Source organism: Choloepus didactylus (genome assembly GCF_015220235.1).
Source record: "Choloepus didactylus isolate mChoDid1 chromosome 11 unlocalized genomic scaffold, mChoDid1.pri SUPER_11_unloc6, whole genome shotgun sequence".
In the NCBI taxonomy this organism is placed as follows: Eukaryota; Metazoa; Chordata; class Mammalia; order Pilosa; family Megalonychidae; genus Choloepus; species Choloepus didactylus.
Genome location: NW_023637583.1, coordinates 136,574 through 280,752, shown reverse-complemented (window position 1 = coordinate 280,752; position 144,179 = coordinate 136,574). Strand labels below are relative to the sequence as shown.

General features: G+C 40.5%; 1 protein-coding gene and 1 pseudogene across 3 annotated transcripts; one reads left to right on the top strand and one right to left on the bottom strand.

Annotated features, from left to right (window-relative positions):
• Positions 1-91,477: 91,477 nt before the first annotated feature.
• Positions 91,478-139,844, bottom strand: LOC119524741 (zinc finger protein 596-like). 3 transcript variants are annotated; one of them, XM_037823414.1, is made up of 7 exons: positions 139,472-139,844; positions 138,842-138,922; positions 101,432-101,513; positions 100,008-100,134; positions 95,199-95,294; positions 94,628-94,710; positions 91,478-94,199 (listed from the first exon to the last, which is right to left on the bottom strand). In XM_037823414.1, exons 2-7 carry the CDS (start codon positions 138,865-138,867, stop codon positions 93,171-93,173), a joined length of 1,443 nt encoding a protein of 480 aa, XP_037679342.1. In that variant the 5' UTR covers positions 138,868-138,922; positions 139,472-139,844; the 3' UTR covers positions 91,478-93,170. The 3 variants fall into 3 exon arrangements, with proteins under 3 accessions (XP_037679342.1, XP_037679343.1, XP_037679341.1); XM_037823415.1 differs by lacking the exon at positions 138,842-138,922; XM_037823413.1 differs by lacking the exons at positions 138,842-138,922; positions 139,472-139,844 and adding an exon at positions 124,787-124,948.
• On the top strand, positions 108,851-111,030 carry LOC119524742 (annotated as a pseudogene).
• Positions 139,845-144,179: the final 4,335 nt, after the last annotated feature.

Genomic DNA, 144,179 nt, shown 5'->3' with positions numbered 1-144,179 from the left:
AGTGGCTGTACCATTATACAGTCCCACCAACAATGACTAAGAGTTCCAATTTCTCCACATCCTCTCCAGCATTTGTAGTTTCCTGTTTGTTTAATGGCAGCCATTCTAATTGGTGAGAAGGACAGGCAACACTGCCTAATTCATTCTGTGAAGGCAAAATCACCCTAACACCAAAGAAAAGGCCATGTTCTTTAACCCATTCTCATGGATGTAGACTTGTTGGGGGGGCCTTTTGATTAGGTTGTTTGAATTCAGATGTGACCTAGCCCATTCAAGGTGGGTCTGAATCCCTTACTGGAGTCCTTTATAAGAGAATAAAAAACAGAGAGATACCTGGAGAGAGCTGAGAGAGAACAGAAACTTTGAGCAATGATACCCAGGAGCAAAGGACCAGCAGACACCAGCATATGGTTTGCTATCTGACAGAGAAACCCCGGAAGCCAGAAGCCTTTCTTCAGGGAGGTTATCTCTTTTGATGCCTTAATTTGGACATTTTCATGGCCTTAGAATTCTAAATTGTAACTTAATAAATCCTCATTGTTAAAAGCCAACCCATTTCTGGAATATTACATTTCTGATGGTTTAGCAAACAGAAACAGTGTATCACATTAATTAATGGGTATTGAACCATCCTTGCATAATTGGGATAAAACCCACTTGATCAATTTTCATAATTCTTTTAATGAGGTGTTGGATTCAACTTGGCTGTTGATGATTTTTGAGTCTATATATAAGAGAAATTGTTCTGTAATTTTCTTTTCTTGTTGTATCTTTATCTGGCTTGGTATTCAGGTGATGTTGGCCTCACCTAATGAGTTAGATAGTGCTCCTTCCTCTTTTAATTTTTTGGAAGAGTTTGAGCATGATTGGTGTTAATTCTCCTTCAAATAATTGGTATAATTTTTCTTTGAAGTCACCCAGTCCTGGACTTCTCTCTGTTGGGAGATTTTTTATTACTGATTTGATCTCTTTATTTGTGATTGGCCTGTTGAGATGTTCACTTTCCTCTAGTCAGTGAAGTTTACTCATGTGTTTCTAGGAATATGCCTGTTTTATCTAGGTCATCAAATTTGTGGCATAAAGTTTTTCATAGTCTCCTCTTATTATCTTATTTACTTCTGTGGGGTCACTAATAATGTTCCCTCTCTCATTTCTGATTGTATTTACTTTCATCTTCTCTCTTTTTTTATTGTCAGTCTAGGGAAATATTTCTCAATTTTGTTGATCATTTTATGAACCAACTTTAGGTTTTGCTAATTCTTTTTATTCTCTATTTCATTTATTGCCTTCTAATCTTTGTTACTTCTTTTCTTCTGCTTCTTTTGCAATTCATTTCCTTTTCTGTTTTCTAGTTCCTCCAGGTAGGCAGTTAGGTCTTTAGTTTCAGCTCTTCTGTTCTAATGTAAGCATTTTGGGCTATAAATTTACCTCTCAGCCCTGCCTTCAATGCATTATGTAAATTTTAGTATGTTGTGTTCGTGTCTTCATTCATACTAAAGATATTTACTGATTTCCCCTACTATTTCTCATTTGATGCACTGTTTATTAAGTTATTATGTATTTAGATTCCATTGATTTGTGAATTTTTCAGTTCTCTGACTGCTATAGATTCCCAGCTTCTTTCCATTATGGCTAGGGAAACTGTTTTGTGCAATTTCAATCTTTTTAAAACTCAGTTTTATTGAGATATATTCACATACTCAGGGGCAAGGTGGCAGATTGGTGAGGTGTATGCTTTAGTTACTCCTCCAGGGAAGTAGGTAGAAAGCCAGGAACTGCGTGGACTGGACATCACAGAGCAATCTGACTTTGGGCATACTTCATACAACACTCATGAAAACGTGGAACTGCTGAGATCAGCAAAATCTGTGGCCGGAGGACCCACACCCCTCCCTGCCAGGATCAGTCCCATGGGAGTAGGGGCCATCAGCGCTGGGAAGAAGGGAGAACTGCAGTGGCAGCTCTTATCAGAAACTCATTCTACTGATCCAAACTCCAACCACAGATAGACTGAGACCAGACACCAGAGAATCTGAGAGCAGCCAGCCCAGCAGAGAGGAGACAGGCATAGCAAAAAACAGCAAGAAAAACTCAAAAATAAAAGCAGAGGCTTTTTGGAGTTCTGGTGAACATAGAAAGGGGAAGGGCAGAGCTCAGGCCCTGAGGCTCATTTGCAAATCCCAAAGAAAAATTGATCTCTCTGGCCCTGGATCCTCCCTTAATAGCTCTAATTACTTTGTCTCTTAGCATTTCAATAATCTATTAGATCTGCAAAGAGGGCCCTTATTTTTTTAATCTTTTTTTCTTTTTCTAAAACAATTACTCTAAGAAGCCCAATACAGAAAGCCTCAAAGACTTCCAGTTTGGGCAAGTCAAGACAAGAGCAGAACTAAGAGAGCTCTGAGACAAAAGAAAATAATCCAGTGGCTGAGAAAATTCACTAAACACTGCAACCTCCCAAGAAAAGGGGGGCGTCCACTCACAGTCATCATCCTGGTGGACAGGAAACAATCCTGCCTGTCACTGGCCCCATAGCCCAGAGCTGCCCCAGACAACCGAGTGTGATGGAAGTGCTTCCAATAACATGCATACACCACAAAATTGGGCTTCAACATTAGCCTTCCCTGCACCCTCAGCTGGTTGTCCCAGACTTGGGAAGGTGGAGCAGTGTGAATTAACAAGCCCCATTCAGACATCATTTCAGCAGACTGGGAGCCTCCCTACACAGACCAGCAGCTCAGGACCACCCTGGGGTGACAGAACTCACCTGTGACATAGCACAGTCATCCCTCAACAGAGGACCAGAGGGTGCAAGGCCTGGAAGAGGGACCCACTCGCAAGTCTCAGGGGCCACACATCAAGACCAAGGACTTGGGGGTCAGTGACATTGTGGCAGGACTGAACTGAAGGATTAGACTATTGCAGCAGCTTTAAATCTCCAGGAACACCAGGAGATTTGATTGTTAGAGCCGTGCCCCCCTCCCTGACCACCCAGACATATGCCCCTTATACAGGGCGGGCAACACCAACTACACATGCAACCTTGGTACAACAATTGGACCCCACAAGACTTACTCCCTCAATCACCACAGAGGCAAAGCAGGGGAGAACTGGCTTGAGGGGAACAGGTGGTTTGTGGACACAACCTCCTGGTTAATCACAGAAAGTGTACTCCATGAAGCAGTAGACGTGACAAACTAGAGATAAGGATTTCAATTGGTCTACAAATCCTAAAAGAACCCTATCAAGTTAAGCAAATGCCAAGAGGCCAAAAACAACAGAAAATTTTAAAGCATATGAAAAAACCAGACGATATGGATAACCCAAGCCCAAGCACCCAAGTGAAAATATCAGAAGAGACACAGTACCTAGAGCAACTAATCAAAGAACTAAAGATGAATGATGACACCATGGCATGGGATATAAAGGATATCAAGAAGAGCATGGAACAGGATATAAAGGACATCAAGAAGACCCTAGAAGAGCATAAAGAAGACATTGCAAGACTAAATAAAAAAATAAATGATCTTATGGAAATTAAAGAAACTGTTGACTAAATTAGAAAGATTCTGGATACTCTTTAGTACAAGACTAGAGGAAGTTGAACAATGAATCAGTGACCTGGAAGATGACAGAATGGAAAATGAAAGCACAAAAGAAAGAATGGGGAAAAAAATAAAAAAAATCAAAATTGACCTCAGGGATATGATAGATAATATAAAACATCCAAATATAAGACAAATTGGTGTCCCAGAAGGGGAAGAGAAGAGCAAAGGTCTGTGAAGAGTATTCAAAGAAATTGTTGAGGAAAACTTCCCCAACCTTCTACACAATATAAATACGCAAATCATAAATGCCCAGTGAACTCCAAATAGAATAAATCCTAATAAACCCACTCTGAGACATATTCTGATCACACTGTCAAATACAGAAGAGAAGGAGCAAGTTCTGAAAGCAGCAAGAGACAAGTAATTCACCACATACAAAGGAAACAATGTAAGCCTAAGTAGTGTCTACTCAGGAGCCACCATGGAGGTGAGAAGGCAATGGCATGACATATTTAAAATTCTGAGTGAGAAAAATTTCCAAACAAGAATTCTTTATCCAGCAAAGCTCTCCTTCAAACATGATGGAGAGCTTAATTTTTCACAGACAAATGCTGAGAGAATTTGCTAATAAGAGACCTGCCCTACTTGAGGTACTAAAGGGAGCCCTACCAACAGAGAAACAAAGAAAGGAGAGAGAGATAAGGAGAAAGGTTTAGTACTAAAGAGATTAAGTATGGGTATGATAAATGACATTAGGAGAGTTAGGGAAAAATATATCTGGCAAGTATAAACCAAAAGATAAAATGGCTGATTCAAGACATGAAGTAGAGTATGGGTTATGAGAACTGGGGGAAGGGGAAATGAGGAGTTAAGAAATTAGTGTAGGGCTTCTGTTTGGGGTGAAGGGAAATTTCTAGTAATGGATGGTGGGAAGGTGATGGCATTGCAACATTCTATGTGTGATTAATTCCACTAATGGAATGCTAGGGAGGGATTGGAATGGGAATATTTAGGCTGTGTGTATGTTTCCACAATTGAAAAAAAAAGTCTAAATAGGTAATGACAATTAAATGCCAAGGATGATTCTGGATGGGATCAGAGGATGGAGGAGAGGAGGCTCAAAGGGACATAGTTGGGACATAAGAAAGGAAAAAAAAGGAAATATAGAATGTAAGATTTGTATCAATGTTGAATTTCTTGAACTTCTTGGCTGCACTAAATGGGATTACATAAAAGAATGTTCTTGTTCATGGGAAATGTATATGTGAATTATATTGTTTGTTCAAGGATGTGTGCAGATTTCTCTCATATGTTCAGAAGACAGAGCAATAGGGAGGGAGGGAGGGAAAGAAAGAAATGATGTAACAGGATATTAAAGTTGGTGGATCAGGGTATCGGGGAGGGGGGTTGGTGCATGCTGGAGTTCTGTGTAAGGGGTTTGTATTGTTTTTGCAACTGTTCCTGTAAGTTTGAATTTATTTCAAAATAAAATTTTAAAAAGTGATATGGTACTGTGAACAATTGATTGTACACTATCGATGATTGTAGATTATGTGAATATGGCACCTTGATTGGGTGCATAATCATTTATGATTGTTATTTCTTGTTGAATTGCCCCTTTTATTAGTATGTAGTGACCTTCTTTGTCTCTCAAAACATCCCTGCATTTAAAGTCTATTTTATCTGAGATTAATATTGCTACACCTGCTTTCTTTTGGCTGTAGCTTGCATGAAATATTTTTTTCCATCTTTTCACTTTCAATTTCTTTGTGTCCCTGTGTCTAAGATGAGTCTCTTGCATGCAGCATATTGATGGTTCATTTTTTTGATCCATTCTGCAAATCTATGTCTCTTAATTGGTGAGTTTAATCCATTTACATTCAACGTTATAACCGTGAAGGCATTTCTTGAATCAGCCATCTTATCCTTTGGTTTATGTTTGTCGTATATATTTTTCCCTCTCTCTATTAATAACCTTTAATGTACCCATACCGAATCTCTTTGGTACTGAACCTTTCTCCATGTCTCTCTCTCCTTCATCTGTTTCTCTGTCTGTAGGGCTCCCTTTAGTATATCCAGTAGGGCAGGTCTCTTAGCAAATTCTCTCAGCATTTGTTTGTCTGTGAAAAATTTAAGCTCTCCCTCAAATTTGAAGGAGAGTTTTGCTGGATAAAGTATTCTTGGTTGGAAATTTTTCTCACTCAGAATTTTAAATATGTCCTGCCACTGCCTTCTCACCTCCATGGTGGCTCCTGAGTAGTCACTACTTAGTCTTATGCTGTTTCCTTTGTATGTGGTGAATTGCTTTTCTCTTGCTGCTTTCAGAACTTGCTCCTTCTCTTCTGTATTTGACAGTGTGATCAGAATATGTCTCAGAGTGGGTTATTAGGATTTATTCTATTTGGAGTTCGCTGGGCATTTATGATTTGTGTATTTATGGTGTTTAGAAGATTTGGGAAGTTTTCCCCAACAATTTCTTTGAATACTCTTCATAGACCTTTACCATTTTCTTCTCCTTCTGGAACACCAATGAATCTTGTATTTGGATGTTTTCTACTATCTATCATATCCCTGAGGTCCATTTTGATTTTTTTGATTTTTTCCCCATTCTTTCTTTTGTGCTTTCATTTTCCACTCTAGGTATTCTATGAATACCTAGAATCTTTTTAATTTTGTCAACAGTTTCTTTAATTTCCATAAGATCATCTTTTTTTATTTAGTCTTGCAACTTCTTTATCCTCTTCTAGGTTCTTCTTGATGTCCTTTATACCATGTGCCATGCTCTTCTTCATGTCCTTTATATCCCATGCCATGGTCTCATTGTTCATCTTTAGTTCTTTGATTAATTGCTCCAGGTACTGTGTCTCCTCTGATCTTTTGATTTGGGTGCTTGGGCTTGTGTTATCCATATCATCCAGTTTTTTCATATGCTTTAAAATTTTCTGTTGTTTTTGGCCTCTTGGCATTTGCTTAACTTGATAGGGTTCTTTTAGGATTTGTAGAATGATTGAAATCCTTATCTATAATTCATCAGATCTTCAGCTTCATGGACTATACTTTCTCTAACTAACCAGCAGGTGGTGTCCACAAGCCGCCTGTTTCCCTCAAGCTAGTTCTCCCCTGCTTTGTCTTTGTGGTGAGTGGGGGAGTGAGTCTTGTGGGATCCAATTGGTGTACCAAGCTTGTGTGTGTAGTTGGTGTTGCCCACCCTGTATATGGGATGTGTGTCTAGGCAGTCAAGGAGGGGAGCGGCTCTAACAATCAAATCTCTCTGGTGTTCCTGGAGATTTAAAGCTACTGCAATAGTCTAATCCTTTAGTTCAGTCCTGCCACAGTTTGTCTCTGCCACTGACCCACAAGTCCTTGGTACTGGCGTATGGCCCCTGAGACTTGTGTGTGGGTCCCTCTTCCAGGCCGTGCACCACGGGTCCTCTGTTGAGGGATGACTGTGCTATGTCACAGGCGAGTGCCATCCCCCCAGCGCAGTTCTGGGCTGCTGGGCTGTGTAGGGAGGCTCCCAGTCTGCTGAAATGATGGCTGAATGGGGAGTGTTAATTCACACTGCTCCACCTTCCCAACTCTGGGACAACCAGCTGAGGGTGCAGGGAAGGCTAATGTGCATGCCTGATTTTGTGGTGTGTGTGTGTTATTGGAAACACTTCCATTACACTCAGTTGTCTGGGGCAGCTCTGGGCTATGGGGCTAGTGATGGGCAGGAGTGTTTCCTGTCCACCAGGATGATGGCTGTGAGAGGACACCCCCATTTTCTTGAGAAGTTGTGTTGTTTAGTGAATTTTCTCAGCCACTGGATTATTTTCTTTTGTCTCAGAGCTCTCTTAGTTCTGCTCTTGTCTTAATCTGTCCAAATTGCAAGTCTTTGAGGCTTTCTGTATTGGGCTTCTTAGAGTAATTGTTCTTTGAAAAAGAAAAAAAGATTAAAAAAGGGGGGGCCCTCCTGGCAGATCTAATGGGTTATTGAAATGCTAAGAGACAAAGCAATTAAGGCTGTTAAGGAAAGGTCCAGGGGGCAGAGAGATCAGTTTTTCTTCAGGATTTGCATATGAGCCTTAGGGCCTGAGCTCTGCCCTTCCCCTTTCTCTGTTCACCAGAACTCCGAAAAGCATCTGCTTTTATTTTTGGGTTTTTCTTGCTGTTTTTGCTATCCTTATCTCCTCTCTGCTGGTCTGGCTGCTCCCAGATTCTCTGGTGTCTGGTCTCAGTCTATCTATGATTGGAGTTTGGATCAGTAGAATGAGTTTCCGATAAGAGCCACCACTGCAGTTCTCCCTTCTCCTTCCCAGTGCTGATGGGCCCTCCTCCCATGGGACTGAGCCTGGCAGGGAGGGGTGCAGGTCTGCTGGCTGCAAAAACTTACAGATTTCACTGATCTCAGCAGTTCCACATGTTCATGAGTGTTGTGTGAAGTATGCCCAAAGTCAGATTGCTCTGTGGTCCCCAGTCCACACAGTTCCTGGCTTTCTACCTACTTTCCTGGAGGAGTAACTAAAACATACACCTCACCAATCTACCATCTTACCCCACCCAATATTCAGTCTTAGAAATGAATGAAGTTCTGGCACACATTGCAATATGAATGAGCTGAGAAGAAGTCATGTTGAGTGAAATAAGCCAGAAGCAAAGGACAAATATTGTATAATCCCACTTATATGGAATAATTAGAATATATAAATTCATAGAGTCAGAAACTAGAGTACAGATTTCTAAGGGTGGAGAATGGGGAGTCAATGCTTAATTGGTACACAATTTCTATTCGGGAGGATGGAAATATTTTGTTAATGGATGATCATGATGGCAGCACAACATTATGCATGTATTTAACACCACTGAACTGTATATTTGGAAGTGGTTTAAAGGGGGGAATTCTAGGTTGAAAATATGTTTTCAGAATAAACATTTTTAAAAACCATAGAACTGTACAACCTTAACAGTTAACCATAATGTAGACTATGGACTACAGCAAATAGTAAAATTACAATAATATCTTCATCAATTGTAACAAAAGTACTACACTAATGCAAATTATTAACAATGGGGAAATCTGTGCATGGGAACTCTACTTTCTGCATGATTTTTCTGTAAAAGCACTACTTCTGTAATAAAAAAGTGTCACTGCATGATATAACATTTAAAAAATATGATATGTTTATGGTTATTAATAACTGGTTGTTAAATGAGATGGATTCAGAGTGCAGGCAGAAGCAGCTTTAATTTGTCACTTGTGGCCTTTCTGTTCTATGGCAAATTTCTGACATTCCCTAGTGTATCTTGGATAGATCCCAAAGACTTTCTAAGCACTCTCAGTTATCAAGAAACATTGTGGTTGTATTTTGTAGTTTTTAAGTCCAATAGAAAAATAAAATTTCAATCCCTCATTCCTGAGGCATAGTTGACATCTTCATTTCTCCCCACCTTACTCTTCTCCCTTACTCTTGGTCCCTTGGGGAATGGGAAGAGGTGAGAAAAGGGGCAAAAATCTTATCTAACTAGTGCAGTTGTAATGTGACTTTGTTGGTACCCTTCAGGGTGTGGCAGATATCCAAATGCCAACAGTCTTTCATGGAAAGCATGATGGTTAGTTTCATGTGTCAGCTTGGCCAGGTGATGGTGCCTGGGTGTCTGCTCAAGCAAGCAGTAGCCTAACCATTACTTCAAGGACATTTGTGACTGATTAATAAACCAGAAGGCTGGTTTATTAAATCATCAGTCAATTGATTGCATCTATGACTGATTACATTAATGAAAGGAGTGTCCTCTGCAATGTGAATTCAGCCAGCTGGATTTAACCCAATCAGTTGAAGACTTTTAAGGGAGAAGAGAGAGAACTTTCACATCTTCTTCAGCAGCCAGCCTCTCCACTGAAGACCATCATTGGATTTGCAAGCTCACAGCCTACCCTATGGAATTTCTCTTCTTCAGCCAGCCAGTCTCCCATTGTTGTGCTACTGTCTCCCAAAATTGTGTTCCAAACCTCTCACTGCTGTCTTTTCCTTTCTGTCTGCAGTGCTCCCTTTAGTGTTTCCTGTAGAGCAGGTATCTTGTTTACAATCTCTGTCATTGACTGCTTGTCAGAGAATATTTTAAGCTCTCTCTCATATTTGAAGGAAAGTTTTACTGGATATGGGATTCTTGGTTGGTGGTTTTCTCTTTTCAGTATCTTAAATATATCACACCACTTTCTTCTTGCCTCCATGGTTTCTTTTGAGAAATCTGCACATAGTCTTATCAAGCTTCCTTTGTATGTGATGGATTGCTTTTCTCTTGCTGCATTCAGGATTCTCTCTTTGTCTTTGATGTTTGATAATCTGATTATTAAGTGCCTTGGCATAGTCTATTCTATTTGGGGTATGCTGTGCTTCTTGGATCCCTAATATTATGTCTTTCATAAGAGATGGGAAGTTTTCATTGATTATTTCCTCTATTATTGCTTCTGCCCCCCTTCTCTTCTCTTCTCTTTCTGGAACACCCATGACACATACATTCCAGCATTTTGTTTTGTCTTTAAGTTCTCAGAGATCTTGCTCATATTTTTCCATTCTTTTCTCAATCTGTTTTCTTTTTTTTGTGTGTGTAGGCTTTCAGGTGTCTTGTTCTCCAGTTCCTGAGTGTTTTCTTCTCCCTGTTGAGATCTACTGTAGTATGTCTCCATTGTGTCCTTCATCTCTTTTGCTGTGCCTTTCTTGTCCATAGATACTGCTAGTTGCTTTTTTAAACTTTCAACTTCTACCTATGTATACCCTTTCTTTCCATTGTATGCTTCATCTGTTTTGCCATATCTTCCCTAAACTGTTTGAATTAACTTAGTATTAGTTGTTTTAATTCCTGTATCTCAGTTGAAGTGTAAGTTTGTTCCTTTGACTGGGACATAACTGTTTTTCTTATTGTAGGTTGTAATTTTCTGTTGTCTAGGCATCTGGTTTCCTTGGTTACCCAAATCAGGTTTTCCCAGACCAGAACAGGCTCAGGTCTGGTAGGAGGCAACAGTATCATGTCTCCCTGAAGGTGTCTTAGATTGATACACCCTTTGAGCCTCAAATCACTGTGCTGTCTGCCCAGCAGTTGGTGCCTGTCAGCCTGTAGCTCCAGATTGGTGTAAGGAGATGTAGTTCATGGCTGTTTTCCCCCAGGATCTAGGGTCTGTTTCTGAATGGAAGGTGGGTAGTAGAGCTTGGCATCACCTCTTTTCTCTTAGAGAAGATACACACCCTGGGGAGGGGTCATTAGCATTTGAATAGACTCTGACTCTACTATCTCTGCACTTGTCTGGGTCTGAGTCCTGGAAATTGAAAATGGCTGAGGCTTTCTCCACTGAGCTGAAAAAGGGACAGAATGCCCCCCTTCAAGGTCAGTCCACAGAGCCACTCAGTTTCACCCACTGACCAGAGACAGCACCCAGTTCTCTGGGCTTCCCCTCCCTCCCAGAGAAGTCCTCTGGCTTTCCAAGGTCATTCATCACCAAAAGCCTCTGTCTGCTTGTTGGAGATTTGTAGCTTGTAGTGAGCAGTCCATGAATTAATTAAAACCCCATTTGGAGCTCAGCTGAGCTATATTTGCTTGCTTGGAGAATGCTGCTCTCTAGCACAGCAAGGCTTCGCAGTTGCTGTGGGGGAAAGGACTCTCAGGCTTTGCAGTTTGGGCCATGTGTGGAGGGGGATCCTGGTTTGGATACACAATTTTTACTTACATATTTTATGCTGTGATCTTGGACATTTCTTCCAATTCTGGTTGGTCTATGGTAAGTGTATGGTCACATTTATCCCCCCATAGTTATTCCAGAATATTTACTACTTGTCCTGATTGTTTATTAGTTGTTCCAGGAGAACTCACTAGCTTCCACTCCTCTCTATGCCACCATCTCATATCCTTTTTATGATTCTCTTTTCCTTTTTTGCAGCCTCCTCAATTTCTTGTTTAAAGTTTCTAGAATTAAGAAATGATTATGATTACTGAATCATTATATAGATTATTTTGCTTTCTATATTGTAGAAGAGGAAAAGTTAATCCCTGAAATTACTGAAACTCAGCTAGTCTCACCCTTGTTTATACTTCCTATTATAATGGTCATTCTAGCCTGGTCTCAGCCATGTGTAAATTTACTATTGTAATGGTAACAACAATATCCCCCCTTGTTTGAATCCATAAAGTCCCTGAAGTCCTTAGACTTGGGTAGAGAGATTTTTGGGGCCAATAGGCCATCTGTTTTGTGGGTAACAATACATTTTTTCTCTTTGAAACCCTGCTGTCATAGATTGGCTGTTGTGTGCATCAGACAGTGAGCCCAACATTTATTTGCTATCATTAGTAAATTGTTATAAAAAGTTTCTTTCCATTGGAGTATTGTGCCTATAAAACAAAAATTCTATATCATATCAAAATAATATCCTTGTTAATGCTTATCTCAACCTTATCATCCTTTATTGTTTTAGAAAACAGGTCTCACTTTTAGAAAAAAAAACCTTTTCTTAACTTTGGTTAAATAAGTAACCAATATTGTTTCACCATAGCCCATTTTCCTGTTTAACATTATGTTCAAACCTGACAACATTTAACGTTTTGTCTTCCCAAGGTCTGTGATGGCTAGCTTCATTTTTCAACTTGGCCAGGTAAAAGAGCCCAGTTTCTGGTCAAGCAAGCACTGGCCTGGCTGCTACTGTGAGGACATTTCATGAACTTATATCATCAGTAAATTGATTGCATTTATAACTGATTACATCTACAATCAGCTAAGGGGTGTGTCTTCCACAGTCAGAGACAGTTAATCCAATCAGTTGGAGGCTTTAAAGGGAGAATTGATGATTTCAGCAGTTTGAAGAGAGAATTTTCACCTCTACTCCAGCCAGCCAGCCTCTCCTGGGGGATTCATCAAAAACCTTCATCAGAATTGCCAGCTTGCAGCCTGCCCTATAGAATTTGGACTCATGCATCCCCACAGTTCTGAGACACTTTTATAAAATCTCATTTACAGGTATCACTTGTTGGTTCTGATTCCACAGAGAACTCTGACTAAAACAAGGTCAAACCCTAAAGAATGTGTTTTTAAATTTCAAACTATCTTTGGGATTTTCCAGTGGGGCCCTTATGTAGATACAGTATGCAAACTGGCACAGTATCATAAACTGGCACAGTATGCAAAACCTCAAGCAACAATATTTCCCAAATCCTGGGGACATCAGGACACCATAAACAAGCCCCATGACTACAAAAACTCAACACCTGCTCAGTGTGCTCTACTATACCAATGTATTCACTTGTGTTTTTTTATTTAAACCTATAATTTCCAATATACTTGTTAATTTATTTCTCAAAGATTTAAAGCCTCCAGATTTTTCCTATGCCAATTAAACCCTAAAACCCAAGTATACCAGTCCCTCCAAGAGCTTCAGACTAGAACTAAAAAATACATCCATCCAGAATGAGGCAGTTTCATTCTTCATTCACTTACCAAGGACCCCAATCAGCTAGAAGCACCTAGAATGAATATTGCCCCTGTATTAGTTCAGGTCCTCCTTGGAAACAGAATCAATGAGAGATGTCTCTGATTATCAAATTGTAAAAGTGGCTCATGCAACTGCGGGAGCGCACGAGTCCAAATTCTGCAGAGCTGTCAACAAACTGTCAACTCCAAGGAAGACGTCAGACGAATTCCTCGGGAAACGAACTGACAACTTTGACAAACTCCTCAGGAAATGAACCAGCAACTTCAACAAGCTCCCCAGGAAATGCTTCACTGAGCAGCCAAAGAAGAAGTGAAGGTTCTCTAACCGTCGGGCTTATAAGCCTCCAACTGATCACCCAGACCAAATCCAGCCAATTGCATTCTCTCATTGTGGAAGGCACACCCCTTGATGAGTCATCAGTTAGCCGCAGTCAATTGACTGATGATCCAACAAACCAGCCCGTTGGTTTATTAACCAGCCTCAAATATCCTCACAGCAATCGTCAGGCCAGCGCCCGCTTGACCAGACAGCTAGGCCACCTAGCCAAGTTGACACATGAACCCAACCATCACAGCCCCATACCACTCAAGATGCAAGAATGATAAAAGCTCAAGGGGGTCTATCTTGGAGAATGATCCATGAGCACTTGGGAAGAATGTTTATCCTGCTGTTGTGGGGTCCAATGTTCTGAAAATGTCTGCTAGGTTTAGTTCATTTATCATACTATTCAAGTTCTCTGTTTCTTTATTGATCCCCTGTCTAGATGGTCTACCTATTGATGAGAGTGGTGTATTGAAATCTCAAACTACTATTGTAGAGACATCTATTTCTCCATGCAGGGTTGCAGAGTTTGCCTCAGGTATTTTGGTTAACTCTGGCCATGTGCATAAATATTTATGATTGTTCTTTCTTCTTGGTGTCACATGGGATGGCACATAGTCATGTCTGCTGCTCCTTCACACCTAGGCCCTAGTTTCAAAATGGCTCTCTCAGTTTCTGTGGGTCCATCTTGCTTCTCCCAGGGTATTTTCTTTCTAAGCTTTCTCTCTCTGTGAGCTCTCTTAAAGGGCTCCAGTAAAGGATTAAGACCCACCCTGAATTTAGTACATTACATTTCCATGGAAACAACCTAATCCAAAGGTCCCACCCACAATAAGCCTGCACCCACAAGAATGGATTAAAAGAACATGGCATTTTCTGGGGCGCATAACAATTTGAAACCAGCACATTCCACCCTTTGGACCCCCAAAACACATGTTCTTTCCATATTCAAAATACATTCATTCCATCACAATATCACAAAAGCTTAAATCATTTCACTAACAGTATTAAGTACAAAGTTTCATCAAAATCAGTTACAGACATGATCTATCCTAAGGCAAAATTCTCTAGCTATAAACCTGTGAAACTTACAACAAATTATCTGCTTCCAGTATACAAAGGAGGGACAATCATAGGAGAAATGTTCCCATTTACACAGAGAGAAATTGGAAGGAAAACAGGGGTCAAAGTTCACAAACAGTTCCAAGAACCTGCAGAGCAAATTCCATTAGATTTCAAAGCCTGAGGGTAATCTATAGAATGTTTTATCCTCAGGTGCGGGACACTGTTAACGAGTTCCGACTTGGCGGGCCTGGGCCAGGGGAACTGATCAGCCCCTAGGAAAGGTAGTGGGCACGGACAGTACTATCCTCCACGGCCCCCCGGGCCTGAGAAAGTGGAGCCGGATGCAGGCCCCATTTCCTCACCCCAAAGTACAACTGTCAGGAGAAGCTTGCCGGAGAAAACTGCCCCCTTTACCTTGCCCGCCCACTCCCCGTTACCAGAGCAACTCCCGCCCTCCCCGTTGCCGGAGCAACTCCCGCCCTTTTCAAACGACCTCTGCGCCCTCTCAGAACCAATCCAAGCCTTTAACCCCTACAGCTAGCCCGCCCTCTAACCCGCCCTATATAAACGTATACTCTCCCCTAATAAACGCTCTCGGCTTCATCCTTCAAAGAAACGCGTCTCGCGTCTTCTTTTCGCCGCCCTCCACACCTTGCACACCTCTGCCGGGGACTCGGCCAAGTCCCCCGCCTTGCCTTCGCCTCCGGGAAAGAGCCCCCCCCCGCCGGTACCCTCCGAGCAACACCGAGAGCCGAGGGTTCAGCAACCGGCCGCCCCCCCGACGCAGTAGATGCGACCGCACTCAGGGCTTGAGAAAATGGCAGTCCCTCCCTCTCCAAGGGCTTATGCAGTGGCCCTTCTCTCTCCAAACACTGGGGTAAGGGTTTCAACATCTCCAAGCATTGGGAAAACAACCTTGTTCTTGGCCCCACCTTCTTCAAGCATCTGGGTGGTAGCTGGACTCCTGCCATCTTTGGGGCATGCTATCAACCTCCTTAGAATAGTGGCAGGGTTGGCCTGGTTCTCCCCAATCCCTGGGGTATGTGTTCCACCCTCTTTGAGGCCTTGGTTGGCAGCATTCTTCCTGAACAACAGGGCAGCCAAACTCCCCTAAATTCCCCAGGTATCTGAGAAACCTGGGGTGCTAATACTCTTCCTGGACAATGGGGCAGAAGGCCCACTCTCTACAAAATCTGGGGCAAACTCATCTTTTCCACAAACATGGGTGAGTCTGCTCTCCTGACCCTAGGTTTCTTGGTTCCAGACCTTACCTTACAGAGTTCTGCCTTTGAAGTCTTTTTTCCTTCAATCTGTCCCTTTTCTGTCCCTGTTAATCCAGGATTGCAGTGGTTCTATTCAAACAGATCTCACAAAAAACTGATCACTATGGCAGGCAGCTCACAGGAGTCCTATTTCAGTTTGCTATAGCTGCCAGAATGCAATATACCAGAAATGGGTTGACTTTTCCAGTGTGGATTTATTAGGTTACAAATTTACAGTTCTAAGGCCATGAATATGTCCAAATTAAGATACAAACAGGAAGATACCTTCTCTGAGGAAAGGCTGCTGGCATCTGGGTTTCCTCTGTCACATGGGCAGGCACACAGTTATATCTGCTGGTCCTTCTCCTGGATCTGGTTTCAATGGTCGTCTCCAAATGTCTGTGTGTGTTTCTAAGTTTTCTGGGCTTTTAACATATTTTGTCCTCTTCCAAAGGACTACAGTAAAGGATGAGGACCCACCTTGAATTGGGTGCATCACATCTCCATGGAAACAACCTAAGAAAAAAGTTACTACCCACAATAAGTCTGCACCCACAGGGGTGAATTAAAGGAACATAGGCCTTTCTGGGGCACATAACAGATTCAAACCAGCACAGGTCTTAACCATCAGAAAAAAGTTTCCACAAATCTTTTCTGGATAACTCCATCTCCAAGCCTGACTCACACTGAAATGGCTGACTGGTTAAATCCTCACATGGGGCTCTATATTCTGGGGACTCTTTCCAGAAACAGAATTTTTCAAACAAACATTTTCTGGTTTCCTGGTACTCAAGAGTTCACTTCTCAGCTTATCCATTTCCTCTCACATTTTAATGTAAACTGCAATGAGAATCCTGGCTGCATTTTCCACATTTAATTTGGAAATCTCCTCAGCTAAGTATCCAGCTCATTTCTTTCAAGTTCTCCCTTCCATCCAACACCATTACTCAATTTTGCCAAATTCTCTGCTACTTTAAAACAAGGATTACCTTCCTTCTAGTTTGCAATGGCATATTCATCATTTCTTTCTAAGGCCTTATTGGAAGTACCTTTAGCATCCACATTTCTACCAACAATCTTTTCAAAGAAATCTAGGCCCTTTCTATCAAGCATCTCACAATTCTTCCAGAATCTTTGCCTTACCCACTTATAGAGCTGTTCCAGCATTTTTGGTATTTGCAAATTGCAGCACCCCACTTATTGATACCAAAATATGTTTCAATTGTCTAAAGTCCCTGGAGTGTAATATACCAGAAATGGATTGGCTTTTTCAATTGGGATTTATCTGATTACAAATTTACAGTTCAAAAGCTACGAAAGTGTCCAAATTAAGGCATCAAGAGGAAGATACCTCCTGTGAGGAAAGGCTGCTGGCAACTGGGGTTCCTGTGCCACATGGGAAGGCACACAGTGATGTCTGCTGGTCCTTTTCTGAGCCCTGGTTTCAAAATGGCTCTCTCAGTTTCTGTGGTTCCTTCTTCATTCTCCTGGAGCATTTTCTTTCTAAGCTCTTTCTGTGAACTCTCTTAATGGACTCCAGTAAAGAATTAAGACCCACTTGAATTAGGTGGGTAACATCTCCATGGAAACAACCTAATCCAAAAGTCCCACCTGGAATAGGTCTGCACCCGTAAGAATGGATTAAAAGAAAATGGCATTTTCTGGCATGCATATCAGTTTCAAACCAGCACATCTCCTTTAACAGTTTTGCATTTAAAGTCTATTTTGTCTGATATTAGCATAGTTACCCACACTCTTTTATGGTTACTGTTTGCATGAAATATCTTCTTTTTACCTCTCACTTTCAACTTATTTGTGTCCTTGGTCTAAAGTGAATCTCTGATAAACAGCATATACATGGATTGTATTTTTTAAATCCATACTGTCAGTCTATGTCTTTTGATTGGGGAATTTAATCCATTAACATACATTATTACTGTAAGCAGTTATTTCTTTTTTTGATAAATGCATTTCATTATTTTAGATGTTTAAGCTCTTGCACTCTGGTTTTACAAGTTGGTGAACAATGACAAATTATTTCTCCCACAGAACTATAACCACACATTCACATACAATATAAATATATGGTTGAATTAACATTAACACATATCACCATTTTATCAATTATACATTAAAACAAATTATCATGATCCATATATTAAGTTACACAGCTACAAGTCATATAAACTATTAGATGTCTGCTGAATCATTAGCAGAAACCTATTTCTTTTTTTCAAGAGAGGTTGGGAAGAGAAGGAAAAAATCACACTTCAAACAAAAATAATAATCGGTAAACAACTTCCAATAGATATGGAAAAATATTACAATACTCTTATTACAATATTACAATACTCTTATGGAAGCTTCATTAGATTTATTCACTTATTTATACTTATTTATACTCTTATGGAAGCTTCATTAGATTTATTCACCTACATGCTGGTTAATATGCATGATAAATTAGGTATTTTCTCTCTCAATTTCTACTTCCATGGCTATAGTGTCAGGTGCCCAGTTTTATTCAATGCAACAGTTGTTTCATAAGCATCAGAGTCTTTGAAACACAGCCACATTTTATGACAATACTTCTCCAAATACAAAAGTTGCTTGCTGTTAAAAGCTTCATGCCACTTTGTCTTACAAACTCCACTGCATCTTCATATTTCATTCTACCTTCAATCAATGCTAGGGCAACAAGCCCTGCAGCCCTCCTAAGATGTGCAACACAATGAACAACAATGCAGCAAAAGGTTCTTCATGAAACTTAATTTTTACAACTCTTAACTAATCAACAATCTGGCTGCATGGCAGTCACCATCATCTAAAGGCCAATCAAGAGTATGGATGCTGTGCCAGTATAAATGTATTCTGTCCCCTAGAAAAGGCCATATTCTTTGATGCAGTCTTGTGGGGCAGATACATTGGTAGGGATTAGGTTCAAATGTTTGGATTAGGGTGCTTCTGTGGAGATCTGCCCCATCCAACTGTGGGTGATGACTCTGATTAGATAATTTCCATGGAGGTGTTGCCCTGCCCATTCAGGGTCGGTCTAAATTAAACCACTGGGGCCATATAGATGAGCTGGCAAACAGAAGAAACTCAGTGCAGCTGTGAGTGACATTTTGAAGAGGTGCTACAGCCAAGGGGGACACTTGGAAGAATGCACAGTAGCTGAGAGAGTAGCTGCTGAGGAGAGACATTTTGAAGATGGCCATTGAAAGCAGACTCTTGCTCCAGAGAAGCTAAGAGAGGAAAAACACCCCAAGAGCAACTAAGAGTGACATTTTGGAGAGAAGCTGAAGCCTAGAGAGGAACATCCTGGGAGAAAGCCATTTTGAAACCAGAACTTTGGAGCAGATGCCAGCCACATGCCTTCCCAGCCAACAGAGGTTTTCCAAACACCATTGGCCATCCTTCAGTGGAGATACCCAACTGTTGATGTGTTACCTTGGACACTTTATGGTCTTAAGACTATAACTGTGTAACAAAATAAATGCCCTTTATAAAAGCCAATCCATTTCTGGTGTTTTGCATTCTGGCAGCATTAGCAAACTAGAACAGATGCCTTCTTTCTACACAAGAGCAGTGTTGTAAGTTGCTTAACATACTCCTACTATTGTGGTAACTCCATACCTTTTAAATTCCTCTATAAATTTGCAACAGATTGCAGTGGTGGATTGTGTGTAGTAGTAAACCTTACATCCTTGTATATGACTTCTAAAGGAGCTGGGCAGTTCATTCAAGCCATGTTATTTGTGTTTAAAAAACACTCAATAGTGTTATGAAGCAATTTTTAAAAATAATATGGAAATGATGTAAAGAAACTGTAGTCTACTTCAATATACTCCACTTGGGAGGTGGGACAAGATGACAGCATAGAGAGGTAAATAGTAAATACCGAGGTTTCGCGGCCCGTGCCAACGTGCGCGCAGCCGGAGCCACCGGGCCCGCGGACGCTCGGTCCTCACGCACCTGCAAGCTGCGGCAAGGTTACGACCAGCAGAGGCCGCGGCGGTGATAGCCCAGAGTGTGCACTCAGCTTCCCTGTGGGTGCCTCCACATCTCCTCCCACCACCACGAGCAGCCCGCGACCTTAACCCGGAGACCGCAGAGGACCCTGCCACTCTCTTGGAGAGTCTCCAAGAGTTTGGTGGGAACTGGGAGAACGCTGGACTCACACCGGATTCGTGAGCATCCTGAGGATGAGGAAACTGAAGCTTCAAGAGATATAGTGGGGCTCAAACCTCTAACCTCTACCCTGCAATTCACGTGAGCTGCCTGGAGCAATTTCGAAAAGCACTTTGCAAGCCTGCAAGATCTGAGTTGCACGTTCACTCTTGCATCTATTGGTTCCTTCCGTATTTGCTGAGCGCTCAGCCGAGTGTTTGGCTTCTCTTGAGGCCCTGGAGATGAGCTGAATAAAACGTACCACAGCTAAGAGCTCACGGTCCACTGGGGGAGGAAAAGACATAACCAACCAACTAGAGCAGCTGGCAATTACCCAAGAACTACATGAAACAGTGTTTTCGGGGTCTCCAGTAACCAGTCACACATTGGACACAAGTTTGGAATTGGAGGAAAAGCTGAGATCGCAGCGAACAGTGTAAGTTCCCCGGACCAGGGGTCTGGCGCCCCTCCCCACCCAGACCTCACAGACTGTCTTGCTGCCGGCTCCCTGAAAGGTGGGGGGAGAAACCAAAAAACAGCAATCTGCTGAGGGCAAGAAGGGAGGCTCAACCCAGCCTCAACTGCAGAATTAATTAACAAATTAAATAACTAACTTTGGGAGCTGGGGCGCTAAAGAAGGGCTGGGCTCCGAGAAGTGGGGGCACATAAAAGCGGGCACCCATTCCCAGACTCCAAAAAAGCCATTTTTTTTCCCCTACATTTCGTCCCTTCTGGCTTCTCACTGATCCATCTTTTTGCATTTCAATAGCCCCCCCCCCCCCCCCCCCCCCCCCCCCCCCCCCCCCGGCAGGGGTGGAACTGAAGCAGTTGGAGAGTAATTATCAGACAATAGCCCAAAGCATATCTTTAAATGCTCTATTCTGACACTGACAAAACTTCCAAGCTGGGGAAAGACTTTTAAAAGAGACTCTTTTTTTTTTTTCCTTTTTTCTTTTTCTTGATTTCTTTTCTACTATTTTTTTTTTAAATCTATAAGTAATATATGTGGTTATTTTCTATCGGAAAGCCCAGGTTGAGGGACTAGGATGGGCTTGGTGGGAGACAGAGTACCCACAGTGTCTTTGAATTCCATATTCACTACTGAAGGTCTCCACCCCCGTCTTTAATTGGCAACTCAGGCTGACCGAGGAATCTACCTGGAGAGGCCCCAAAGAGGAGGGAGGAGAAGGGAATAGTGCCCCTGAGAGACAACTGGAATTCTGAGGATTGGGAGAGTGGAGGGAGGCCCAGCTCAACTGGCAGTCCTCCTTCTGGGAATTCAGACCCCAGGGGCTGGAATTCAGATTCTGGCTTCAGTCAGACACGCCCCTGACAGGATCAGAGTCACCAGGAGAACTGAAGTCTCTACACCTCCTTACACTGCTGGGGGAGCTGCGGGCTGGCCAGCGCCACCTGCTGGACAGGAGAGGAAAAGCACCAATTCTAAAGGCCTTATGAGACCTTTAGGAAGGTCTCATTCTCAGGAAAACTCCATACCCTCCCAATGAGACCTGGGCCTCACGAGACTGGGAAAATCTGACTAGGGTCGACCATATCTGAGGAGACCCACTCACAAAAAGGTTACATAGAGGCAGAGCAAGAAACAGAAAAAACAAGAGGGGAAAAATTCTGATCAACTAAATAGAACCTAAGTTAGAGGTCTAGAATAAGTGGAACTGAATAACAGGCCAGAGAACAAAGCCAACCAACAAGAAAACCACTAGGTAAAAGACAGAAAACAAGCTCCAAAATAAACTAATCAAGAAAATTAGATGCCTAGACAACTTAAGATAACAAGCCATACCAGGAAACACGAAAACATGGACCAGCCAAAGGAACAAACTAATAGCTCAGCTGAGACACAAGAGTGGAGGCAACTAATGCTAAATAAATTTGATGAAATGAAGGAAGATATAGCAAAAGAACTGAAGGATATAAAGAAGACACTGGCTGACCATAAAGAAGAATTCATAAACTTAAAAAAACAAATGGCAGAACTCATGGGAATGAAGGCCACAATGGAGGAGATGAAAAACACAATGGAGGGACACAACAGTAGATTTGAACAGGCAGAAGAAAGGATCAGTGAACTGGAAGACAGATCATTTGAATTCATACACACAAAAGAACAGATGGTGAAAAAAATGGAAAAATATGAGCAGGGTCTTAGGGAGCTGAGTGACAACATGAAACGCACAAATATACATGTTATGGGTATCCTAGAAGGAGAAGAGAGGGTAAAAGGGGCAGAAAGAGTAATAGAAGACATATTCACTGAAAATTTCCCAACTCTTATAAAAGACAGAAAATTAGAGATTCAAGAAGTACAACGTACCCCAAATAGAATAGATCCCAATAGACCTACTCCAAGACACTTACTGGTCAGATTGTCCAATGTCAAAGACAAAGAGAGGATTCTGAAAGCAGCAAGAGAAAAGCAATCCATCACATACAAGGGAAGGTCAATAAGACTATGCACAGACTTCTCTGCAGAAACCATGGAGGCAAGAAGACAGTGGCATGATATATTTAAGATACTGAAAGAGAAAAACTGCCAACCAAGAATTCTATATCCAGCAAAACTTTCCTTCAAAAATGAGGGAGAGATTAAAACATTTTCAGACAAACAGACACTGAGAGAGTTTGTGAATAAGAGACCGGCACTACAAGAAATACTAAAGGGATTGCTACAGGCTGATACGAAAAGACAGGAGAGAGAGAGTTGGAGAAGGGTGCAGAAATGAAGATTATCAGGAAAGGTAAAAGGAGAGGAAAAAATAAGATATGACATATAAATTCCAAAAAACAAAATGGTAGTAGAAAGTACTGCCCTTACAGTAATAACACTAAATGTAAATGGATTAAACTCCCCAATAAAAAGACACAGACTGGCAGAATGGATTAAAAAACAGGACCCATCTACATGCTGTCTACAAGAAACTCACTTTAGACACAAGGACAAACATAGACTGAAAGTGAAAGGTTGGAAAAAGATATTTCATGCAAACAACAATCAGAAAAAAAGTGGGAGTAGCTACATTAATATCAGACAAGTTAGACTTCAAAAGCGAAAAAATTGAAAGAGACAAAGAAGGACACTATATATTAATAAAAGGGTCAATTCATCAAGAAAACATAACAGTCATAAATATTTATGCACCAAACCAGAATGCCCCAAAATTCATGAGGCAAACACTGCGATCACTGAAAGGAGAAATAGATACCTCTAGAATAATAGTTGGAGACTTCAATACACCACTCTCATCAATGGATAGAACACCTAGACAGAGGATCACTAAAGAAACAGAGATGTTGAATTGTATGATAAATGAACTAGACTTGACAGACATTTATAGAACACTACATCCAACAACAGCAGGATACACTTTTTTCTCAAGTGCTCATGGAACATTCTCTAGGATAGACCACATGTTGGGTCACAAAGCACGTCTCAACAAATTTAAAAATATTGATATTATACAAAACACTTTCTCAGACCACAATGGAATGAAGTTGGAAATAAATAAAAGGCTGAAGGTCATAAAATTCACAAACATATGGAGGCTAAACAACACCCTCTTAGAAAACCAGTGGGTAAAGGAAGAAATTACAAGAGAAATTAGTAAATACCTCGAGGCAAATGACAATGAAAACACAACTTATCAAAACTTATGGGATGCAGCAAATGTGGTGCTGAGAGGGAAATTTATTGCCCTAAATGCCTATATTAAAAGAGAAGAGAGAGCAAAAATTGAAGAGTTAACTGCTCACCTGGAGGAATTAGAGAAAGAACAGCAAACTAACCCCAAAGCAAGCAGAAGGGAAGAAATAACAAAGATTAGAGCAGAAATAAATGCAATTGAGAACAGGAAAACAATAGAGAGAATCAACAAAACCAGAAGTTGGTTCTTTGAGAAAATCAATAAAATTGATGGACCACTGGCTAGGCTAACAAAAAAAAAAGAGAGAGCAGATGCAAATAAATGCCATCAGAAATGGGAAAGGAAATATAACTACCGACCCTGCAGAAATTAAGGAGATAATGAGAAGATACTATGAGCAACTATATGCTAATAAACTAGACAACTTAGACGAAATGGACAACTTCCTAGAAAAGCATAAACAACCAACATTAACTCAGGAAGAAATAGATGACCTCAACAAACCAATCACAAGTAAAGAGATTGAGTCAGTCATCAAAAAGCTCCCAAAAAGGAAAAGCCCAGGACCAGATGGTTTCACATGTGAATTCTACCAAGCATTCAAGAATGAATTAGTACCAATCCTGCTCAATCTCTTCAAAAAAATTGAAGAAGAGGGAAAGCTACCTAACTCTTTCTATGAAGCCATCATCACCCTAATACCAAAACCAGGCAAAGATACTACAAAAAAAGAAAATTATAGACCAATTCCTTTATTGAATATAGACGCAAAAATCCTCAACAAAATACTCACAAATCGAATCCAGCAGCACATTAAAAGAATTATACACCATGATCAGGTGGGATTTATTCCAGGTATGCAAGGCTGGTTCAACACAAGAAAATCAATTAATGTAATACACAACATCAATAAATCAAAGCAGAAGAACCACATGATCATCTCGATTGATGCAGAAAAGGCATTTGACAAAATTCAACATCCTTTCCTGATGAAAACACTTCAAAGGATAGGAATAGAAGGGAACTTTTTCAATATGATAAAGGCAATATATGAAAAACCCACAGCTAGCATCACACTCAATGGGGAGAGACTGAAAGCCTTTCCTCTAAGATCAGGAACAAGACAGGGATGCCCACTATCACCATTGTTATTCAACATTGTGCTGGAAGTTCTAGCTAAAGCAATTAGGCAAGAAAAAGAAATAAAAGGCATCCAAATTGGAGAGGAAGAAGTAAAACTTTCACTATTTGCAGATGACATGATTCTATATGTAGGAAATCCAGAAAAATCTACAGCAAAGCTACTAGAACTAGTCAATGAATACAGCAAAGTAGCAGGCTACAAGATCAACACGCAAAAATCTGTAGTGTTCCTATACACAAGTTATGTGCAACAAGAGGAGGAAATCAAGAAAAAAATCCCATTTACAATAGCAACCAAAAGAATCAAGTATTTAGGAATAAACTTAACCAAGGACACAAAAGACCTTTACATAGAAAACTATAAGAAACTGCTAAAAGAAATTGAACAAGACCTGAAAAAAAGGAAGAACATACCACGTTCATGGATTGAAAGACTAAATATAGTTAAGATGGCAATTTTACCTAAACTGATTTACAGATTCAATGCAATACCAATTCAAATCCCAACAACTTACTTTGCAGAAATAGAAAAACCAATAACTAAATTTATTTGGACGGCTAAAGTGCCCCGAATAGCGAAAAAAGGCCTTGAGAAAGAGGAATGAAGTGGGAGGTCTCACACTACCTGACTTTGAAGCATATTACAAAGCTACAGTGCTCAAAACAGCATGGTACTGGCATAAGGACAGATATACTGATCAATGGAATTGAATTGACTGTTCAGAAGTAGATCCTTACATCTATGGACAACTGATCTTTGATAAGGCAGTGAAGCCGAAGCAACTGGGAAAGAGCAGCCTGTTCAATAAATGGTGTTTGGAGAACTGGATATCCATTTCCAAAAGAATGAAAGAGGATGTCCATCTCACACCTTATACCAGAATTAATTCAAAGTGGATCAAAGACCTAAACATTAGCACCAAGACCATAAAACTCTTAGAAGAAAATGTAGGGCAATATCTTAAAGATCTTGTGAAAGGAGGTGGTTTCTTAGACCTCACACCCAAGGCACAAGCAACCAAAGAACAAATAGACAAATGGGATCTCTTCAAAATTAAACACATTTGTACATCAAAGGACTTTGTCACAAAAGTAAAAAGGCAACCTACACAATGGGATATGATATTTGGAAACCACATATCAGATAAGGGTTTAATATCCCAAATATATAAAGGAATCCTGCATCTCAATAACAGAAAGACAAACAATCCAATTAAAAAATGGGCAAAAGACATGAACAGACTTTTTTCTGAAGAGGAAATACAAGTGGCTCAAAAGCATATGAAAAAATGCTCAACTTCACTGGCTATTAAGGAAATGCAAATCAAAACCACAATGAGATATCATTTCACACCCACCAGAATGGCCATTATCCAAAAAACAGAAAATGACAAGTGCTGGAGAGGATGTGGAGAAAGGGGCACACTTATTCATTGTTGGTGGGAATGTAGAATGGTGCAACCACTCTGGAAGACAGTATGGAGGTTCCTCAGGAAGCTATAGATTTGCCATATGACCCAGCTATTCCATTGCTAGGTATATACTCAGAGGAACTGAAACTTAAGACACAAACAGACATTTGTAAACTGATGTTTATTGCAGCATTATTCACAATTGCCAAGAGATGGAAACAGCCCAAATGTCCATCAAAGGACGAGTGGATAAACCAACTGTGGTATATACACATGATGGAATATTATGCAGCTGTAAGACAGAACAAAGACATGGATCATGTAATAATGTGGATGAACCTTGAGGACATTATGTTGAGTGAAGTTAGCCAGAAACAAAAGGACAGATTCTGTATGGTCTCACTAATATGAACAGACATTAATGAACAAACTTTGGAAGTTAAAAGCTGACAACACAGGTGACCAGGAGATAGAAAGAAAGCAGAGATCAGCCATTTGATGCTGAAGGACTACAGAATGTTTAGGATTGATTACATAGATCCAGAAATAGATAGCATAATACTGTGTGATGGTAGCACAGTATTGTAAGTACACTGAACAAAGATGTCTGTGAGTAAAGCTGAAAGAGGTGGGATAGGAGAATGTATGACACCAGAGGTAAAGATAGATGATAAAGACTCGGACTGTATAACATGGCAAAAACTGGAGTGGCCAATGACTGTTACTAAATATACAAATATAAAAATGTTTTTGCATGTGGGAAAGCAAATGAATGTCAACCATGTAGAAATTTGAAAAAGGGATGGTATTCAGGAAAAAACATAATCAAAGCAAACTGGAGTCTATGGTCAACAGTAACATTGTAATATACCTAAATTAAATGTAACAAAGGCAATATGCCAATGCTAAATGTATATGAGAGGGGGATATAGGGGAGTAATATGGGATTCTTGGTAGTGGTGTTATTTGCTGTCCTTAGTAGTATATTGTATTGTATGACATGTTATTTTTCTTTTTATCATTTTTTCTTATTGCTAAAAAAAAAATTTTCTTGTAGTAGTCAGTATGTTCAAGTGCGGATTGTGGTGATAAATGTACATCTTTATGATGATACCATGAACAACTGATTGTACATTGTGGATAAATGTATGGTATGTGAATATAACTCTATAAAATTGTAGGAAAATATATATATAGGAGTAAAAGTGTTGGAGAAAACATGGTGAGAGGGATGATGCCTCACCAATATGGACTAACTACAATGTGTAAACTCAGAATTGAATCTTAGAACATAGCCTAACGAGGACACAATAATTGTAATAGTCCCTAGATTGTAAGCTCTTACAGCAGTTAACTCTATCCCTGAATTGTAAGGCCTATTTCTAAACTTTGAGATGCTGATCTCCTAGCGTATAACCTGATTGGTCTCTGGAACAATGCATATCTGTGAGACACCTGAAACTCAGAGCTAGGGCTTGGCAGATATGAATGTCAGTATTAGTGCATACAACCACTGTCAAAAAAAAAAAAAAAAAAAAAAGGCTGAAAAAGAGCCCAGACTTCAATTAGTCATATGAATGAAGCAGGTCTGGTTAAGACCAGGGCAAGCCAGGCCAAAGGATAAAGGTTGAAACTGATTGTGTTTTAAAACTTAAACTTTCATATGAGACCAAGGGAATAGATATCTATTTAGTACAGGATCTAAATTTTCTAAACGGTACAACTCTACAGTCGATTTGTTCAAACACCACAACTGCATGGAACTTTGAATAGGAAGTGAGATATGGTAGGTTAGTATAGGCTGGAGTGAAATAGTGACACATCCTAGAGTAATTTGGGCAGATAATAAAAAACATATTTACAGCCTCCCCCTCCCCAGTCCCGAGGATCTGGGGGAAGGTGCGGATGTGTTGGACATCCTCACCTGGACTGGTGTTGATGTTGTCACAAACATTGGGACTGGCAGTTTGATGTGCTGAGCCCTCGAGCATGGGACTTGCCCTTATGAAGCTCATTACCACAAAGAAGAGTCTAAAGTTGTATGTAATGGTGCCTAAGAGTCTCCCCCTGAGTACCTCTTTGTTGCTCAGATGTGGCCCTCTCTCCTCTAACTGAGCCATCTCGACAGTTGAACTTGCAGCCCTCCCCCCTACGTGGGACCCGACTCCCAGGGGTATAAATCTCCCTGGCAACGCAGAGTATGACTCCCGGGGATGAATGTGGACCTGGCATCGTGGGACTGAGAGTATCTTCTTGACCAAAAGGGAGATGCAAAACGAGACAAAATAGTTTCAATGGCTGAGAGATTCCAAATGGAGTCAAGAGGTCACTCTGGTGGACATTCTTATGCACTATATAGATAACACCTCTTAGGCTTTAATGTATTGGAATAGCTAGAAGTAAATACCTGAAACTACCAAACTCCAACCCAGCAGTCTGGACTCCTGAAGACAATTATATAATAATGTAGATTACAAGGGGTGACAGTGTGATTGTGAAGACCTTGTGGATCACATCCCCTTTATCTAGTGTATGGATGAGTAGAAAAATGGGGATAAAAACTAAAGGATAAATGGGGTGGGACGGGGGGATGATTTGGGTGTTCTTTTTTCACTTTTACTTTTTATTCTTGTTCTGGTTCTTTCTGATGTAAGGAAAATGTTCAGAGATAGATTGTGGTGATGAACGCATAACTATGTTATCATACTGTGGACAGTGGATTGTATATCATGGATGATAGCATGGTGTGTGAATGTATTTCAATAAAACTGAATTTAAAAAAAAAAGAAATATAGTGGGTAGCAGAGCTGGAATTGGAACCTAAGCAGTCTAACTTGAGTCTGTGCACCTAACCATTATGCTAAATTGCCACTACAGTTAAGAGGGCAATGATTGTACACTATTAATTATTTGTGGATCATCTGTATATGCCTTTTGTCTTCCATAAAAGGAAACTTCCATTATCACAAAAAAAAAATAGTAAATACCCAGTAACAACTAGTAAATTATCTGGAACTGCTGGGAGACAACAGTGACTGTCCACATATTGTACACCAGCCTGGAATGGGTGGAATGGTTGTGATTGCAGCATAAAAGCTGTATGTAAAAACTGCAGAATGGTGCTGGGAGCCCCCTCCCCAAAGGCAGGCTAAGCTGCAAAACTTCCCTGTGGGAGAAAGAAGCAGTCACTGCAAGGAGCAAGTGAATATAGCTCAAGTAAGCTTCAACTGGGGTTTTAATAAATGTAGAATGCTGAACACAATCTACAAACACCTAACAAGCAGCAAAGTACCCTGAGGTCACTCCAGTGGAGAGAAGGTGGGGCTGATGGGAAAAAAATGCAGAGGATTTTGGAGATGGCTGAGCTGAGAATAATGGAAAATGGCTGTGTCCTAAGAAAAGGAGCACAAAGGATTGGGTACTGTCTCTGGCCAACAGGCAAAACTGGGGGGCCAGGGACTGGCTCTGAAAAAGGGCTTTCTTTTCCCTTTTTTCTTTCTCTATCTAAGTGGCTCAGTGGAGAAAGCCTCAGGCCTTTCCAGTTCTTAACAGGCTGACTCAGGCAGGGGTGCAGTTAACAGAGTCAGAGACAAATGCAGTAATTCAAGTGTAAAAGATAACGCCTAGGAGATGCATCTTCCCTAAGAGGAGGGAGGGGAGGCCTAGTTCAAGTGGATGCCCTCCCTATGGAACTCAGATCCCAGGGCCTGAGGGAAAACAAAGAACCAAACCAGAAACAACTTAAGCTGAGAATTAAAGGCACCACACATCTTTACACCAGTGGGGAGCAACAGGCTGACAGGCACCACCTTCAGACAGGCTGGGCCATATCTTCATTTTTCCTATTGTGATTTGTAGTTTTCTACTGTCTAGGCAGTTTATCAAATGCATGGCATCCCGAGGCCTCATGGGAAAGTCTGTCAATCTTCTAGGACACACCCTCAGGGAAACATAATACTGAATATAGCCCTGTGCTGAGACCTGAGCCTGTTCTGGTCTGGGAAAATCTGATTGGAGTAATCAAGGAAACTAGATGCCTAGACAACAGGAAACTACAAATCACATTAGGAAAAACAAAAATATGGCCCAGTCAAAGGAACAAACTCACATTTCAAGTGAGATACAGGAATGGAAACAACTAATTAAAGATCTTCAAATAAATATGGTAAATCAATTCAAAAACCAATTCAAAGAGTTGAGGGAAGATATGGCAAAAGAGATGAAGGACATAAAGAGAACATTGGGTGAATATAAGGAAGAACTCAAAAGTTTGAAAAAATAACAGGCAGAACCTATGGAAATGAAAGGCACAACACAAGAGATGAAAAACACAACATCAGACTTCAAGAGGCAGAAGAAAACATTCAGGAACTGGAGAACAAGAAACCTGAAATCCTACACACACATGCACACACACACACAAAACAGATAAGGAAAAGAATGGAAAAATACAAGCAATGTCTCAGGGAATTGAATGACAACATGAAGCACATGAATGTACATGTCACAGTGTCCCAAAAGAAGAAGAGAAGGAAAAGGGGAAGAAGCAATAACAGGAAAAAGCACTGAAAATTTCCCATCTCTTAAGCAAGACATAAAATTACAGATCCAAAAAGTGTAGCATACCACAAAAAGAATAAATCTGGATAGACCTATGCCAAGACACTTAATCAGATTATCAAATGTCAAAGACAAAGAGAATCCTGAAACCAGCAAGAAAAAAGTGATCCCTCACAGACAAGGGAAGCTTGATAAGACTATGCACAGATTTCTCAGTAGAAACCATGGAGGAAAGAAGACTTTGGTCTGATATATGTAAGATACTGAAAGATAAAAACTGCCCACCAAGCATTTTGTATCTGGCAAAACTGTCCTTCAAATATAAGGGAGAGTTTAAAATATTCTCTGTTAAACAGACAAAGAGAGAGTTTGTGAACAAGAAACCTGCTCTACAAGAAATACTAAATGGAGTGCTACAGACAGAAATAGACAGGAGTGAAAGGTTTGAAGCACAATTTTGGGTGATGATAGCACAATAATGTATGCATACTGAACAAAGATGACTGTGAGTATGGTTTAAAGAGAAAGATTAGGAGCATGTTGGACATCAGAAAGAAAGAGGAAAGATAAAGACTGGGACTGTATAATTTATTGAAACCTAGAGTGCTCAACAATTGTGATAAAATGTACAAATATGTTTTCACATGAGAGAGAGCAAATGAATGTCAACCTTGCAAGGTGTTAAAAAATAGGGTGGTATTGGGGGGAAAACACAATCAATGCAAACTAGAGACTATAATTAACAGAAACACTGTATATTATGCTTCCTTTAATGTAATGAAGCCAATATACCAAAGCTAAATGCCTATAAGAGGGGGATATAAGGGAGAGGTATAGGATTCTTGGCATTGGTGGTGTTGTCATTTTTACTGTACTTTATTTTAATTTTATCTTTTCTTTTGTTGCTTTTTAGCTGTTACTTTCTTCTTTTTTCTTTGTCTTTTGTCTTTCCACCTTTTTTTACCCTTCCTCTTTCTTTGTGGAAGAAATGGGAATATCCTTATATAGATAGTGCTGGTGGAGGTGAATGCATAACTATGTAATTATACAGGGTATAATCAATTGTTTACTTAGCATGGAATGTATGGTGCATGAACAAAACCATCTTAAAAATGGGTTGATGGAAGAAATTTGAGGACACTATGTTGAGTGAAGTAAGTCAGACACAAAAGGACAAATATTGCATGATCTCACTTATATGAACTAATTATAATATGTAAACTCAAACATGAAATTTAGGTTATCAGGATATAGAATGGGGCTAATGAATGGGGAGCAGTTGCTTAATATGTGCAGAATGTTTAACTAGGTCAAACTTAACCATTTGGAAATTGACAGAGGTGACAGCATCACGTTATTGTGAGAATAACTAACAGTGCTGTGTGGTGTGTGAATGTGGTGGAAATGGGAAGTTTAGAGTCACATATGTCACCAGAAGGAAAGTTGGAGGTTAAAAATGGGAATGTATACACAGTGAATCTTGTGATGGACAATGTCCATGATTAGCTGTACAAATACTGGAAATTTCTTTCATGAACTAGTACAAACATATGACACTATAATTAGAAGTTAATAACAGAGTGGTATATGGGGAAAACTGTACCTATTACAAACTATGTACTGCAGTTAGTAATGTTTTAATATTCTTTCATCAATAGTAACAAATGTAGTATACCAATACTATGAGACAATAATGAAGGGTGGATAGGGTTATGGTAGGATTTGAGTTTCCTTTTTTATTTTTATTTCTTTTCTGGAGTAATGAAAATGTTCTAAACTTGAAAAAATTAATTGTGGTGATGAATACACAACTATATAATGGTACCATGAACAACTGACTGTACACTTTGGATGATTGTATGGTATGTGAATAATCTCAACAAAATTGAATTTAAAAATATATATATAGTCACTTCAAATTCTCACTGTTTTAGTTTTAAGATGGGAGAAATGGGAAATGAAATGAACCTGTTAGCAATGAGCACTGATTGACTCAATCTAGTAATAATGAGGCAATATAAAAGTGCACTGTTTTACCCCATCCAGGTCAAAACTCTTGTGAAATGCTCTGCAGATGTTGATTCAACACTTCTGTGTCCAGGTCAACCAGACTTATGGGGTTTCATGGTGGATGTCCTGGTTTGCTAGAGCTGCCATTATTGAAAACACTAGAAATGGACTGGCTTTTATAGAGGGAATTTGTTAGGTTACAAATTTACAGTTCTGTGGCCATAAAAGTGTCCAAACTAAGGAATCAACAAGAGGATACCTTCACTGAAGAAAGGTTGATGGTGTCCAGAACACCTCTGTTAGCTGGGAAGGCACATGGCTGGCATCTGCTGATCCTTTGCTCCTGGGTTCTGGTTTCAAAATGGCTTTCTCCAAAATATCTCTTGACTTCTGTCTTACCTTCTTTAGCTCCTGTGCATCTAAGCATCTAGGGGTCATCTTTTACCTTATCTGGAGAAAAGTCTGGATGTCATCTCTCAACTTAGCAACTCCAAAAGACCTTCTGTTTGCATCTCCAAAAGTCCCCAAGCATCAACAAGCATCTGGGTCTGTATTGGCTCTTAGCTTCTTAAATACTCCAGTGAACTAATCAAGACCCACCCTGAATACATTGGGTTACACATCCATGGAAATAACCCAATCAGTTGTGTTACCTGCATTTGGGTGAGTCACATCTCCAGGGAAACACTCAAAATGTTCCACCTGTAGGAATGAGTTAAAAGAACATGACTCGGGAGGCGGGGCAAGATGGCAGACTGGTGAGCTGTATGTTTTAGTTACTCCTCCAGGAAAGTAGGTAAAAAGCCAGGAACTGCGTGCACTGGACACCACAGAGCAATCTGTCTTTGGGCATACTTCATACAACACTCATGAAAACGTGGAACTGCTGAGATCAGCGAAATCTGTAAGTTTTTGCGGCCAGGGGACCCGCGCCCCTCCCTGCCAGGCTCAGTCCCGGGGGAGGAGGGGCTGTCAGCTCCAGGAAGGAGAAGGGAGAATTGCAGTGGCTGCTCTTATCGGAAACTCATTCTACTGATACAAAATCCAACCATAGATAGACTGAGACCAGACACCAGAGACTCTGAGAGCAGCCAGCCCAGCAGAGAGGAGACAGGCATAGAAAAAAAACAACACGAAAAACTCCAAAATAAAAGCAGAGGATTTTTGGAGTTCTGGTGAACACAGAAAGGGGAAGGGCGGAGATCAGGCCTTGAGGCGCATATGCAAATCCTGAAGCAAGGCTGATCTCTCTGCCCTGTGCACCTTTCCTTAATGGCCCTGGTTGCTTTGTCTATTAGCATTTCAATAACCCATTAGATCTCTGAGGAGGGCCGTTTCTTTTTTTTTTTTTTTTTTTTTTAATCCTTTTTGCTTTTTCTAAAACAATTACTCTAAGAAGCTCAATACAGAAAGCTTCAAAGAATTGAAATTTGGACACGTCAAGTCAAGAGCAGAACTAAGAGAGCTCTGAGACAAAAGGCAATAATCCAGTGGCTGAGAAAATTCACTAAACAACACAACTTCCCAAGAAAAGGGGGGTGTCCGCTCACAGCCACCATCCTGGTGGACAGGAAACACTCCTGCCCATCGCCAGCCCCATAGCCCAGAGCTGCCCCAGACAACCCAGTGTGACGGAAGTGCTTCAAATAACAGGCACACACCACAAAACTGGGCATGGACATTAGCCTTCCCTGCAACCTCAGCTGAATGTCCCAGAGCTGGGAAGGGGGAGCAGTGTGAATTAACAGAGCCCCATTCAGCCTTCATTTCAGCAGACTGGGAGCCTCCCTACACAGCCCAGCAGCCCAGAACTGCCCTGGGGGGACGGCACTCACCTGTGACATAGCACAGTCATCCCTCAACAGAGGACCCGGGGTGCACAGCCTGGAAGAGGGGCCCACTTGCAAGTCTCAGGAGCCATACGCCAATACCAAAGACTTGTGGGTCAGTGGCAGAGACAAACTGTGGCAGGACTGAACTGAAGGATTAGACTATTGCAGTAGCTTTAAAACTCTAGGATCATCAGGGAGATTTGATTGTTAGGGCCACCCACCCCCCGACTGCCCAGAAACACGCCCCACATACAGGGCAGGCAACACCAACTACACACGCAAGCTTGGTACACCAATTGGGCCCCAGAAGACTCACTCCCCCACTCACCAAAAAGGCTAAGCAGGGGAGATCTGGCTTGTGGAGAACAGGTGGCTCGTGGACGCCACCTGCTGGTTAGTTAGAGAAAGTGTACTCCACGAAGCTGTAGATCTGATAAATTAGAGATAAGGACTTCAACTGGTATACAAACCCTAAAAGAACCCTATCAAGTTCAGCAAATGCCACGAGGCCAAAAACAACAGAAAATTATAAAGCATATGAAAAAACCAGACGATATGGATAACCCAAGCCCAAGCACCCAAATCAAAAGACCAGAAGAGACACACCTAGAGCAGCTACTCAAAGAACTAAAGATGAACAATGAGACCATAGTACGGGATATGAAGGAAATCAAAAAGACCCTAGAAGAGCATAAAGAAGACATTGCAAGACTAAATAAAAAAATGGATGATCTTATGGAAATTAAAGAAACTGTTGACCAAATTAAAAAGATTCTGGACACTCATAGTACAAGACTAGAGGAAGTTGAACAACGAATCAGTGACCTGGAAGATGACAGAATGGAAAATGAAAGCATAAAAGAAAGAATGGGGAAAAAAATTGAAAAACTCGAAATGGACCTCAGGGATATGATAGATAATATGAAACGTCCGAATATAAGACTCATTGGTGTCCCAGAAGGGGAAGAAAAGGGTAAAGGTCTAGGAAGAGTATTCAAAGAAATTGTTGGGGAAAACTTCCCAAATCTTCTAAACAACATAAATACACAAATCATAAATGCTCAGCGAACTCCAAATAGAATAAATCCAAAAAAACCCACTCCGAGACATATACTGATCACACTGTCAAACATAGAAGAGAAGGAGCAAGTTCTGAAAGCAGCAAGAGAAAAGCAATTCACCACATACAAAGGAAACAGCATAAGACTAAGTAGTGACTACTCAGCAGCCACCATGGAGGCGAGAAGGCAGTGGCATGATATGTTTAAAATTCTGAGTGAGAGTAATTTCCAGCCAAGAATACTTTATCCAGCAAAGCTCTCCTTCAAATTTGAGGGAGAGCTTAAATTTTTCACAGACAAAGAAATGCTGAGAGAATTTGCTAACAAGAGACCTGCCCTACTGGAGATACTAAAGGGAGCCCTACAGACAGAGAAACAAAGACAGGACAGAGAGACTTGGAGAAAGGTTCAGTACGAAAGAGATTCGGTATGGGTACAATAAAGGATATTAATAGAGAGAGGGAAAAATATGGCAAACATAATCCAAAGGATAAGATGGCCGATTCAAGAAATGCCTTCACGGTTTTAACGTTGAATGTAAATGGATTAAACTCCCCAATTAAAAGATATAGATTCACAGAATGGATCAAAAAAAATGAACCATCAATATGTTGCATACAAGAGACTCATCTTAGACACAGGGACACAAAGAAACTGAAAGTGAAAGGATGGAAAAAAATATTTCATGCAAGCTACAGCCAAAAGAAAGCAGGTGTAGCAATATTAATCTCAGATAAAATAGACTTCAAATGCAGGGATGTTTTGAGAGACAAAGAAGGCCACTACATACTAATAAAAGGGGCAATTCAGCAAGAAGAAATAACAATCGTAAATGTCTATGCACCCAATCAGGGTGCCACAAAATACATGAGAGAAACATTGGCAAAACTAAAGGAAGCAATTGATGTTTCCACAATAATTGTGGGAGACTTAAACACATCACTTTCTCCTATAGATAGATCAACCAGACAGAAGACCAATAAGGAAATTGAAAACCTAAACAATCTGATAAATGAATTAGATTTAACAGACATCTACAGGACATTACATCCCAAATCACCAGGATACACATACTTTTCTAGTGCTCACGGAACTTTCTCCAGAATAGATCATATGCTGGGACATAAAACAAGCCTCAATAAATTTAAAAAGATTGAAATTATTCAAAGCACATTCTCTGACCACAATGGAATACAATTAGAAGTCAATAACCATCAGAGACTTAGAAAATTCACAAATACCTGGAGGTTAAACAACACACTCCTAAACAATCAGTGGGTTAAAGAAGAAATAGCAAGAGAAATTGCTAAATATATAGAGACGAATGAAAATGAGAACACAACATACCAAAACCTATGGGATGCAGCAAAAGCAGTGCTAAGGGGGAAATTTATAGCACTAAACGCATATATTAAAAAGGAAGAAAGAGCCAAAATCAAAGAACTAATGGATCAACTGAAGAAGCTAGAAAATGAACAGCAAACCAACCCTAAACCAAGTACAAGAAAAGAAATAACAAGGATTAAAGCAGAAATAAATGACATAGAGAACAAAAAAACAATAGAAAGGATAAATATCACCAAAAGTTGGTTCTTTGAGAAGATCAACAAGATTGACAAGCCCCTAGCTAGACTGACAAAATCAAAAAGAGAGAAGACCCATATAAACAAAATAATGAATGAAAAAGGTGACATAACTGCAGATCCTGAAGAAATTAAAAAAATTATAAGAGGATATTATGAACAACTGTATGGCAACAAACTGGATAATGTAGAAGAAATGGACAATTTCCTGGAAACATATGAACAACCTAGACTGACCAGAGAAGAAATAGAAGACCTCAACCAACCCATCACAAGCAAAGAGATCCAATCAGTCATCAAAAATCTTCCCACAAATAAATGCCCAGGGCCAGATGGCTTCACAGGGGAATTCTACCAAACTTTCCAGAAAGAACTGACACCAATCTTACTCAAACTCTTTCAAAACATTGAAAAAAATGGAACACTACCTAACTCATTTTATGAAGCTAACATCAATCTAATACCAAAACCAGGCAAAGATGCTACAAAAAAGGAAAACTAACGGCCAATCTCCCTAATGAATATAGATGCAAAAATCCTCAACAAAATACTTGCAAATCGAATCCAAAGACACATTAAAAAAATCATACACCATGACCAAGTGGGGTTCATTCCAGGCATGCAAGGATGGTTCAACATAAGAAAAACAATCAATGTATTACAACACATTAAAAACTCGAAAGGGAAAAATCAATTGATCATCTCAATAGATGCTGAAAAATCATTTGACAAAATCCAACATCCCTTTTTGATAAAAACACTTCAAAAGGTAGGAATTGAAGGAAACTTCCTCAACATGATAAAGAGCATATATGAAAAACCCACAGCCAGCATAGTACTCAATGGTGAGAGACTGAAAGCCTTCCCTCTAAGATCAGGAACAAGACAAGGATGCCCGCTGTCACCACTGTTATTCAACATTGTGCTGGAAGTGCTAGCCAGGGCAATCCGGCAAGACAAAGAAATAAAAGGCATCCAAATTGGAAAAGAAGAAGTAAAACTGTCATTGTTTGCAGATGATATGATCTTATATCTAGAAAACCCTGAGAAATCAACGATACACCTACTAGAGCTAATAAACAAATTTAGCAAAGTAGCGGGATACAAGATTAATGCACATAAGTCAGTAATGTTTCTATATGCTAGAAATGAACAAACTGAAGAGACACTCAAGAAAAAGATACCATTTTCAATAGCAACTAAAAAAATCAAGTACCTAGGAATAAACTTAACCAAAGATGTAAAAGACCTGTACAAAGAAAACTACATAACTCTACTAAAAGAAATAGAAGGGGACCTTAAAAGATGGAAAAATATTCCATGTTCATGGATAGGAAGGCTAAATGTCATTAAGATGTCAATTCTACCCAAACTCATCTACAGATTCAATGCAATCCCAATCAAAATTCCAACAACCTACTTTGCAGACTTGGAAAAGCTAGTTATCAAATTTATTTGGAAAGGGAAGATGCCTCGAATTGCTAAGACACTCTAAAAAAGAAAAACGAAGTGGGAGGACTTACACTCCCTGACTTTGAAGCTTATTATAAAGCCACAGTTGCCAAAACAGCATGGTACTGGCACAAAGATAGACATATAGATCAATGGAATCGAATTGAGAATTCAGAGATAGACCCTCAGATCTATGGCCGACTGATCTTTGATAAGGCCCCCAAAGTCACCGAACTGAGCCATAATGGTCTTTTCAACAAATGGGGCTGGGAGAGTTGGATATCCATATCCAAAAGAATGAAAGAGGACCCCTACCTCACCCCCTACACAAAAATTAACTCAAAATGGACCAAAGATCTCAATAAAAAGAAAGTACCATAAAACTCCTAGAAGATAATGTAGGAAAACATCTTCAAGACCTTGTATTAGGAGGCCACTTCCTAGACTTTACACCCAAAGCACAAGCAACAAAAGAGAAAATAGATAAATGGGAACTCCTCAAGCTTAGAAGTTTCTGCACCTCAAAGGAATTTCTCAAAAAGGTAAAGAGGCAGCCAACTCAATGGGAAAAAATTTTTGGAAACCATGTATCTGACAAAAGACTGATATCTTGCATATACAAAGAAATCCTGCAACTCAATGACAATAGTACAGACAGCACAATTATAAAATGGGCAAAAGATATGAAAAGACAGTTCTCTGAAGAGGAAATAGAAATGGCCAAGAAACACATGAAAAAATGTTCAGCTTCACTAGCTATTAGAGAGATGCAAATTAAGACCACAATGAGATACCATCTAACACCGGTTAGAATGGCTGCCATTAAACAAACAGGAAACTACAAATGCTGGAGGGGATGTGGAGAAATTGGAACTCTTATTCATTGTTGGTGGGACTGTATAATGGTTCAGCCACTCTGGAAGTCAGTCTGGCAGTTCCTTAGAAAACTAGATATAGAGCTACCATTCGATCCAGCGATTGCACTTCTCGGTATATACCCGGAAGATCGGAAAGCAGTGACACGAACAGATATCTGAACGCCAATGTTCATAGCAGCATTATCCACAATTGCCAAGAGATGGAAACAACCCAAATGTCCTTCAACAGATGAGTGGATAAATAAAATGTGGTATATACACACGATGGAATACTACGCGGCAGTAAGAAGGAACGATCTGGTGAAACATATGACAACATGGATGAACCTTGAAGACATAATGCTGAGCGAAATAAGCCAGGCACAAAAAGAGAAATATTATATGCTACCACTAATGTGAACTTTGAAAAATGTAAAACAAATGGTTTATAATGTAGAATGTAGGGGAACTAGCAGTAGAGAGCAATTAAGGAAGGGGGAACAATAATCCAAGAAGAACAGATAAGCTATTTAACGTTCTGGGGATGCCCAGAAATGACTATGGTCTGTTAATTTCCGATGGATGTAGTAGGAACAAGTTCACTGAAATGTTGCTATATTATGTAACTTTCTTGGGGTAAAGTAGGAACACGTTGGAAGTTAAGCGGTTATCTTAGGTTAGTTGTCTTTTTCTTACTCCCTTGCTATGGTCTCTTTGAAATGTTCTTTTATTGTATGTTTGTTTTCTTTTTAACTTTTTTTTCATACAGTTGATTTGAAAAAAGAAGGGAAAGTTAATTAAAAAAAAAAAAAAAAAGAAAAAAGACAAACAAGGAAAAAAAAAAAGATTTAGTGCCCCCTTGAGGAGCCTGTGGAGAATGCAGGGGTATTCGCCTACCCCACCTCCATGGTTGCTAACATGACCACAGACATAGGGGACTGGTGGTTTGATGGGTTGAGCCCTCTACCATAAGTTTTACCCTTGGGAAGACGGTTGCTGCAAAGGAGAGGCTAGGCCTCCCTGTATTTGTGCCTAAGAGTCTCCTCCTGAATGCCTCTTTGTTGCTCAGATGTGGCCCTCTCTCTCTGGCTAAGCCAACTTGAAAGGTGAAATCACTGCCCTCCCCCCTACGTGGGATCAGACACCCAGGGAAGTGAATCTCCCTGGCAACGTGGAATATGACTCCCGGGGAGGAATGTAGACCCGGCATCGTGGGATGGAGAACATCTTCTTGACCAAAAGGGGGATGTGAAAGGAAATGAAATAAGCTTCAGTGGCAGAGAGATTCCAAAACGAGCCGAGAGATCACTCTGGTGGGCACTCTTACGCACACTTTAGACAACCTTTTTTAGGTTCTAAAGAATTGGGGTAGCTGGTGGTGGATACCTGAAACTATTAAACTACAACCCAGAACCCATGAATCTCGAAGACAGTTGTATAAAAATGTAGCTTATGAGGGGTGACAGTGGGATTGGGAATGCCATAAGGACCAAACTCCACTTTGTCTAGTTTATGGATGGATGTGTAGAAAAGTAGGGGAAGCAAACAAACAGACAAAGGTACCTAGTGTTCTTTTTTACTTCAATTGCTCTTTTTCACTGTAATTATTATTCTTGTTATTTTTGTGTGTGTGCTAATGAAGGTGTCAGGGATTGATTTAGGTGATGAATGTACAATTATGTAATGGTACTGTAAACAATCGAAAGTACAATTTGTTTTGTATGACTGCGTAGTATGTGAATATATCTCAATAAAATGATGATTAAAAAAAAAAAAAAAAAAGAACATGACTCAACTTCTGGGAAGATGGCAGATTAGAAGAGATGGAGAAAAATTCTCCTCTATGAAAACACTAGATAAAGGACAGAAAGCACTTCAAAACAGCAGTTCCAGGATTCCACTGGCTGGGCAGGGTCTTCTACACATAGTGAGTATATAGCTGGAAAAGCTGAAAGAATTCATTTCAGACTGGTGATGTTTGGCCTAGAATGCCACAGAGGAATATGCAGCTGGAGCTAGCAGATGAGTGTGGCGGAAGCAGCCTTCCATGCCCCATACACAGTCCTCAGCACTTGGATGGGGTGATAACACATTGCAGGCCTGCAGCTGAGAGGCCTGGGCCAGGAACTGGAGGTTGGAGCAGGCAGATGAGTGCAGAAGGGGACAGATTTCCATGTCCCAGGCAGCCACATTAGCAGGTAGCTGGGGAGATAACCTTTCACAATCCCATTGCTGCCAAGCTGGGGACTGGCCAATGAGCATGGAGTGAGCTGCTTTCTAACCCCATCTCTTCAGTTTGATGAGGAGATAATACATCACAACCTTGTAACTAAGCATTGCCTTGAGGGAGTTCAAGATTCAGCAGACTTGTGACAGCATCCACTCTTCCTCCAAGGAGGCCCTTTATGTGCAAAATCAAGAGACAAGGGCACTACATGGAAGTGCCAGGAGACCACCCCTAATCCCAGGGACTCAGAGATGCATAGCAGACAGGTACTGTGGGGCATTTGGGATGGAACATGAGGCATGTAGCCCTGCAACCACAGCCCTGGGAATCATGGGGAACACTCTGTCCTGGAGCAGGCTGCCTTCCAAACTGCAAGGCATGCCCCACACCCAAAGGGCTGGCAGTCCCTAGGGCACATGGAAAGTTGGTGCACTGATTGGATTTCCACATGGCTTGGACCCCCCACCGAGGGCACAGATAAAGTTGGGGAGAGAACTGGTTTGAGAGTGAGAGGTAGCTCAAGACTGCACTCCACCAAGCCTCTGTCAAATTATACATAAATGACCGAATAATGTTGTATACCCTAAAAGAACTCTATCAAGATGAGTAAATGCCAAGAGGCCAAAAATAAAAGAAAATTATAAAGCAGATGAAGAAATCAGAAGATATGGACAACCCAAATATCCAAATTAAAAAGCCAGAGAAGACAGAGAACTTGAAGCAACTAATCAAAGAAGTATACACAAACATCAGTGTCATGGCTGAGGGTATAAAGGACATCAAAAGGACCCTAGAAGAGCATAAAGAAGAATTTGCAAGAGGAAATAAAAAAATAGTGGATCTTATGGAAATAAAAGATATTCTTGACCAAATTAAAAATATTCCTCAGCCACATAATAGCAGATTTGAAGAGGAAGATGAATGAATTGGTGAACATGAAGACAGGACAATGAAATGTGAAAGCACAAAAGAAGGAATGGTGAAAAAAATTGAAAAATTTGAAATGAAGCTCAGGGAAATGATGACCAACATAAAGCACAAAATATAAGAATCATTTGTTGAGGGGGCAAGATGGTGGAGTGATGAGGTGTGAGTTGTAGTTACTCCTCTGGGGCAGTTGGTAGAAAGCCAGGAACTGCATGGACCAGACACTTCAGAGGAATATGAGACTGGTCATACTTCATACAACACTCATGAATGTGTGGAACAGCTGAGATCAGCAAAATCTGTAAGTTCTCACAGCCAGGAAGCCTGTGTACCTGCCTGCCACACACAACCCCATAGGAGGAGTGTCACTGGTGCTGGGAAACAGGAGGGAGAACAAAACTCCAACCATAGATAAACTGAGAAAAGACACTAGAAATTCTGGGAGCAGTCAGCCCAGCAGAGAGGAGTTAGGGCTAGCAAAACAGCAAAAAAATAAAACAAAATCAACAAAATAAAATAAAAATTAAATTAAATTAAATTAAAATAAAAAAATAAAAACAGAGACTTTTTGGAGTTCAGGTGAACATAATACAGAGAAGGGCAAGGCTCAAACAGAATCAGGCACATATGCAAATCCAGGGGGTGATAGCCCTTGTCTAAAAAGCTGGCTTCTCTGCTTTCTTGATTGTTCCTTAATTGCCCTGAACTCCTTATCTTTTAACATTTCAATAACCCATTAGATCTGCAAGGACTGTAAATAGTCCATACCAGGCCCTTCTTTTTCTTTCTTTTTAAAATCTTTTTCTCTTTTTCTAAAACAATTATTCTAAGAAATGCATTACAGAAAGCCTCAAAGAATTGCAATTTGGGCCCAGGCAAGAGCAGAGCTAAGATAGCCCTGAGAGACAAAGCAATAAGTCTAGTGGTGGAGAAAATTTGCTAAACATCATAACTTCCCAAGAAAAGGGGAGCATGGCCCAGCTTCAGTGGTAGCCCTCCTTTTGGGAACTCAGATACCAGGGGCTTGAATTCAGAAACCAGCTTCAGTCAGCCTGTCCCTGACAGGATCAGGGTCACCAGGAGAACTAAAGTCTCCATGCCTCCTTACACTGGTGGGGGAACTGCAGGATGGCAAGCACCACCTGCTGGACAGTATAGGAGAAGGACAGAGTCTAAAGGCCTCACAGGAAGGTCTCATTCTCAAGGAAACTCCACACCATCCTCCTGAGACCTGGGCCTCTCTGGACTGGGAAAATCTGACTGGGGTTGACCATAACTGAGGAGATCACCACACAGAAATGATCCATAGAGGCAGGGCAAGAAACAGAAAAACAAGAGGTGAAAAACTCTGATCAACCAAAGAGAATCTAAGTTAAAGGTCTAGAATAAGCTGAAAACCAAGGGTTAGAGAACAAATCCAACCAACAAGAAAACTCTAGATAAAAGAGTGCAAACAAGCTCCAGAATAAACTAATCAAGAAAGTCAGATGCCTAGACAGCTTAAGATAATGAGCCATACTAGGAACATGAAAATATGGGCAAGCCAAATGAACAAACTAATAGTTCAACCAAGATACAGGAGTTGAAGCAATTATTGATAAATCAATTCAATGAACTGAAGTAAGAACAAATTGGAGATGTTTAAACAAATCTAAATCAATTCAAAAATCAAGTCAATGAACTGAGGGAAGACATAGCAGAAGAGACAAAGGATATAAGGAGGACACTGGATGACCATAAGGAAGAAAAACTTGAAAAGGCAAATGGCAGATCTTATGGGAATGAAAGGCATAATGGAGGAGATGAAAAGACAATGGAAAGATACAACAGTAGATTTGAACAGGCAGAAGAAAGGATCAGTGAATTGGAAGACCAGACATCTGAATTCACACACACATGAAAGAACAGATGGTGAAAAGAATGGTAAAATATGAGCAGGGTCTTAGGGAGCTGAGTGACAACATGAAATGCACAAATATACATGTTATGGGTGTCCCAAAGGGAGAAGAGAGGGGAAAACAGGCAGAAAGAATAATAGAAGAAATAATCACTGAAAATTTCCCAACTCTTATGAAAGACAGAAAATTAGAGATTAAAGAAGTACAGCACACCCCAAAGAGAATAGACCCCAATAGACCTACTCCAAGACACTTGCTGATCAGATTGTCCAATTTCAAAGATGAAAAGAAAATTTTGAAAGCAGCAAGAGAAAAGCAATCAATCATATACAAGGGAAGCTCGATAAGTCTATGCACAGATTTCTCCACAGAAACCATGAAGGTGAGAAGATAGTGGTATGATATATTTAAGATACTGAAAGAGAAGAACTGCCAATCAAGAATTCTATATCCAGCAAAATTGTCCTTGAAAAATGAGGAGAGATTAATATATTTTCAGACAAACAGACACCAAGAGAGTTCATGAATAGAAGACTGGTGCTAGAAGAAATACTAAAGGTAATGCTACAGGTTGATAGGAAAAGGCAGAAGAAAGAGGTTTGGAGAAGAGTGTAGAAATGAAGATTATCAGGAAGTATAAAAAGAGAGAGAGGAAAAAATAAGACATAACATATAAAATCCAAAAGAGAAAATGATAGAAGAAAGTACTGCCCTCACAGTAATAACACTAAATGTTAATGGATTAAATTCCCCAATAAAAAGGCACAGACTGGCAGAATGGATTAAAGAAACAGGACCCATCCCTATACTATCTACAAGAAACTCACCTTAGACACAAAGACAAAAATTGGCTGAAAGTGAAAGGTTGGAAAAAGATAGTTCATGCAAACCACAACCAGAAAAAGTGGGAGTAGCTATATTAATATCAGACCAAGTATAGTTCAAAAGTAAAACAGATTTCACCAAGAGAAAATCAAGGTTTGGAAGTATACTAGTTAGGGTTCTCTGGGAAAACAGATCTAACAGGAGATATCTGTAAATATTATGAGATTTTTGTTAAGAATTATTTCACATGACTGTGGGGATGCAGAAGCCCAAATTCCATAGAGTAGACTACAAGCCAAGTAACTCTGATGCAGATCCTCGATGAATTTCCCAGGAGAAGTTTGCTGGCTAAAGTAGAGATGGAAATTCCCTCTCCTGACTGTTAAAATCACCACTTCTCCTTTTAAAGCCTTCAACTGATTGGATGAGACTTCTTTCATTGTTAAAGGTAATTGTCTCAGTTGATTGTAGAGGTAATCAGACATAGATGTAACCAACTTACTGATGATTTAAGTCCAGGAAATGTCCTCACAATAACAGTCAGGCTAGTGCTGGCTTGATTAAACAAATGGACACAAAAACCTGGTCAATTTGCAAATGAATTTAACTACCACAGGAAGAATGAAGAAACACTTCCAAGGTCACACAGCAACAGTGATCTTGGAGGCCACCTGCACCTGATGACTTGGCTATAAGACGGAGGATGGTCTCTGAACCCTCATCCAATTGTGAGGTTCTGCAAATCCACAACAGAATTGATTTGGATTCAGGCTGACACTGCACTCCTCTTTTGCAACTTGATTCAAATATAGACAGCAGTGAGCTGACAATGGAGCAGCATGTGGAGTTTCAGCATCTCTCAGGAAATAGAGGACATGCCACCAAACAGGTGGCTTCAATTAATAGAGCTGTTGCTGTCAGGGAAGACAGAGGAAAGTAATCAAACCACCAAGGAGACACGGCAGGTAGGCGGGGTCAGTGCTGGAGTCCTCAGGAGCATCGCTAGGGAACACGGCCCCACTAGGCCAGTGCAGTGAAGATTAATTGAAAAGAAGAGAAATAAAATGCTCTGTATTCTGTGGGTGTCCCTGTCTGTGACAAACTGACTTCCCTTTCAAAGCTTTAATGCCAAGTAAAAACACAAAAGTGGAATACAGAGAATGATGTTGCTATTTAATGAGATGACAACTGAGATGAGTTTGAGGTAATGATTTCCAAATTGTGAATGAGACTGTAAAAACATGAGCACTCACCCCCATCTGACTACACTTAAACAGTTCCCGGTGTACTTGGGAGCTTTCCTGCTCCCATGCCGGCTGGAGTACACAGCTGATTCATTTGCTGAAGTTAGCTTTGAAAGTGCCTTCCTCTAATTTTGAGTGCACTGCCAAAGGGGGTGTTCTCTAAGCATAAGGCCAAGAACAGGCTGTTTGAAAAGCACATTGAGTTGATTTAAATAAAAGGAATGGAATGGCCAAAGAAGATAAATTGGAACATGTCTTTGTTCAGCAGCTGCTTTATTTCACATTAACACAATCCTCTTTAGCACCTACAATCACACTAGCAGTTCCAAAAATTGTTTTCCTTGTGGCAGATCCTACCCGACCAAAGCACACAAGGGAGAGATGCACTTAGGAGCCAATTTGTGCAACTCTGCATACCTCTTTTGGAAAAGAAGAATTCAATAATTAATGAGCCATGTTTTTGCAAACCTGGCATTCTAGATAAGTGTCCTTTTCTCAGTATTACAAAAAGCCTGTTGAACCTGTGAGGAAAATGTTTAGTAATCTTCATAGTCAGATGACTCCTAACTTTTAGCTGTAACCAAATTTCATGCTGCTGAGGAGGAAACATGAGAAGGTTCTGACACTATTGGATTAACAGTGACACAAAACCCCAGAGTGCTCCCATGTCCTCAAGGGGCTCCTTTAGTGTAATTCACTTCTGTCAAATTTTCTTTTCATGGACTTCAGGTATTCAGGAATAGTTATTGTTTGGCTAGCACAGGAATTTAGGTGCCAGGAAACAAGAATTTTGGATCATTTCCATTGGAATAATAAGAAAAAGTAGAAAATGAGTATTGGTGATAGACAGTCAAGGTAAAACAAGAAAAGTTTCAGAGGAGAATCAAAGATTTTTAGGGAGATCTATGAAGATGAAGAAAAATAAACTAAGCCAGAGTCATCCATACCCTAGTTCCTTCTTTGAGAACAGAGAGCATGAAATTTGGCTTACAAGATTTTGCCAGTGTTACAGATGTCTCCCCACTCAATGAACAGAAGCTTCATGACACCATGAAACAGGGATCAGGCAAAGGGTTTTGTCTGTTTGTTTGTCTGTTTCTTCCCATTCAAGCTTTCCTTTCTTATGCGAGGCAAGGCTAAGCTAAAGTCAGATGTCATGCCCATTCCTTCAATCCCCCTGCCAATGGAAGAAAAGTAGTCCAAGGGTTCAAAGTAGTCCAAGGTTCCTGACTTGTCATGGCTTCCTCTCAAAGAGGCAGACATCAAAGAAAAGCCCTGTGGATATGGGGGTGATCCTTATCATTTCCCATCAGTTCCAAGGTGGCATCTAGTCACAACATTTTTTTTCTTTGGAGCACCGAGGGACATTCTTTTTCTTCACTATCCTAATAGAATCACAGGAGACAAAGCAGTACAATCTCCAAGATGGCTTTGGATTAGAGATTGTCTGCATTTGTTATTTCCTCCTCCCTTAGTATTGTCTGTCTTCTCAGAAAAAGGCACTCAGACCTTGAGAGATTTCCTTAATAACAGATAATAGTCACACCCGACTAATTTTATGTGCTTCTTAGAAGAGAGGCAAAACAGCATATGTAAAATACAAGGAGCTCTTGAAGACCATAATGCTACACTAAGTTTTACTTCTGAATCATAGAAAGGTCCTGAATGCTCATTGTGTAATATTTTGAAAAATGTAGAAAAGCATGGAAGAAGAAAATAAAAATTGCTCATAACCCATCACTTTTAAGAGGGCAAATGATAGCCTGAGGGTCAAATCCTGTCCAGTGCCTCTTTCTTCCAGTATGGCCCTCAAGCTAAGAATGTTTTTTATGTTTTTAAAGGGTTGTAAAAAACAATAACAATGCCTACCAGGATGACAACAACACACACACACAAAGAAGAATATGTGACAGAGACTTTATATGGCCCAGGAAGACTAGAATATTTACTATTTGACCCTTTACAGAAAACATCTTCTGACTCTTGATAGAAAGTAACAACTATTATTTTGGTGCCTTTCCTCTCTTGAGTACCTGTGCAAATTTTTAAGAAAAAAATCTGTGATAATCTTTGATTTTGTATATTATTTTTTCCTCCTACTCTAATACTATGTCATGTACATTTTACCCATCATTAAATATTCTTCAAAAACATGATTTTTAACAGTTGTATAACATTAAACTTGATTTTTTGCTTCAAAAAAAGTAAAACAATTAAAAGAGACAAAGGACACTACATACAAATAAAAGGGTCAATTCATCAAGAAACCCTAACAACCATAAATATTTATGCACCAAGGCAGAGTGCTCTAAAATTCATGAGGGAAACACTGAGAACACCAAAAGGAGAAGCAGATAACTGCACAGTAATAGTTGGAGACTTCAATACACCACTCTTACCAATGGCTAGAACATCTAGCCAGAGGATCAAAAAGGAAATGGAGATGTTGAATTGTATGATAAATTAACTAGACTTGACAGACATTTATAGAACACTACACCCCACAACAGCAGGATACATGTTTTTCTCAGTGCTCATGGAACATTCTCTAGGAAAGACCACATGCTGGCTCACAAAGCAACACTCAACAAATTTTAAAATACTGATATTATAAAAAACACTATCTTGGATCATAACAGAATGAAGTTGGAAATAAATAATAGGTGGAACACTGTAAAATTCACAAATATATGAAGACAAAACAACACACTCTTAGAAAACCAGTAGGTAAAGGAAGAAATTACAAGAGAAATAAGTAAATGCCTCGAGGCAAATGACAATGAAAACACAACATATCAAAACTTATGGGATGCAGTAAAGGTGGTGCTGAGAGGGAAACTTATTGCCCTAAATGATTATATTAAAAGAGAAGAGAGAACAGAAATTGAGGAATTAACTGTTCACCTGGAGGAACTAGAGAAGTAACAGCAAACTAACCCCAAAGCAAACAGAAGGAAGGAAATAACAAAGATTAGAGCAAAAATAAATGAACTTGAGAACAGGAAAACAATAGAGAGAATCAACAAAACCAGAAGCTGGTTCTTTGAGAAAATAAACAAAACTGATGGACCCCTAGCTAGGCTAACAGAGAGAGAGAGAGAGAGAGAGAGAGAGAGAGAGAGAGAGAGAGAGAGAGAGAGAGAGAGAGAGAGAGAGAGAGAGAGAGAGAATAAAATATAAAGATAAAAAAGTACACCCAAATCATCCCCCCATCCCACCCTAGTTTTCATTTAATTTTTGTCCCCATTTTTCTACTTATCCATCCATACACTGGATAAAGGATTGCAATCCACAAGGTTTTCACAATCACACTGTCACCCCTTGTAATCTACATTGTCATACAGTCATCTTCAAGAGTCAAGGCTACTGGGTTGGAGTCTGGTACTTTCAGGTATTTACTTCTAGCTCTTCCAATACACCAAGATCTAAAAAGGGTTACCTATGTAGTGCATAAGAATGTCCACCAGAGTGACCTCTCAACTCCATTTGAAATTTCTCAGCCACTGAAGCTTTATTTCATTTCATTTTGTATCCCCCTTTTGGTCAAGAAGATGTTCTCAATCCCACAATGTTGGGTCCAGACTCATCCCCAGGGGTCATATCCTGCATTGCCAGGGAGATTTACACTCCTGGGAGACAGGTCCCATGTGGGGGGGGCATTGAGATCACCCACCAAGGTGGCTTAATTAGAGAGAGAGGGCCACATCTGAGCAACAAAGAGGCACTCAGCAGGAGACCCTTAGGCACAATTATAAGCAGGTTTAGCCTCTCCTTTGCAGTAACAAGCTTCATAGGGTCAAGCCCCAAGAAAGAGGGCTCAGCATGTCAAGTTGTCAGTCCCCAATGTTTGTGAGAACATCAGCAACAATCCAGCTGAGGAAGTCCAAAAACCACATCCTCCCCCAGCTCTTCAGGGAGCTCCAAATATGCATTTTTATTCTCCACCCAAATTACTTTGGAATGTGTTGCTATTTCACTCTAACCTCTACAGACCTACCATATATCACTTCCTATTCAAAGTTCCATGTAATTGTGGTGTTTGAAAAAACTGACTGTAGAAGTTATATTGTTTACAAAATATAGATCCTACACCAAATAAACATCTCTTCCCTTTTTCTCACATGGAAGTTGAAGTTTTAACACACAGTCAGTTTTAACCATTACCCTTTGGCCCAATTTGCCCTAGTCTTAACCAGATCTGCTTCATTCATATCTCTAATTGAAGTCTGGGCTTTTTTTCAGCTTTTTATTTTAACAGTTGCTGTATGTGTTAATACTGACATTCATATCTGCCGAGCTATCTAGCTCTGAGTTTCAGGTGTCACACAGATACTAACACTAATGAGCAAACTTTGAGAGTTAAAAGCTGATAACACAGGCTACCAGGAGATAGAAAGAGGGCAGAGATCTGCCATACACTTTAATAAATGTATTTGCCTCCTATTTTCACCCTTGATCAATTTTTGCTGACTGGAACATTATGTTAGGCTCATCTTTATCATTTAAACATTTGTAAACCCATCAATCAGTTTAATTGGCAATGCTAAAAATAAAAGGCTACTCCTGGGTTCTGATTGCTCATGTTGAATTTTATTCACTAACTGAAATACATCTTGGGCAGCAGTGAAGATCTGTGAGCTGTCTCACTTTTGATGAAATTATTTTGAACAGGGATCTGTCACAGGAGGACTCCTGTCCATTTTCTCTGTATATCCTGGTCATTAAATGTTAGGTCCACTCAAGGAGTCACTGAATCAGAGGTGGGAAGATCTACTGTAATTTGCTTTCTTAAAAGTGAGGCTGGTGGCCCTGGTAAGATAGGGTGGGCATGGCTACCAAAATGGACAGCAGAATCAAAGCAGCAGACAAAATAACCTGACTTGCACAGACTTGTGGCATTGGCTAATAGATCTACCTTCCCTAGAAATAAATGGGCAGTCTACTAAATTCTTTTTTGATCTCTACAAGAATTCTAGGTCAAGAGTACAAAAGTCTAACTTGAATTACAAAAACAGAAGAGTCATGGACTCTTAATCAATTTCCAGGCTTGAGACAGTTTACTGACCTCTTGACCCTTGAATGACAGGAAGGCCAGGTCCACTTGGGGAAGCACCCTGTTATACTGCCAAAAATTTATAGTGTGAATCTTCCTCCAAGATTTCCCCAAGGAGATCTATGACCCTTTACCAGGGAAACTGTGCATTGGGGAAAAGGAAATGATGAGATATTTCAGGGATTATTAGGCACAGGATCAGAAGTGACAATTCCAGAAGACCTAAAACATCACTCTAGTCCACCAGTCACAGAGGGGCTTATGGAGGTCAGGTGAACAATGGAGTTTTAGCTCAGGTCCATCTCACAGTGGTCCAGCGTGTCCCTAGACTAATGCTGTGGTTATTTCCCTAGTTCTGGAATGCATAACTGGAATAGATATACTCACCAACTGGCAGAAACCCCACATTTGTTCTCTAAATTGTGGAGTGAAGGCTATTAAGGTGGGAAGGGCCAAGTGGAAGTCACTAGAACTGCCCCTACCTAGCAAAAGAGGAAAACAGGAGCAATACCAGATTCCTGGAGGGATTTCAGAGATTTGTTCCACTGTTAAGGCTTTGAAGGATGCAGGGGTGATGATTTGCACCACATCTGCATTCAACTTTCCTATTTGGCCTGTGCAGGAATCAGGTGGGTCTTGGAGGATAACAGTGGATTATTGCAAACTTAAACAGATGGTGACTCCAATTGCAGCTGCTGCTCCAGTTGTGTTATTGCTTGAGCAAATCAACACATCCCCTGGTACCTGATATGCAGCTATTAATCTGGAATATGCTTTTTTCTCAATAGCTTTTAGTAAGTACCACCAGAAAGTTTGCTTTTAGCTGGCAGTACAGCTTCATGGTCCTACCTAAGGGGTATATCAACTCTACAGCCCTTTGTCATAATCTTGTCTGCAGGGACCTTGATCATTTCTCCCTCTCACAACACATCACACTGGTCCATTGTATTGATATCATGTTGATTGGGACTCGTGAGCAAGAAGTAGCAACTAGTCTAGACCTATTTGTAGGGAATTTGTGTGCCAGGTTGGGAAATAAGTTCAACAAAGACACAGGGGACTTCCACCTCAATGAAAGTTCAAGGTGTCCACTGGTGTGGGGCATGTCAAGATATCCCTTCTAAGGTGAAGGATAAGCTGTTGCATCTGGCCCCTCCTACAATGAAAAAAGAAGCATAGTGCTTATTTGGCCTCTTTGGATTTTGGAGACAACATATTCCTCCTCTGGATGTGTTACTCCTGCCCATTTACTGAATGACCAGAAAAGCTGCTAGTTTTGAGTGGGGACCAGAACAAAAAGAGGCTCTGTGACAGGACCAGACTGCTATGCAAGCTGCTATGCCACTTGCACCATATAATCCAGCATGTTCTCTAGTGCTAGAAGTGTCAGTGGCAAAAAGAGATGCTGTCTGGAGCCTCTGGCAGGCTCCTATTGGAGAATCACAATGCAGACCCTTAGGATTTTGGAGTAAAGAGTTACCATCCTCTGCAGTTAACTACTCTCCTTTTTAGAAACAGCTTTTGGCCTGATACTGGGCCTTAGAAGAAACTGAATGCTCAACCATGGGCCACCAACTCACTATGAGACCTGAGTACCTACCATGGCTGGGTGTTTTCTAACCCACCAAGCCATAAAGTTGGGCGTGCACAGCAGCACTCCATCAAAAAAATGGAAATGATATATATGATAGGACTCAACCATATGCTGAAGACACAAGTAAGTAACACGAGGAAGTGGCCCAAAAGCCCACAATTCCAACTCCTGCCACATTACCTTCTCTTTCACAGCCCAGAGCTATGGTCTCATGGGGAGTATCTTACAGTCAGTTGACTGAGGAAAAGAAAACTTGGACCTGGTTTACAGATGGTTCTGCATGATATGCAGGTACCACATGAAATTATAAAGTGCAGCACTTCAGCCCCTTTCTTGGATGCCCCTAAAGGACAATGGTGAGCAGAAATCCTCCCGGTGGTTGGACCATCTACCAGTGCACCTCATTGTTCAATTTGCTTGGAAGAATTCACCAGAGATGCATTTGTATACTGACTCATGGACTGTTGCTAACGGTTTGGTTGGATGGCCATGGACTTGGAAGGGACATGATTGGAAAACTGGTGACAAAGATTTCTGGAGGAGAGGTATGTGAATAGTCATATCTGAGTGGGCAAAAATAATGAAAAAATTTTTAGTGATTATTTTTTAACTTTATCAAAAAATTTAAAACAATTTAAAAAAATATTTCAAACAAAACAAAACAAAGGAATAAGAAAAAACAAGTAACCTAAAATAACTACATTGCTTCCTACCATACTCTAAGAAAATCAACAAACCACAACCAAATAAAAGAATAAGAAAAACAAGTAACATAAAATAATTATTTCCAACATGTTCCCACCCTACCCCAAGAAAATAAACAAACTATAATCAAAGGAATAAGAAAAAGTTAACCTAAAATAACTACCTTCCTGCCAACTTGTTCCTACCATATCCCCCCCAAAATTAACAACCCATAGTTATTCATGAGCATTCCCTTAATATTAAGTTTACCCTCCATAATTTATCTGTTCTTAGATTATCATTCCCCCTTCACTATTTGCTGTGTATTGCTAGATCCCCTACATTCTACCGTATAAACCATTTTTCACAGTGTTCACATTAGTGATAACAAACAATATTTCTCTTTTTGTGCCTGGCTTATTTTGCTCAGCCTTATGTCTTCAAGGTTCATCCATGTTGTCATATGTTTCACGAGATCGTTCCTTCTTACTGCCGCGTAGTATTCCATCGTGTGTATATAACACACTTTAATTATCCACTCATCTGCTGAAGGACATTTGGGTTGTTTCCATCTCTTTGCAACTGTGAAGAAATCCTTCAACTCAATGACACCAGTACAAACAGCCCAATTATAAAATGGGCAAAATATATGAAAAGATGCTTCTCTGAAGAGGAAATACAAATGGCCAAAAAAAAAACCACTTGAAAAATGTTCATCTTCCCTAGCTATTAGGGAGATGCAAATTAAGACCGCAATGAGATATCCTCCAACACCAATTAGGTTGGCTGCAATTAAGTATACAGGAAACTATTCATTTATCACATTCTTTATGTTTTGCTGGATAAAGAATTCTCGGTTGGCAATTTTTCTCTTTCAGAATTTTAAATATGTCATACCATTGCCTTCTCACCTCTATGGTGGCTGCTGAGTAGTCACTAGTCTTATGTTGTTTCCCTGGTATATGGTGAATTGTTTCTCTCTTGCCGCTTTCAGAACTTGTTCCTTCTCTTCAGCAACTGTGAATAATGCTGCTAGGAACATTGGTATGTAGATATCTGACCGTGTCACTGCTTTCAGATCTTCCAGGTATATACCAAGAAGTGCAATTGCTAGATGGAAGGGTAACTCTATATCTAGTTTTCTAAGGAACTGCTGGACTGTCTTCCAGAGTGACTGTACCATAAAACAGTCCCAACAATGTATAAGACTTCCAAGTTCTCCAAATCCTCTCCAGCACTTAATAGTTTCTCTTCAGCATTTGGCAATCTGATAAGAATATGTCTCATAATGTGTTTCTTTGGATTTATTCTGTTTGGAATTCATTGGACTTCTATGATTTGAGTGTTTATGTCATTTAGAAGTGTTGTGAAGTTTTCCCAAAAAATGTCTTTGAATACTCTTCCTAGACCTTTACCCTTCTGTTCCCTTTCTGGAACACCAATGATTCTTATATTTGTGTGCTTCATGTTGTCCATTATACCCCTGAAATCCATTTCAAATTTTCAAATTTTTTTTCCATTCATTCTTTTGTATTTTCACTCTCCAGAACATTTTCTTCCATTTCACTTATGTAATCTTTGAGTTCATCTAATTTGCTGCTATGTGTTTCTAGGATCTTTTCAGTTTGATCAAGTGTTTCTTTAACTTCTAAAGACTCATCTTTTTAAAATTTATTCTTGCAAATTCTTCTTTATGCTCTTCTAGGGTCTTCCTCAGGTCCTTTATATCCTGAGCCATGATCTTGTTGTTTTGATTACTTCTTTGATTTATTGCTCCAAGTTCTCTGTCTCCTCTAGTTTTTTTGATTTGGGCATTTGGGTTATCCATATTTTCTGGTTCCTTCATATGCATTAAAATTTTCTGTTATTTTGGCCTCCTGGCACTTGCTTATCCTGAGGGGGTTCTCTTAGTATATGCAGCCTTATTTGACCAATTATCTATAATTTGACAGAGCTACAGCTTGGTGGAGTGCAGTTTTCCTGACCTACCAGCAGATGGCACCTCCTGGCCACCTATTACCCTCAAGTCATTTCTCCCCAAATTCATCGATGCAGCCAGTGGGGTTCCAAACCTTGTGGAGGCCCAGTCAATGCACCATTTTTCCATGTGCAGTTGGGACTGCCAGTCCTGAGGGTAGGGGGTGTGCCCTGTGCAGTTAGGCAAGGCAGATGGCTTTAAGACCCAGAACTCCCAGCCTTTCCCAGAGCTGTGACTGTAACACCCTGGTGCTGTTGCCTGAGCCTAACCCTTCAGCTCAGATTCCCCACAGCCCCTCCCTGCCATGGGCCCACAAGTCCCTGATATAGGAATAGGGCTCTTTGCCCTTCTGTGCAGGACCCCACCTCTCTGCTGTGCACTCGCAGGCCTCCACAGAGGAAGAGTGTGCAGTGTCACAGGCGAATGGAATCCCCAAGGGGAGCTCTCAGGCATGGTGCTGCAAAGGGGCATCTTGCAGCCCACTGAAAAGATGTCTGTATGGGGCATAGTAACTTCCAACTTCCATGGTCCTATACCTGCTGCAGTAGGGTGTTTCTGTCTCCAAGACAATTAGCAGCAGGTGTGCAAAAGGCTTTCCTCCATACCATATAATGAAGCAGGTGCCTGGGGCATGGAAGTAACCCCCCACTATGCAAGATGGCACAGCTCTCTCTATTGGATCTGCAGCCATTTTCTAGGTTTTCAAACTAACCCACTGACTTACACTCCCTGACTGTGAAGCTTATTATAAAGCCACAGTAGTCAAAACAGCATGGTACTGGCACAAAGATAGAAATATTAATCACTGGCATCAAATTGAGAATTCAATGATAGACACTCAGATCTACAGGCAACTGATCTTTGATAAGGCTCCCAAAGTCACTGAACTGGGACATTAACAGTCTATTCAACAAATGGGGCTGAGAGACCAGGATATCCATATCCAAAATAATGAAATGGGACCCCTACCTCACACCCTACAGAAAAATTAACTCAAAGTGAATTAAAGACCTCAATATAAGAGACAGTACCATAAAACTCCTAGAAGATAATGTGGGGAAATATCTTCAGGACCCTGTATTAGGCGGCCACTTCCTAGACCTTACACCCAAAGCACAAGCAACAACACCAAAAAATATAAATGGGAACTCCTCAAACTTAAAAGCTTCTATACCTCAAAGGAATTTGTCAAAAGGATGAAGAGACAGCCAACTCAATGGGAAAAAATATTTGGAAGCCATATATCTGACAAAAGACTGATATCTTACATATATAAAGAAGTCCTACAACTCAATGACAATAGTACAAACAGCTCAATTATAAAATGGGCAAAATATATGAAAAGAATGTATAACTATATGATGGTACTGTGAACAGTTGATTGTACACCATGGATGATTGTATGGTATGTGAATATATTTCAATGAAACTGAATTTAATTTTATATACATATGTATGTGTATACATATATACATATATATATGAAAAGATATTTCTCTGAAGAGGAAATACAAGCGACCAAAAAACACATGAAAAAAACGTTCATCTTCCCTAGCTATTAGGGAGATGCAAATTAACACCACAGTGAGATACCATTTCACACCAATTAGAATGGTTGCCATTTAACAGGTAACTACAAATGCTGGAGAGGATGTGGAGCAATTGGAACTCTTATCGTTGGTGGGACTCTTTAATGGTAAAGCCACTCTGGAAGACAGTCTGCTAGTTCCTTAGAAACAAGATATAGAGGTACCCTTCAATCCAGCAATTTCACTTCTCAGTATATACCCAGAAGATCTGAAAGCAGTGACATGAGCAGGTATTCACACACCGATGTTCCTAGCAGCATTATTCACAGTTGCCAAGAGATGGAAACAATCAAAATGCCCTTCAACAGATGAGTGGATAAACAAAATGTGGTATACACATACTATGGAATACCACATGACAGTAAGAAGGAATGAGGTCATGAAACATATGACAACATGCATGAACCTTGAAGACATAATGCTGAGCAAAATAAGCCAGGCACAAAAAGAGAAATATTGTTTGTTATCACTAATGTGAACACTGTGAAAAATATAAAATAAATGGTTTATATTGTAGAATGTAGGGGATTTAGCAATAGACAGCAAATATTGAAAGGGGAACAATTATCTAATAAGAACAGATAAGTTATGGAGGGTAAACATAATGTTATGGGAATGCTCAGAAATGACTATTTTTGTTAATCTCTGGGAGGGATGCTAGGAACAAGTTCATAGAAATTTAGTTACTTTAGGTTATTGGGTTTTCTTATTCCTTTGTTTGGTTATAGTTTGTTTATTTTCTTGGGGTAAGGTAGGAACATGTTGGAAGCAATGCAGATATTTTAGGTTATATGGTTTTCTTATTCCTTTGTTCAGTTCTGCTTTGTTAATTTTCTTGGGGTATCGTAGGAAGACGTTAGAAGCCATGTGGTTATTTTAGGTTATCTGTTTATTCTTATTCCTTTGTTTTGGTTTTGTTTGAAATGTTTTTTTATTGTTTGCTTTTTAGTTTTATGGTAAAGTAAAAATAAAGAAATTCAATAAACTAACCCACTTCCAAACACCGACCCCAGGTTTCTCCCTATCATGGCCACCGAGCGCCATTTCCCCAGGAGCTCAAGCACTCACTTGATTCCAAATGCAGTTTCTCAGTTTCACCAGGTGCCCAGTCACTGTGGATGTAGCAGACCTTGTCCAGCCAAAAGTAGCCAGAACTGTTACTCTGGAGCACTTTCTGTCTTTTAGCTAGTATTTTTCATGGAGAAGAATTTTACACTGTCTCTCCTAATCCACCATCTTGGATCACCATCTCCATGAAAATATTCGTGTCCATATGAATACTCATCAGAGGGTGACTTCAGTAGAGGAAGGTTTTAATCAAGTGGATAAAATGACCCATTCTGTGGATACCAATCAGCCTCTTTCCCCAGCCACTCCTGTCATTGTCCAGTGGGCTCATGAACAAAGTGGTCATGGTGGTAGGACTGGAGGTTATGAATGGGCTTAGCAACAGGGACTTGCACTCAGAAAGACTCACCTGCCTATAGCCACTGCTGAGTGCCTAATATGCCAGCAGCAGAAACCCACACTCAGTCTCAGATATGGCACCATTCCCTGAGGTGATGAGCCAAATACCTGGTGGCAGGTTGATTACATTGGACTCCTTCCATCATGGAAGGGGCAGAAATTTGTTTTAACTGGAATAGACACATACTCTGAATATGGGTTTGCTTTCCCCGCACACAATGCTTCTGTCAATACAACCATCAGTTGACTTATGGAATGCTGTATTCACTGTCATGGTATTCTGATCAAGGAACCCACTTCACAGCAAATGAAGTATGGCAATAGGCACATGCTCATGGTATTCTATGGTCTTACCATGTTCCCCATCATGCAGAGGCCACTGGACTGATAGAACAGTGGAATGGCATTTTGAAGACTCCACTATGGTGCCAACAAGGTGGCAATTCCTTGCAGAGCTGGAGAAATGTTCCCCAGGAGGCTGTGTATACACTGAATCGGTGTCTATTCTATTGTGCTATTTCTCCCATAGCAAGCATTCAGGAATCAAAGGGTTGAAATATGAGTGGCACCACTAATTATGAGTGATCCACTAGAAAAAAATTTGCTTCCTGTCCCTGAAACCTTAAGCTCTGATGGTCTACAGGTTTTAGTTCTAAAAGGAGGAGTGCTCCCACCAGGAGGCACTACAATGATTCCATTGAATGGAAGTTAAGACTGCCACCTGGCCACTTTGGGCTTCTCATGCCTCTTAATCAACAGAAAAGGAAGGGGATTACTGTACTGGCTGGTTGATCCTGTGCCAGTTTGAATGTAATATGTCCCCCAAAATGCAATTATCTTTGATGCAATCTTGTATGGGCAGATGTATTAGTTTTGATTAGATTGTAATTCTTTGTTTCCATGGAGATACAACCCACCCAACTGTAGGTGATAACTCTGATTAATTTCCATGGAGGTGGGGCCCTGCCCATTAGGCATGAGCCCTGAGTAGTTTACTAGAGCACTATATAAGCTCAGACCAAAGGAGTGCACTTGCTACAGCCAAAAGGGACACTTTGAAGAATGCATAGATGAGAGGGGAACTGCAGCTTACAGAGACATTTTGGAGATACTCTTTGAAAGCAGACTTTTGCTCCAGAGAAGTAAGAGAGGACTAATGCCCCAAGGGCAAATAAGAGTGACATTTTTGAGGAGCTGCAGCCTAGAGAGGAACATCCTGGGAGAAAGCCATTTTGAAACCAGAACTGTGGAGCAGATGCCAGCCACGTGTCTTCCCAGCTAACAGGTTTTCCGGATGCCATTGGTCTTCCTTCAGTGAAGGTATACTTATTGATGCTATAGCTTGGACACTTTTATGGCCTTAAGACTAACTTTGAAACCAAATAAACCCCCTTTATAAAAGCCAATCCATGTCTGGTATTTTGCATAATGGACAGCATTGGCAAACCAGAACAGATCCTGACTATAAGGGAGAAATAGGACTGCAACTACATAATGGAGGCAAAGAAGAGTTTTCATGGAATACAGGAGATCCCTTAAGGCATCTCTTAGTACTACCATGCCCTGTGATCAAAGTCAACAGAAACTGCAACCCAATCCAGACAGGACTACCAATGATCCAGAAATGTTAGGAATGAAAGTTTGGGTCACCCCACTAGGCAAAGAACCATGTCCAGATGAGGTGCTTGCTGAGGGTAAAGGGAACATGGACTGGGTAATAGAAGGTAGTGATAAATATGAACTATGACCATGTGAACAGTTACAGAAATGAGGACTGTAATGATACAAACATTTCTTGTTTTGTTTTGAGTGTGTTTGTTTTTGTTTTTATAGCAGTGTTATTCACAATTGCCAATATCTTTATTTTCTTCTTTATCTTATCCCCTTATGACATGGCAGAAGTTCTATAGTTCAGGTTATAGTACTGAAGTTACAGTATATAAAGTTTAAGAATGAATGTTCTATAGTCACCATCATTGCCTGTTGAACAGTCTATACTCTTCAGCATCAAATGCCTGACCTCTACCCTTTATCTGCTGATGACCTGTGTTCTCAGCTTTTGTGAGACCATACAATATTTGTCCTTTTGTTTCTGGTTAATAGCATTCAACATAACATCTTCAAGGTTCAACCATGCTATTATACGTTCTGCGACTTTGTTCGGTCTTAAAGCTGCATACTATTCCATCATGTGTATACACCACAGTTTTTTTTTTTATCCACCCATCAACTGATGGACATTTGGGCTGTTTCCATCTCTTGGCAATTGTGAATAACACTGCTATAAATATTGATTTACAAATGTCTGTTCATGTCTTAGCTTTCAGCTCCTCTGAATATATACCAAGTAATGGAATTGCTGCATCATATGGCAATTCAATATTTAGCTTTCTGAGGAACTGTCACACTGCCTTCCAGATGGCTGCACCATTCTACATTCCCAAAAGTGAATAAGTGTGCCTCTTTCTCCTCATCCTTTCCAGCACTTGTAATTTTCTGTTTTGTTAATAATGGCCATTCTAGTAGGTGTGAGATGATATCTCATTGTGGTTTTGATTTGCATTTTCCTAATAGCCAGTGAAGCTGAGCATCTTTCTATATGCTTTTTTTTTAATGCAATTTTATTGCAATATATTCACATAACATATAATCATTCAAAGTGTACAATCAGTTGTTCACAGTATCATTATATAGTTGTGCATTCATCACCACAATCTTTGAACAATTTCATTACTCCAAAAAATAAAATTAAAATTAAAATTAAAAAGAACATCCAAAACATCCCATTCCCCTCCTCCCCTTACTGTTCATTTACTTTCTTTTTTCTTTTCTTTTTTTTAATCTTCATTTTATTGAGATATATTCACATACCATGCAGTCATACAAAACAAATCGTACTTTCGATTGTTTACAGTACCATTACATAGTGGTACATTCATCACCCAAATCAATCCCTGACACCTTCATTAGCACACACACAAAAATAACAATAATAATTAGAGTGAAAAAGAGCAATTGAAGTAAAAAAGAACACTGGGTACCTTTGTCTGTTTGCTTCCTTCCCCTATTTTTCTACTCTTCCATCCATAAACTAGACAAAGTGGAGTGTGGTCCTTATGGCTTTCCCAATCCCATTGTCACCCCTCATAAGCTACATTTTTATACAACTGTCTTCGAGATTCATGGGTTCTGGGTTGTATTTTCATAGTTTCAGGTATCCACCACCAGCTACCCCAATTCTTTAGAACCTAAAAAGGGTTGTCTAACGTGTGCATAAGAGTGCCCACCAGAGTGACCTCTCGGCTCCTTTTGGAATCTCTCTGCCACTGAAGCTTATTTCATTTCCTTTCACATCCCCCTTTTTGGTCAAGAAGATGTTCTCCGTCCCACGATGCCGGGTCTACATTCCTCCCCGGGAGTCATATTCCACGTTGCCAGGGAGATTCACTCCCCTGGGTGTCTGATCCCACGTAGGGGGGAGGGCAGTGATCTCACCTTTCAAGTGGGCTTAGCCAGAGAGAGAGGGCCACATCTGAGCAACAAAGAGGCATTCGGGAGGAGGCTCTTAGGCACAACCACAGGGAGGCCTAGCCTCTCCTTTGCAGCAACCGTCTTCCCAAGGGTAAAACCTGTGGTAGAGGGCTCAACCCATCAAACCACCAGTCCCCTATGTCTGTGGTCATGTTAGCAACCATGGAGGTGGGGTAGGCGAATACCCCTGCATTCTCTACAGGCTCCTCAAGGGGGCACTACATCTTTTTTTTTTCCTTGTTTTTTTTTTTTTTTTTTTAACTTTCCCTTCTTTTTCAAATCAACTGTATGAAAAAAAAGTTAAAAAGAAAACAAACATACAATAAAAGAACATTTCAAAGAGACCATAACAAGGGAGTAAGAAAAAGACAACTAACCTAAGATAACTGCTTAACTTCCAACATGTTCCTACTTCACACCAAGAAAGTTACCTAATATAGCAACATTTCTGTGAACTTGCTCCTACTATATCCATCAGAAATTAACAGACTATAGTCATTCCTGGGCATCCCCAGAACGTTAAATAGCTTATCTGTTCTTCTTGGGTTATTGTTCCCCCTTCCTTAATTGCTCTCTATTGCTAGTTCCCCTACATTCTACATTATAAACCATTTGTTTTACATTTTTCAAAGTTCACATTAGTGGTAGCATATAATATTTCTGTTTTTGTGCCTGGCTTATTTCGCTCAGCATTATGTCTTCAAGGTTCATCCATGTTGTCATATGTTTCACGAGATCGTTCCTTCTTACTGCCGCGTAGTATTCCATCGTGTGTATATACCACATTTTATTTATCCACTCTTCTGTTGAAGGACATTTGGGTTGTTTCCATCTCTTGACAATTGTGAATAATGCTGCTATGAACATTGGCGTGCAGATATCTGTTCGTGTCATTGCTTTCCGATCTTCCAGGTATATACCGAGAAGTGCAATCGCTGGATCGAATGGTAACTCTGTATCTAGTTTTCTAAGGAACTGCCAGACTGACTTCCAGAGTGGCTGAACCATTATACAGTCCCACCAACAATGAATAAGAGTTCCAATTTCTCCACATCCCCTCCAGCATTTGTAGTTTCCTGTTTGTTTCATGGCAGCCATTCTAACCGGTGTTAGATGGTATCTCATTGTGGTCTTAATTTGCATCTCTCTAATAGCTAGTGAAGCTGAACATTTTTTCATGTGTTTCTTGGCCATTTGTATTTCCTCTTCAGAGAACTGTCTTTTCATATCTTTTGCCCATTTTATAATTGGGCCGTCTGTACTATTGTCATTGAGTTGTAGGATTTCTTTATATATGCAAGATATCAGTCTTTTGTCAGATACATGGTTTCCAAAAATTTTTTCCCATTGAGTTGGCTGCCTCTTGACCTTTTTGAGAAATTCCTTTGAGGTGCAGAAACTTCTAAGCTTGAGGTGTTCCCATTTATCTATTTTCTCTTTTGTTGCTTGTGCTTTGGGTGTAAAGTCTAGGAAGTGGCCGCCTAATACAAGGTCTTGAAGATGTTTTCCTACATTATCTTCTAGGAGTTTTATGGTACTTTCTTTTATATTGAGATCTTTGGTCCATTTTGAGTTAATTTTTGTGTAGGGGGTGAAGTAGGGGTCCTCTTTCATTCTTTTGGATATGGATATCCAACTCTCCCAGCCCCATTTGTTGAAAAGACCATTATGACTCAGTTCAGTGACTTTGGGGGCCTTATCAAAGATCAGTCGGCCATAGATCTGAGGGTCTATCTCTGAATTCTCAATTTGATTCCATTGATCTATATGTCTATCTTTGTGCCAGTACCATGCTGTTTTGGCAACTGTGGCTTTATAATAAGCTTCAAAGTCAGGCAGTGTAAGTCCTCCCACTTCGTTTTTCTTTTTTAGAGTGTCTTTAGCAATTCGAGGCATCTTCCCTTGCCAAATAAATTTGATAACTAGCTTCTCCAAGTCTGCAAAGTAGGTTGTTGGAATTTTGATTTGGATTGCATTGAATCTGTAGATGAGTTTGGGTAGAATTGACATCTTAATGACATTTAGCCTTCCTATCCATGAACATGGAATATTTTTCCATCTTTTAAGGTCCCCTTCTATTTCTTTTAGTAGAGTTATGTAATTTTCTTTGTATAGGTCTTTTACATCTTTGGTTAAGTTTATTCCTAGGTACTTGATTTTTTTAGTTGCTATTGAAAATGGTATCTTTTTCTTGAGTGTCTCTTCAGTTTGTTCATTTCTAGCATATAGAAACATTACTGACTTCTGTGCATTAATCTTGTATCCCGCTACTTTGCTAAATTTGTTGATTAGCTCTAGTAGCTGTATCGTCGATTTCTCAGGGTTTTCTAGATATAAGATCATATCGTCTGCAAACAATGACAGTTTTACTTCTTCTTTTCCAATTTGCATGCCTTTTATTTCTTTGTCTTGCCGGATTGCCCTGGCTAGCACTTCCAGCACAATGTTGAATAACAGTGGTGACAGCGGGCATCCTTGTCTTGTTCCTGATCTTAGAGGGAAGGCTTTCACTCTCTCACCATTGAGTACTATGCTGGCTGTGGGTTTTTCATATATGCTCTTTATCATGTTGAGGAAGTTTCCTTCAATTCCTACCTTTTGAAGTGTTTTTATCAAAAAGGGATGCTGGATTTTGTCAAATGCTTTTTCAGCATCTATTGAGATGATGAATTGATTTTTCCCTTTTGACTTGTTAATGTGTTGTAATACATTGATTGATTTTCTTATGTTGAACCATCCTTGCATGCCTGGAATGAACCCCACTTGGTCATGGTGTATGATTTTTTTAACGTGTCTTTGGATTCGATTTGCAAGTATTTTGTTGAGGATTTTTGCATCTATATTCATTAGGGAGATTGGCCGGTAGTTTTCCTTTTTTGTAGCATCTTTGCCGGGTTTTGGTATTAGATTGATGTTAGCTTCATAAAATGAGTTAGGTAGTGTTCCATTTTCTTCAATGTTTTGAAAGAGTTTGAGTAAGATTGGTGTCAGTTCTTTCTGGAAAGTTTGGTAGAATTCCTCTGTGAAGCCATGTGGCCCTGGGCATTTATTTGTGGGAAGATTTTTCATGACTGATTGGATCTCTTTGCTTGTGATGGGTTGGTTGAGGTCTTCTATTTCTTCTCTGGTCAGTCTAGGTTGTTCATATGTTTCCAGGAAATTGTCCATTTCCTCTACATTATCCAGTTTGTTGCCATACAGTTGTTCATAGTATCCTCTTATAATTTTTTTAATTTCTTCAGGATCTGCAGTTATGTCACCTTTTTCATTCATTATTTTGTTGATATGGGTCTTCTCTCCTTTTGATTTTGTCAGTCTAGCTAGGGGCTTGTCAATCTTGTTGATCTTCTCAAAGAACCAACTTTTGGTGATATTTATCCTCTCTATTGTGTTTTTGTTCTCTATGTCATTTATTTCTGCTTTAATCCTTGTTATTTCTTTTCTTCTACTTGGTTTAGGATTGGTTTGCTGTTCATTTTCTAGCTTCTGCAGTTGATCCATTAGTTCTTTGATTTTGGTTCTTTCTTCCTTTTTAATATATGCATTTAGTGCTATAAATTTCCCCCTCAGCACTGCTTTTGCTGCGTCCCATAGGTTTTGGTATGTTGTGTTCTCATTTTCATTCGTCTCTATATATTTAGCAATTTCTCTTGCTATTTCTTCTTTAACCCACTGATTGTTTAGGAGTGTGTTGTTTAACCTCCAGGTATTTGTGAATTTTCTAAGTCTCTGATGGTTATTGACTTCTAATTGTATTCCATTGGGGTCAGAGAATGTGCTTTGAATAATTTCAATCTTTTTAAATTTATTGAGGCTTGTTTTATGTCCCAGCATATGATCTATTCTGGAGAAAGTTCCATGAGCACTAGAAAAGTATGTGTATCCTGGTGATTTGGGATGTAATGTCCTGTATATGTCTGTTAAATCTAATTCATTTATCAGATTGTTTAGGTTTTCAATTTCCTTATTGGTCTTCTGTCTGGTTGATCTATCTATAGGAGAAAGTGATGTGTTGAAGTCTCCCACAATTATTGTGGAAACATCAATTGCTTCCTTTAGTTTTGCCAGTGGTTCTCTCATGTATTTTGTGGCACCTTGATTGGGTGCATAGACATTTACGATTGTTATTTCTTCTTGCTGAATTGCCCCTTTTATTAGTATGTAGTGGCCTTCTTTGTCTCTCAAAACATCCCTGCATTTGAAGTCTATTTTATCTGAGATTAATATTGCTACACCTGCTTTCTTTTGGCTGTAGCTTGCATAAAATATTTTTTTCCATCCTTTCACTTTGAGTTTCTTTGTGTCCCTGTGTCTAAGATGAGTCTCTTGTATGCAACATATTGATGGTTCATTTTTTTTGATCCATTCTGCGAATCTATATCTTTTAATTGGGGAGTTTAATCCATTTACATTCAACGTTATAACCGTGAAGGCATTTCTTGAATCAGCCATCTTATCCTTTGGTTTATGTTTGTCATATTTTTCCCCTCTGTCTATTAATATCCTTTATTGTACCCATACCGAATCTCTTTAGTACTGAACCTTTCTCCAAGTCTCTCTGTCCTTTCTTTGTTTCTCTGTCTGTAGGGCTCCCTTTAGTATCTCCAGTAGGGCAGGTCTCTTGTTAGCAAATTCTCTCAGCATTTGTTTGTCTGTGAAAAATTTAAGCTCTCCCTCAGATTTGAAGGAGAGCTTTGCTGGATAAAGTATTCTTGGCTGGAAATTTTTCTCACTCAGAATTTTAAATATATCATGCCACTGCCTTCTCACCTCCATGGTGGCTGCTTAGTAGTCACTACTTAGTCTTATGCTGTTTCCTTTGTATGTGGTGAATTGCTTTTCTCTTGCTGCTTTCAGAACTTGCTCCTTCTCTTCTGTGTTTGACAGTGTGATCAGTATATGTCTCGGAATGGGTTTATTTGGATTTATTCTATTTGGAGTTCGCTGAGCATTTATGATTTGTGTATTTATGTTGTTTAGAAGATTTGGGAAGTTTTCCCCAACAATTTCTTTGAATACTCTTCCTAGACCTTTACCCTTTTCTTCCCCTTCTGGGACACCAATGAGTCTTATATTCGGACGTTTCATATTATCTATCATATCCCTGAGGTCCATTTCGATTTTTTCAATTTTTTTCCCCATTCTTTCTTTTATGCTTTCATTTTCCATTCTGTCATCTTCCAGGTCACTGATTCGTTGTTCAACTTCCTCTAGTCTTGTACTATGAGTGTCCAGAATCTTTTTAATTTGGTCAACAGTTTCTTTAATTTCCATAAGATCATCCATTTTTTTATTTAGTCTTGCAATGTCTTCTTTATGCTCTTCTAGGGTCTTCTTGATTTCCTTTGTATCCCGTACTAGGGTCTCATTGTTCGTCTTTAGTTCTTTGAGTAGCTGCTCTAGGTGCTGTGTCTCTTCTGGTCTTTTGATTTGGGTGCTTGGGCTTGGGTTATCCATATCGTCTGGTTTTTTCATATGCTTTATAATTTTCTGTTGTTTTTGGCCTCGTGGCATTTGCTGAACTTGATAGGGTTCTTTTAGGATGTGTAGACCAATTGAAGTCCTTATCTCTGATTTATCAGATCTACAGCTTCGTGGAGTACACTTTCTCTAACTAACCAGCAGGTGGCATCCACGAGCCACCTGTTCTCCACAAGCCAGTTCTCCCCTGTTTAGCCTTTTTGGTGAGTGGGGGAGTGAGTCTTGTGGGGTCCAATTGGTGTACCAAGCTTGCGTGTGTAGTTGGTGTTGCCTGCCCTGTATATGGGGCGTGTTTCTGGGCAGTCAGGGATGGGGGGTGGCTCTAACAATCAAATCTCCCTGGTGATCCTAGAGTTTTAAAGCTGTTGCAATAGTCTAATCCTTCAGTTCAGTCCTGCCACAGTTTGTCTCTGCCAATGACCCACAAGTCCTTGTTATTGGCGTATGGCTCCTGAGACTTGCAAGTGGGCCCCTCTTCCAGGCCGTGCACCCCGGGTCCTCTGTTGAGGGATGACTGTGCTATGTCACAGGTGAGTGCTGTCCCCCCAGGGCAGTTCTGGGCTGCTGGGCTGTGTAGGGAGGCTCCCAGTCTGCTGAAATGATGGCTGAATGGGGCTTTGTTAATTCACACTGCTCTACCTTCCCAACTCTGGGACAATCAGCTGAGGTTGCAGGGAAGGCTAATATCCACGCCCAGTTTTGTGGTGTGTGCCTGTTATTTGAAGCACTTCCGTTACACTGGGTTGTCTGGGGCAGCTCTGGGTTATGGGGCTGGCGATGGGCAGGAGTGTTTCCTGTCCACCAGGGTGATGGCTGTGAGCGGAAACCCCCCTTTTCTTGGGAAGTTGTGGTGTTTAGTGAATTTTCTCAGCCACTGGATTATTGCGTTTTGTCTCAGAGCTCTCTTAGTTCTGCTCTTGACTTGACCTGCCCAAATTGCAAGTCTTTGAAGCTTTCTGTATTGGGCTTCTTAGAGTAATTGTTTTAGAAAAAGAAAAAAGGATTAAAAAAAAAAAAAAAGGCCCTCCTCACAGATCTAATGGGTTATTGAAATGCTAAGAGACAAAGCAACCAGGGCCATTAAGGAAAGGTCCACAGGGCAGAGAGATCAGCTTTTCTTCGGGATTTGCAAATGCGCCTCAGGGCCTGAGCTCATGCCTGAGCTCTGCCCTTCCCCTTTCTATGTTCACCAGAACTCCAAAAATCCTCCGCTTTTATTTTGGAGTTTTTCGTGTTGTTTTTTTTCTCTATGCTTGTCTCCTCTCTGCTGGGCTGGCTGCTCTCAGATTCTCTGGTGTCTGGTCTCAGTCTATCTATGGTTGGAGTTTGGATCAGTAGAATGAGTTTCCGATAAGGGCTGCCACTGCAGTTCTCCCTTCTCCTTCCCGGAGCTGACAGCCCCTCCTCCCACGGGACTGAGCCTGGCAGGGAGGGGCGCGGGTCCCCTGGCCGCAAAAACTTACAGATTTCGCTGATCTCAGCAGTTCCACATTTTCATGAGTGTTGTATGAAGTATGCCCAAAGTCAGATTGCTCTGTGGTGTCCAGTCCACGCAGTTCCTGGCTTTCTACCTACTTTCCTGGAGGAGTAACTAAAACATACAGCTCACCAGTCTGCCATCTTGCCCCGCCTCTCATTTACTTTTTAAATACAGTTTTATTGAGATATATTCACACACCCTACAGTCATCCATTGTGCAGTCAATTATTCACAGCACCATCGTACAGTTGTGCATTCATCACCAGAATCAATTTTTGAACCTTTTCCTTACTCCAAATTAAAAATAAAAACAAAAAAGAACATCTAATTCTTTCCATTCCCTCCATCCCACCCTATTCTTCATCTAATTTTTCTCCCCAGTCTTCCATTCATCTGTCCATACACTGGATAAAGGGAGTGCGAACCACAAGGTTTTCACAATCACAGTCACACTGTGCAAGCTACATAGTTATACAAGCCAAGTGCTGAGGAGTTTGCATGGGGTGTGGAACACTACTCCCCTCCAAGGTCCTCAGCCAGCTCCAACCGTCCATGCCCTGGCGGCATTCCGGGTCTATATGCTTTTGATCCATTTTTCTCTTCAGAAAAGAGTTTTCATTGGGAGTTGAGAGGTCACTCTGGAGGTTATTCTTATGCACTGTAGAGATTTCCCTTTTTAGCTTTTAGTGTACTGGAGTAGCTAGGAAATACTTGAAACTGTCATACTGCAACCCAGTACCCTTGATCCTTAAAGATGATTACATAACTATGTAGTTTATATGGTGTGATTGTGTGATTGTGAACACTTCATGGTTCACACTCCCTCTGTCCAGTCTGTGGACAGATGAGTAGAAAAATGGGGAAAAAACTAAATGAAACATAGGGTTGGATGTGGAGTGGAATGTTTTGGGTATTCTTTTTGTACCTTTCTTTTTTCTTTTTTTTTTTTTTTGGATTAAGAAAAATGTTCAAAAGTTGAATCTGGTGATGAATGCACAACTATATGATGGTACTGTGAGGAGTTGATTGTACACTGTGGATGACTGTAGGGTGTGTGAATATACCTCAAAAAAACTGTATTTTAGAAAACAATGAATGTTACCAAAAGACTTGCACCCTATTCTGGAGAGATTTCATGTGTTTCTGGTAGTATGCAGGACAGTTGAATATTGCTAGGCAAAAAATACATCTGTTATTGTTTTTTATTTAAAGATTAATTATGATCTAAGGTGATGTGTATAGCTGCCAAGTTAACAAAGGGTGAACTGTGATGGTTAGGTTCATGTGTCAATTTGGCCAGGTGATGGTGCCCTGTTGCCTGGTCAAGGATATACTGGCCTTTCTATTGCTGTGAGGACATTATGTGGACTTAAATCATCAGTATTTGATTGCATCTGTGTCTAATTATGTCTGTAGTCAGTCAAATATGAGGGAGAGTTTAAAATATTCTCTGACAAATAATGAGAGTTTGTGAACAAGATACCTACTCTACAGGAAATACTAAAGGTAGCATAACAGAAAGATAGGGAAAAGACAGGAGAGGTTTGGAGCACAATTTTGGGTGATGGCAGCACAATAATGTAAGTACACTGAACAAAGATGACTGTGAGTATGGTTGAAAGAGGAAGGTTAGGGGCATGTAGGACATCAGAAGGAAAGATGGAAGATAAAGACTGGGGTTGTTTAACTTAGTGAAACCTAGAGCAGTAAATGGTTGTGATAAAATATATAAACATGTTTTTACATGAGGGAGAAAAAATTTAATGTTAACTTTGAAAGGTGTTAAAAATCAGGTGGTATTGGAGAAAAAAATACAATCAATGCAAACTAGAATCCATAGTTAACAGTAACATTGTAATATGCTTCCTTTAAAGTAACAAAGGCAATATACCAAAGCTAAATGCCTATAGGAGGGGGATAAAAGGGACAAGTATGGGATTCTTGGCACTGGTGGTGTTGCCTGACTTTTTTTATTGTATTTTATCTTTTGTTGCTTTTCAGTTGTCTTTTTTTTCTTTTTCCTTTGTCTTTCTACTCTCTTCACCTCTTCCTCTCTTTGTGGAAGAAATGGAAATGTCCTTATATAGTGGTGGTGAATGCATAACTACATGATTATACAAGGAACCATTGATTGTTTACTTATGATGGAATGTATGGTGCATGAATAAAACCATCTAAAAATATTCAGAGGGATACAAGTGCTGGAGAAAATGTTGAAATAGGGATGTACCTAACTACTGTTGGTGGGGAAGTTGAATGGTGCAGCCCATTTGGAGGGCAATGTGGTGGTTCCACAGGAAGCTAAGCATAGGGTTGCGATATGTTCCTGCAACTTGGTTACTGGGCATTTGCTTGGGAAAACGAAAAAGAGGGACATGAATGGACCTTTGCACAGTGGGGTTTATGGTGTCAGTATTCATGATTTGCAGTGGATGGAGATGGCCTAAGGGTATATCGACTGATGAATGGAATGGCGAACTGTGGTGTATACATACAATGGAGTATTGAGCTGCTACAAGGAGTGAAGTTGTGAGGTGAATGGACATTGAGTTGTGTTGGGTGAAATAAATCAGAAATAGGAAAACATTACAATGCCTCACTATAATGAGACCTGAGCCTGAGAGAATAGGCTATCAGGGGAAGACTTATTGTAAAGGTTCCTAGATTGTAAGCTCTTACAGCAATTACATCTATTTTGCAATTGTAATGATTATTTCTAAATTCTGAGATGCTAAATTCTTTGTGCATAACCTAGTTAGTCCCTGGAATGTTGGGTATCTGTGTGACACCTGAGACTCAGAGCCAGAGTCTGGCAGCTATGAATGTCAGCACAACCCCATACAGCAAATGTTAAGGAGTCTGAAAAAAGAGATCAGACTTCAAGTAGAGATATGAACAAAATGGACTTGGTTAAGACCAAGAGGTAAAGGCCGATATTTGACAGTGTTTTAAAACTTCAACTTCTGTTTGAGACTGAAGAGACATTTATTAGATTTTGTTTGTAACACAATATTGATTTAACTTGTGTGCTGGTTTGGATGTATTATGCCCCCCAAAACTACATGTTCTTCAATGCAATGGGGGGGGGGCAGATGTATTAGTGTTGATTAGGTTGGAATACTGGATTAAGTTGTTTCTATGGAAATGTGACCCACCCAACTGTGAGTGGCACCTTTGATTAGGGTGTGACTTCTTGATGGAATGTTTCCATGGAAATGTGGCCCCACCCATTCAGGGTGGGTTTTGATTAGTTCATTGGAGTCCTATATAAAGAATTCACAAAGTGAGGGACCTCAAAGCAACTGAGAGTGACATTTTGGAAGAGCTGCAGCTAAGAGAGGACAAAATGCCCAAAGAGCAACATTTGGAGAATTTCATTTTGATATGCAACATGGGAGCAAGAGGACACCAGCCATGTGCCTACTGCTTCTGGGGGGAGTGGCGGCTGGTAGCGGAGCCCTCAGCTCTCGGGGCTGCTTAAAGGGTACCGGCGGCGGGGGCTCTTTCCCGGAGGCGAGGGCGAGGCGGAGGACTTGGCCAGGTCCTCGGCGGGGGGCGTACAAGGTGTGGAGGGCGGCGATAAGGACAAAACACTCTTCATCCAGTAGGAGTATGCGCCAAAAAGAGGATTTATTTAGGGGTGATTACAGGTTATATAGGCTGGTAAGAAGGGTAGGGCTGGAAAGGAGGTGAAGTAGCCTTAAATGGCAATACTGAAGGGAGAGGGGCTAGGATTGGTTCTGAGAGGATGCAGGAGCCGTTGCAGCGGGCGGGAGTTGTTTCGGCCACGGCGCATGCGCGCTGGCGGTGGCAGGAGTTGCCTTGGCACAGGGGAGTGTACGGGCAAGATAAGGAAGTGGGGAAAGGGCAGTTGGGAGAAAGGCGGTTCCCTCCGGCAAGCCTCCCCTGCCAGTGGCATTTTGGGTGAGGAAAAGGGAGCTGCCTTGACCTCGCTCCCCAGGCTCGGGGGGGCTGCAGAGGGCACTAACGCCCGTACCCACTACCCTCCCCAGGGGGTGATATCAGGTCCCCTGGCCCAGGCCTGGTAAGTCGAGGTACAAGCTCAGTCACCCACAATTCCCCTTTCTTTTCTAATTAGAGGAAGAGGCTTTACCGGAGAGGCCCGCTAAGGGTGAGGGAAGGGGGAGGTCAGGGAAGGGTAAAAAGGGGTTGACGGTGGCTCAGCGAGGCTGGAGCTCAGTGTTGGTGTGGTGCCCGGGCGCTTGACAATGGCTTCGCTGCAGCGGGCTGGGCGAAGGTGAGGGGTTTAAAGTTCAGGGGTTTAGAGAAGCTGGAACTCGAGGTGAGAGCGATGTTCAGGTGATTGAGAAGGGCCTCGCGGTTGGCGAGTTGACCGGTGGCGTTGAGGTCGCGGAGGGTTGGCTGTCATCTTGGAGTGGGGGGCATCAGAGGTGGCGAGTCGCTGATACTGGATTTGCACGAACGAGGAAAAAATGGCATCCGTTTGTTTTCTTACAAGCTGGACAATTTTGCGGATGAGGCAGGGTCCTAAGATGAGAGCTAGAATAATTATTAATAGGGGGCCAAGAAAAGGAAGGATGTATGGGAGGATGGGAGTGAGAAAACTGGACCAATAACTGGTGGCTTCACGATCTCTTTTACGCTTTTCCAGTCCCTCTTGGACTCTTTTCAGGCTGTCCTCGACGAGACCTGTGGAATTGGCATAAACACAGCACTCTTCTCCTAGGGCGACGCAGAGGCCTCCTTCTTTGAGGAGGAGAAGGTCAAGACCTCAGCGGTTTTGGAGCACTACCTCAGAGAGGGAATTGACAGAATTTTTTAGATGGTAAATAGCGTTTTGTAAGTGATGAATGTCCTCGTCAACAGCCGCCCTGAGGTGAGTTAGGGCGGAGCCTTGACTGGCTAGTGCAGCGATTCCGGTGCCAGTGCTGGCAAGACCTAGGAGGGAGGCAATCGTGAGGGCGGTGATGGGCTCTCGCTTTTGCAGAAGGGCAGGAGCTGCAGTTCTTTCCAGACGGAGGAAGAAGTCTTCTTCGCTGTGGTATAAGACCCTAGGGATAAGGACAATTAGGAGGCAAGTTTCTTTATATTCACTGATGATATTCGTGCTGAGACAGGGGGTAAGTCCTGTAGAGGAACAGAGCCATTGGGAGGAGTTATGAGGAATGAGAAATTTTGCCGAGCTGCTGGGAGATGAGTAGCTGGCACAGGCAGTGAGGTCGGGAGAGTTAATGGAGCGAGGGCGGACGCACTTTCCCGTATAGGAGACTGAATGAAAGGTTAGGGGGATGGCAGAGGTATTCCAATTGCATTCCAAGGGGCTGTTTTCTGTGCTTTCTGAAAAGGAGAGGTTGGAGGCAACGGGCTCGTACAGTGAGGAAGAGGTGGAGAGGCAGAGCCAACAGGATGAGGTAAAATTGGGGTTGGAGGAGTTTACTGAGGCAAAGGCGGCTTGGATGAGGCTGAGGAGGGGAGAGGAATAACGAGAAGGGGGCAGAGGAAGCTGGGGTGGTGGGGTTGGCGATGTGTTGTTTGTAGCTGAGGTGCGGCTGGTTGGAGCTGAGGTGCGGCTGGAGGGCTGTGGGAGAAGAGGGTTAATGACTTTGTTGGGACCAATGTTAAAGGGCTTTTTTATAACAGTATTTTTCTTTGGTTGGTTTATAGCCTCCTTTCTTATGGATATAAGGGTTCCCCGATCGAACCCCGATAGCCAAATTTGGAAGCCCCAAGTTTTACCCAAGAGCCAAGACGTATCGGCAGGGTTTTGTATGGTGAGCATTAGTCTTTTAGGACAAAGGTACCTGTGGAAATAGCGATAGCCTGAATTTTGGCAAGTATACGGGATTACTGCGAGGTTTAGAAATTTGTCAGGGACAGAAGGTTTCCAGCCAGTGGCTAATGTTTCACACCCCCAGTACGGGCAGTAATAGTTTGTTGGGGATTTGCAGTATGATTTTTCAGGATTTGAAGATGGACACATATAATAATCCTGAATATTTAGGCTGCCTGGATAACCAGGAGGTTTTGGATTAGGAGGGACAAACAGATCAATGGCATTAAAGACGAAGGAGGGAGATCCTGCTGTGGTGTTGGAAAAAATTATTGTGGAGTCTTTCCAACGCGCAAGGGTCCACTTCCAAGGCTGGTGGGGATCGCCCTGGGTAGAAGAGGCAAGAACTAACATGACCATTAGAAGGGAGGTTATACTTGGGTGAGGGTTGAGAGGGTGTATGACATTGGTTTTTGCCTGTTTATAAAGGCGTATAATTTCTCTAATTTCTCGCTGCTGCTGCGCTCTGCTCGGACTGGGGTCCAGGCCCAGGTGTACTGTTGTCATTTGGTGCACCAGGCTGCGGAGACGACGGCGTTCCCGTCTCGTTGAACGCGTGGTTGCTGGTGGCGGGCCAGATTGCCCTTCCTGGGATCCATATTGGTTGTGCTGCATCATCTGGGAAAACACAAGCAAACCCGCGCCCCTGGGCGAGAAGTGGGGAGGGACCTTTCCAGGTATTATTCTCCGGGTCCTTCCAGTAAACCATCGGGGCCTGGGTGGGCCTATACGAGGGCCCCCAATGTTTATGTAGGGGCGAAAGCCCTTCCTTATTGAATGTGAGTAGATTAAGGTGAATAAGGGCTGCTATAACAAGGTCTCCTGGAGTTGCCTGGGGGAGCATTGCCCTTTCTTTTTCAATTTGTATTTTTAAGCGGCGATGGATTGCTTCTACAATGGCTTGCCCCTGTGGATTATAGGGGATGCCGAAATGATGGGTGATGTTATATAACTGAAGAAAAGCCGCAAAAGAGGCACTGCGATAGGCAGGCCCATTGTCCGTTTTTAGGTCCCAGGGGACTCCCATGAAGAGAATTCCTTGTCTCAGGGCCTTGATACAATGTTTGGCCGTTTCCCCGACAAGGGGGACTGCATAACACATAGTTGAAAAGGTGTCAATCATTACATGTACATACTTGAGGCGCCCAAAGGACGGAACATGAGTTACATCCATTTGCCATCTAGAATTTGGTTTTAAGCCTCGTGGGTTGACTCCTTGAGGTTGTAAGGGGCCAAGTGGCGCAAAGGGCGCACAAGTTGTACAATTGCGGACAAGATGTTTACAGGTATCTAAGGGGAGGCCACATAAATGATGTAACGACGTAGCCGAAAAGTGAAACCTGGAATGCAATAACTTGGCCTGGTTAACAGCGTCCCCCGGAGGGGCCGCTGTGTGAGTTAGCATAGCTTGGGTAGTCTGAGCTGAGACCGCTTGGTCTACTATACTGTTGCCATTAGCCAAGGGCCCCGGAAGGCCTGAGTGACTACGAATGTGGCTAACGAACCAAGGATCCTGTCTATGCTCTAAGATACTTCTGAGGTTAGAAAGTGCTTTATCGATGGCCGAGTTCCCAGGGAAAAAGGTGGAAAATGCAAGGACTCGGCAGACCTGATACGTGTAGAGGCTGTCAGTGAAAATGTTTACTGGGTGGTTGCAGTGGGCGTTTAGTGCGTATGATACTGCCAGAATTTCCCCCACTTGGACCGAATGAAGGTTGACATAACTGAATAGGCGGGGTTCCGGATGGTCCTGCGAATAAGAGAGGAAGGCGAAACGGGTTTTGGAGGCGTCAGTAAAGACGGTAGTGGCACCCGGGATGGGTGCAGAGGAGGGGAAAGGATGGAAGGGGCTGCGGAAGGGAAGCTTGGCGAGTCCCTGTAACAGCCGATGGCTAGGATAGTGGCAGCTGAATTCCCCCTGAAATCCTTCTAAAAGGATTTGCATGTCCGGGTTGTCACGTATAAGCAGGCGGGTTTGGCCTGTGTCTAGGGGCCAAACAATTTTTTCTGGCAGCTTTCCGAATACATGAACAGCCAAGGTAACTAGATCTGAAGCTAGGCTGATCCAGAGCCGCACTGCAGGGCAAATCTTCCTAAGTCGACTTTTAGCGGGATGCGCCCAAAGTAGAGGGCCTTCCTGCCACAGGCAGCCCATAGGTGTGCCGGGCATAGGGAGGATGAGTGCTATAAGATTGCCCTCCTTAGTGCTGAACCTGTTGAGACAGCAGGCGGCGAGTGCCTTGTTAATTGCTGCAATGGCTTCCTTTGCTTCTTGGGTGAGCTTAATGCGCCGGGAGATTGCTAGCGGCGGGGCTTCAGGGACACTCAGCAGCATAAAGAGTGGTTGGAGCTGCGCGGTGGTGATTGGCAACGCAGAGCGGAGCCAATTGATCTGACCGCAGAGCTGTTGAAGCTTAGTGATAGTGACCCGGTTAGGTATGTCCAGCTGGGGAGCGGACGGGGCAATGGTTTTATCAATGCTAAACCCTAAGAAGGCTAATGGTGGCACAATTTGAACTTTATCGGGTTGAATCGTAAGGCCGAGGTCAGCTAAATTAGTGGTGAGGTCTTTGAGGATTAGAGGAAGCGTCTCGGCGTTTTCAGAGGCCACTAAGATGTCATCCATGTAATGGATGAGCATGGCCCGCTTTCGCAGGGGGGCCACTGCGTGATTAACATACATTTGGCAGATGGCCGGACTGTTACGCATCCCTTGAGGGAGGACTTTCCATTGGTACCTGCTAGCCGCGCCCGCGTGATTGGGGACGGGGACTGTAAAGGCAAAGCGCGGGCGATCTCGCTCATGTAGCGGGATGGAAAAGAAACAGTCTTTGATGTCAATGGTGGCTACGTGATAGTGAGCCGGGATGGCTACCGGATGGGGAAGGCCAGGCTGCGGGGAACCCATGGGAAGAATATGCTTATTGATTTCCCGCAAGTCATTGAGGAGCCTAAATTTTCCTGTGGTTTTTTTATGAATAACAAATACTGGTGAATTATTGGGACTAGTAGAAGGTTCTATGTGGCCAGCATTCAATTGTTCTTGTACAAGGGCTTGGAGTACTACCAATTTATGCGTGGGAAGGGGCCACTGCTCCACCCATATAGGTTCCTCAGTATCCCACTGCAGAGGAACGGGCGCTGGAGGTGTTAAACGAGCAGTGGCGCACATTATTGGGGGGGCTGCGTGGTAAGCACTGCCCCAGAGGCGGCGAGGATGTCACGGCCCCATAAAATTTGGTCTATGGTGTGTAGAAATAACGGGCGGAAGGTACCTGAGTGGCCTTCTCCATCCTCCCACTTAATGGGTCTTATGGCCTGAAGAGAAGTAGAGGTACCAGTGGCTCCCACTACTGAGGGACCATCAAGAACCATGCACATGGTGGCATACTGAGCGGGCATGCAAGAGACTTCTGCCCCTGAATCGAGCGTGCCTGTGTACCATTGCCCCTCTATTCTTAACTTACGAGTAGGTTTTTCTGGAGTGATGGGGACTGTCCAGAGAAGCGTTTTATTGTTGGAGCATTGATTAGTTTTATTGGAACCGGCCGGCATGCTGCCTCTTAGGGGCGGGGCTGAGGCTTGCCCCGCTTGGAGTTTAAAGCCTGCTCAGTGCTTTGGTGTTGACTACCGCCAGGGCACCAGGGATAGCAGAATTTTTTAAAATCTTTCTCGTTAAGGTCTCTGTGGCTGTTTTTGCAATCGCGCGCCCAGTGATAACCACGTTGGCAGCGCGGGCATGGAGTGGGAGGGGGACGCCCATTGCGTTGCATGGGAGGCGGGCGTTTGACTTCCGTATTGGGGCATTCCCTGGCAAAATGACCGCTTTGCCCGCATTTAAAGCAGCCGGTGGTGGCGGCTAAGGCGGCAGTGACGGCGCCAGAGACAGCCTGGGCTAGGGACGTGGCAGCTGGATCAAAAGCGCTGCAAGCGAGAACCCAGTCATCTATCCTTTTTTCCCGCAAGGGGAGAATGGCTTGCTTACAGGGGGGGTTAGCCCCTTCTAGAATGAGTTCTCGGGTGAGAGCTAGCTGGGCTTGGGGGTTGCTAACTTTTCTAGCGCAGGTTTCTTCGACTCTGGATACGAAGGTGGCGAAAGGTTCATTTGGCTCCTGGAGGAGCTTGGTAAAGCTGTCAGGTCGACGGGCAGAGCAGTTGGCAAACGCGCGTAAGGCGATGCCTCTGAGGATAGTCCAGAAGGTGGCAGGGACATTAATATAAGCAGACGCATTTAGAAATGCTCCAGTGCCCATATAGGCTTCGGGGGGATGATAGACTCCAAGGGCTGCGTCTTGCTCACTTTGCTTAGCTGCTTCTGCCTGGAAGTGAGCACGCCAGTCGACAAACTGACCGGGGTTAAGAATGGAACGGGCAAGCGAGGCCCAGTCTTGGGGGATGCAAAAGTCCATGCCGAGATCCTGCAGTATTTGGGAAGCGTATGGGCTACCTAACCCGTCCTCCTTGACGGCCCTGCGAAGCTGCTTGATAGTATCTGAGTCAATGGGATACCAGTCATACGGTTTCCGTGGGGTGGGGGCAAGGTTAAGAGGAAAGCAGCGAAAAGCACGAGAGAAAGGAGGACGCGCTTGCAGAGGGCTTGGCGCGGGAGTGGGGATAGGGGGAGTGTTGCCCCAAGGGTTGCCTTGAGGTGTAGAAGGCAGCCAGGGGTTGTTAGCCGGTGGGGTGGGAGGAGCGGCGGCAGCTGCCGGTAGCGGCTCCGAGGGGGAGCTCGCCGGAGGGGGAGGCGGGAGTGGGAGGCCCCAAGCGTCGCAAGATGGCGGCGCGGTGGGTGTGGCTAAGACACAAGATGGTGGATCAGCTCCGCCCTGTGAAAGGGCGGGGTTCAAGGCACAAGATGGCGGACTAGCTCCGCCCTGTGAAAGGGTGGGGTGAAGCGTACGCGGTTTCCGGCCCAGCTTAGGGCTGATGTCATCGCCGGAGCATTTCCTCCCCTCGATGGAAAAAGAAGGAGGAAGTTCGCCATCTTGGCGTGGCGCAGTGTTATTTTGCTTTTTGGGAGTCACCTCGAGCGCGTTGTTAATCTGCTCGACTAAGGACTCCGTGTCCGAGTCATGATTTGAATTAATATCGCTATCTGAATCTGTTGGCTGGGTTGATAGGGCCTCCTTGGATTTAACGGGGCCTCGATCAGGGGGGAGAGAGCCTTGAAGGCAGGAGCGGATGGTTATCAAGGTGGGGAGCAAGCCGGGAGGGAAGCGCTTGCTCTCATGTTCCATGGCGTTGGTGACCCGATCAATAAGACGATCATAAGTAACAGGGTCCCAAAGATGGCAAGTGGTGAGTCATGGGTTAAAGGGCAGCAGGAGGTCCCAGTATACCTGCAGTTGCCGAACAGACACTTTACAGCGATGCGTGTCTAGGAGACCCGCTAGAGCACGAACTTGAGGTGCCTGGCACGTAGATAGATGATTACCCATAGCTGAGGGGGGAGGAGGGGGGGTTGTTTACCGAGCAGAGAGAATGAGATAAACCGTGGCCGCGAGGCCGAAGGAGACGGCGAGAGCGGAAAGCAGTGCCCTTTGGCAACGGGAGCAGTCGGGGGGGGGGGGGGGCGGTTGCAAAGAGGCACACGGCGCCAAATGAGGAAACAAAGATACAAAGAACCACAGCAAAGTAATGGAGGGGAAGAGGGAGAGCGTTAGGAGGAACGGGGGTCATAAAAGTGCACATACAAGAGGACGAAGAGAGCGTGGGGGAAGGGAGGAGCGGCTTCGGAGCGGTGAACCTCACACGGCTCCGGAAGCGGCGAAGGAGAGGCGGCCCTTACCTTGCAGGCGAGGAAACGGGAAGCTGGAGAGGCGTCCGGGCGAGCGGGCGACCTGCCGAACTGTTGTGTGGAGACGTTCCTCACACGGGGCACCAGTTGCGGTCGCGGTTACTGCTTCTGGGGGGAGTGGCGGCCGGTAGCGGAGCCCTCAGCTCTCGGGGCTGCTTAAAGGGTACCGGCGGCGGGGGCTCTTTCCCGGAGGCGAGGGCGAGGCGGAGGACTTGGCCAGGTCCTCGGCGGGGGGCGTACAAGGTGTGGAGGGCGGCGATAAGGACAAAACATTCTTCATCCAGTAGGAGTATGCGCCAAAAAGAGGATTTATTTAGGGGTGATTACAGGTTATATAGGCTGGTAAGAAGGGTAGGGCTGGAAAGGAGGTGAAGTAGCCTTAAATGGCAATACTGAAGGGAGAGGGGCTAGGATTGGTTCTGAGAGGATGCAGGAGCCGTTGCAGCGGGCGGGAGTTGTTTCGGCCACGGCGCATGCGCGCTGGCGGTGGCAGGAGTTGCCTTGGCACAGGGGAGTGTACGGGCAAGATAAGGAAGTGGGGAAAGGGCGGTTGGGAGAAAGGCGGTTCCCTCCGGCAAGCCTCCCCTGCCAGTGGCATTTTGGGTGAGGAAAAGGGAGCTGCCTTGACCTCGCTCCCCAGGCTCGGGGGGGCTGCACAGGGCACTAACGCCCGTACCCACTACCCTCCCCAGGGGGTGATATCAGGTCCCCTGGCCCAGGCCTGGTAAGTCGAGGTACAAGCTCAGTCACCCGCACACCTTTGATTAGGGTGTGACTTCTTGATGGCATGTTTCCATGGAAATGTGGCCCCACCCATTCAGGGTGGGTTTTGATTAGTTCATTGGAGTCCTATATAAAGAATTCACAAAGTGAGGGACCTCAAAGCAACTGAGAGTGACATTTTGGAAGAGCTGCAGCTAAGAGAGGACAAAATGCCCAAAGAGCAACATTTGGAGAATTTCATTTTGATATGCAACATGGGAGCAAGAGGACACCAGCCATGTGCCTTCCCAGCTAACAGGTTTTCTGGATGCCAGTGGCCTTTCTCCAGTGAAGGTACCTGTTGATGCATTACCTTGGACACTTTATGACCTTAAGACTGTAACTTTGCAACTAAATAAACCCCCTTTTAAAACCCAATCCAAAGACTTGCTGCAAAGGAGAGGCTAGGCCTCCCTGTAAGTGTGCCTAAGAGCCTCCTCCCGAATGCCACTTTGTTGCTCAGATGTGGCCCTCTAGCTAAGCCAACCTGGCAGGTGAAATCACTGCCCACCTCCATACATGGGATCAGGCACCCAAGCGAGTGACTCTCCCTGGCAACGTGGAATATGACTCCTGGGGAGGAATCTAGACTGGGCTTCGTGGGATAGAGAACATCTTCTTGACCAAAAGGGGGATGTGAAAGGAAATGAAATAAGCTACAGTGGCAGAGAGATTCCAAAAGAGCCAGGAGGTCACTCTGGTGGGCACTCTTACACACAATATAGACAACCCTTTTCAGGTTCTAGTGAATTGGAGTAGCTAGCAGTAAATACGTGAAACTATCAAACTACAACCCAGAATCCATGAATCTTGAAGACAACTGTATAAAAATGTAGCTTATGAGGGGTGACAATGTGATTTGGAAAGCCACATGGACCACCCTCCCCTTTGTCTAGTTTGTGGATGGATGAGTAGAAAAATGGGAGAAGGGAAACAAAGGCACCCAGTGTGCTTTTATACTTTAATTGTTCTTTTTCACTTTAATTTTCCTTGTTATTTTTGTGTGTGTGGTAATGAAGGTGTCAGGGATTCATTTTGGTGATGAACGCACAACTATGTAATGGTACTGTGAACAACTGAATGTACACTTTGTTTTATATGACTGCATGGTATGTGAATATATCTCAATAAAATGAATTAAAAAAAAAAAAAAACAAACAGTCCACTTATGGTACTTTGCATGATGCCAGCATTGGCACCCTGGAACAACTTGTATGGTCAGTTTATTCAAACATAATTACATGGAATGTTGAATAAGGAGTGAAACCTGGTTGGTTTGTACAGATTAGTGTGAAGCTCCAATACATCCCAGAGTAATTTAGGCAGAGAACAAAAATGTACTTGCAAAGCCCCTTTGAGGAACCTGGCGGGGGGGGGAGTGTGGAAACCATTTCCCCACCTGGGGAATTAATGATATTCTCACAAACATTGGGGACTACCAATTTGAAAGGCTGAGCCCTTGGTCTTGGGGGTGCCATCATGAAATTTGTTGCTGCAAAGGAGAGGCTAAGCCTACTTAAAATGGTGCCTAAGGGTCACCCCCAGAGAACCTCTTTGGCTGCTCAGATGTGGCCTAAGTCAACTCCTGCATGGGACATGACTCCCAAGGGTGGAGGTCTCCCTGGCAATGTGGGACATTACTTGGGATGAGTTTGTTCCTTGCATCATGGGACTGAGAAAGCCTTCTTAGACCAAAAGGGGGAAGACAAATGAAACAAAGTTTCAGTGGCTGATCGATATCAAACAGAGTCAAGAGGTCATTCTGGAGGATATTCTTACGCATTATAGATATTCCTTTTTAGTTTTTATTGTATTGGAATAGCTGGAGGGAAATACCTGAAACTGTTGAACTGCAACCCAGTAGCCTTTATTCTTGAAGACAACTGTATAACTATATAGTTTACACTACGTGACTGTGAAAACTGTTGCTCCCACTCCCTTTATACAGTGTATGGACAGATGAATAGAAAACTGAGGGCAAAAAGTAAATGAATAGGGAGGAATGGGGGTGTGCGATGTCGGGGTACTTTTTGTTTTTTTAGTTCAGTTTTATAGAAATACATTCACATACCATACAATCATCCATGGTGTACAATCAACTGTTCACAGTACCATCTTAATAGTTTTGCATTCATCACCCGAATCTATTTTTGAACATTTTCCTTACACCAGAATCAGAATCAGAATAAAAAAAGAACACCCAAATCACCCTCTCCATCCCACCTTATTTTTCATGTAGATTTTGTCCCCATTTTTCTACTCATCCATCATACACTGGATAAAGGGAGAGTGATCCACAGGGTTTTCACAATCACACTATCACCCTTCATAATCTACATTGTTATACAGTTGTCTTCAAGAGTCAAGACTACTGGGTTGGAGTTTGGTACTTTCAGGTATTTACTTCTTCTAGCTATTCCAATATATTAAAACTGAAAAAGTGTTATCTATATAGTGCATAAGAATGTCCACCAGAGTGACTTCCTGACTCCATTTGAAATCTCTCAGCCACTGAAGCTGATATGATGATGCCAGAACCAGATTCATCCCCAGGAGTCATATCCTGCATTGCCAGGGAGATTTACACCCCTGGGAGTCAGGTCCCACGTAGTGGGGAGGGCTGTGAGATCACCCACCAAGGTGGCTTAGAGAGAGAGAGGCCACATCTGAGCAACAAAGAGGCACCCAGGGGGAAGACTCTTAGGCACAATTATAAGCAGGTTAAGCCTCTCCTTACAGCAACAATCTTCACAGGGGCCAGCCCCAAGACAGAGGGCTCAGCATCAAGCTGTCAGTCCCCAATGTTCGTGTGAACATCAGCAACAATCCAGGTGAGGAAGTCCAACACCTCTGCATTCTCCCCCAGCTCTTCAGGGGGGCCTCGAATATATATATTTTTATTCTCCACCCAAATTACTTCAGGATGTGTTGCTATTTCATTCTAATCTATACAGACCTACCGTAGCTCACTTCCTATTCAAAGTTCCATGTAATTGCAGTGTTTGAACAGAATGACTGTAGAAGTTATATTGTTTAGAAAATATAGATCCTGGAGACTCGGGCAAGATGGCAGCATAGAGAGGAGTGGAAGCTAAGTAGTCCCCCTGGAACAACTACAAAAAAACAGAAACAACTAGTAAATAATCCAGAATAACTGCGGGGGGACAAACGAGACCATCCACTCATCATACACCAACCTGAATTGGGAGGAATGCCCAAGAACAGCATAAAATCTGTAAGTAAAACCTGCAGAACCAGGTTGGGAGACCCCCTCCCCCATAGCCTGAGCTGCAAAGCCGTGTGGTGCCAGAGAGAAGCTCTCTCCCAGCAAGCGAATATAGCTCAGCTGAGCTCCAACTGGGGTTTTAAGTAGTGAGTGTGAACTGCTCACTACAGGTACGCATCCCCAAAAAACAGACAGAGGCTTTGGTTGATGACTGACCTGGGGGAGAGCCTTGGACTGGGTCTGAAGGGGACTATCTGTTTCTTTTTTGGCTCAGTGGAGAAAGCCCCAGTCATTTTCAGTTTCCAGGGCTGTGACTTGGGGAAGGGTGGAGACAGCACAAGCAGAGAGCGAGACCATTGAAATGCTAATGACCTCCACCTGGGGGGTCTGTCTTCTCTAGGAGGAAAGGGGTGGGGCCCTTTCCATTCAGAACCAGACCCCAGAGCCTGGGGGAACACGGCCATACCTCCTCACACCAGTCAAGAATTACAGGCTAACAGGCGTCACCTGCTGGGCAGAAAAGCACAGTGACCCGAGGCATCAAAGGGTGGAGCAATTTTCTAAGACACACCTGCAGGGAAACCAGATACTGAATATTTCTTCCCTCTGGGACCTGAGAAAATATAGATCCTGTACCAAATAAACATCTCTTCCCTTGGTCTCACATGGAAGTTGAAGTTGGAACACAGTTTCAACCTTTACCCTTTGGCCCAATTTGCTCTAGTCTTAACCAGATCTGCTTTATTCATATCTCTAATTGAAGTCTTGGCTCTATTTCAACTTTTTTCATTTAACAGTTGCTGTGTGCATTAATACTGGCATTCATATCTGCCAAGTGCTAGCTCTGAGTTTCAGGTGTAACACAGATACCAAATGTTCCAGATTATACATTAAGGGATCAACGTCTCACTGTTCGGAGATAGCCATTACAATTCAGGAATAGATTTGACTGCTGTAAGAGCTTACAATCTAAGGACCATTACAGTAATCATTTCCCTGTTAGGCTGTGCTCTAAGATTTAATTCTGAGTTTACACATTGTAGTTAGTCCATATTTGTGAGGCATTATAATGTTTACCTTGGTTTCTTCACTCAACATGCTGTCTACAGGATCCATTCACCTCCTTGAGTGTCTCACAGCTTCACTTCTCGCAGTTGCTCAATATTCCATTGTATGCATACACCACAGTTCACCTTTCTGTTCCTGTCAGTGTACCCTTAGGCCACCTCCACCCATTGCAAATCATGAATACTGCCTCCATAAACACCAATGTGCAAGTGCGCATTCATGTCTCTGCTCTCGGATCTTCCAAATACATATGGGGTGTTATTTTTTACTTTAATTCTTATTCTTTTTTTGTGTGGTAATGAAAATGTTCAAATATTGATTATGGTGATGAATGTACAACTATATAATGGTACTGTGAATAACTGATTGTACACCATGGATGACTGTATGTTATGTGAATATATCTCAACAAAATTGCATTAAAAAAATTTTTTAAATTTTAAAAAAATTAAAAAGTGAAATTGCAACCTACTCAATGGGAGAAAATATTTGGAAACCACAAGTTCTGATATCCAGAATATATAAAGAAATCCTACAACTCAACAATAAAAAATAAATAAATAAACAATCCAATTTTAAAATGCTGGTGGGAATATAAAATGGTGCAGCCACTGTGGAAGACTGGCAGTTCCTCAGAAAGCTAAGTATAGAATTACCCTATGACATACCCAATCGCCTACAAGGCATATACCCAAAAGAATTGAAAGCACGGACTTGAACAGATTTTTGTCCACTGATGTTCATGGTGGCTTTATTCACAATCACCATAAGATGGAAGCAATCCAAGTGTCCATCACCTGAGGAATGGATAAACAAAATGTTGTATATACATATAATGGAATATTCAGCCAGAAAAAGGAATAAAGTCAGACCAGAGTCTGTGGCAACAAGAAAGTGTCACTGGATTGCACTGTTCCTTCATGTTTTCCATGCACAAAAAACCAGACAGGCAGTGCCCATAGTGCCTTAGGGGATTTTAATGCTGCTTTGATTACTAACAAGACACGATTCTTGCAGTGAGTTCTTACTGACACTCCCTAATGGGCCATTAGTGAGGTGCAATGGGAACCACCTAGGCTGCTGTTTGTCTCAGTTATCCAATGAGTGCAGAACACTCTCAACCACTAAAGAAGATTCTGGTTACTGAGATGAGGTATGGTTCCTATATTAGAAACTAGCAAGGATACCTGCTTTACCTCTAGCTGTTTAATCAATGCCTCAAAAGGCAGTGATGATCATCACTGACTCAACTAGAGGTACCCAGTGTGCTGTCCCAACTCAACCACATTCATTTACCCTAGTAGGCACCCAGATAACAGACTTCACACATTCTCCAATCTCCAAACTTATAGTATTTCCATGATTGATCTCTATAACAGCCCTGAGACACTCAAACTATCTTTTGGCCAAGCCTATCACTGATATCCACAGTGATATCTTTTCACAGAGCCTCATCACTGATATCCACAAGCTCTGCAATCTCTGAACCTTTCATCTCTGAATTCTGGTTTCCAATGGTCAAGATCCTGTCCCTTCTTGTCTCAGTATCAGATGACAAAGGATGGACTATGACTGCCATTTTCACTATTCCTAAAGTCCAGGAAAGCCCTCTCTGGGCACCTGCTAGAATTACTGACCTCCTGGTGTGTTGAATGTTTAACTGAAACCAGGTACTCCCTGCTTGTCTCTACATCCATATTCTGAAATTCAAAATACACGTTCACATACAAAGACTACCCACTCCCTGGGCATATGGATATGGTGACAATACATACACTGACACTGACACACATACCTGGAGCTTCAAATGAGTACACACAAAACCCAATAGTACACACAAAACCCAATAGTATGCTCATTTACTCTGGTTAACACACCTCCATAAAGACCACCATGCTGACAATCACAATTAAGTACTCTATTAGACATTCCCCACATGCAATGATAAAACCTGGATAAAATTGTCAAAAAACTGTTTGAAGGCATTGGAGAACAACCAGGACATCTATGAGTTGTGATGGTGCAATCTCCGAAAAAAGGGAAAGTTCAATGATGTGAGCACCAACGCTACACTGCTTTTCTGCTGAGGCATTTGACAATTCTCAAAGTGAGATTAAAAGTCCCAGAAGGAAGAGATATTCTTTCTAGGATGAGGACAAAATAGGGTGATCATTATGTAAACAAAATATAGGGAATTCTGATTCCAGGGAAGATGTGGTGGTAAAAGTAAAACAAGTAAAATAAATAATTCTTTAAAACACACATGCTGTAAGTACCAGAGAATTATGTAAAGACTACTATGTGAACTAAGATTTCAGAAAGAGACCTTATGAGGGGAGGAGATGTCCACAAGCATTTCCACAAATGGAAGAATTTGCTTTGTGCAGCCAGTGAAAACGATAAGCAACAAAACATAACTAGGGCATTGCTTTGGTTTGCTAAAGCTGCTGGAATGCAATATAGCAGAAATGGGTTGACTTTTACAATGGGGATTAATTTACAATTTACAGTTCCTAGGCCATGAAAATGTCCAACTGAAAGCATCAAAAGGCTGATACCTGGACTCTGAAATACACTGCTTGAATCCAGGACCTCTGTCATGTAGGGAGACACATGGCTGGCCCATCTCTCTTGGGTTTTATTGCTTTCGGTTTCTTGCTACAGTGGCTTCCTGTTTTCTATACATCGTCTATCTTCTTCAGGGCTCTTCTGTGAGCTTCTCTTAATTCTTAGCTTCTGTGTTTTATCCTCTTATAAATGACTGTAGTAAGATTAAGACATATCTTGAATGAGATGAGTCACAAGTCAACTGAAATAACCTAATCTAAAGGTCACACCAACAATAGGTCTACACCCACAGAAATTGATTAAAAGAACATGGCCTTTTCTCTAGCTAACCCAACTCAGCAGGTGAACTCACTACCCTCTCCCCATGTGGGATCTGACTTCCAAGGATGAATTTGGACCTGACATTGTGGGATTGAGAATACCTTGACTGAAAGGAGGTTGCAAAATGAAACAAAATAAAGTTTCAGTGGCTGAGATACTCCAAATGGAGTCGAGAGGTCACTCTGGTGGGCATTCTTATGCACTACATAGATAACCCTTCTTAGGTTTTAAGGTATTGGAATAGCTAGAATACCTGAAACCATCAAACTGCAACCTAGTAGCCTTGACTCTTGAAGATGATTGTTCAACAATGTAGCTTACAAGGGGTGACAATGAGATTGTGAAAGCCTTGTGGATCACACTCCCTTTACCCAGTGTACAGATGGATGAGTAGAAAAATGGGGGCAAAAAAAAAAAAAAAGGCACCCAGCGTTCTTTTTTACTTTGTTCTTATTCACTTTAATTTTTATATTATTTTTGTGTGTGTGGTAATGAAAATGTTCAAAAATTAATTTTGGTGATGAACTCACAACTATATAATGGTACTGTGAACAAGTGAATGTATGCTTTATATGACTGCATGGTATGCGAATATATCTCAATAAAACTGAATTAAAAAAATAGATTGGGGTGATGAATGCACAAGTATATGATGGTACTGTTAGCAGTTAATTGTACACCATGGATGACTGTATGATATGTGAATATCTCTCAATAAAACTGAATTTAAAAAAACATGGCCTTTTGGGGGTGCATAACACCTTCCAACTAACAGAGGCATTAAAATAAGCAGACGGACATGTGGAATGTTGGCATATTGAGGTTGGATTGAAATCTAGAGAATCATGTATTTGGGGATATTTTCCCCGCATGCTATTAGCTGGTGGCTGCACAAGAAAAGCAGCATCATATCTCCTGTAGTTCCATGATTCTGTGGAGATAACATCCAATGACAGGAATATGCCTGCAATAAATTCAAGAGGCAAATGATGTTACAGTAGATTAAGATTGAGTGCATTCAAAGCTGCAGTCAAGCCAAAGTACACTCCAGTTCCTGAGAGGAAAAAAGTCATAAACCCTGCCTTACTCTGCCTAAGAGAGGCAATAGCCAACTTCTTTGGGGAAATTGACATCATCTTCAATCTCTGCCTGATTATTTAACACTGATGTACAACAAAAAATATGATCTTGACCTTTCCAAACCATCAGTGAATTAGATGAATAATCAATAGAAAAAAAGAAATCATCAGATACAGACATATCTTGAGAATGGATTTTTTAAAAACAATGTAAAATAACTGCTATAAGTATCTGTAGCAGGTTGGAATATATACCCCTTAAAAATATGTTCTTAATCCTAATCCATTCCTGAGGAATGGACTGGACCTTTGGAAGATATTGAATCCAGGACATCTCTGTCAGGTAGGGAGACACATGGCTGGTATCTATTGGTTCTTGTCTTGGGTTTTATTGCTTTTGGTTTCTAGCTACAGTGGCTTCCTGTTTTCTATGGGTCCTCTCTTATCATTTGAAATCATACCTATATCATATATTGTGATAGGCTGCAAATGATTCTTGTGTTTTTTACATGTTAATTGCCAGTATACAGAAGTTGAGTTTTAATTTGTACACTGTGACCATCCTAAATTTACTAATTAGTTCTAAAATGTTTGCCATTGGACCTTTTGAAGATGTTATTTTTAGCTAAGTTGTCACCCAACTGATTAAGATTCAGCCTTACTCCTAATACTGGAGACTATGAAGAGAAGGCCGTCGAGGAGGAGAAGCTGAACATAATTAGAAAACAAGAGAGAAAAGAGAGGACATAACCATGTGATAGGAAAGCCAAGGAATGCCAAAGATTAATGAATGGCAGAACACCACAGGTCTTTGGAGAAAAAGTAAGGCTTCTAGCCTCTGAAACCATGATTCAGTAAATTTGTTGTTAAGCCAATCCATTTATTTCTGTCCTAGCAGCCTAGAAATGAAGACAGTATGTACATAATTGAGAAAATGATTAAATATATGAAAAGATAGAGAAGTACAATAGCTACTAGTTTAGCACACTATATTCTACAGGTAAACTCAATGTATGAGGTTAAGAGACATTACACACAGAAGCCCAGATTATTGAACTTGAATCATCCATCAATATGAAATAGTCAAATAAAAGTGCATAAAGGAGAGTGGATGAGGGCATTGTATAATCCTTCATAAACACATGGGTTAATCAATCATAAACTTCAAGTTCTCATTTTCCCACATGATAAAAAGGATAATTTTCAATTACAAATGAGTACAAGAAACAGGCCTTCTCATTATTCAGGTATTAGCCTAGCCTTGTGCACAAGTGAATAAGAGGGGTTGGAGTCAGTCCCAGAGGGTGATTTGAGTATTCATTAGTTTTGTGCCCCTCCCCACACCATCAATGTACTTCTATATCTTGTTTGTTATAAATTGTTCTTGTTGCCTTTCTGCAACAAAATTCTAATATATGGAATGATGCACTGCCAGATTCTAGATTTCGACAAATTTTCTTGCCAAAGCATGCGTAACTTCCAAGGGCTGAAATACTTCTTTTATTGAAATATTAATTTTTAATACTTTCCTAAGTTTTGATGCCAATATTCAATGGCAATTAAAATTGAAATCAGACTTTTAAAGAATATTTATCCCTGAAGTGCACATACATGTTGTAATATTAACATAAGTGTAAGGTACATCATTTTCTGTTCCATGTTTCAATTTTCATTCAGTTATTTTCCAGTATGCAAATATTTCTCTTTAGAGCTAGATAAAAAAAAAAAAACCAGGACTTTGCCAAGTTAGATTTTTCAGCAACAATTTTTGTTTCCATATGTGCAATTACTAATCTATTGAATTGAATCTCATTTCACATTCTTACAAACTTCTTCATTCAATATTCCCACAATCCTACATTGCTTACCTACATATTTTCAATCATAAGGCTTTTATAGATTCAGGATTCTTTGCTAAATTGGGTACCTATAAATTATATTTTCCAGTCTGAGTTTTTTGATGTGAAAGCCAGCTAAGGGTTGACCTATTTTACCTTCAGGATGATTGCCTTCCCAGTGGAAAAATATTAATACTACCAGAAAATGAATAATCACTAAAGATTTTCCTTCATTTATGACCCTGAGTGCTTTGAATAATGTGAATTCCTACATTACCAACAAATCTGAATAAATGATTTCTCATGATTTGCATTGGCTAACTTTTCCAGCATGAATCATCTGGCACTTCCCCTAGGGATTATATCCTACTAATAGACTTTTCACTATTATTTTTCATATTAGTGGCTATTCCTAAAATGAATTTCCTTTTGCACACCAAATTTGGTATTTGGCTAAATGGTTATATATACTGATTACAAGCCTAGAGTTTCTCTCCTGTTGCATTCACTCATTTCAATGAAAGGTTAACACAAATTAAGGCATTCCCACAATGATTACAGACATAGGATTTCTCTAACATGTTTCTCTCTGGTTTATGACTTATAGTAGTAGATGAAGACTCTTCTGCTTTTACATTTGTATTGCCAGTTCACTAGTTTTGTGTCATGAAACCATCAACACCAGGTTTTGCTACACAGAAGACATTCATACTGATTCTTTATAGCATGTATTTGTTTAGATTAACAAAAGTAGTAAGGATGATGAAAAGCCTTTCCTTCTTGATTACAAACAGTGTTTCTTCAGTTTGTGAGTTCTGTAGCATAATGGTTAATTCTATGCTGCAATCTCTTCTACATACACACTTCTACTGAGTGCTGTCACATCTATAGTCAGTACATTGCCTGATGGCTTTCCCATGTATACACCTTTTATATGGTTTTCCCTTCAATTTAACTTCTCTTGTATTGCCTAAGATTACAAAAATAAACCTAAGGTTTTGCCATCCATACAAAGATATTCATACAATTTCTCTCAAGTGTGAATCCTCTCACGTCATCTAAATCCAGAAAGAGTGAAGGCTTTCACACATAGATCACACATGTAGTTTATCCTCATTGTGAATTCTCTCGCATCACCAAAGCAGAACAAGTGAGAGCTTTATGACATGGCATTCATAAGATTGCTCTCCAGTGTGAGTTTTCTCATGGTGTCTAAGGCCAGAACAAAAGATGAAGGCTTTCCCACATAGGCAACATTCTCCAGTGAGTACTCTCATGGTCTCTAAGATGAGAACATGAAGTGAAGCTTTGCCACGGAGATGGCATTCATAGTTACTCTCCATTGTGAGTTCTCTCGTGTCGCCTAAGGTTGGAACAATGACCATAGACTTTCCCACATAGAAGGCACTGATATGGTTTCTCACCAGTGTGAGTTACTTCATGTTGCCTAAGGTAAGAACAATGAGTAAAGGCTTTCCCACACACCTGACATTCATAAGGTTTCTTATCATGGTGAGTTCTCTTATGTGATTTAAGGAGAGAATGTTTCACAAAGGCTTTCCCACATAGATGGCATTCATAGGATTTCTTTCCACTGTGACTCACCTCATGTCGCCTAAGGTTAGAACAATGAGTGTAGGCTTTCCCACACAGATGGCATACAAAAGGTTTCTCACCAATGTGAATTCTCTCATGGTCTCTAAGGTGAGGACATGTATTGAAGGCTTTCCTACATAAATTACATTCATCGGGTTTTTTCCTGTTGTGAGTCCTCTCGTGTCGCCTAAGGTTAGAACACTGAGTGTAGGTTTTCCCACATAAATGACACTGATACGGTTTCTCTCCAGTGTGTGTTCTCACATGTAGCCTAAGGGTAGATTGATGAAGGTAGGCTTTCCCACAAAGATGACACTGAAACACTTTCCTCGCAGTGTGAATTCTCTCATGACGTCTATGGTTAGAACAATCAGTGAAGGCTTTCCCACATTGATGACACGGATATTGTTTCTCCCCGGTGTGATTTCTCTCATGTTGCCTAAGGTAAGAAGGATCACAGAAGACATCCCCACATTGAGGACATTCAAAGGGTTTCTCTCCAATAGCAGATCCATTGTATTGTCTAAGGCTGGAGGTTTGAATAAAGGCTTTACCACTTACAGGATATTCGTATAATTTATGTCTGATGTGAACTTGCTTACATTGAGAAAAAGATGACCAGTCACTGAGGGCATTTCTAAGTAGTCTGCTGAAATAGGGTTTCTTTTCCTTCTGAATTAACACATGTTGAGAAATGGCAGATCTGTTTGTGAATTCTTCTAGCAAATCTTTACATTTATAGAGATTCTTTGGAGTGTGAGATTTCTGCATTTGGGAAATAGATGAGAGATTTAAAAGGTTTGTCCATATACATTCATTTAACCCTTTCTCTACCTGTGAATTCTCGATTTATCATTCAGTGATACAAATTAAAAGCCTCCCCATGTTAGTACATACATCATTCTACGGCATATACAGGGAATTTCTCTTTTGTAGCATCTCAACTGCAGGACCATCTGATTAACTTTGAAGTCTGCAAGATGCTTCATTTATTAGGTATATAAGCAATACTTATTCAATTGTTTTTTATAAGAACTCAAAGTTATGGTTGTGTGTTCAAGTTATCACAGATTTTCCACTCAATTAGGCTTTAATATCACCTTTAATCACTTAGGTGATTGTATTGAATTCCTAATTTATTCTATTCACTTTTATCAATTTGGAAGATGAAAATTTACACCCATAAAGCTTACCAATGACATGATGATAGATGCTTCTTTCCTGTGGATACTTTGTATAGTCATCATTTCTTGTTTTTTAAGGCCATTTTCCCTACCTGAGATTATAGGAAAAAAACAATAAATCATTTGGTTAGCATTAGAAGAATGAAAATCTTGATAATACCCTAAGTACCTGTGAGTATGTTTCAAATATTGACCTCTAACAAGAAACAAATCTCAAATTAAAGAATACTCTAGGCAGTAAAACACATTCTAGGACACTGAAAATTAGTAAGGATTTTCAATATTGAAATATGAGAAAAATAAAGAAGATAGGATTATGGAGTACTAAAGAGAAGGAAAACATTCAAAGAGAAGGATCAGGACAAGGGCCATTATGTGAAAACTTAACTCCAATAATACATGAATATCCACTTCCCTAAAGCCAAAGCCATACAAATAGAGATTAGTAAGTGTATAGAAAATGACCTCAATATTATCACCCACGTTTCTGAAAATATAACTCACTTTGATATTTCCAAAAACCCACTCCCTCACTGAGCAGATTTCCACTTGTAGAAAAGCACAGGTTCCTACTGCTCACCTGAACTCTGGTTTTGGAGAAATACTATTCCTTCTCTCCACAATTCCTCTCCTTGCACCAACTGAGAAAGCACATCTGATTTGCAGACCTGAAATCCTGTTTGCAGGAAAAAGATAAATGGATTTTTCTGTTATTTGCAGGTAACAGTGATGATACTCAAACCTAAAGCAGGAACCACAGATGAAAAAAAGTAAACATTGAACTTCACCCAAGGGAACCATACCTAGAACACAGAATCATGACAACCCTTCACCATCAAACAGCTAACCCTGGACCTTAAGTCAAATACAGTGAGGACCTCTGATTGAATATGTCCATGCTCAAATTAAAAGAATTTGCAGAATCCTCCATACTTCCAAATAGGGTAAAATTCTGTAACTCCACAGTGGTTGGTTACTATGTTCAAAAAGAGCCCAATAAACATAATCTCCACTACAATTATGTAAATTCTAAGTGGACAAGAATATGCTTCTTGTTTACTACTGTGTTATGAGGCCTCGGCAGACCCTCAAGCAGAATAATTATTGGAAAAATATTTAATCCACTTACTTATGGTTTCAAAAATATTCTTTGAGCCCCCAGCACTGTTCTGAGTGTTGGAGATGGAGTAGCAACACAGACATGAAATCATGGTCAAAAAGACCATATTCCAATAGGGTGAAAAACTATGAGAAATAGGCAAGGGGGTGACATCATCAACATGGTGATGTAAGCAGCTACTGAAAACTTCTCTCCAGAGATTCAATGAAAAAAAGAACAATTCTGAAGTGTTTGAAACTCTGAAGGAGGACATAAACTGGAGTAAGACCCTGCAAATGCTGAATTGAAGAAAGAGAAAAATATCAGGTAGGAATTTTCCATCCCAGCCAGCCAGCCCTCTCCCCACCTCCTCACTCAGTCTCCCTGTGGGAAAAGCACTGAAATGGCAGATGGCACCACTCTCATTGGGAAAACAGATTTTAAAATCTCACAGCAGTGAAAAATACCCTCATTGTTTGAAGATCTGGTGAACAGGGGAAGACATTTCAAGGCCCAGATCAGTGAGGGACAAAGAGCCTGAGAAAACGTGACAGACATGCGTTTCCAGCCCTGGGTCTGAAAGCCTTTCCCCCACCCTTGTGGGAAGCTGCAGCTGTCGCCATGCTCCAAGGCGGACCTGACTGAGGATGATTAAGTTGCTGAACAGAACCATCTGCTGGAGAGTCCAAAAAGTGCAAGGACCCTTTCTGAGGAACATAGGAGTTGGTCTATACACCCTGTATGGAAACCTGGCCCTGTTTTGGCTGAGAAATAGGGAAGAACCAACTGTTAAAGCAGGGGCCCAGATCAAACCCAGGTCTTGCTAGCTGGTGGAAAACCCAGAACCACTGGAAGCCAGCAGATTTGTATTAGCACACACAGTGAACTTGCTGGGGTGCTCAGTGCCAATCTCCCATCCCTCTGGCAGGCCACGGTGGGTGCCTGATTTGGGTGAGATGACTGGAGGGCAGAGCCAATCTGACATCTGGCCAGGGAGAGAAACAAAGAAAAGACAGAGAGCAAAGTCAACCAACAAGAAAATCTTATGCAAAAGAGAGATAACAACCTCCAGAATAAACCAATCAGGAAAACCGCAAGCCGAGACAGCAGAAAATCATGAGCCACATCAGGAAATGGGAAGATATGGCCCAGTCAAAGGAAGAAGCCTACATTTCAACTAATTTTCAAGAGCTGAAACAAATAATTATAGATGTTCAAACAAATCTTTCAAACTGAATCAATGAGGTGAGAATGTGACAAAAGAGATAAAGGATATAAAGACGACACTGGGTGATCATAAGGAAGAATTTGTAAGCTTGAAAAAACAAACAGCAGAAATTATGGGAATGAAAGGCACAATAGAAGAGATGAAAAACACAATGGACACATACAACAGCAGACTTGGAAAGGCAGAAGAAAGGATCTGTGAGATGGAGGACAGGACATCCGAAATCCTGCACACAAAAGAACAGATAGGGAAAAGAATGGAAAAATATGAGCAGGGACTCAGGGAACTAAAGGACAACAAGAACTACACAAATATATGTGTTATAGGTGTCCTAGAAGGAGAAGAAAAGGGAAAAGCAGAACAAATAAAAGAGAAAATAAATGAATTTCCCAACTCTTATGAAAGACATAAAATTATAGGTCCAGAAGCACAGCATACCTCATACAGAAATGATCCAAATAAACCTACTCTAAGACACTTACCAGATTTTCAAATGCCAAAGACAGAGAATTCTGAAAGCAGCAAGAGAAAAACAATCTATCACATACAAGGGAAGCTCAGTAAGATTAAGTGAGGAGCTCTCAGCAGAAACCACAGAGGCAAGATGGCAGTGGTATGACACATTCAAGATCCTGAAAAGAGAAAAACTGCCAACCAGGAATCTTATATCTGGCAAAACTGTTATTCAAAAATGAGGGAGAGTTTAAAATATTTACAGATAAACAGACCATGGAGAGTTTGTGAACAGGAGACCTCCTCTACAGGAAATACTAAAGGGAGTGCTACAGACAGATAGGAAAGGACATGAGAGAGAGGTTTGGAGAAGAGTGTAGAAATGAAGATATCAGGAGATAGAAAGAGGGTAGAAATTGGACATTTGATGTTGATGAAGTATAGAACATTCTAGAGGATTGATTGTGTAGCTCTAGAAATGGATAGCACAATACAGTTGATGGTAGCACAATACTGTAAGAACACTGCAAAAAGATGACTGTGAATATGGTTGAAAGAGGAAGATTAGGGGTCTGTATGACACTGGAAGGAAAGACAGAAGATAAAACTGGGACTGTATAACTTAGTGAAACTTAGAGTGGTCAGTGTGTGTGATTAAATGTACAAATATAAGAATGTTTTTGCAGGAGAAAGCAGCAAGAAAGAATGAAGTTATGAAGTACACAACAATGTGAATGGACCATGAAGACAGCAGGTTGAGTGAAATAAACCAGAAATGAAAAGACCAACATTATAATGCCTCATTAATAAAGACTAATAATGTGTAAACTCTAAGAATTGAAACTATAAACGTTCCTAGATTGTAAGCTCCTACGTCAGTCACATCTATTCATGAGTTATAACAGTTATTTCTAAATTTTTCAGATTCTGAGCTGTTTGTGTCTGATGTGGTCAGTCCCTGGAGATTTGGGTGTCTGTGTGGCACCTTGGACTCAGAGCCAGAGTTTGGCACCTGAGAGTGTCAGCATTGCCCCCTGAAGCAACTGCTAAAGAGGGTGAAAAGGAGATCAGACTTCAACTGGAGATATAAACGAAATGGACTGGTTGAGATTGGGGTCCACCTAAAGGGCACAGGATGATACTATGTTTTAAAACTTTGACTTCTGTGTGAGATCAAAGGAAGCAATGGTTATATGGTGCAAAATCTATATTTTCTGTAGCACACTATATGATTTAACATGCATGGTCAGTTTACTAAAATGCCATAATTACATGTAACCTTGACTAGGGAGTGAGAACTTGTTTGTACAGGTTAGCATGAAGCCCTGATACAACCCAGAGTAATTTGGGCACAGAATAAAAAGTATTTACAAAGCCCCCTTAAGGGACTGTGCAAAAATGTGGGAATATTAAACTTCCCCAGCTTGGGGACCACCAGCTTAGTGGCCGAGACCTCAATCTTGGGGCCTTCCCTTACAAAGTTTGATACTGCAAAGGAGACGCTAATCCTACTCATAATTGTGCTTAGGTCACCCCCAGAGGGCCTCTTTTCTCAGATGTGGCCTCTCTCTCTCTAAGCTAACTTGGCAGGTAAACTCACTGCCCTCCCCCCTACATGGCACATGACTCCCAGGGGTGTAAATCTCCCTGGCTATGTGGAATGTTACTCCTGGGAATGAGCCTGGATCCTGCATCATGTGACTGGGAAAGCCTTTTGGACAAAAAGGGGGAGGAGATTTGAAACAAAATAAAGTTTCAATGGCTGAGAGATTTCAAAAGGAGTTGAGAGGTCATTCTGGGGGTAACTCTTATGCATTATATAGATATCCCTTTTCAGTTTTTAGTTTGCTAGAATAATTAGAAGGAAATAACTGAAACTGCTGAACTGCTATCCAGTATCCTTGATTCTTGAAGGTGATCGTATAACTATATAGCTTATATGGTGTGACCATATGATTGTGAAAACCTTATGGTGCACACTGCCTTTAACCAGTTATACACAAATGAGTAGAGAAAATGAGGACAAAAAGAAAATGAATAATACGGAGGAGGGAGATATGGAACATTTTTAGTGTCCTTTTTTACTTTCATTTTTATTCCTCATGCACAACTATATGACGATACTGTGAACAACTTTTACACTTTGGATAATTGTATGGTATGTGAATATATTTCAATTTAAAAAAAGTAAATGAGGGAGGAGGAGCGGTGTAGGATGCTTTGAGTGTTCTCTTTTAATTTTATTCTTATATTCATTTTTATTTTTTGGAGTGATGAAAATGCTCAAAACTTGATTGTGGTGATGAATGCACAACTATATGATGAAACTGTGAACAACTGTTGCAACACTTTGGATGATTGTATGGTATGTGAATATATTTCAATAAAATTACATTAAAAAAAGAAATAGGCAAAGAAATAAATTGTCCTAGGTAGCAGTTCATGTTTTAAATAAAACTAAGATTAAAAATAAAAAGCATAAAAATATAATAAAGAACATAAAAAGAACATAAAGCCATATGGGAAAGCTGTTCCAAACATTTGCACAATAGATCATAGATGATACATTAATAGATGATAAATGGATACGTAGATAAACTCTGACTCACCCACTGAAACCAGATGACTGATGATCTCTGCCATCACATCTCTGAAGAGCTTTTTCTGTGATTTGTTCAGGAGAGCCCATTCTTCTTGGGGAAAGTCTACAGCTACATCTTTAAAGGCCAACGACTCCTACAACATCATGGACATTTGGGTTCAGACAGGGCCACCCTTACCAATATTCAGAGTAGGATGTGCAAGATCTTAGCACTGAGAAAGCAGGGGCTATATGTATATAGAAAGCTCAAAAGTGAGTTTCAGTCAGATCATTCTCAGAGTGGAACTGCCATCTGCATTTGCAATACACACACAGATGCATACACACACTGAATATAAAAACTTGATTACAAAGGAATATCACATAATATGTGGTACGGTATAAGCTGGAAAATTTGCAATAACTGAAAATCATGACTTTCAGAAGGAGATTATACAATTTGCACTTGAGCAATCATTAAAAAATTAGTCTTCACTGATTCCAAGTAAATATAGACTCCAGAATGCAATCAATATCCATGCCACGCCACTTTTAAGCCATTAGCACAGTTAGATTAGTACCCTAGATGACCTTCCATTTTGATCTTTCCCTGGGACCTGCAAACACCCATTTTCATTGTCTTTGTTTATCTTCCTCTCACCTATCTTTCCAAGAGTAAAATAAATCTCTTCATTTGTGCTGGTCTTTCCAATTCTTCAAAAAATTTCCAGGTTAATTTTCACATTTTATTCTACTTACTATAATTCTGAATGCATAACCAAAATAAAAAAAAATACTTTCTATTTATTGTTTCCATTTATAAAATGTGAATAAAGTTATAGAAAATGGGAAATTGGGTAATTGGGGATGAGTAAGTAGAATGGTAGTTTTCAAAATGTGCAAAATCTTAAGAAAATTAAAATAGAGAAAAATAAATAAATAAATGATCCCTCTTTTACTGTTACCCAAATCACATTTGTGCTCCTCAAAAAATGTACAGCCTGCCACCTTAGCATTTGCTAACACTGGACTGATTAAACTCACCTGTTGAACCCTCAGACTCCCTACTGATTGTAATCATCTACTCCTATTCATCTATCATTTATTTATACAACATGGGTAAGCCAATTGGAGGCATGATATTATGAATGGTACATTACTTCTCCAAAGTGGCCATGGACTAGATGAAAAATAGAAAACCTCTTGCAGCTGTTCATTGAACAAATGGCCTTAGTGGAGCCTGGAACAACTTAGTATAACATTAGAAAGAAGATTATTTATTGATGAACCCCTAACCTTCCATGATCATCCCAGAGGCAAGGATAAACTTAACTGCAGCTTAGAGACCTGAATGGCTCCCAAATGCCTTAGAACACTCAAGCCAATAGGAGGAATCTGACCATTGCTGGCAACACACATTTAATTTCCATTAGAAAAGAACTGTGTACTCACCAGTGGTTGCATTGCCAATAGTTCAGCTGACATCTGCCTTACCCTTGCACTTCCATTATGAGAAAAGTAGAAGTTGAACAAACTGAGAATGGAGAAAGATGCCATGAGACTCCAGTCTTGTGCACAATTTCCAAACCCACCTATCGTGAATCCCAGGCCATCACCTGGGAGTAACCCCATCCAATCATTGGAACATGAGGTGTGCTCCAATTGAAATATGGAGAGGACCCTCATATTCCAAAGCCAAATGTAAAAATGTCTTCACCACTCTGGCTAATAAAGAGGATATGAATAACCTCATTGTACAGACAAAATTTTTAAAATTTATTTTTAATTGGACCATGCTCTTCACAAGGAGTTGTCAAAATTATTTTTGTATTATTAAGATGCAGCATTAATATAGTACTTTAAAACTGATGAAACTATATGATATTAACTGTAATCCATGTTTACATTAGGGCTCACCATTTGTGCTGTATGGCTCTATCTTTTTTTTTTAAGTTTTAATTCAGGTAAAATACATAAAACCTGAAATTTACCATTTTAACCACTGTCAAATATACAATTCAGTCATGCTAATTACATTGGCAATGCTGTGCTACCACTGCAACCGTTCATTACCAAAACTTTTCCACCATCCCAAACAGAAATCAAAGCATAAACTCTCCACTCCCTACCTCCACTGCAGTCCCTGGTAATCTGTATTCCAGTTTCTGAATCTATTCATTTTGGATATTCTAGTGAATTCATATATGTGAGATTATACAATATTTATCTTTTCTATCTAGCTTATTTCATTCAACATGCTGTATTCCAGCTTCATCTGTGTTATAGCATGTATCAGAATATTACTTATTCTTAGGCTAAATAATATTCCATTTTATGTATCTGTGTTTTGCTTATCCACGCATCTGTTTATGGACAGGTGGGTTGCTTCCATCGTTGGGCTAGTGTGTATAATGCTGCTAGGAACATCAGTGTGTAAATATTTGTTCAAGTCCTTGTTTTAATTCTGTTGGATATATACCTAGCACTGAATTGCTGGGTCATACGGAAATTCTACTCTCAGCTTTCTAGGAACTGCCAAAGTGTTTTCCACAGTGAGTGCAACATTTTATATTCCCAGCAACATTGAATGAGTGTTATTTCTTTACATGTTCTCTAGCAATTGTTATTTTCTATCTTCTTAAAAAGTAGCTATTGCAGATTAAATTCTGTTCCCCACAAAAGGCATATTCATGTCCCAATTCCTGGTCTTGTTGTGAACCCATTTGAGAATAGGACTTCTGAAGATATTAGTTAAGGTGCCCAAAGTGAATGAGGGTGGGCCTTAATCCAACATTGCAGAAGTCCTTATAAGCAAAGGAAATTGGACACAAAACAAGGAGCAGACAGAAGCTGAAAGGCAGTGGAGCATAGACAAGAAATGAGAACACTCTGCTGTCTGCATTCCTATGGGATGGAAATGCTAAGGAACCCCAAGACTGCCCACCAACCTGAAGATAGCGACCCAGATGAGAAGCAAGCCTTCTAGCACCCGAAAGCATAAAACAATAAATTCCTGTTAAGCCAACCCATCGTTTAGCATTTGTTTTAACAGATAGAAAACTAAAATAGCAGCCATTCTATTAGGCATAAAAGGGTATCTCACTTTTGTTTTGATTTGTATTCCTAATGATTAATGATGTTGAGAAAACCTCCATGTGCTTATTGGCCATTTGTACATCTTCTTTGGAGAAATGTCTTTAAGTCTTTTGCCCACTTTTAAATTGTGTTGTTTGGTTTTATGTTATTGCGTTGTAGATTTCTTTACCCATTCAAGGTAACAAACCCTTATTAGATGTGGTTTCCAAATACTGTCTCCTATACTCTGGGATGTATTTTTACTTTCATGAAAAAGTCCTTTGATACTCTAAACTTCTAAATTTTGATGAAGTCCCATTTTTCTCTTTTTCCTTGTGCTTTTGGTGTAGAGTATAAGAAACCATTGCCTACAATAAAGTAATGAAGATGCTCCCATTTTTTTCTAAATTATGGCTAGAAGAGCCATATTTATAAATTATAGTTTTGTATCAAGTACAACAAAAAGGTGAGAGGGGCAGAGAGGTATATGAACAGTAGTATGTGTGCTAAATTTGTACAGAAGAAAATGTAATTATTATAGATTTGGGATGTTAAACTTAAGTGCTGACAAACACAAAGAAAATAACCGAAAATATATAGAGAAGGAAATGAGAAAGGATTCAAAACTGTACACTACATATATTAAATAAATGTGTAAGTAGATATTAACAGTGAAATTAAACAAAAAATATGTAAGACTTACAAAGACCAAATAGCAAAATTGCAAAAGACAGTCCTTCATTAACAGTCACTACTTTAAATGCAAATGGATTACATACTTCAGTCAAAAGAAAGATTGGCAGAATGGATTAAAGAAAGCATAACTACATTATATACTGTTTGCAAGAGACATACCATATTCAGACACAAGTAGACTGAAATTGAAAGTTTTGAAAAATAATTCCACACTAATAGTAATAACAAGAAAGCCAGGGAAGAGATGAAATAAACTTTAAGCCAAAAGAGGTCGATTCAACAAGAAATTACAATTATAAATACATATGTGTGTGTGTGTGTGTGTGTGTGTAACAGTAAAGACAAAAAATATATGAAGCAAATATCAAGATATTAAAGGAAAAATAGATGCTTCTAAAATAAGTATTACACCACTTTCAATACAGAAGAGAACATCCACAGAGAAGATCAGTAACTAAACAGAAGACTTTGATGATAGTATGAACCAACTAGACCCAGACAATTTAACCCAACAACAGCTGAACAGGCATTCTTCTTTAGTAGACATATGGTCATTCTCCAGGATGAACTATGCTAGGTCGCAAAATAAGACTCAATAATTCTAAAAATACTGAATTCAGGCAATGTATCTTTTCCACAATGGACTACAGGTACAAATCAATAACAGGAAGCACTAGAAAATTCATATACATATGATTTTTAGATCTCTGATTTGAGATCTTTCTTATTTTCCTATGTAAGCATTTAGAGCTATAAATTTCCCTCTCAGCACTGCCTTTCCTGCATCCCAAGGCTTTATGTTGTGTTTTCATTTTCATTTATGATATATCATTCACAATATTTCTTAATTTACTTTGTGATTTCTTGTTTAACCAACTGGTTGTTTACATGTGTGTGGTTTAAAGGAAATGAATTAGTAAGCAATAAACCTCCCAACAAAGAAAACCCAGGACCAGATGGCTATGCTGGTGAATTTTACTAAACATTCAAGGAATTAAAACTAATCTTCAGGGAGAACCTAACCTGGCGGCTAGGTGAGACAGGGCAAAAAAACACCTCCATGAAAAATACTAGATAAAAGCCAGAAAATGACCCAGAACACCAGTTCCAGCAATGCACCAACCGGACAAGGTCTGCTAAATCCATGGAGACTGTACATTTGGTGAAACCGGGAGTCTGCATTCTGAAAAGACTGAGTGAGCCGGCTGAAAGTCTGGTGGCCACACAGCAGTGTGGGGAAACTGTGGTTTGGCATTTGAAGACGGACTAGTTCTTTTAAAAAAAAAAAAAAAACCCGGGAGTGGCTGCGGATACGGCAGTGAGAACCACTCAGTGAAGCACGGCAGGAGCAGGCTGTGCCAACGCCTCAGTGTCTGGCATGGAGGATAGCCCATCCCACATCCGCTGCTGATTGTCTCAGGGCCAGGGGGCAGAGGGGAGCCAAAAGGAGAAAGAAACAATGCCCCTTGCAGCCATCTCCCCAGGGGGCTGGGGACGCTCCTGCCCAGGGCCAGAGCCATAGCCCTGAGCCGCACCAAGGGTCCCAGTGTGACAGCAACTGTTTCCTGCAGCACCGCGCACATGCCACAATATCGGCCATGGACAGTGGCCTTTAGTGCACCCACAGCTAATTGTCCCAGAGCTGGGAAGGCAGAGCTGTGCAAAAAGGGGGAAATTAACATGCCCCATTCAGCCACCTTTACAGCAGGCTGGGAATGCCCCTGCATGGCCCAGTGGCCCAGAGCTTCCCTGGAGGCCAGTGTGCACTTGAGACATAGCACAGCCTTCCCTCAGAAGAGGTCCTGGAAGAGCACGGCTGAGAAGGGAGACCGACTCAGAAATCCCAGGGACCCTATGCCAATACCAAGGACTTGTGGGTCAGAGGCAGAGACACTCTGCTGCAAGACTGAAATGAAGGCTTAGACTCTTACAACAGCCTTAAATCTCTGGGAACACCTGGGAGATTTGATTAAAGCTGCCCTGCCTCTCTAAGCACCTAGATACATGCCCCACATTCACGGCGGACAGCACCAACAACACACCCAAACTTACTGCACAAATTGAACCCCACAAGAATCAGATCCCCACACAACACAAAGACAAAGTTGGGGAGAACTGACTTGAGGGGAATAGGTGACTCGCGGACACCATCTGCTGGTTAGTTAAAGTGTACACCACCAAGCTGTAGATCTGACAAATTAGAGATTGGTATTTTTTATATCCGGAAAGAACCCTATCAAATAAAGCAAATGCCAAGTGGCCAAAAACAACAGAAGATTTTAAAGCATATGATAAAACCAGACGATATGGAGAACCCAAACCCAAACACCCAAATCAAAAGATCAGAAGAGACACAGTACTTGGTGCAATTAATCAAAGAACTAAAGACAAACAACGAGAGCACAGGATATAAAGGACATAAAGAAGACCCTAGAAGAGCATAAAGAAGAAATTGTAAGAATAAATTAAAAAATAGATGATCTTATGGAAATAAAAGAAACTGTTGGCCAAATTAAAAAGATTCTGGATACTCATAGTACAAGATTAGAGGAAGCTGAACAACGACTCAGGCTCCTCAAGGACCAGAGAACGGAAAATGAAAGAACAAAAGAAAGAATGGAGAAAAAAATCAAAAAAATCAAAACAGATCTCAGGGATATGATAGATAAAATAAAACATCCAAATTTAAGATTCATTGGTGTCCCAGAAGGGGAAGAGAAGGGTAAAGGTCTAGAAAGAGTATTCAAAGAAATTGTTGGGGAAAACTTCCCAAACCTTCTACACAATATAAATACAAAAAAGCATAAATGGCCAGCGAACTCCAAATAGAATAAATCCAAATAAACCCACTCCAAGACATATTCTGATCAGACTGTCAAATATTGAAAAGAAGGAGCAAGTTCTGAAAGCAGCAAGAGAAAAGCAATTCACCACAAAGGAAACAACATAAGACTAAGTAGTGACTATTCAGCAGCCACCATGGAGGTGAGAAGGCAGTGGCATGACATATTTAAAATTCTGAGAAAAATTTCCAACCAAGAATACATTATCCAGCAAAACTCTCCTTCAAATTTGAGGGAGAGCTTAAAATTTTCACAAACAAATGCTGAGAGATTTTGCTAATAAAAAGACCTTCCTTACTTCTGATACTAAAGGGAGCCCTACTGACAAAGAAACAAAGAAAGGAGAGAGAGAGAGAGAGAAATTTAACAGACATATATAGAACATTACATCCCAAATCACCAGGATGCACATTCTTCTCTAGTGATGACGGATTTCTCTCCAGAATAGACCATATGCTGGGACATAAAACAAGCCTCAATAAATTAAAAAAAAAAATTGAATTTATTCAAAGCACATTCTCCAACCACAATGGAATACAAATAGAAAACAATAACCTTCAGAGACTCAGAAAATTCACAAACACCTGAAGGGTAAAAATGAGGGGGAGATGAAAACATTCCCAGATAATCAAAAGCTGAGGGACTTCATCACCAGTAGAGCAGTCCTATAAGAAATGCTAAAGGGAATTGTGCAGGCTGAAAGGAAGGGACACTAAACAATTGACTGAAACCACATGAAGAAATAAAGATTTCCAGTAAGGATCACATGGTAAATATAAATACCAATACTACTGTATTTTTGATTTGTAATGCCACTATTTACTTCCTGCAGAATCTAAAATACATAAACTGTAATGATAAATCAGTGTGGTTTTGGACTCAATGTAAAATATGTAATTTTTGACAAGAAAGGTGGGGGAATAGAGGAGCATAGGAACATAGTTTATGCGTCCTATTGAAGTTAAGTTGGTATCAAAGAAAAACAAGATTGTTATGGATTTAAGATGTTAAATTTAAGCTCCACAGTAAACACAAAGAAAGTATCAGAGAATATGACCATAGAGATGAAAAGTAGAATATGGGTTATGAGAAGTGGGGGAAGGGGCAATGGGGGGTTAAGAAATGAGTGTAGGATTTCTGTTTGGGGTGAAGGGAAATTTCTGGTAATGGATGGTGGGAAGATGATGGCATTGCAACATTCTAACTTGTGCATTATCATATATATGAATCTAAGAAATTATCTTATGATTCCTAAAAATAAAAATGGATATTTCGTGTCATAACATGAATGTATGGCATTCCAAACATCTTTTTTTTTTTTTTTTTTGGTATATTAAACAACTGAGACATTTTTTTCTAAACATGTTATTTAGTGGTTAAATACATTGTAATCTTTCTTTCCAAATTCTTCTATGTTCCTCACCATACTCTGCGGATGAAGAGAAAAGAAAATATTTTATAGGATTGTTTACAAGTTTATAATTTTAAATCTTATACATTAAGATAAATTATAACAAAACAGTGTGGCGCAAAATAAGAAGTTGAAAAATGAGAATATATTCTTTGTAGAATATGACTTTAGGAATATCACTTTATCCATCTATACCACTGTCAACATTATCAGAAGACATCTGGTCTGAATTTTAATATGTGTGAAGCCAAAAAATTCAAAGTACTTCTTTTGAAGATTTTAGAACTCACTACTAAATATCAGAAAAGAAACATGTACAAACCTGTTAGTGCTATTTTCACTAGCTAAATTATTTCTTGTCTTTTTTTTTTCCACTTAGATTACTGAAATAAAAACAACATGCTAGATGATGTTTTAGCAGAAATAAGTCTATAAAACTATTTCTGCATCACATTTTCTTCTTGGAAAAAATTCTTCGAACCAGTCATCTTAAACCCTACAAATTGTTCTCATGTTAAAATGACTAATACTATGGGTGCCCAATATACAGGTTGTATTTTTCACTAACAAATTTTTATTTAGTTCTCATTAAAAAAATAAAATCTTTGGGGCGAGAGAGACGGGAGCGTCGGCGGGTGGAGGTCGGTGGTAGTGGTGGCCATAGGGCCCCCACACCAAGCACCCCACCACCTCCAGGTGCCCTTCACCACCTCCTTTACTGCCTCCCTGGGTGCGTGGCTGGAATGGAAAGGGTGAGCGGAGGTCTCAAAGAGGGCTTCTTCGCCTCCTTCCCTGAGCTCGCGGCAGCTGTGGCCACAGCAGTGGTGGGAGACGGGAGCGGCCCCCATGGATGACAAGGCATTGACCAAGTTGCTAGACCACTGGGTCCAGCTGAAGGAATGTCAACAGCTTAACAAGAACCAAGTGCAGACGTGTGAAAAGCCTAAGGCTATCTTAACGAAAGAATCAGACAGGCAAGAACTTTCTTGTCCTGTTACCAACTGTACAGACATTCATGGTCAACTCCATAATTTTAAGGAACTCATTAGAATTGGTGGGAAAATCACCAGGTTACAAACTATTCATGGATGACTAGTGTGCCAGTTTGAATGTATTATGTCCCCCAAAACACCATTATCTTTGATGCAATCTTGTGTGGGCAGACTTATTAGTGTTGATTAGATTGTAATTCTTTGAGTGTTTCCATGGAGATGCGACCCACCCAACGGTAGGTGATGACTCTGATTAGATATTTCCATGGAAGTGTGGCCCTGCCCATTCAGCATGGGCCTTGATTAGTTCACTGGAGCCCTATAAAAGCTGAGACAGAAGGAACTCACAGGTTGCTGCAGAGAGAGAGAGTTTGAAGACGGCCATTAAAAGTAGACTTTTGCTCCAGAGAAGCTAAGAGAGGACAAACGCCACAAGAGCAACTGAGAGTGACATTTTGGAGAGAAGCTGAAGCCTAGAGAGGAACGTCCTGAGAGAAAGCCAATTTGGAACCAGAACTCTGGAGCAGACACCAGCGTGTGCCTTCCCAGCTAACAGGTTTTTCAGATGCCATTGGCCATCCTCCAGTGAAGGCACCCAATTGTTGATGTGTTACCTTAGACATCTGATGGCCTTAAGACTGTAACTGTGTAACCCAAGAAACCCCCTTTTATAAAAGCCAATCCATTTCTGGTGTTTTGCAAAAGGGCAGCATTAGCAAAGTGGAACAACTATGTTGACAAAGGTTATGTTTCCAGGGAGACTGAGACTCTTGTTGTGGCATTAAAGGTGCATTATCCAGAATGCATGTTTCCATATTGAGAGGAAATCATGAAAGCTAACAAATTACCCAAGTATATGGCTTTTAAGATGAATGTCTACAAAAGTATGGAAATGCCAATGTTTGGAAATATTTCACAGATTATTTGATTATCTTCCTCTTACAGCTTTAGCAGATGAACACATATTCTGACTCTACGGTGGCCTCTCTCCATTCATAGATACAGTGGATCATATAAGAGCTCTGGATCATTTATAAGAAGTTCCACATGAGAGCCTAATGTGTGATCTGTTGTGGTTGGATCCAGATGATTATGGTGGGTGGGGTATTTCTCCATGTGGTGCTGGCTATATCTTTGAACAAGAATTTCTGCAATGTTTAACCATGCCAATGACCTCAAGCTGGCCTCTCATGCTCACCGACTTGTAATGGAGGGATACTATTGGTGTCATGATCAGAATGTGGTTACTTTCTTCAGTGCACCCAATTATTATTATACTTGTGGAAACCAGGCTGCTGTCATGGAGTTAAGATGATGCTTGATGTGATTGTGAAAACCTTGTGGATCCCACTCCCTTTATCTAGTGTATGGATGGATGAGTAGAAAAATGGGGACAAAAACTATACAAAAATAGGGTGGGATGGGGGATGATTTGGGTGTTCCTTTTTACTTTTATTTTTTATTCTTATTCTGCTTCTTTCTGATGTAAGGGAAATGTTCAAAAATAGATTGGGGTGATGAATGCACAACTATATGATGGTCCTGTGAACAGCTAATTGTATACCATGGATGATTGTATGGTATGTGAATATATCTCAATAAAAGTGATAACTCAAAACTTTTTTTAAAAAATCAGTCAACCATAGATCTGGAGGACTTCTAGTATTTAAAATGGTGAGACAATAAATTGCTGTTCTTTAAGTCAACCTATTGTGTAGTATTCGTCATAGCAGCCCTGACAAAACAAGACACAGTCTAATCCCATTTTGGCATCTGCTTTATGAAGAACCTAAATTAACACAAAAGCTGTTGCTACTGTGTACAAAATTTAGTTCTGAGCTTCCTGGAAATCAAAGGAAAAAAATAAAGGAAACATTATATTACCAAACAAAAAAAAAAAAAAAAAAAAACTGAATTTAATTAAAAAACAAAAAAAAAGATGACACTTGAAAATATTCCTTCCTTCAGTTTGACCCAGCACCTTGCCATGGGGAGCCTTGTGTTACTCAGTGCACCCCAGACTACTTCGTGTAAGTTGCTCCTCAGAAAACCTGCCTTTGTATGGGGAAGTATACCTGGCTTTTTAAAATATATACATTTAAAAACAAACAAAAAAGCAATAGTAATCTATGTGTTTCTGTAACAAATTGACATTTGGCTTAGCATTAAACCACATCAATAGACCAAAATGTGCCACACTAACGATGAGCATTTAGCACAACTTGAGACTGAAATTCAGTACTACACTATGTTCTAGATCAGTCAGTCTTAACAGTTTGTCTGCAGTATTTGGAGTAACCATTTTTCTCTGGACTATTCAAACAAAAATGGTAACTAACTCCTTTCTCTCCTTTTGCATTTATCTGAAAATTTTAGTTATCGTGTTTAACTGGCATGGATTAATACAGTTGGAATTTTATTTTTAATGAAAATTCACACAAGCTAACTTCTACTTACTCCACTATCACCTTTATTTTATTGAAATGTGTAATGAACTGAAGAAAAGATTCTTTTTGGAATATGTTGCCATAACATTGAAAGAGATTTCCGTTCATTTAAACTAAATTACTATTTTACATTGATCTGCACATTTCTGTTTATTTGTCATGAGAGCGCTTGCATCCTATTTGGTATACTGAGCAAATAAACTTTCTATTTTAAACAGACAAAAAGAAAATCTTGAGGTTGGCTCTAAGATGGAGGCATAGAGAGGAGTGGAAGCTAGTTTGTCCCCCTGGAACAACTAATAAACAATCAGAAACAACTAGTAAATAATCCGGAATAACTGTGGGGGGACAAACATGACCGTCCACTCATCATCCACCAACCTTAATTGGGAGGAAAGCCCAAGATCGTAGCATAAAATCTGTAAGTAAAAACTGCAGACCCGAGCTGAGAGCCCCCTCCCACCATGGCTTGAATTGCAAAGCAGCACTCTCTGAGCAAGTGAATATAGCTCAGCTGAGCTCCAACTGGGGTTTTAATTAACAAAAGTGGACTGCTCAATTTAAGTTACAAATCGCCAACAAGCAGACAGAGGTTTTTGGTGATGACTGACCTCGGAGAGCCAGAGGACCTCTCTGGGAGGGAGGGGGAGCCCAGAGGACAGGGTGCTATCTCTGGTCGATGGGTGAAAACAAGAATGCCCACGAACTGGCCCTGAAGAGGGGATTTCTGTCCCTTTTTTGGCTCAGTGGAGAAAGCCTCAGCCATTTTCAGTTCCCAGAGCACTGACCCAGACAAGGGTGGAGACAGCACAGGCAGAGAGACTATTCAAATGCTAATGACCTCTCCCTAGGGTGGTATCTTCCCTAAGAGGAAAGAGGTGGGGCCCAGCTCTACTACCCGCCTTCCATTCAGAACAGGACCCCATAGCCTGAGGGAAAACAACCATGGGCCACATCTCCTTACACCAGTCTGGAGCTACAAGCTGACAAGCACCACCTGCTGGGCAGAAAAGCACAGTGACTTGAGGCCTCACAGGGTGCATCAATCTTCTAAGACACACCCTCAGGGATACAAGATACTATTGTCTCCTTCTGAGACCTGAGCCTGTTCTGGTCTGGGAAAACCTGGTTGGGGTAACCAAGGAAATCAGATGCCTAGACAACAGAAAACTACAACCTACAGTAAGAAAAATGAAGTTATGGCCCAGTCAAAGGAAAAACTTACACTTCAACTGAGATACAGGAATTGAAACTAATAATAAGTCAATTCAAAGAGTTCAGGGAAGATGGCAAAAGAGATGAAGCATATAATGAAAACACTGAGCAAACATAAGGTAGAAATCAAAAGTTTGAAAAAACAACTGGCAGAATCTATGGAAATGAAAGGCACAACACAAGGATGAAAGACACAATGGAGACATACAATAGATCTCAAGAAGGAGAAGAAAACACTCAGGAACTGGAGAACAAGAAACCTGGAAGCCTACTCACAAAAGAACAGATAGAGAAAAGAATGGAAAAATATGAGCAACATCTCTGGGAATTAAATGACAACACAAAATGCAGAAATGTACGTGTCATGGGTGTCCCAAAAGGAGAAAAGAAGGGAAAGGGGGTAGAAACAATAACAGAGGAAATAATCAATGAAAATTTCCCATCTCTTATGAAAGACATAAAATTAGGGAGCCAAGAAGTACAGTGTACCCCAAACAGAATAGATCTGAATAAGCCTACGCCAAGAATAATCAGATTATCAAACGTCAAAGATAAGGAGAGAATCCTGAAAGCAGCAAGAGAAAACCTATCCATCACATACAAAGGAAGCCTGATGAGACTATGTGTGGATTTCTCAATAGAAACCATGGAGGCAAGAAGGAAGTGGGGTGAAATATTTAAGATCCTGAAAGAGAAAAACCACCAACCAAGAATCCTATATCCGGCAAAACCATCCTTCAAATTTGAGGGAGAGCTTAAAATATTCTCTGACAAACAGACAATGACAGAGTTTGTGAACAAGATATCTGCTCTACAGGAAACACTGAAGGGAGCACTGCAGATAGAAAGGAAAAGACAGGAGTGAGAGGTCTGGAACACAATTTTGGGAGACAGTAGCACAACAATGTAAAAACACTGAAAAGATGACTGTCACTACGGTTGAAAGAGGAAGGTTAGGAGCATGTGGGACACCAGAAGGAAAGAGGTAAGATAAAGACTGGGACATATAACTCAGTGAAATGTAGGGTGCTCAACAATTGTGATAAAAGATAGAAATATGTTCTTACATGAGGTAGAACAAATGAATATCAACATTGCAAGGTGCTAAAAAATAAGGTGGGATTGGGGGGAAAATATAATCAATGCAAACTAGAGACTATAATAGAAACATTGTACTATCATTCCTTTAATATAACAAAGGCAATATGTCAAAGCTAAATGCATATGAGGGGTGACATAGGGGAAGGGTATGGGACTCTTGACTCATTGGTGACGTTGTCTGACTATAATACTTTAGTTTAATGCTATCTTTCCTTTTGTTGCTTCCTAGCTGTCATGTTTTGTTTTTTCTCTTTTTCTTTTTCTTTTGCCTCTCTACCTTATTTGACTCTTCTTCCTTCTTTGTGGGAGAAATGGAGATATCCTTATATAGATAGAGGTGATGGTGGTGAATACATAAATATGTGACTATACAGAGAACCATCGATTACTTAGGACGGAATGCATGGTGTATCAACAAAACCATCCTAAAAACAAAAACATGGGTTGATGAAGAAACCTTAAGAGCACTATATTGAGTGAAATAAGACACGTATAATGACAAATATTGCAGGATCTCACTGATATGAACTAATTATAATATGTAAACTCATAAACATGAAATATGTTACCAGGACATAGATTGAGGCTAAAGAACGGGGAGCAGTTGCTTAGTATGAGCAGAATGTTCAACTAGGGTGAACTTAAACATTTAGAAATGGACAGAGGTGATGACAGCACATTGTGAGAATAACTAACAGTGACGAATGGTGTGTGAATGTGGCCGGAAGGGTAAGCTCAGAGTCACGTATGTCACAAGAAGGAAAGTTGGAGGTTAAAAGATGAGAATGTATAAAACAGTGAATCTTGTGGTGGACAACGTCCATGCTTAACTGTACAAATATTAGAAATGTCTCTCATGTACTAGAACAAATGTATGACACTATGACTAGAAGTTAATAATAGAGGGGAGTTCTGGTTTGCTTACGCTGCCAGAATGCAAAACACCAGAAAAGGATTGGCTTTTATAAAAGGGGGTTTATTGGGTTACACAATTACAGTCTTAAGGCCATAAAGTGTCCAAGGTAACACATCAGCAATCAAGTACCTTCACTGGAGGATGGCCAGTGGTGTCAGGAAAATCTCTGTTAGCTGGGAAGGCACATGGCTGGTGTCTGCTCCAAGCTCTGGTTACAAAATGGCTTTCTCCCAGGACATTCTTCTCTAGGCTGCAGTTCCTCAAAAATGTCACTCCTAGTCACTCTTGGGGTGTTTTTCCTCTATTACTTCCCCAGAGCAAAAGTCAGCTTTCAGCAGCTGTCTTCAAACTGTCTCTCATCTGCAGCTCCTCTCTACTCAGCTCCTGTGCATTCTTCAAAGTGTCCCCCTTGGCTGTAGTTCCTCTTCAAAATGTCATTCTCAGCTGCACTGCATTCCATTTGTCAGCTCATTTATATGGCTCCAGTGATTTAATTTAGACCCACCCTGAATGGGTGGGGTAACACCTCCATGGAAATTTCCAATCAGAGTCATCACCCACAGTTGGGTGGGGTAGATCTCCACAGAAACACTCAAAGAATTACAATCTAATCAACACTAATATGTCTGCCCACACAAGATTGCATCAAAGATAATGGCATTTTGGGGAACATAATACATCCAAACTGGCACAAAGGCCATAAGAAAAAAATATATACCTATTGCAAACTATATACTACAGTTAGTAGTATTTTAACATTCTTTCACCAACAGTAACAAATGTACTATACCAATACTATAAATCAATAATGGAGGGGGGTGGTTAGGAGTATGGGAGGATTTGAGTTTCCTTTTTTTGTCTTTATTTCTTTTCTGGAGTAATGAAAATGCTCAAAAAATTGAAAAAAAATTAATTGTGATAGATGCACAGCTGTAGGATGGTACTGCACGCAACTGATTGTACACTTTGCATCTCTGGAAAATTGTATGGTATGTGAACAATCTCAATAAAAAAATAATTTTAAAAAGGAGAAAAAAGACTAGGGGACACACCAAAAGACACCGAAAAAAAATCTTGCTCAAACTCTTCCAAAAAATTAAAGAGAGACCCTGAGACCAGCATCACTCTAATATCAAAGCCAGATAAACATATCACAAGAAAGGAAAATTATAGAAAAATAACACTTATGCATATACATGCAACAATCTCAAAAAACAGAAACCACTGAAGTGACGCCAACAGCACATTAAAAAAATTATACACCATGATCAAGTGGAATTCATCCCAGTACGCAAGCATGGTTCAATATAACAAAACCATTAGTGTAATGAATCAAATTAATAGAACAAAGGGAAAAAATACATGTTCAGCACAGGTGATTCAGAAAATGACATTTCCAAAAGCCAGCACCCTTTCTTGATAAGAGCACTCAAAAAACTAAGAATAGAAGGAAACTTCCTCAATGTAAAAAAGGAATATATGAAAACCTACAGGCAACATCATCCTAAAGGGTGGAAGACTGAGTCTTCCCCTAAAATCAGGGAGAATGTTCTTCAACATTGTGCTGGAAGTTCTAGGCAGAGCAAATGAACAAGAGAAAGAAATAAATGGCATCCAAATTGGAAAGGAAGAAGTAAAACTCTCCATTTGCAGATGACATGATCCTATACAGAGCCTTCTCCTTTCTCTCCCTAGTCTTTATTACAACTCTCATAATCCTTGAGGTCATTCATATACATTTATTTGTCATTATACATTTATCTGTTTGTCTTTCTCACTGCTCTGATTGCATAAAGCTATTCCCCGAAGGCTCAAAGGGACACAACATAGACATAAGGAAAAAAAAAAAAAAAGGAAATATAGAATGTAAGCTTTGTATCAATGATGAATTTCTTGAACTTCTTAGCTGCGTTTAATGGGATTGCATAAAAGAATGTTCTTGTTCATGGGAATTGTATATGTGAATTATAGTGTATGTTCAAGGATGTGTGCAGCTTGCTCTCATATGTTCAGAAGACAGAGCAATAGATGATGGATGATAGGGAGGGAGGGAGGGAGGAGGGAAAGAGAAATGGTGATGTGACAACATGTTAAAGTTGGTGGGTTGGGGTATCGGGGGAGGGGGGTCAGGGTATGCTGGAGTTCTGTATATGGGGTCTGTATTGTTTTTGCAACTGTTCCTATAACTTTGAATTTATTTCAAAATAAAGTTAAAATAAATAAATAATAAAAAATAAAAAAGTAGTAGAGCTGAGAAAAAAAAACTATTCCCTGAATGATTTATTATTCTTTTGTAATTTTCATACTAAAGAATAACAAATCCAATGAAATTGTATGTCCCGAGAAATTGTATATCCACAATACACTAACCTGACCTCAAAATGCTTGAAGACCCATATGTCTGTAGTCAAATTCAACAATTAACTTCTGATTCCAAAAATCTTTTATGAAATCAGTAAGGACAGAGCCTCCTGACTTAAAATTTTCTCCCTTTCTAACCAGAACACAAGTAGACTAAAAAGACAAGGGAGCCAAGTCTTTTTAAGGGCCTCTACCAGTCTGGAGGTCAGAGCTTCTTTCTTCTAATTTTGATGGTGGATCTCTACGCAGTTCATAACTTCATCAGTCCTTAACCCAAAAATATACCCCGATAAACTCAGGCGACACTCAAGACAACACAATCTTGAACACAATCTTTTCCTTCAAATTAAAGTAAACCATATAGTTGCAATCAAGGAAAACAGATTGTGCCCTTTAAAGTCCTTCAAAAGGCCTCAAAATCAACCTTCATAACTTCTCCCCAGAGTTCTTTCTGTGTTGTGGATATTGTTTGTGGTGGGCAGTACTTTAGAGAATACAGCAAGAAGATCCCTATTACTCTTCATTTCTAAGAGGAACTGAAATCCACTAACAATCTCTCAGGCTGTAGGCACCAGTGTACCTAAATTACTAGAAATATTTGTGCTAAAAACATAGTCAAGGAAAAATATTTTCATTGTTCTGAAGCATGTGTATTTTACCACTGAGTAAAAGAAGACTATTGACTGTAGATGTCTTCATGTCAGATTTAGCTTATGATCTAAGAACTGTAAAACGCTTTGAGCTTCAAAATATTTGGGGTTCCCAGAATAACTGATCTAGTTTCATTATTGATTTTCCTAATAGGATATGCACTAATTTTTTAATTAGATCCAGTTCAGGAAAATGTATTGCATTGAAATGACACTCTCTCTGTAGTTCCTCCTTTTTAAAAAAAAAATCAAGTAATTTAAAAAAAAACTTGATTTTTTTTTAACTTTATTTTTTAATTAAATTCAGTTTTATTGAAATACATTCACACACCATACAATCATCCATGGTATACAATCCACTGTCCACAGTATGATAACACAGTTATGCGTTCATTACCACAATCTATCTCTGAACATTTTCCTTACATCAGAAAGAACCAGAACAAGAATAAAAAATAAAAGTGAAAAAAGAACACCCAAATCATCCCCCCATCCCACCCCATTTGTCCTTTAGTTTTTATCCCCATTTTTCTACTCATCCATACACTAGATAAAGGGGGTGTGATCCACAAGGTCTTCACAATCACACTGTCACCCCTTGTAATCTACATTATTATATAATTGTCTTCAGGAGTCCAGACTGCTGGGTTGGAGTTTGGTAGTTTCAGGTATTTACTTCTAGCTATTCCAATACATTAAAGCCTAAGAGGTGTTATCTATATAGTGCATAAGAATGTCCACCAGAGTGACCTCTCGACTCCATTTGAAATCTCTCAGCCACTGAAACTATTTTGTCTCGTTTTGCATCCCCCTTTTGGTCAAGAAGATACTCTCAGTCCCACGATGCCAGGTCCACATTCATCCCCGGGAGTCATATTCTGCATTGCCAGGGAGATTTACACCCCTGGGAGTCAGGTCCCATGTAGGGGGAGGGCAGCGAGTTCACCTGTCGAGATGGCTCAGTTAGAGAGAGAGAGGGCCACATCTGAGCAACAAAGAGGTACTCAGGGGGAGACTCTTAGGCACCATTACATGCAAGTTTAGACTCTCCTTTGTGGTAATGAGCCTCATAAGGGCAAGTCCCATGCTCAAGGGCTCAGCACATCAAACAGCCAGTCCCAATGTTTGTGACAACATCAACACCAGTCCAGGTGAGGATGTCCAACACATCCGCACCTTCCCCCAGATCCTCGGGGCTGGGGAGGGGGAGGCTGTAAATATATTTTTTATTATCTGCCCAAATTACTCTGGGATGTGTCACTATTTCCCTCCAGCCTATACTAACCTACCGTATCTCACTTCCTATTCAAAGTTCCATGCAATTGTGGTGTTTGAAGAAATCGACTGTAGAGTTGTACTGTTGATTTTTTTTTAAAATCAAGATAATTTATGATACAAACATTCCCATTTCAACCACTCCCAAGCATATGTTTCAGTGGGATTACTCACATCCGTAACGTCATGCTATACTCACCAACATCCATTTACCAGAACTTTCCAATCACCCCAAAGAGAATCCCTACACCCAGCAATAACTAATTATTAAAATGAAAATTTAAAATTTGAATGTCAACAGACATATCTTGATATAAAGAAAAAAAAATTTCAGAAGCAAAATCAAGCAATGCATTTTCAATTAGGTACAGGCATTTGATTCTAAAGTAATACGGTATCTTTTTTTAATTCACTCATCTGAAACTTAAAAGTTATAGTCTGAACTATTTTATATACATGAATTTTAGGTAATTACTCCATTTTCATGGGTTTTTTATGTATTACTATGTTTTCAGCCTAGTTACACTACAGTAATTTTTAGGCAAGTGATTATCTCTTTTTGACAGAAATGTGTATAAGTTACAGGTCAACTCTGAGCTAGCCTGTCCAAGGACATAAAGTTTTACTACCAAGTAGGACAGTCTAGCCCTTTGCAGTTTCAAAGCTACTTTGCAAGACACAAATTTTTTTTAAAATATGCAGAGATATTTCACCTACATTATCCAATGTATTGTATTTCATTTTGGAGAAGGAAAACTCTCTTAAAATGCAGATATTCTGTACCAATAATTGCTCTGAGGTTCCTTTACTCAGCTGCTGGCTGACAGGTAAGGTCAATCATTAAGGTTTGAATTAAACAAGGAGAAGTTCTCATAAGATGATGAGTCCACCTTAGGTACTGATGAAGAAGCCCTGAAATATCCCAGTGGAGAATTTTATGTGCAGGTCTCTGGCTCAGACGTGAGATTTGGACTGGAAAGTTTAAGTGTTATAAACATAAAATGAAAAATAAGGGGAAAGGAATGGAAGATATTGCCTAGGAAAGGAATGATTGGGACTGACTCCAAAATTTAATGTTTGAAAAGAGCCTGCAAATACCTAGAAACTGGGGCCAGAGAAATCCAGGAGAGTGTTTTGACCTAGGTGACCAGGACACAGATGCATTTTTTAAGGAAAGAATTAGAGAATTTATTGAGGAATCTTGTAGGATGAACAGGTTTCAGCGGACTCACTGAGGTGAAGGTAATCAGCCTCAAGGGTCATGGATTAAAGTGGGAGCAGCTTAAACCATACCGGAAGGCACTGACAAAAAAAGGGAAGTGGGTGGATTCAAAATTTAATTACCTACCACAATGTAATACACAAATTTATTGCCTTCTCACTAAGAATTGGAATTTATGAGTGGAATTCAAGGGTTTCAATTATTCTCTATTTTTAGTGGATTTTTTGTTCTGAATATGGTTGCAAATATACACCTATGCTTATATGAAAATACTTTCCTTTTTATTAAAAAATACTTGCCATTATGGTGCATATGACTATACGCATATTTTAATGTAGGAATTTTCCATATAGCATCACATACTCTAAAGAAATAGATCTCAATGCCTCTGCACACTGAAATCACCTGGGAGCTTTATAAAAGTTCTACTGCCTTGGGTACATCATCAGAGATTTGGATTTAACTCTTCCTGGATATGGCCTAGGGATTTAGTTTGCAAAGTCCTCAGGTGATTTCACACAAGCAAAATTTAAGAACCACTTCCCTAAGGAGCTGAGATCCCAAACAGCACCTTAGTATTCACAGTATGTAGTAAATGGTTCTGCAGCATGAGGGTGTCTGGGAGATGGATAGAAAAGCAGAATCAAGGGACCCAGCCCAGATTTGCTGAATGAAGATCTGCATTTTCACAGGAGCACAGGGGATTTAAATACATGATGAAGAATGAACCGCACTGGTTCAGAATTCACTTCGATGTACATAAAACCTGTACGGAATAATAAGGCTACTGCCACTGCCTCATTTTTGCTTCAGATCCAAGCAAATCTCAGATGAAAAGACAAAATACAGACATTGTAAAGAAATCCCAGAGATTTTGCCTACACAGTAAGAGTCAGGTACTCTGAGCTTGAAAGTAAGCCCTACCCCACAATTTCCTAAAGGTTTTTCCCTACTTTGGATGTAGGCTTACAATAAAGAATTTTTAGTTTAAAATATAGAATAATACAGCCAAGCTAAGGATGACAACCTAAACTTACAGTTTCTCCACATTTTCATCCACACTTCCCAGACATAACAATTTGTAAATAGTTTAACTCTTCTTGTGCATACCTCCAAGTTTACATTATACGCATTCATTTCATGCAGTTATTGAGATATATTGGCACACCATACAATCCAAAAAATATCATCAATGGCTCACAGTATCATCATAGTTGTGTATTCATCACCACAATCAATTTTACAATCTTAAAAAAAGAAAAAAAAAAAACCCAAAACACCCCATTCCCTTTACACCCCCCTATTATTGACCCTAAGCATTGGTTGGTATATTTGTTACTGTTGATGAAAGAATATTAAAATATTACTGATTATAACTCTACAGTCGGTTTGTTCAAACACCACAATTACATGGAACTTTGAATAGGAAGAGAGATACAGTAGGTTAGTACAGGTTAGAGTGAAATGGTGACACATCCCAAAGTAATTTTGGCATAGAATAAAAATATATTTACAGGGCCCCCCTGAGGAGCTGGAGGAAGGTGTAGGAAGTGTTGGACTTCTTACCTGGACTGATACTGATGTTGTCACAAACATTAGGACTGGTGGTTTGGTGTGCTGAGTCCTCTATCATGGGACTTGCCCTTATGAAGTTGTCACTGCAGAGGAGAGACTAAACTTGCATATAATTGTGCCTAAGAGTCTCCCCCTGAACACCTCTTTGTTGCTCAGATGTGGCCCTCTCTCTCTCTCTAACTGAGTTCACCTCAGCAGGTGAACTCACTGCCCTTCCCACTAGGTGGGACCCAACTCCCAGGGGTGTAAATCTCCCTGGCAATGCAGGATATGATTCCCAAGGATGAATCTGGACCCAGCATCGTGGGATTGAGAATATTTTCTTGACCAAAAGAGGGATGCAAAATGAGACGAAATAATTTCAGTGGCTGAGAGATTTCAAATGGAGTAGAGAGGTCACTCTGGTGGACATTCTTATGCACTATATAGATAACACCTCTTAGGTTTTAATGTATTGGAATAGCTAGAAGTAAATACCTGAAACTATCACACTCCAACCCAGTAGTCTGGACTCCTGAAGACGACTGTATAACAATGTAGATTACAAGTGGTGACAGTGTGATTGTGAAAACCTTGTGGATCACACTCCCTTTATCTAGTGTATGGACAGATGAGTAGAAAAATGGGGACAAAAACTAAATGACAAATAGGGTGGGATCGGGGGATGATTTGGGTGTTGTTTGTTACTTTTATTTTTTATTCTGATTCTGATTCTTTCTGATGTAAGGAAAATGTTCAGAAATAGATTGTGGTGATGAATGCGGAACTGTAGGATCATACTGTGAATGGTTGATTGTATACCATGGATGACTGTAAAGTATGAGAATATATTTCAATAAAACTGAATTTAATTAAAAAAAATAACTGTTAACTACAGTCCATAGTCTGCAATAGTGGCATTTTTCCCATACACCACTCTACTGTCAGCTCCTTGTAATAATGATACACATTGTTCCAGTTCATGAAAGAGCTTTTTTATATGTGTACAGTCAATCACAGTTACTGTCCACCACAAGATTCACTGTTGTATAGAGTCCCATGTTTTAACCTCTAGCTTTCCTTCTGGTGTCATATATGACTCTAAACCTCCTGTTTCAACCACAATCACACATAATTCAGTGCTCTGTTAATAAATGAGATGGTTAACACAGCACAGTGAGTATGCATTCACTTTTAATTCTATCTTTTGAATTGACACTCAATACATTGACTTCTTTGTGGCACTCCTGAAACATATCTACAACTCCAATACTTCCAACATAATTATATCATAATTCTGGTTAAATGATTTCATTTTGTATCATGCAAATTTTATTTACTGCTAAGTTTGTAGGTATATAAATTTCTTGATTATATAATTATTTTTCTTGCATTATTGTCATTTGCTATATTTTCTTTGAATCTAGCATTGATGATCAAAATCTTTGAAAATAATCTTAAATCTTCTCCCATTACTCTATTTCACATGTTTCACAATCTACTGTGTACATATTTTTCCCCTTTGGGTATCTTCTGTGAAATGAAGTGCACTTCAAACTTTGTCTTTTACATGTCCTTTATCAGCAAGGAACAGAAAGTTAATTTTTGTCTACTTTTCGCCCTTTAGTTTCCTGGTTTTGAACACTCTACAGAATGTGGGAGACAGGTGTCATTTACTATTTCCCTTAAATCCTAAACATGAGCAAAAATTTAGAAATATATATAGTTCCACAAACAAGAATATGATTCAATATATTAACCTGCCTATTATCAAATTAGTTCAATGAAATTCAAAATAAAAGCCAAATTTTCTGACAAAGTTGACAAACTGATTGTAAAATTTATTTAAATGGCAAAGACCCATATGGCAATACAACTAGAAGTTAATAACAGAGGGGCATATAGGGAAAAAATATATACCTATTGCAAACTATATACTACAGTTAGTAGTATTTCAACGTTCTTTGATAAACAGTAACAAATGTACTATACCAACGCTATGAGTCAACAATGGAGGGGGGTGGTAAGGGATATGGGATGATTTGAGTTTCCTTTTTTTTTTCTTTTTTTCTCTTCTTTGTCTTTATTTCTTGCCTGGAGTAATGAAAATGTTCTAAAAATTGAACAAAAATTAATTGTGGTGATGGTTGCACAGCTGTATGAGGGTACCAGGGGCAAATGATTGTACACTTTGGATCTTTGGATAATTGTATGGTATGTGAACAATCTCAATAAAAATTAACAAATAAAAAAATAAAAAAATAAATGGCAAATACCCAAGAACAGTGCCATTAGCCTATCTGCTCTGGTAGCCGCCAGATTTCTGTGCTCAGGGCCTGATGAGCAAAAATACGGGGCCCCATCTCGGCATATGTAATTGAGCCCGATCATCTGGGGGAAGTAGGCATGCTGTTATATGCTAGAAGCAGAGAATATGTTTGGCACCCAAATGATTTACTTTTGCGCCTCTTCATACTCTCCTGCCTGATTGTGTTAATAAATGAAGAGGAGCAATCCCTATCTGAGAATAGCCTTGTGACCAGATCAGTCCCCAGGCAACAGATGATCTGACACATGATAAGCCCCTGCAACTAGCAGAAGAGCTAGCTGGCGGTGAGAGAAATCTAGACTAGACAAGAAAAGAGATAATGAGAATCAGTAGTGGCCCCGTGACCAGCTGCAGTGGTGGTGACTACATGGTGTCAGTAAGCTCCCTCTTGCCAGGAAGAGATATCAACTGGAATTCTGGAGGAGCTGCCCCTTGCACACATAAAGAAGGATGCAAATGGGCCAAGAGATTGACCGGTTGGACATGGAGATGCTCCACCTAGATGCCCTTTAAGAGAAGAATTTCTTGCCCGGTTACTAAGAGTGCTGTCAACACTCTGACAATGCCCTTTAGCTGTGGAGGCATTTGGGGTTTGCCTCACCTGCAGAGATTCACATGCCACAAGGTCACACCCTCCCAAGGGTGGCTGACATCCAACAAACCAGCCAATCTGGTTCAATGTAGGACAAGTATGATGGGCCATGTTAGTTCCACAGTTACCTGTGTGGCTGGCTGATGCTGCTAGGCTTCATTGTAGCTTGACTTCTCCCTATGCCAGGTGTTGCCTTCTCTTCTCTCCGTTCCACGATGTGGATCTCAAGATCCACATTTTTCCTTCCACTACAGGTGGAAGGAAAAGCAACACTGTGAAGATTCAAATGTCATGATAAAGTTTAAAATGTTTATCAAATATGGTAGAATTGGCCTGCAACTTTTGAGGATGGCCCCAAATGGACTGTGTCATAGCCTCAGACCCAGTGGAATACTTACTGTGTATCCTGGTCAGAGTGTTTCATCTTGGGAATCAGGAATCTTAACCTGGAAGGGCCTGTCTCTGCCTATCTACCTTTAACATGGACAGCTCCAGCCTGGAAACCTTCAATATGCTGCTTAGGAAGCCTCAAAAAGAGGTAGCTGTTGCAGAGAGATGGTAGGAACCAAATTCTTGGATGTATAAGAAATAACCATGTCTCTGGAAACCAAATGGATTTTAAGACTGAGGATAGGTCTGTGCTGTGCAATACTACAAGCACTAGCAACATATGACTATTAAATTTACAATTAAATTAGTGAAAATGACATAAAGCTAAAAATTCATTTCTTCAGTAGCACTAGCTAAATTTCAAGTGCTCAATAGCTACCTGTGGCCAGTGACTTCTCTAATGGACTGTGCAGGTACAGTACATTACCTTAATTGTAGAAAGCACTATTAGGCATGACAATATGGATCTGCGGTATTTATTCCATTTTTTGTTTATAAATTATTTTTGGCATCTCTATTAATTCCCTTTGAAATGTTTTCATTGTATTTCTTTTTAATCAAGGTAGATGCTTATAGCATTTATGTTAGTTATTTCTTCTAAGTAATAAATATTTTCTTTAATACTAGGCAAATAATTTTTCTATGTACATTGGTTTAGCTTAGTGACACTGGCAACTTTTAGATAAAGTATTATATTTCATAATGTACATTTTTTCCTATCTTTGTCAAGATTATTTAAAAGAGTTTTTGCCCATTTAAATGTGTCATTTTGCGGCTTCACTTCCTTTTGAAGAGGTAGTGTTAAGTTTTCCTTACAAGTTTTTCACTACAAGTTTTTCTATGCAGAGTCCATGCACTCTTTTTTTAATCAACTATATAAAAAAAAATTAAAAAAACATTTCAAACAAACCATAACAAGGGAGTAAGAAAAAGACAACTAACCTAAGATAACTACTTTACTTCCAACATGTTCCTACTCTACCCCAAGAAAGTAACCTAATACAGCAACATGAAATATTAATTTTTAATACTTCCCTAAGTTTTGATGCCAATATTCAATGGCAATTAAAATGGAGAATTCATGTAAATCAGACTTTTAAAGTATATTTATTTATCCCTGAAGTGCACTCTTAAAAAGAACATTTTCTCTTTCAGGATGTTGTGCTTTCACATATAAATTTGATGAGTAATTGTGGAATTCGTTTCACCTTCAGCATCACTGAATTTCTATGGGTCTACTGTCTGTTTACTAAGTAAGGTTGGGTTTGATAAATGATCCTATCTGAGATGGTAGGCTTATCATTCCTATGATTAATTGGCAGATCTATTTGTTTTGAGTTTAATATTTGCTTCATATTAGAATGGGGTGGGATGGTGGGATGGAATGTTTTAGGTGTTCTTTCTTACTTTTATTTTTATTTCTTTTGAAATAAGGGAAATGTTCAAAAGTTGATTCTGGTAATGAGCGCACAACGATATGATGGTACTGTGAATAATTGTACACTGTGGATGACTGTAGGGTATGTGAATACATCTTAATAAAACTATTAAAAACTGCTTGCTTCATATTAAAGCTATTTTCTTTTACTTCATGGTTGATAGATATTTGCTTTTCTGTGTATTGACAGAATGCAAGAGGCAAGAAGGCAAGAATATTTCATTTGTTTAACTATCCATACATGTCCAAAGCACCTGGACTGGTGCCTAGCTTATTTTTGGAGCTGAGATTTGAGAGAACCCACTAAATAACAACTCTTTTGTCCAATGCATTACTGAACTAAAGGAAGGCAAATGACAGATGAAAGGCTATCAGCTATCAAATTATTTATTGAGACTGTTGAAGGACTTGGTTGTGTCGCATGGACACAAAGAGGTCCCTAACATCAAGCTACAGCACTAACCAGGACTATCCACCAAAAAACCACCACAAACCTTTAAACATTCAAGTGATACTGAGAAAGCAGAATACCTGATTTTTTTGTATCATATACTTTTGAATGAATGGATGGATGAATGACTTGAAAGCATTAAAGACTTTGTTACTTCTCAGAATGACCATGCATGATGTTTGTAATATGTTTAATCTGCATTTCCTGACACAATACCCATTGACTACATATGGATTCTATTGTGAAATGAGTCTGCTTTGACTCCTTCTCATAATTTGCATCCTAGTCACAGACTGAATTTGACCATATAAATTACTTTTAGTTTATCTATGGATTAGCATATGCATACAATATTTGAGGAAGAAATTACTTTTAATAAAATTATTAAGTACATAATTGGTTTCCATAAGGCTCTGAAGGCATTCTCCAATATCTCATCCTGTGTTCCATATTTAGTTTGAATTATTCCTTAAATGATCTCAAGGAACATTTCTTTGTTAATTACACTGTGAGGGGAATTTGTTCATTTTTATTGTTTCATATTGGATTAACCCCACACAATGTGCTTTTCCAAACACTTATATTGTTTTTAATATTTTTATTGATTTAAATAGTGAAATTATTTTTGTTATACTATTCATCTTGGTGTGTTTACTAGTAACACTGATTTTATTGGCTGTTGGTTTGTCTTCCATAGCTTTCAGTTTCTCTCCCCTCATTTAAAAAGTTTTATGTAATTCTTTTTCCTTTGGCTCATTTTCAAACAACTACCCCATGTACATGTGTGACTTTTTAGCAGTAACTGCCTTCCCTTTTTAGATCTCAATGGGTATCTTCTATGAAATGGCTTTATTTTGCTTTTTTCTCTTAACTTAAATCTCTTAATTCTTGCAACTCTATTTTTAAGTTCTATTTAATAACATTTTTATGATTTTTTTTCATGAATTCATTCTTATTAATTTATAAATGGATGGCAGAGATTAGTGTCATCTCATGAAAACCCTAATGATTGACAAAAAACAGCACTCTGTTGCCTTGTTGGGAAGGGGATCATGGGGGTTAAGGACCTACGGCAACGGTGTGGAAATAACACAGCTCTCTGAACAACAAAACAAAAATAAAAAACCTGGATGTAGAAATAAAATACCTGAATATATACCAGTTGCTGATTTCCATAGTGTATATACCTACACCATGGCCAACCACAAGCAACCAAAGGTTTAACAACTGCCTCACACATCTCCTGAATACTTAGTAACAATTTCTTATCAGCCACTACCTGCTGACTCAAGCATATTTCTACAGCAGTAACTTTTCTATGCTGCCCAGGGAGGAATGTGCTAGCAGATATGACAGAGACCAATCTCACCAGGGACTACCAGGTTCACTTTTAAGGAAGCCAATTAGGGTAGATCCTTCCACCTCTAAATCAGTGACTCCTTGAATGGACCTAACTTTTAATGGCCAGGAGATGCAGAGAAAACTGACATGACTCCTCTCTTGTGATACCTCCCTGTGCAAAATAATTTCCTCTAAGGAGGGAAAGATCACAGGGTCTTTACGACTGCCCAAGACGGATTTCAGAAACAGTGAATGAAATTCAGTGTGAACAATCAGGACCCAGGAGAAGCCTTTTTTTTCTAGCATTGTCAATTAAACTGATTAACGGGCTTGCAAATATCTAAATGATAAAGATGAGCATGAAATAATGTCCCATCCAGTAAAAACTGATCAATGGACAAAAATAGGAGGCAAATAAGTTTTAAAAAGTATATGGCAGGTCAAGTGATGAGTCATTAGGATGAAGCTAAACCTTGGAGAGACTCTCAGGGCATGTGTATCTCTGATGAGTCAAGCACTCATCATCCAACCTGGGACCAAAATCTGGAATGCACAGTTTCCAGAGTGAGTGCCAAGAATTTCCAGTGTGCAGTTCCCACCAGGTATAATGCATGGAGCTTGCTCTCAAGTGTCTGGTCTAGGGGCAGATGTTTCCAGCATTGCTCGATGGCCCATAGAAAACCAATTTGGGCTACACTCTTCCAACACCAAATATGCCCAGCCTGTGCTGAAGAAAGATGCCCAGGAGATCTGGCTGCTGATGTCATCAACATAGCTTATGATATTCCCTGAAAAAACTTCCCTAGAGAAACAGAGAAACAGCAAATAAAAGAACAAATCCCACTTGCTTAAAACTCTGGAGGGGAGAAACCAAGATGGCGGCTAGGTGAGACAGGGCTAAGGAACACCTCCGTGGAAAACACTAGATAAGGACCAGAGAGTGACCCAGAATACTGGTTACAGCAATGTGCCAGCTGGATGAGATCTCCTAGTTCCCAGGGACTGTATACTTGGTGAAACTGAGAGTCTGCATTCTGAAACGAGTGAGTAAGCCGGCTGGAAGTACCACAGCCGCGCGGCGATCCGGGGAAGCCGGGGTTTGGCGTCTGGGAAAAAAAGAAAAAAGGGGAAAACCCAGGAGCGGCTGCAGATGCCAGCGGCTGCAGGTGCGATCGTGGGAAACACGCAGTACAACACAGCAAGAGGGGGCTGGGCCGGCCTCTCGGTGACTGGCCTGGAAGAAAGCCCGCTGCAGATATCCCTGGGGCCAGGGGAACGGAGCGGAGAGCCAGAAGCCGAAAGAATCCCCGCGGCTAGCAGCTCGCTCCCGGGAGGGCTGGATAAACCCCTGCCTGGGGCCGTGCCCACAGCCCAGAGCCCCACCAGTTGTCCCGGAGCTGGGAAGGAGGAACTGTGTGAGGAGGAGGGTGTGGAGATGCCCGTTTGGCCATTTTTGCATAAGGCTGAAAGTGAGCCGGCTCCGCCGGGCGGCCCAGGACTTCCCTTGAGGGACGGTGTGCGCTGATGATGTAGCACGGCATTTTCTCAGCAGTGGTCCTGGAGGAGCACGGCTGGGCAGGGGGACCTGCTCGGAGATCCCAGAGACACTACGCCAAGTCTGCTGGTTTGTGAGACATCAAGAGAGAGAGGGGCAGAGGCTGGGGCTGAAATGAAATGAAGGCTTGGTCTCTTGCGGCGGCCTTGAATCTCCAGCAACTGGGGGGATTTGAATATTGAAGCTGTCCTCCCTCCCTGACCACCCGTACAAGCACCCCACATTCAGGGCGGACAGCTCCAGCAACACATCCAGGCTCAGTTCTCTGGCTGGACCCCACAAGAATCATTTCCCCACACACGGCGGGGAAAAGTGGAGAACTGACTTGAGAGGTGTAGGTGACTCACAGACGCCATCTGCTGGTTAGTTAGAGAAAGTGTATGTCACCAAACAGTGTTTCTGAAAAATTAGATAGGTTTTTTTTTACAAATTAAAAGAACCCTGTCGAGCAGAGCAAATGCCAAGAGGCCAAAAACAACAGAAAATCTCAATGCGTATGATAAAACCAGATGATATGGAGAATCCAACTCCAAACACACAAATCAAGTTATCTGAAGAAACAAAGTTCCTTGCAGAATTAATTAAAGAAACACAATCGAGGAACGAAAGCATGGCAAAGGATTTAAAGGACATCAAGAAGACCGTGGCCCAGGATATAAGCTACATAAAGAAGACCCTAGAGGAGCATAAAGAAGACATTGCAAGGCTAAATAAAAAAACAGAAGATCTTACGGAAATAAAAGAAACCATTGGCCAAATTAAAAAGACTCTGGATAATCACAATACAAGACTAGAGGAAGCTGAACAACATCTCAGTGTCCTAGAAGTCCACAGAACAGAAAATGAAAGGACAAAAGAAAGAATGGAGAAAAAAATAAAAAAAATCGAAATGGATCTCAGGGAAACGATAGATAAAATAAAACGTCCAAACTTAAGACTTATTGGTGTCCCAGAAGGAGAAGAGAAGGGTAAAGGTCTAGAAAGAGTATTCAAAGAAATTGTTGGGGAAACTTCCCCAACCTTCTACACAATATAAATACACAAAGCATAAATGCCCAGCGAACTCCAAATAGAATAAATCCAAATAAACCCACTCCGAGACATATTTTGATCAGACTCTCAAATACTGAAGAGAAGGAGCAAGTTCTGAAAGCAGCAAGAGAAAAGCAATTCACCACATACAAAGGAAACAACATAAGACTAAGTTGTGACTACTCAGTGGCCACCATGGAGATGAGAAGGCAGTGGCATGACATGTTTAAAATACTAAGAGAGAAAAATTTCCAACCAAGAATACTTTATCCAGCAAAATTCTCCTTCAAATTCAAGGGAGAGCTTAAATTTTTCAAGACAGACAAATCCTGAGAGACTTTGCCAATAAAAGATCTGCCCTACTTCAGATTCTAAAGGGAACCCTACTGACAGAGAAACAACAGAAAGAAGAAAGAGATATAGAGAATTTTAACAGAAATATATAGTACCTTACATCCCAAAGCACCAGGACACTCATTTTTCTCTAAGGATCACGGATCTTTCTCCAGAAGGGACCATAAGCTGGGACATAAAACAAGCCTCAAGAAATTAAAAAAAAAAAAAAAAAAAAATTGAATATACTCAGGGCACGTTCTCCGGCCACAGTGGAATACAAATAGAAGTCAATAATTTTCGAACTGTAACTCCACTATTTACTTCCTACATGATATAAACTACACCAACCCTAATGACAAATCAGTGGTTTTGAACTAAATGTAAAATATGTAATTTTAGACAACTATATAAAGGTAGGGGAATGGAGGAGTATAGGAACATAGTTTATGTGTCCTATTGAAGTGGAGATGGTATCAAAGAAAAACAAGATTGATATGGATTTAAGAGGTTAATTTTAACTTTCACAGCAAACACAAAGAAGTTATCAGAGAATGTAACCATAGAGATGAATTGTAGAGTTCGGGTTAAGAGAAATGGGGGAAGGGGCAATGGGGAGTTAAGAAATGAGGGTGGAGTTGCTGTCTGAGGTGAAGGGAAATTTCTAGTAATGGATGGTGGGAAAGAGCATTACAACATTCTAAAGGCGATTAATCCCACTAATGGAAGGCTAGGGAGGGGGTGGAATGGGAAGATTTAGGCTGTATATAGGTTCCCACAACTAAAAAAAAAAAGAAAAAAAAAAAAAAAGACAGCCTAAATAGATGATTGAGTGCCAAGGATGAACTTGGATGGAATTAGAGGATAGAGGACAGGTGGCTCCAAAGGACACAGTTGAGACATAAGGAAAAGGAAATATAGAATGTAAGCTTTGTATCATTGTTGAACCTGCTGTACTTCTTAGCTGCGCTTAATGGGATTGCATAAAAGAATGTTCTTGTTCATGGGAAGTGTATACGTGAATTATAGTGTATGTTCAAGGATGTGTGCAGCTAGCTCTCGTATGTTCAGAAAACAGCAATAGATGATGGATGATAGGGAGGGAGGGAAAGAAATAGCAATGTGACAACATGTTAAGGTTGGTGGATTGAGCTATCGGGGAGAGGGGTCAGGGTATGATGGTATTCTTTGTATGGGGTTAGTATTGTTTTTGCAACTGTTCCTATAACTTTGAATTTATTTCAAAATAAAATAAAATAAAATAAAATAAAATAAAATAAAATAAATTTAGTCCACAAAAGATACGCAAATAAATGAAGACTATTTTACTAGGAACTGGAATTAACTCCTACAAAGACTGAATTTATTTCAACACTGGAAATCCTGCTTAAGCCAATCACAGATGACAAAGAACTACGAACTAGACAGAATAAACTAACAGGCACCCAAGGTTTAGTTATTTCCACTTCAAAGAAAAGTACTGGATAAATGGAAGGAGAAAATGCAAGGGAATATAAAGACGATAAGAAGAAACATGTTTCCAAGACTAAGGAAATAAAGATTTTCCTTGATGGATAAATTACAGTATATACAAGAATCAGATTCCTGCGCTCCCTCAGAACTACTGAATTAAAATCTCCCTGGGGTTATCGATCCAGGGCCAGGATTGAGAAAAAAAAAAAAAAAAGAATGTAAGCTTTGTATCATTGTTGAATCTCTTATACTTCTTAGCTGTGCTTAATGGAATTACATAAAACAATGTTCTTGTTCATGGGAAGTACATACGTGAATTATAGTGTATGTTCAAGGATGTGTGCAGCTAACTCTCATATGTTAGGAAGACAGAGAAACATATGATGGATGATAGGGAGGGAGGGAGGGAGGGAAAGAAATAGTGATGTGACAGCATGTTAAAGTTGGTGGGTTGAGCTATTGGGGGAGGGGGGTCAGGGTATGATGGAATTCTGTGTATGGGGCTAGTATAGTTTTTGCAGCTATTCATGTAACTTTGAATTTATTTCAAAATAAAATAAAATAAAAACTCTGGAGGAACGTAGAGACTGGAGAAGGACTCCAAAAAATGCTGAATCAAAGAAAAGGGAAATATCAGGTAGGAAATTTCCATGCCAGACTGCTAGTACCCCTCCCTTCACCTCTTTGGGTCCCATGCAGCCTGCGAGTTGCTCGGAGATTGAGCAGATGAGAACCCTCCCACAGCAGTGAGTTAGAACCCCACAGATAGCCAGGTCTCAAGTCTGCAGAGACCCAGGGTAGAACACAGGCCACTTGGGAATGCAGCATATAAAATGGTCCCCATGTTGAAAGAAAGAGAGAGAAATTCCAGCAGGCAAGTGCTGCACTAACTTGATCTAGTTTCTGTTAGCTGGACTTTTCTGGAGTGACCCACCTTTCGGGACTGACCCCATCTGGGCTCCTGGGGCCAGATACCCTAACAGGGAAAAACCAGAGGCAGAGAAGACTCAGAAAAACAAGGGAGGGTATGATCTGCTGCTGCTGTAAAACAGGAGGTTCCCAGAACTGAAAAGGGTGAGGAAAATAGGGTACTAAGTGAATGAGAGAATTTAAATATATCATAAGATCTAGGGAGAAAGTTCTGAACAAAAGCAAACAGAACAAATCAAGATTCCCAGAGAAGGAACAGAGGAAAGGAAACTTTCTCCAGGAAGTGAAACAATTGCACAAAAAATGGAATCTTCTCAAAAATTGTATGGTTATTTAGGGCAAGAATCAGAAGAAAAGTGGAAAAAATCTGATCAGTTAAAGGCTATTCTAAAGGTCTAGAATAAGACAGACTTAGCTTCAAAGAAGGGGCTTCATACAAAGCCAATCAACAATAAAATCCTAGGCAAGAGACAGAATCAGACCTTCAGAGTAAAACCATCAAGATAATCAGATGTCAGTAAAAACTTTCTAGCCATATTAAGAAATGGGAAGATACAGCCCAGTCAAGAAAAAAAAACTTCAGAGGAGACAAAGGCATTGCAAAAACTAATCAAGGAAATTCAAATTTCCTAAATCAAGTCAAGGAGATGAAGGAAGACATGGCTAAAGAGATAAAGGATATTAAGACAATGTGTCAGCATAAAGAAGAATGTGAAAGTAGAAAGAAACGAAACAGAAATTATGAAGATGAAAGGCACAAGAGAAGAGATTAAAATACACTAGAGGCATGCAACAGTAGATTTGAATAGGAAGACGATACAGTCATTCAATTAGAAGCAGGACAATCAAAATCTTACAGACAGAAGAACAGATAGAGAAGAGAGTAGAAAAAAATTGAGCAGTGTCTCAGGGCTTGAGTTTCAGCACAAAGCGCACAAACAAAGTCATGGGAAGAAGAAAAGAAAGGAAAGAGGGTAGAAAGAACATTTGATGATGTAATAGCCAAAAATTTCCCAACTCTTATGAAAGACATAAATATACATGTCCAAGGAGTACAATGTCCTCCAAACATAACAAATATACCTACTCCAAGATACATACTAATCAGAATGTCCACTGCCAAAGATAGAGAATTCTGAAAGCAGCAAAAGAAAAACAATTCATCACATAACGCATACAAGAGATCCTTAATTAGTTCCAATTTCTCATCAGAAACCATGGAGGCAAGAAGGCAGTGGTATGATGTATTTAAGATATTGAAAGAAAGAACTGCCAGGAAAGAATTCTTTATCCAGCAAAACTGAATCTAAATGTTTGGAAGTGGATGGTGGTTAATAGTAGCACAATATGGTTACTGTAATTAACAGCATTGATTAAAGCCTGTTATTGAGGTCAGAACGGGAGGTTTAGAGTCGAGTAATCACTAAAAGGAAAGTTAGAGGATAAAACATGGAACCATAAAACACAGTGAATCCTGTGGTGGACGATGATGGTGATCAACAGAATAAATATAAAACAGTTCTTTGATGAACCAGAACAAATGAACATCACTAAGGAGTTAGTAATAGAGTGGTTTATGGGGAAAAATAACACCTATTGCAAACTATGGACTATAGTTAATGGTAATATTTAAATATACTTTCACCAATAGTAACAAATGTACCACACCAATGTTAGGGGTCAGTAATAGTAGGGGATAAGGGGTATGGCATTATTAGTTTTTTTTTTATTAACGAAAATCTTTTAAAATTGATTGTGGTGTTGATTGCATAACTGTGATGATACTGATTACGAACATCTGATGGATTGTACATGAATATATCTCAAGAAAACTGCTTTTTAAAAAAGGACATGAAAAGATGCTCAACATCACTAGCTATTAAGGAAATGCAAATCGAAACCATATTAAAATATCATTTCACACCCACTAGAATGCCTGATAATAAAAAAAACACAGAAAACTATAAATATTGGAGAGGATATAGAAAAATAGAAACACTCATTCATTGCTGGTGAGAATGTAAAATTATGCAGCCCTTATGGAAGACAGTTTGGCAGCTCCTCAGGAAGCTAAATACAGAATTACCATATGACCCAGCAATCCCGCCATTAGGTATCTGGTTTACTAGATTAGCCAGACCCAAAAGGACAATTATTATATGATTCCAATGATGACAAGCAAACTTTAGAGTTAGAATCTAGAATATAGATTACCAAGTGATATACTGTGGTTAGAGAATGGAGAGTTCATGCTTAATCTGCACAGAATTTCTATTTAGGTTGATTTTTTTTAAGTTTGGAAAGGGACGGTAGTGATGGTAGCACATTATTTTGAGTGTAATCAACAGTACTGAATTATATCAGTGAATGTGGTTATTAAAAGAGGAAATTTTAGGTCATATATGTTAACAGAAAAAAAATTAAAAGATAAGACATAGGACTCAACACAGTGAAAACTGTAGATGACTGACTATAGTTAATATTACAAATATAAGAATATTCTTGCATGAATTATAACAAATATGACACTAATACAAGGGTGACAGGGTGATATGTGGGCAAAATACACCCCCTGTTAACTACAGAAGACAGTTAATAGTACTATTTTAATAATCTTTCAACTGTAACAAAGATGACTAATATTGAAAAAACACTACAATTATTAAAAAGTGCTAGCATCAATTTTAACAAATGTTTCACACCAATGTAAGGCATTGGTAGTGGGGTTTTGTATTTGATTTTTGTATTTTAGGCATGATTGTTTTGTAAGCCAACAATTTCTCTAATAAAAATTATTTAAAAAATACATGGGAGAAAATTGACAGAGTTGAAGGGAACAATATAGAGTTCCACAATAATAGATGGAAACATCAATTTCCCAATTCCAAGAAGGGAAAGAACAATTAGACAAAAGCTCAATAAGGAAATAGAGGTCTGGACAACACTATAAGCCAGCTAGGCCCAAAAGATATATATTCTTCTCTAGTACACCTGGCACATTCCCCAGTGTAGAATAGAACAACATACATAAAAACACTGAAATTGTAAGTATCTTCCATGGCCAATATGGAATGAAACTGGAAATCAGCAACAGAAAGGCGACTGCAAAATTCACAAATATGTGGAAATTGAAAAACACACTCTTAAATAACCAATAGGTCACAATCAGTCTCCATGGAAATAGACAAGATAGGCTTTAACAAAGGATCACGAATACTGAATCTTTATATAAATTTTGGTTTTTTAGTCTCTAGGGTATTAGAACAAAAAGAAGGAAATAACTGAAATTGTGGAACTGTAACCCATAACATTCTTTGAAATTTGCTCTATAACTACTTGTTAAATCATACTTTGAAAGTTATCACTTTTATGTATACATATTATACAATAAAATTTTTTTAAAAATCACAATGGAATTTAGAAAACACATTGAGACAAACAGAAATGAACACACAACATATCAATTCTTATAGGATATAATGAAAACATTTCTCATAGAGAAATTCATAGCCATAAACACATTTAAAAAGAACCATCTTAAAATCAATAACATTTTACACCTGAAGGAACTAGAAAATGAAGAGCAAACTAAATTGTATGCCAATATATTAGATATCTTAGACAAATTCCTAGAAATACATCCTGACTTCTGTATAATATTTACCCATAAAAATTCACTATTCTTTAAAAAAAACAGTTGTAACATATCTTTTTAATAGGAGGTACTTTTGGTAAGCATTCATTATATTTTTATGTTTCTGTCATGTAACCCCTATTTTCATATTATTCTTCATCTTTCTAGTGCAGCTATTCTGCACAATTCACGGCAAGTGATGATCAATTTGAGTCAGGTCTATGCCAGAGAGTAGGATTATACTGGCAAATCAAGTGATCAAACATCTGCCCTGTGGAGTGTAAGTTTAGTTTACAAGAGATAATTTAGAGTAAAATGACAAGATTAACTTGCATATGTAACACCAAAGGACTCCATTTGTGGAGATGGGAGAAACCTTTCGGAAAGAACAGGTATGTTTCCTAAACCCTAAGGATTTGGTTGGGCTAAGTCTTAGAAAATGTGCTTGGGATAAGAAGTAGCTTCAAGGACACAGGTATAAAATCCCAGGGACACCAGAGAGCCGGCTCTTCCCAGAGTGAGAGCAGAATGCGCCACAGGCAAATTGGGTGGACTGAACGGGAAAGAGCAGCAGAAAGGAGCACTCAGGATCTGAACGCCACTCTTTAAGTCCTAGGGTCTTTGTTCTAAGGCCAGTGGGGATCCAACTAAAAAGTTAAACCAGGACTCTGACATGATGAGATTCCTGTATATGACAGCCCTTGACATGCAGAATTCACTGGAGTAAGGACTGGTGAATACAACCAGAGAAAACTTTCTAAATTTGAAAATACAGCATAAAGAAAATTTGAAAATAGCTCATGACCAGATGAAAATATCGATTAGTATGGAAAATGGGCCTATAAACATAGAGATTATAGATGCGATAATTTTTCATCTAAATGGAAGAGATGCAAAATTAAAATAAGTGCTTTCAGATTTGGAATTTTTAACAGGAGAAATTTAATTTTAATGAATATATTTGATTTACAGAAAGCGGTCTTTGACATGGCTCTTAACCATACTAACAATTAAAGTACTTTAGAAATTTTCATCCTAAATAGTTTTAAGTAGTATGCAAAGTAGGTACTAAATATCACCATCAGGTGTTGATCTTCAAAAATGGAATTCTCTTGATGCACGAATGCTACTTTGTGCAAACCTATTCTAATTTGGAAGTGGCATATATAAATATATAGAGAAAAAGAGATGAATTAAGTATATTTCAGAAAATTTTATTCACAGGTGAGAAAAACAAACTGGAGTTAACTATAGCTAAGAGATTTAAGATGGAGGAGCAAGGCTATTCAGGTTACTCATGCAGATCTGAGCCAGATTAACACAATTTGCTAAAATATGCAAAAACAAAAGCAACAACATTTCTGAAGACATCTGGATGCCACCAAACAACTACAAGATAAAGAAATCAGTAAATGTCAGACTTGAAGGACATTTGGAAAATCCTAAATATCCAATCATAATTCTTTACAAACAACTTAAGTAATCTTTTTCATTAAAAACCTTTGCTTGGAAGCCCCAAGTCGGGACGCAGATTGGATTGCTGCCTGAATCTGTGCTCACTCGATTGCAATTCTAAGACCCGAATAAAAACGCTTTTGTCATTCACCTCAGTTCAGTCTGTAATTTCTCCATCAACACAGGTTTGCATCCGCAGAAGCCAGGAAAGTAAAATTGAACTAAATTTCATCTTTAGAGGGAAAAAGATGTTTTAAGTTAAAATACATTGGGAGTTCTAATACTTGTAAATTTTTCAACATTTTTAAAAACTACGTTGGTGTTGCAGGATACAGCAACCGGCAAAAATCAATAAAAGCACATTTTAAAATAAAAGGGCACCATTTTCCCTTTCCCCTCGGGCTGCAACGTGGCTCAGCTAGGACTGACATGTCCCCAACATACTCAACTGGAAGGTTCCAATATTTTGCATATTCGTTTCAGTACTGGATATGCTTTTTCCCCTTGTCTGGGTCTGTATTGTAATTGTCTACAGAAACTATCCTGACTCGCTAAAACACCCTGCCCTATGCCAGATTTTGTGCTGGCAATCCCCAAAGTAAATGGATACTCAGGTAAAATAAGTCTTGTTAAAATATTCCATGAGAAATAAAGAATCATTCCCGTGGGATCAGTGAAGAAAATGAAGGTTCTGTGCTCGCTATTTAAGAAACTGCATCTCGCAGTAGCCGCTGCAAAGCTCCCTCCCCATCAGGCTGCAAACAGGAGGCTTTTTACTCACCGCGCGGTGTCTCTGACTTGCCCCGCGGCTGCAGGCGCCTCCGGGTGGGTCCCGGGGACGCTTCTGGGGCTGAGGCCGCAGAGTGGGCGCCCGAGGCCGCGGGCGCGCAGGGCGGGAAGCTTCGGGCTCCCTGGGTTCGGCGCACCCTCTCCCGGCCCTCGGGCGGACTCACCGGGACGGGGCTCAGACTCCTCAGAGCCAGTGGCGGAGCCCCGGGGACACGCACTCCTCAGCGCAGTCAACACTGAAGGTCCGGGGAGGACTCGGCCCCAGGAGGAGCGGGGTGGGCTCCTCTCCCCGCCCAGACTCCCCGGTGCACATCAGCCCCGGACCCGGGTAAGGCTCCCGACGCGTCACAACGGGCGCCTGTGGCCTCCCACGTGACTCCCGCAGAAGCCCCGCCCGCTCCGCGCCCTCCCCGCCCCCGTCCCGCAGGCCCTCCGCCCTGTGCAGGCAGGAGACGTCTGCAGTTTGTTGCTAAATTTATTGGGGTCCAAGGAGGGTAGCCTGTCCAGGAGCTCACCGCCGGCTGGAAGAGGCGCTGGCCCAAGCCAGTGAGCCCAGCCCAGGAAGCGGAGAGCTGCAGGGGTCCCACAAGCCCAGCAGGGGGGCTACCTAAGCACTGGAGGTGGTTGAGGCCCCCCCTCCACCAGATGCTGCTGGGAACCTGCCCCCAGGAATCTCTTACAGTGCGCACGGTGGGCGGGTTTTTATGGGAGAGGTAGAGAATCTCTTTTGTTTTGCATTCTTGTGAATTTCTCCCTTAGGCTCCTGCTATGTATGATAAGTGAATGAATTGGAATTGCAAAGCTTGCTGTAAACCAAGAATATGAGCTTTGTTGCTGAAAGACTTTTCCAGTACTTTGGAGCACATAATGTTCCCACCCTACAAGGTGTTATTAAGTGTCTTAGGAGCTGGACTTGAGCTATTCTGCCTGAGATACTGTCCCGCTGTCTGCAGACATCCTGTCTGCAGAATGTCCTCAAGCTCTCTCTCCCTCTCTGTCACCTCGTGTATATAAACAGGAGGAAAATGAAACTGTTACCGTAGTATTAGCTTCCACGTTCTTGGCTGCGCCACAAGAAAGAATTCACGGGCCGGACACGGATAGAGCAAGTAGGTGGAGAATTTATTAGGTACGCCTGTAAGGGCACTCTTGCCAAGTGATAAATGCAAGAGGTGAGAGACCCAGCAATGTGAGGCCATTTGCTTCCATAGATTAGCTGTTCTTACTCCCCCGCCCCCTTCCTTGTTTGGGGCTCTTTTTCCTTCCCTTCCTTCTCTCCAGGGCGGTGCCGGGTGGTAGATAGAGCATTTGGGTGGGTTGTGCATTTGGGCTGGCTCCACCTTTCTCCACAGATGACTCACTCAGGTGGGGATCCTTTGGATTCTTTATAGCTGTTCTTTTCAGAGATAACTTTCTCCTTGAGGCCTGACCGCTTTTTGGAGTTTGCCCTTTGTTCAGCCAAGCCACCATCCTAATTCTAACCGTATCTCAGCACCTGTCTCAGAGGGCTATGGCAAGTTACCTGTGGGAAACAAGGAAACACCTGAGAATAACACTTGTGCTCCCTGTTACCACTGTTATGACTTATTCTGATTTTTTTTTTTAAACCTGTGAGTGAGTTTTGATTAATTTGTCAGTAACAGTTCACCCTCAAGTTATTTTGCCATAAATCTTAATTTGGAAGTGTATTTGTGGGGTTCATCATGTTTTTACATCTTCCCCTTTGGAGTAGTGACAAAGCAAATGAAATCACTTCACCATGAAATTAGGCTGAGGATTTTCCTCAGGGAAGCATCTGGGAGAGTGAGAATGAATCGTTTAACTCGAAGATTAATGATTAAAAACCTGCGCATGTAGCAGAGTATTGCAGTAGGAGTATGTTAGGCGCATAACCCAGGGCTGAGAGGTCAATGCAATGTTCCCTTGGGCCTCGGTCCTTATCACTGCACTTCAGTGTTCTAACTAAGAACTCTAAAATGCCAAGATAATCTGTTCAGCATTCCTGACTAGGCCACTTCAAAAGAAAACATAAAGGAACGTGTCTCCCTCTATGTCAATGATTCTCAAATGACTTGGGGATGTTGTCTTTTGGGCTAGAAAAAATGAGGGTCTGGATTGGCCCCATTGTTCAGAGTTCCCAGTTACCCTTCAGTTTTCAACCTGCAGCCTAGGGCTGGGGAGTTGAGTAAAACCCTTTACTGGAGAAAAGCCTGAGGCTATATCTCAAAATCCAACTTGAGCTTCTACTTCTCAGCATTTCTGGATTTGAATAAAGTTTCTAAAATCAGCCATTGGATTTGGGAACAAAGGCTGGACAAGTGATCTTAAGGAGCAAGTTAGTCCCCTACTCCACAGGAAACCATCCACTGGAGACTACAAGACAGGGTTAGGGCCTGTTCTGGAACCTCCACTGACTGCCTTGACAGCCTTCCATCAGCGCTCAGGCACTTCCTAGGAAATATCCAATGCAATACTGTCACCTGCTCTCTGGAGATAAATAATCCATATGCTGAATGATCTCAGGAAAGGGAAGCCTGATGCACCTACCTCCACAGCTGTGTACCCTTTTATCGGGGCACGCGGACACCAGCCTCCACCAGAAATCTCACCAAGAGAGGAGGAAGATCTTCACGCTTTCCTGCAAAGTGGGAGCACTCAACATCTCCACCCAGAACATGCTTATGGAGACCTAGTAAAGGCTGAACCTTTTGGGACTCAAATTCATGTGGTGTTTCAGTCTGTCATCCAGAAGGAGTGATAGCTAAAGAGATGTCAGCCCACTCCAAAGCAGATTTCAAAGTCAACCACGGAACCAAGACACACATCTCTAGGTGGAACAGTCTTTTACTCACATGGAGGAGACAGAGGAAGGTCAGCTTCACTAGTGGGTTTTGGTTCCCCATAGAAGGCAGGTTTCAATGCATGACCCACATGCAGTGAGATGTTCTAGGCACAGCAAATCCTCTCTTGGTTTCTGGGTTGTAGTGGAGAAATCCTGCTCTCTCTCCAGCAAGGACAGATATATCATGGGGGTTGGACAGCAGGATGTCATGTCATCAAACATCAGAGTGTATCCAGTGAATGTTTATGTATTCTAAGGACAATAAGGAAAAGATTGTTACTGGCAGTCCCCTTACCTACAAGGAAAGGTGTTTTGTCACTCCAGGCATACACCCTAATGATGAGCACAGCACGTATTTCTTTCTTTCTTTTTCTTTTTTTTTTGCTTTTATTGTGAAATATACATACAGAAAAGTGATAACTTTCACAATATGATTTAATAAGTAGCTATGGAGCAAATTTCAAAGACTGTTATGGGTTACAGTTCCACAATTTCAGTTATTTCCTTATTGTGAAATATAACATATATACAGAAATGTGATAACTTTCAAAGTATAATTTAATGAGTTGCTATAGAGCAAATTTCAAAGCATATTATATGTTACAGTTCCACCATATCAGTTACTTCCTTCTACCTATTCTAGTACCCTAGAAACTAATCCTTTGTTAAATTCTTTCTTGTCCATGGCTACACCTCTCTCTCATTTTATCGCTGTTTCACTCTTCGGGGATATCTGGGCAATGAGCAACCTACCTTGTTCATGCTGAAAAGGGGTGTCAACATTATGGGGAAGGGGGCTGCATCTGGTTGATGTTCATGGAGATGCTGTTGCCTCTGGGTTTGGGGACTTATCTGGCATAGGAATGCTCTGGGGGATTTAAGTTTATGAAAAGTAAACTTAGTGAGTGAAACATTCATAGAGTCTCAGATAGGGACCTAGGTATTCTATAGTATTTTGGGGACTACTGTTGGTTAAGGCTTGGCACACCATGGGCATTTAGAATATCTACACAGCGTGTATTTCTGGGTCCCAGCAATAGGAAGCAGCACAGGGACTGTCCCCTACCACACAGGCAAAGTGGGCATGGTGGTGAGGTCCTTGGGCATGAGATTTATTCAGGAAAGCCCTTCCATAAACATCTACTAATGGATTTTTCCACTCTGGTTTGAGAAAAGTGCAAGGGAGGCTGAGGAGGTGGGGGTTGAGAAATTGCAATGATGGTGGATCCTCCACAACCTGGACCCTAGAAATCTGCAAGGCCCCATAAAAAATCTGAATAGGAGGCCACAAAACCATGCTCTGCACAAGTCCCCAGGTCAGAGGGAAGGGAAGATGGGCTGCCAGAGGAGATTTTATATGCACAAGTGTCAAAGTTTTTGTTGAACAGAAAAAAAATAAGGAATGGCAGGTTATTCCAAAGATGCTTGCATTTTCCACAACAGAATCAGTTGCATGTACCATATAGAAGAGGTACACTGAGTGTGCAATATAAATGCACCATCAAGACACCACTGCTGCTCTCAACTGAGCCACTTGGGAGGAAAGCTAACCAGGAGGTGAAGCGTCGTGCACTATGACTCAGAAATCAGCTCTGTGCTCTTTTCTTGAGGTATGAAGTGTCAGGATTGTTCTTGACAATTGTACTTCATAGCTCATTTTACAGAGCAAAAGGTACAGCTGGTACTGAATGATTGAGATCATGAAATAAAAATATATATACATACATATATGTATATGTATGTGTGTTATATGTATAAATAAATAGATACATAACTGTAAATATGCATGCATATAAGTAGGTATTTTGGAACAAAAGAATGCGTCCATTTTATTACAATAGTGTGCCAGTTTGAATAT

Coding starts and splice junctions, on each gene's coding strand:
- LOC119524741 (XM_037823413.1), bottom strand. CDS start 124,818: ATGAAGCCTAGCAGCATCAGCCAGCCACACAG. Junction 100,135..101,431: donor TATTGGCAATGCAACCACTG/GTGAGTACACAG, acceptor ATGATGTTGTAG/GAGTCGTTGGCCTTTAAAGA. Junction 94,711..95,198: donor TCTCCAAAACCAGAGTTCAG/GTGAGCAGTAGG, acceptor CTATAATCTCAG/GTAGGGAAAATGGCCTTAAA.